The following is a 138211-nucleotide window of genomic DNA, read 5'->3' on the forward strand; positions in this document are numbered from 1 at the left end:
CAGACCAGCACCATCTCCTGTGTGAGAATACCAACCCGCAGAACACTGTTGTCTCCCAGGCAACAGCAACAACAGCTGATCTGATCCAGGAATACGGAACTCTGACCAAAGCTCCAGATCTCTCCAGACCTATTGGTGAGGGAGATACCATTGTGGAGGCCCAGAGGGGTGTGTCTCCCTCAGACCAGGCTGAAACCACCATGGAGCTCCAAAGTGGAGGCCTCTCTGCCTCAGAGCTAGCCCAGGAGGTGGAGCATCTGGGTGGGGAGAGCGCCAAGGAGGCTGGGCGAGCCAGACAGACCCAGGCCAAGCTGGTGGCCAGACAGAGCCAGGTAACCAGGCAGGTGATGAGGGTAGTCAGCTGCCCACTCCACAGAAAAACTGTGTCACAGAATTTTATTATGTAATACACAGCACTACCACTCTGAGCAACCATCCTGTTGAATATGAGGCAGCGAAGATGGTGGATTCTAAGGCTTCTGCTCAGCCAAGCAGGAGTGAAGAGACAGTTGAAAACACAGAGAAATTCAAATCGGACCATTTAACTGTCACACGTTCTGAGGAGCAGATGAAACATCCTGAGGTTTCTGGGCTCCAACAGCAACACGTCCGTAGTGACGGACACACCATGTACAGCCCTGTCTTCAGGAGACCTACTGAAGAGTCCCAGAGAGACCTGAGTCTAACCAGGACTGAGAATACACGTCTTACTGTAGAGCTGGAGAAAGCTTCTGCTCCTACCAACAACAGTACACCAGTGGACAGGGTCGAGAAGACAGTCTGGCTGAAGAGCTGCGGTCTCTAAAACAGAATAACGAACAACTGAAACTCAAACTTCAAGATGTGGCAACCACAGACATAGAAATGTGTTTTGTCAGTAACACAACACTACCAGCCACCTGTGAAGACCAGGCTGAAAGACAAGCAAAGAGAAGGACAAGAAAGAACCAGGGGGGAGGACAGAATGTTATCTCCACCTCTGGAGAGCTAGAGCAAATCAGTGACATCATCACCTCAGGACTGGAGGCCACACTGCAGGATGGAGGGAAACCCAAAGACGAGGAGAGAGGGGAAGTGGAGTCGGAAGGAGAGAGAGGAGCTAGGGGAGAGGGGAAGGAGAGGGGGAGAGAGGAGCTAGGGGTGAGAGGAGAGGGGAAGGAGAGGAGGAGAGAGGAGCTAGGGGTGATGGGAGCGGGGGAGTAGAGAGGGAGAGAGGAGCTGGATATGAGACTCTACTAGACACTACTCCACTGGCTCCACACCAGATCACCTGCCTAGAGAAGCGGGTAGGTTTCTATACTCTAAATCTTACTGTGAATGTAGTTATCAAAGTTACCATAAATACTTGAACAATTTCCCCTGTATCTTAAGCATGTGGTTGTCCACAAACTCTACTACTGAAGGCTTTATTCAAGCTAGCTATTTTGAATAAATGTATTTTGAATAAATCCTGAATGTTATTTTGTCTCTCTCGCTCTCTCTCCTCCTGTCCAGGTGGTGGCGCTGCAGGCTGAACTGCAGTCTCTCTCTGAGGAGAACCAGAGACAGGCTGAGGAGCTGGCAGTGTGGAGGCTGACAGCCCAGACCCCCTGTCTGGACCCAGAGGACCCCATCGCTGCTACCCTCAGCCCTGCTCCCCTCAGCCCTGTACACAACACTGCTCCCCTCAGCCCTGGACACAACACTGCTCCCCTCAGCCCTGGACACAACACTGCTCCCCTCAGCCCTGGACACAACACTGCTCCCCTCAGCCCTGGACACAACACTGCTCCCCTCAGCCCTGGACACAACACTGCTCCCCTCAGCCCTGGACACAACACTGCTCCCCTCAGCCCTGGACACAACACTGCTCCCCTCAGCCCTGGACACAACACTGCTCCCCTCAGCCCTGGACACAACACTGCTCCCCTCAGCCCTGGACACAACACTGCTCCCCTCAGCCCTGGACACAACACTGTGACTGTGATCAGGGAGGATGAGCTGCTTCTCTCCTGCACCTCCAATAGACTCTATGGGAGGACCCTGGCCTCAAGGTAATGGTACATTTAGCACTTGTAGGAAACGTGGTGACAATAATGCTTTTCATATACTGCTTATATATAAACAGTGCATTCGGAAAGTATTCAGACCCCTTCAATTTTTCCACATTTTGTTACGTTACAGCCTTATTCTAAAATTGATTAAATAAAAAAGTCCTCATTAATCTACACACAATACCCCATAATAACAAAGTCAACAGGTTTTTAGAAATTTTTGCAACTGTATTAAAAATGATTTACTTAAGTATTCAGACCCTTTATGAGACTCGAAATTGAGTTCAAGTGCATCTTGTTTCCATTGATCATCCTTTTTTTTTTATATAATATGTTTATTATTTCCCAATAAAAATAAAGTAAAAAAGACAGCAATACAAACAATGACATTCATTGTACTGTTGAATGGGATGGCCAATTTAGAGGACAAAACAAAACTTAACTTACACAAAATAAAACTAAATCCTATTAGGTGGTACATGTATAAGAAGACAGCATATAGTCATTACAAGCAGTGTAGTTAAGCCAAAAATAAATATTGAGTGTAGTACAGCACAGAGTAGCAGCAGATCGTCAGCCCAGTTATGAAGCGGGACTAGACCATTTATCCAGTATCGGCTGCCATATTTTGTAAAACAATGGACTTCTATTGGAGGTGTTGTATCGAATCTTTTCCATATGTATTACATTCCCTAAATCCCGTAACCACATTTCAAAGGTAGGTACAGTCTCCAATTTCCAAAATTGTAATATGAGCCTTTTGGCTAATAGAGTACAAAGAGAGACAGCTTTCCCTTCCTGGTTATTCCCATCAAATGTACCCCATTGATCATCCTTAATGTTTCTACAACTTGATTGGAGTACACCTGTGGTAAACTCAATTGATTGGACATGATTTGGAAAGGCACACACCTGTCTGTATAAGGTCCCACAGATGACAGTGCATGTCAGAGCAGAAACCAAGCCATAAGGTCGAAGGAATTGTCCGTAGAGACAGGATTGTGTCGAGGCACAGATCTGGGGAAGGGTACCAAACATTTTCTGCAGCATTGAAGGTCCTCAAGAACACAGTGGCCTCCATCATTCTTAAATGGAAGAAGTTTGGAACCACCAAGACTCTTCCTGTAGCGTCATACCCAAGAAGACTTGGCTGTAATTGCTGCCAAAGGTGCGGCGGCAGGTAGCCTAGTGGTTAGAGCGTTGGGCCAGTAACCGCAAGGTTGCTGGATTGAATCCCTGAGCTGACAAGGTAAAAATCTGTCTTTCTGCCCCTGAGCAAGGCAGTTAACCCACTGTTCACCGGGCCTCGAAGACTGTCAACTGTGGGACCTTATATAGATAGACAGGTGTGTGTGCCTTTCCAAGTCATGTCCAATCAATTTAATTTACCGCAGGCTGACTCCAATCAAGTTGTAGAAACATCTCAAGGATGATCAATGGAGACAGGATGCACCTGAGATCAATTTCGAGTCTCATAGCAAAGAGTCTGAATACTTGTGAAAAGAAAGTATTTCTGTTTTTTATTTTTAATACATTTGCAAAAATGTCTAAACCTGTTTTCGCTTTGTTATTATGGGCTATTGTGTGTAGATAGATAGTTCAGGACTTTTTTTATTGTATCCATTTTAGAATAAGGCTGTAATGTAACAAAATGTGGAAATAGTCATGGAGTCTTCAACAAAGTACTGAGAAAAGGGTCTGAATACTCACAGTACCAGTCAAAAGTTTGGACACACCTACTCATTATTTTTCTATTTTCTACATTGTAGAATAATAGTAAAGACATCAAAACTATGAAATATCACATTTGGAATCATGTAGTAACCAAAAAACTGTTAAACAAATCTAAATATTTTAAAATTTGAGATTCTTAAAAGTAGCCACCCTTTGCCTTGATGACAAATTTGCACGCTCTTCATGAGGTAGTCACTTGGAATGCATTTCAATTAACAGGTGTCCCTTGTTAAAAGTACATTTGTGGATTTTGTTTTCTTAATGTGTTTGAGCCAATCAGTTGTGTTGTGACAAGATAGGGGTGGTATACAGAAGATAGCCTTATTTGGTAAAAGACCAAGTCCATATTATGGCAAGAACAGCTCAAATAAGCAAAGAGAAACGACAGTCCATCATTACTTTAAGATATGAAGGTCAGTCAGTCCGGAAAATTTCAGCAAATTTGAACGTTTCTTCAAGTGCAGTCGCAAAAACCATCAAGCACTATGATGAAACTGGCTCTCATGAGAACCGCCACAGGAATTGAAGACCGAGTTCCCTCTGCTGCAGACGATAAGTTCATTAGAGTTAACTACACCTCATATTGCAGCCCAAATAAATGCTTCACAGAGTTCAAGTAACAGACACATCTCAACATCAACTGTTCAGAGGAGACTGCATGAATCAGGCCTTCATGGTCGAATTCCTGCAAAGAAACCACTACTAAAGGACACCAATAAGAAGAAGAGACTTGCTTGGGCCAAGAAACACGAGCAATGGACAATAGACCGGTAGAAATCTGTCCTTTGTTCTGATGAGTCCAAATTTGCGTTTTTTGTGTCTTTGTGAAACGCAGAGTAGAGGAATGGATGATCTCTGCATGTGTGGTTCCCACCGTGAAGCATGGAGGAGGTGTAATGGCGTGGGGGTGCTTTGCTGGTGACACTGTCAGTGATTTTATTTTGAATTCAAGGCACACTTAACCAGCATGGGCACCACAGCATTATGCAGCAATACACCATCCCATCTGGTTTGCGCTTAGTGGGACTATCATTTGTTTTTCAACAGGACAATGACCCAACACATCTCCAGGCTGTGTAATGCCTATTTGACCAAGAAGGAGAGTGATGGAGTGCTGCATCAGATGACCTGGCCTCCACAATCACCCGACCTCAATCCAATTGAGATGGTTTGGGATGAGTTGGACCACAGAGTGAAGGAAAAGCAGCCAACAAGTGGTCAGTATATATGGGAGCTCCTTCAAGACTGTTGGAAAAGCATTCCAGGTGAAACTGGTTGTAAGAATGCCAAGAGTGTGCAAAGCTGTCAAGGCAAAGGATGGCTACTTTGAAGAATATAAAATATAAAGAAAAACCCTTGAATGAGTAGGTGTGTCCAAACTTTTCACTGGTACTGTATTTCAAATGTTATCAATTTACCAAAATGTCAAACTGTTTTTGCTTTGTCATTATGGGGTATTGTGTGTAGATTCATTTAATCCATTTTAGAATAAGGCTGTAACGTATCAAAATGTGGAAAAAGTCAAGGGGGCTGAATGCACTGTATATGATGGTGTGTATGGACAGTATATGATGAGCCTTGACTAGTATGGGTATTCGGACACTGCCAAGTGTGTATGTCAATACTATTCTCAGAGGCAGCCCGGAACATTTCAGAGTCTGCGTGATTGATCAAAACAATCTTGAAGCATAGATTCCGATTGGTCAGACCAACGTTGAACAGTCCTTACCACGGGTGTGTCCTGATTTACATTTCTGCTTACGGGGGAGGAACAAAATAGAGGCCTGATCTGATTTGCCGAAGGGAGGGCAGGGGAGGGCCTTGTAGCTGTCCCAGAAGGGGGAGTAGCAATGGTCAGGAGTGCTCGATGAGCGAGTACCACAGGAGATGTGTTGATAAAACTTCAGTAGAGTTTTCCTAAGATTTTCTTTAGTAAAGTCCCGAGCTACAATAAATGTGTCCTCAGGATATGCGGTTTCCAGTTTGTACGAAGTCCAGTGTAGTTCCTTGAAAGCCATTGCGATGTTGGCTTGGGGTGAACATTGCCATAACAATGACCGAAGAAAATTATCTCGGGAGGTAATGCGGTCAGCATTTGATGAGGTATTCCAAATCGGGAGAACAAAAGGACTTGAGTTGCTGTACATTACCACAGTCACACCATGAGTAGTTAATCATGAAACATACACCTTCACCTTTTCCCGGAGAGTTCCTTCTACCTGTCCAAGCCATGAACGGAGAACCCTGCTGGCTGAATGGACGGCGACAGTATATCCGGAGAACCATGATCCCGTAAAACAGAGTATGTTACACAGCCCCTATGTCTTTCTGGAAGGAGATCCTGCCCTGAGCTCGTCTACTTTATTGTCCAGGGACTCAAAGTTCGCAAGTAGTATTCTTGGAAGCGGTGGTTGGCATGCACGCCTCCGGAGTCTAAGAGCCCACTCTTTGTTCCTCTTCCACGGGGACGGTGACATAGAGCAGCCCCCGGGATGAATGGAATTGCCCCGTGGAGTTCAAACAAAGTATCCAATTCAGGGAATTCTAATTTCTGGTCGAAATGCTGGTGAGTGACCACCGATCTAATACCCCATTTGAATAACTCCAAAACTTGCTATGATAGACGCTCAAAGCATCAACCTCTCTAACCAAACCAAATCTCCATCAGACCCTTCAGACACCAAAACAGACATAACAGATCTGAGCTTAACCTGCGGGATGGGAACAACCTACAGTGGGGCAAAAAAGTATTTAGTCAGCCACCAATTGTGCAAGTTTTCCCACTTGAAAATTACAGGCCTCTCTCATCTTTTTATCATAGGTACACTTCAACTATGACAAACAAAATGAGAAAAAAAATCCAGAAAATCACATTGTGGGATTTTTTATGTTTAATTTTTTTAAATGAGCCGTGTTTTTTAAAATTCACATTTTGTTCTTGCAGCCTGAATTCAAACAGTATTTCAAAAATATATTATCACACCCATCTACACACGATACCCCATAATAACAGTGGAAACATGATTTTAGAAATGTTTGCAAATTTATTGTTCTGTATTTACTCACAATTTTCATTCCAGAAAATGTCATGGCTTTAGAAGCTTCTGATAGGCTAATTGACATAATTTGAGTCAATTGGAGGTGTACCTTTGGCTGTATTTCAAGGCCTACCTTCAAACTCAGTGCCTCCATGTCTTGACACCATGGGAAAATCAAAAGAAATCAGCCAAGACCTCAGGAAAAAAAACTGTAGACCTCCACAAGTCTAGTTCATCCTTGGGAGAAATTATCAAACGCCTCAACGTACCACATTCATCTGTACAAACAATAGTACGCAAGTATATACACCATGGGACCACGCAGCTGTCATACCGCTCTGTCTCCTAGAGATGAATGTACTTTGGTGCGAAAAGTGCAAAACAAACCCAGAACAACAGCAAAGGACCATGTGAAGATGCTGGAGGAAACAGGTACAAAGTATCTATATCCACAGTAAAACGAGTCCTATAAATCGACATAACCGGAAAGGCCACTCAGCAAGGAAGAAGCTACTGCTCCAAAACTGCCATAAAAAAGCCAGACTATGGTTTGCAACTGCACATGGGGACAAAGATCGTACTTTTTGGAGAAATGTCCTCTGGTCTGATGGGGGAAAAAATTGAACTATTTGGCCATAATGACCATCGTTATGTTTGGAGGAAAAAGGGGGAGGCTTGCAAGCCGAAGAACACCATTCCAACCGTGAAGCACAGGGGTGGCAGCATCATGTTGTGGGGATGCTTTGCTGCAGGAGAGACTGGTACACTTCACAGAATAGATGGAATCATGAGGAAGTAAAATGATGTGGATATATTGAAGCAACATCTCAAGACATCAGTCAGGAAGTTAAAGCTTGGTCGCAAATGGGTCTTCCAAATGGACAAAGACCCCAAGCACACTTCCAAAGTTGTGGCAAAATGGCTTAAGGACAACAAAGTCAAGGTATTGGAGTGGCCATCACAAAGCCCTGACCTCAATTCTATAGAAAATTTGTTGGCAGAACTGAAAAAGCGTGTGCGAGCAAGGAGGCCTACAAACCTGACTCAGTTACCACAGCTCTGTCAGGAGGAATGGGCCAAAATTCCCCCAACTTATTGTTGGAAGCTTGTGGAAGGCTACCTGAAACGTTTGACTCAAGTTAAACAATTTAAAGGCAATGCTACCAAATACTAATTGAGTGTATGTAAACTTCTGACCCACTGGGAATGTGATGAAAGAAATAAAAGCTGAAATAAATAATTCTCTCTATTATTCTGACATTTCACATTCTTAAAATTAAAGTGGTAATCCTAACTGACCTAAGACAGGGAAATTTTACAAGGATTAAATGTCAGGAATTGTGAAAAACTGAGTTTTTAAATGTATTTGGCTAAGGTGTATGTAAACTTCCAACTTCAACTGTAGGTTAGTATTGTGGAGTAACTACAATGTTGTTGATACATCTTCAGTTTTCTCCTATCACAGCCATTAAACTCTAACTTTTTTAAAGTCACCATTGGCCTCATGGTGAAATCTCTGAGCGGTTTCCTTCCTCTCGGGCAACTGAGTTAGGAAGGACACCTGTCCCTTTGTAGTGACTGGGTGATACACCATCAAAAGTGTATTGATACGCCATCAAAAGTGTAATTAATAACTTCACCATGCTCAAAGGGATATTCAGTGTCTGCTTTTTATTTTTACCCATCTACCAATAGGTGCCTTTCTTTGCGAGGCATTGAATAATCTCCCTGGTCTTTGTAGTTGAATCTGTGTTTGAAATTCACTGCTCGCCTGAGGGACCTTACAGATAATTGTATATGTGGGTACAGAGATGAGGTAGTCCTTAAAAAAATTATGTTAAACACTATTATTGTCCATACAACTTATTATGGGATTTGTTAAGCAAATGTTTACTCTTAAACTTATTTAGGCTTGCCATAGCAAAGGGGTTGAATTGTTATTGATTCAAGACATTTCAGCTTTTCATTTTTCATTCATTAGTAAAAATGTCTAAACATAATTCCACTTTGACATTATGGGGTATTTTGTGTAGGCCAGTGACACAACATCTCAATTTAATCTATTTTAAATTCAGGCTGTAACTCAACAAAATGTGGATAAAGTCAAGGGGTGTGAATACTTTCTGTAGGCACTGTATGGACAGTACTAAATGTTTACAAAGCTTCTTCCCCCCCACCCATCTCCAGGTTTTGCTGACATCCCCAGTGGTCCAGCCTGTCCGTACATAGTTAGGGGGCTCCAGGGTACTGATCCTGGCCAGAGGGAGGGGGGGCAGGAGGACCCTAATTAACCCCCAACAGGTGAAGCATTTATCCCCTTAGAACATGACATTACACTAGTGATGCACGGGTTGACTCATAACTCGCAGTCCCTGCGGTTATATCCGTGGGGCGAACGGGTTTGGGGTCGTTAAATATTGTGTGGCTGAAGGACGGGTGGGTGTCGGGCGGGTTGAATAAAGGGAAGCAATACCTTTAAAAAATATAGCAATTTATAAAGTCTACATTGAGGTTTTTCTTTCATTATGTTTAGGCTATCTGGTATTACACATAAGCTTAAGCTTAGGGCTTAACTGAACGAGCGCCAAATGGCCTACACAGCCAATCGCCAAATAATGCTTTTGGGAACGGGCAGAAAAAGTTGATGTCAATCCACGGAGGCAAAACAGACATTGTCGAAGTTTAATTCAATATGACAAAAGCTGCGAAAGTAGAGTTGAAGATAAAGAAAAGTAATTTTTGGAAAATATTTGGTGAAGTGGTAAAAGAAAATGATGGTGGCGGTTATTTTAGGTGTGATGATTGTGAGGCGCTATACAAATTTGACAGTCACAAGACGGGACTTCAAATAGGCCTACTGCTTAGATGGGTTAAATGGATACTGAAATTTTAACATATCCAGTGCAAGTTAGGACTAGCTGTTATCTGAAGACTGGGGGGCATTTAGGACGTCTTCTAATGCATCATCACACACATGACCGCTGCATCATCACACAAATGACCGCTGCATCATCACACACATGACCGCTGCATCATCACACAAATGACCGCTGCATCATCACACACCTGACCGCTGCATCATCACACACCTGACCGCTGCATCATCACACACCTGACCGCTGCATCATCACACACCTGACCGCTGCATCATCACACACCTGACCGCTGCATCATCACACACATGACCGCTGCATCATCACACACCTGACCGCTGCATCATCACACAAATGACCGCTGCATCATCACACAAATGACCGCTGCATCATCACACAAATGACCGCTGCATCATCACACAAATGACCGCTGCATCATCACACACCTGACCGCTGCATCATCACACACCTGACCGCTGCATCATCACACACCTGACCGCTGCATCATCACACACCTGACCGCTGCATCATCACACACCTGACCGCTGCATCATCACACACATGACCGCTGCATCATCACACACCTGACCGCTGCATCATCACACAAATGACCGCTGCATCATCACACAAATGACCGCTGCATCATCACACACCTGACCGCTGCATCATCACACACCTGACCGCTGCATCATCACACACCTGACCGCTGCATCATCACACAAATGACCGCTGCATCATCACACACCTGACCGCTGCATCATCACACACCTGACCGCTGCATCATCACACACCTGACCGCTGCATCATCACACAAATGACCGCTGCATCATCACACACCTGACCGCTGCATCATCACACAAATGACCGCTGCATCATCACACACATGACCGCTGCATCATCACACACCTGACCGCTGCATCATCACACACCTGACCGCTGCATCATCACACACCTGACCGCTGCATCATCACACACCTGACCGCTGCATCATCACACACCTGACCGCTGCATCATCACACAAATGACCGCTGCATCATCACACACCTGACCGCTGCATCATCACACACCTGACCGCTGCATCATCACACACCTGACCGCTGCATCATCACACACCTGACCGCTGCATCATCACACACCTGACCGCTGCATCATCACACACATGACCGCTGCATCATCACACATCTGACCGCTGCATCATCACACAAATGACCGCTGCATCATCACACACCTGACCGCTGCATCATCACACACATGACCGCTGCATCATCACTCTGTTTACGTTCGGCACATATTTCACATCGATCACAGTCTGTATAGTCATAATGTAAACTCATGTAGCTACTGAACGTGATAGTGGATACAAATTCTGTGTAGTCTTTAGAAAGGACTTCATGTGGAGATGACATTAACCAGTTCCACATAGGACTTGATTTAATCCTCTTGGCCTCCTTGCGAGCGTAGGGGGTCCACAATGGCTCTCCACCTTACGCTCTTCTTAATATTCGTTGTGTGTGTTTGTACAGATCCACTGGGAGACCGTCAGAGAGAGTCCATTTCACTGGACCTACTGCATACCACCTCCTGACCTGATGTACTGACCCGTGGTACTGGAACATAGAGATCAAACAAAACTCATTTCATCTCTGTCTACTGAAACACCTAGACCTGAAGAGGGACAACAACTTTCACCTACTGACGTTTCAGAAGAGGCCTTTCATTGAGTTTAACCACGGCTCATTGGTTTCTCAGCACCCACTACAGTACTGTTCATAACAAATCTGTTTAACCACGACTCATTGGTTTCTCAGCACCCACTACAGTACTGTTCTTAACAAATCTGTTTAACCACGGCTCATTGGTTTCTCAGCACCCACTACAGTACTGTTCTTAACAAATCTGTTTAACCACGGCTCATTGGTTTCTCAGCACCCACTACAGTACTGTTCTTAACAAATCTGTTTAACCACGACTCATTGGTTTCTCAGCACCCACTACATTACTGTTCTTAACAAATCTGTTTAACCACGACTCATTGGTTTCTCAGCACCCACTACATTACTGTTCTTAACAAATCTACTGATAAAGATTTCATTGATGTGCTGTTAATTAGAAATTGTGCTTGACGCCAAGGTTATGATTTATCGTATGGGTTAGGCCATGGTCAGTGGTAAGTTGTAAAAACTAAAAACATTAATTTTTGTTTGAGTTGCCTTATTTATAGACTTTTGAATGTGTCAGTGTGTGTGTTCATATCGGCTTTTATAAGCAGTTGGTGTACATTTTTAGGGAGTATGTGTGTTGGTTTGTACAAAACTGTGTGTACAAGGCTGAGTAAGTACTGCATGTGTAGGATGATGTGTGGGTCGTTATGTTTCCTCAATGTTAGCGTGTGCCTGTGTATGACTCAACCTAACCTGAGCTTGTTTCCTCTCCTTGTATGGCGATCCACTGGGAGCGCTCCCTCTCTTCCCCTCCCTCTCTTCCCCTCCCTCTCTTCCCCTCCCTTTCTTCCTCCCCTTTTCTTTCCTTCCACTTAGAAACGTTTTAAAACTCGCACCCTCGCACCGTGTTAAGTTTACGCAAGTGCCAGACACTTATGAGGGATATTTTCTTTTGTTGATACGCTTTATTTAAATTGTGCAGTTTTAGTCTTTAAAAAAAATATGTTTTTGTTTTTTGTAGATTTAATATATTTGAACTTTTATTTTTATACTTTGTTTTTATTGTAGGAACACAAAGAAAGTACAAATAAAGTAAAATAAAAGAACAAAAATGATCTGGCAGTTACAGTGCACTTCATACCTTCATCATCATATCAGTTACATTAGCATCTTTGAATTAGACCTTTTCCAAGTATGAAACCCATTTTTCCCAGTATTCCTGACCTCTCTCCTGTTGAGTTCTTAAAGCAAAGGTCATATGCTCCATGTGGTGTATTTCTTCTACAATGTCTATCCATTGTGTCACTGTGGGAGGGTCTTTTTGTAGCCATTTCCTAGTGATAGCCATTTTACTGGCTGCCAGTAGGACCTTCAAGAGGTACTTTTCTCTAGTGTGTAAGTTATCAGGTATTTCACCCAAGTACAAAGAAATGAATGTTTGTTGTATGTCAAATCCCATTATTTTTCCAATGTTAGATCTTATTTCTCCCCAGTAAGTTTCGATTGCGGGGCAGGACCAAAAGATATGAGAGTGGTCTGCCCTCAATAGACCGCATTCTCTCCAACAAGGGTGTGGTGAGCCGGTCTGTTTTGATTTCAGTTTCGGTGTTATGAAGAAACGTATAACATTCTCTCCAACAAGGGTGTGGTGAGCCAGTCTGTTTTGATTTCAGTTTAGGTGTTATGAAGAAACGTATAACATTCTTCCAACAGAATTCTCTCCATGATCTTGAGTTGGTGGAGCTTTGTTGAGTCTCTAATATGTTCAACCATGTTTCATCAGTTATTTCAATGTTAAGTTCCTCCTCCCATTTCTTTTTAATATAGTTTGTAGAATGTTTCTTTGAGGTTTGAATACCCAAGTAGAGATTTGAAATCGTTTTTTTGTTACTCCCCAAGTTGTATGCGTTAGTGAATACTTTGATTAATTTTGGAGGTGCTCGAGGGTCAGTCACTTTTATCTCCCTTAAGAAATAGTGTCGGACTTGTAGGTTTCTGTAAAAATCTTGTTTATCCAAGCCATGTTTTTTACTTAGGTCCTGGAAGTTATCTAGGTTCCCATTCCTTATAATTGTCCTGAATGATGTGATGCCTTTCTGCGTCCATTGTTTAAATCTGCTGTCCTGAGTTGCAGGGATGAAGCTGGGGTCGTATGCGGGCCAACTCAGCAGTTTGATCTCTCTGTCTAAATTATTTTGCTTAACTACCCTAAACCATGTCTTCAGAGAGAAATTAATCCACAGATTTTGTCTATTGTATATTTCTTTTACCATGTCCTTATTTCCCAAAACTGACTGTATGGGTATCTCTGTCAAAGTAGTCTCGATGTCTTTCCATTTGGATTCGTATTCTGAATTGCACCAACAAACCAGGGGTCTCAATTGGGCTGACACATAATAATCTTTTAGGTTTGGTAAGGCCATACCCCCACAGTTTTTTGGTAATTGTAATGTTGTATATCTGGTCTCTTACTGTTCCAGATAAACCTTGATATCCGTTTATCCCATTCCCTAAACTGTTTAGGTGGGATTTCTATGGGCAGTGATTGGAACAAATACAATAACCTCGGCAGGATGTTCATTTTGATTGTTTCAATTCTACTACTAAGATCTAAGGGAAGTGAGTTCCACCTGTCTATCACCTGTTGATGTGATCGTAATTCATGCAATAAAGTTTGGGTGTATCTTTTGGTAGGTATACTCCAAGATATTTAATGGATGAAGAGGTCCAGGTGAAGTTATACCTATTCTTCAGCTCTTCCTGTGGGGTATAATTATATACTAGGGCTTGGGTCTTGTGTACGTCAAGCACATACCCTGAATATGTTCCAAATGTTTGTAGAACATCCATCAATCTAGGTACGCTTGAGCCTGAGTCTTTAAGGAATAACAGAACGTCATCAGCATACATGCATATCTTATGTTCACTGTCTCTTATTGTTATTCCCTCTAAGGTTGAGTCCTGTCTTATTGCCTGTGCTAATGGTTCGAGGTACAAGGAGAAGAGCGTGGGTGAAAGATTACAGCCTTGTCTTGCCCCTCGCTCTAATTTTATCGTTCGTGTCAAATGTCCATTTATCTTTATTCTAGCGGTCGAACATGAATACAGTGTTTTGATGCACTGTATCACTTCTTTGTTGAAACCAAATCTTTCCGTAACTTGGAATAGGTAATCCCATCCCACTGAATCAAATGCTTTTTCTGCATCTAGACTGATTACTATTGCACTTGTCTTATTCTGAGGAATGTGGTCCATGACATGTAGTGTTCTCCTTAATATTTGAACTTTTTGATAGATATTTTTGCGCACGTTAATTATTGTGCCTAAGATTTGTGCCTTAGGCTTCTAGATTTTTTTTTTTTAGGCTTCTGGTTTGAAACAATATTCAGTTAAGAGATTGTATATCAGAACAATTTATAGCGTCTTAATAGTAGTTCTGGTACTGCCACCCTCGATGTGCTTTGAGGAAGTGTGCACTTGTATATTTGAGTGTTTAGTGTGAATGAAACCAACCTCCATTACAAATCCACTATACTCCAACCACCTTTCAGAGCTGAGGTTTATTACAGTGTTACTTAGATCAATCTGAGTTGTCATTTGTTTTTGTTGTGGTCTAAAAATCTCTCAAAACCACTCCTATTTGTTTTTAACACAGCTAAATAAATTAACAGGCATTGGAGCTGATAGAAGTAGATTCATGCGTTGTGGAATGATTTTAATTTCTCTCACATTTTGAACTTGATGTACACTGCATTTGGAAAGTATTCAGACCCCTTTTAATTTTTCCACATTTTGTTCTGGAAGGTTCTCCCATCTCCACAGAGGAACTCTGGAGCTCTGTCGGGTTCTTGGTCACCTCCCTGACAAAGGCCCTTCTTCCCCGATTTCTCGGTTTGACCTACCGGCTAGCTCCAGGAAGAGTCTTGGTGGTTCCAAACTTCTTCCATTTTAAGAATGCTGCAGACATTTTTTGGTACCCTTCCCCAGATCTGTGCCTCGACACAATCCTGTCTCGGAGCTCTACAGACTATTCCTTCGACCTCGTGGCTTGATTTTTGCTCTGACAATCACTGCCAACTTTGGGACCTTATATAGACTGGTGTGTACCTTTCCAAATCATGTCCAATCAATTGAATTTACCACAGCTGGACTCCAATCAAGTTGTAGAAACATCTCAAGGATGATCAATGGAAACAGGATGCACCTGAGCTCAATTTTGAGTCTCATAGCAAAGTGTCTGAATACTTAAGTAAAAATGTAACCTGTTTTTGCTTTGTCATTATGGGGTATTGTGTGTAGTGTAAGGAATTGTATTAGATATTGGTAACTTGTTTTAACAACTTCTCAACATTAGCTATGGTTGACACAATATACACACTCCCTTTTATATTGGACATATGCGGGACTCATTGGACACATGCACGACTCCCACAACTCCCCTCCCCCATGACAATCACTCAGACACACACAACTCAGGGTTGGAGCTCCAGACAAAGAACTACCTCAGGAACCAATGGAACGTGGACACCAGGCCTGTACAGGACTACCCAAGACCCAGACCGACCAATCGGAAGGCCAGACTCGCAGATCAACCTACTTTGCTTGTTGTCTATATATAAAACTGTACGACTGTGGAAACTCTCGCTTTTCCTGACGACCCCATACGGATCAGATAGAAAGAGCCGTGCTGCACGCTTTGCATAATATTTTTACACTTGAATAAACCTGCCTTATTATAAAATTATCCACCTCGTCCTATGTCTCCACTTGGTCTCCTGTCTCAATAGAAAACGAATTATTAACAGTAGATTGATGAGGAAAACATGTATTTAATCTATTTTAGAATAAGGATGTAATGTAACAAAATGTGGAAAAAGTCAAGAGGGGTCTGAATACGTTCCGAATGCACTGTACATAGTTAGCTACACGTGCTTTCTGTCACTACAGACATAATACATGTAGCCTCTTTCAACAGCCATGTCTTTAGATTCTAGAAGCCTGGAGTGTGTTCTAGAACACACATATTTCTATGGGCTGTTACAGTACCATCAGTGCTTAACTCGGAATGTAATAGGTGCTGGTATTAATTTTGGGTGCTGGTACTGTTTATATTTTGGAGCTCCACAATACTTTTGAGCTAATATTTTCTAAGAGGAACACGGGCTCAAGCAGTAGAAAATTTGAGGTGCCAGTACTCCGCTCCGATGAGCTCCTGCCCAAGTCAAGCAGTAAGTACCATTCATTAGCCTTCTGAACACACCCCTAGCTGAGTTATCTGTGGGATCTCTGGGTGTCTGGGCAGTGGGACTTGTCCAAGGACTCCAAACAGAACACACTGAATGTGAATTTATCACTGATGTTTTGTGTCACTGTCGAAGATAGATTTATATCAACCTATCTTGTGACTTCTTTCTCTTTCCAACTGTGTCTCAGTTGTTCTTTCCATCGTGTCTATGATAGCTCTATTTTTTTTAGCTGTATTTCTTTCCATCTCTCTATTCTCTCTAGGTTGGAGTTGCATTCCAAATAGTACCCTCTAGTCTAGCGGTCACTAATGGGGTACCCAGTAAGGTAACTGGCAAGACATCAGTCCTGACATCAGAGTCCAGCTGAAATCATTTTTTCCATTCACCGTTTACTTGAAAGTAGCCTGGTCCCAGATCTCTTTGGGCTCTTGCCAATTTGCTTGCTCATTGTCAAGCCAGACATGCTTGGCATGACAATGAATGGCATGATGGCATATACAGACTGGTATACAGGGTAACATGAAAGGACTGGAAAAGTGAATTCAATGTCTCAGGTACTCATCCTAGCGTAGTAGTTAGATCTCCTGTTTCTGCTAAACCAGTCTACCTTCCAGCCACCTCGAGAGACTTGAGTTTGATGACTGGATAAATATGAGTGGATTACATTGTGACAACTTAACGTTGCTCAAGACACCTCTGTCTGTATTCTCATTCAAACTCACTGTAGTTAGGAATGTATGGGTTTAAAAATCTAAGCCCCTCTAAATGGACATCAGGAAACAAACAGGGGCTATGCTCTTACTCCAGCCCATAGCTTTCTCATGCTCACAGTAATGACTATGGTATAGGGCCAGGAGTTCTGGGGTACTGTGCTTCTACTGGTATTTCCAGCATTGTCCACTAGTGTTGCTGCAGGTAGGAAATGTTATATTATTGACGCAAGCTGTGTCCAATCAATCATTTGGTTTTGCAGGGGGATTGCCGAAGCCAAATATCAAATCAACGTTTATTGGTCGCGTACACAGATCTGCAGATGTCGCAGTGACATGCTTGTTTCTGGCGCCAACAGTGTAGTAATACCTAACAATACAAAAAGTTAAATCAGTACGAGCAATGTCAGAGTCCGGAATATATATACACAAACACACCTACTCAAGGGTTGTTATTTTTACTATTTTCTACATTGTAGAATAATAGTAAAGACATCAAAACTATGAAATAACACATGGAATCATGTAACCAAAAAAGTATTAAACAAATCAAAATAAATGTTAGATTCTTCAAAGTAGCCACCCTTCGCTTTGCACACTCTTGGCATTCTCTCAACCAGCTTCATGAGGTAGTCACCTGGAATGCATTGCAATTAACAGGGATTCTACAAGTCAAGATGATCCTCAGACTAGGAAGTTGTAATTAAAAATAGGTTAATTAGGTGCAGTGTCAATGAAACCATCCATTGAAGTATATTGTAAAGAATTTGGGGGTAGCCCCGCCTGGGACTCGAACCCAGGCCCAGCCAATACCTTAACCATTACTCCAAGAGGTCCAGGCCTACAGCGGGAAGAAAAAGTATGTGAAACCTTTAGAATTACCTGGATTTCTGTATAAGTTGATCATACAATTTTCTCTGATCTTCATCTAAGTCACCACAATGGACAGTCTGCTTAAACTAATAACAAACAATTGTTTCATGTCTTTATTGAACACACAGTGTAAACATTCACAGTACAGGTTGGAATAAATATGTGAACCCTTGGATTTAATAACAGGTTTATCCTCCTTTGGCAGCAATAACCTCAAATGTTTTCTGTAGTTGTGGATCAGACCTGCACAATGGTCAGGAGGAATTTTGGACCATTCCTCTTTACAAAACTTTCAGTTCCACAATATTCTTGGTGTCTGGTGTGAATCGCGCTCTTGAGGTCATGCCACAGCATCTCAATCAGGTGGTGATCAGGACTGACTGGGCCACTCCAGAAGGCGTATTTTCTTCTGTTCAAGCCATTCTGTTGATTTACTTCTGTCTAATGGGTTGGTGTCCTGTTGTTTCACCTAACTTCTGTTGAGCTTCAATTGGCGGACAGCCTTACATTCTCCTGCAAAATGTCTTGATAAACTTGGGAATTCATTTTTCCGTCGATGATATCAAGCTGTCCAGGCCCTGAGGCGCAAAGCAGCCGCAAACCATGATGGTCCCTCCACCATACTTTACAGTTGGGATGAGGTTTTGAGGTTGGTGTGATGTGTCTTTCCTCCACACAGTGTTGTGTTTTCCTTCCAAACAACACACCTTTAGTTTCATCTGTCCACAGAATATTTTGCCAGTAGCGCGAACATCCAGGTGCTCTTTTGTGAACTTCAGACGTGCAGCAATGTTTTTTTTTTTGGACAGCAGTGGCTTCTTCCATGGTGTTCTCCCATGAACACCATTCTTGTTTCGTGTTTTACATTTTGTTGGCTCATCAGCAGAGATGTTAGCATCTTCCAGAAATTTCTGTAAGTCTTCAGCTGACACTCTAGGATTCTTCTTAACCTCATTGAGCATTCTGCGCTGTGCTCTTGCAGTCATCTTTGCAGTACGGCCACTCCTAGGGAGAGTAGGAACAGTGCTTAACTTTCTCCATTTATAGACAATTTGTCTTACCGTCGACCGATGAACATCAAGGCCTTTAGAGATACTTTTGTAACCCTTTCCAGCTTTATGCAAGTCAACAAATCTTAGATCTTCTAAGATCTCTTTATGTTTGAGGCAATGCTTCTTGTGAATAGCGAACTCAAAATGTGTGAGTGTTTCTTATAGGGAAAGGCAGCTCTAACCAACATCTCCAGTCTCATCTCATTGATTGGACTCCAGGTTAGCTGACTCCTGACTCCAATTAGCTTTTGGAGAAGTCATTAGCCTAGGGGTTCACATACTTTCCCAACCTAAACTGTGAATGTTTAAATGATGTATTCAATATAGAGAAGAAAAATACAACAGTTTGTGTGTTATTAGTTTAAGCGCACTGTGTTTGTCTATTGTTGTGACTTCGATGAAGATCAGATCAAATGTCAAATCTATGCAGAAATCCAGGTAATTCCAAAGGGTTCACATACTTTTTCTTGCCACTGTATGACCTATTTTTAGCTACAACTTCCGAGTCTGTTGGAGAGGATCAGATTGAGGTGTAGAATCACTGATCTACAAGTATTCCTTGCCAAATAATAGGTTTTGTGCGATTAAGATTCGCAGAGCTACGCCTCCCCTGGATTAGGCAATTCCCTCTGCCAAACACACACACAACCAGACATTGATTGATTGATTGATTGATTGATTGGAGACAGCTTGTGTCAATTACAGAATAGAATAGAATTTCCTACCTGCAGCAACTAATGGACAATGCTGGAAATACTGGTAAAAGCACAGTGCTGCTTGCCGGGCTGACTCCACAGCGAGCTTTGGAGAGGCTGGTGTTAGACTACAGTGCTTAAAAAAGTGCCCCAAAACTCCCGGCCCTAAGATACACATGCACACACACACTCCTCCTAGAATCCCCCCTCTCCTCCATCACAGTGCTGTAGAGTCCTGAGCATGGGGAAACACCTTCCCACCACTGGACACACACTCTTACTCAGTGGACACACACACTCTTCTACTCTTTGAGCGTGTGGACATACACACTCCTACTCACAGAGCGTTTGATGGTGAGAAGAGCCTTGACACCGTGAAGCGCATACCGGTACTTCAGTTTCTCCTGAAATCAGGTAGGACTTAAAGTTAATTGCTTTGTAAATACTTTGTTCAGATGTTTGTTTACCATTTAGTAATATACAGTATTGTCTGAAGATATTTATGTATTTTTTTATTTTGATTGCAAGGGACAACTAACCAGCATCGTTGTATGTATAAAATGTTTTTCTGTGTTCAAGTGTTGGTTCTGGTGGGATCATCCGTATCTGTTTTTGTGAATTATTGTTTCATTGAATTATTTACTTACTTGCTTGACTGCGTGGTCGATTGTGTTTTTCTCCTCAAATGCTGTTTCATCGCTTTCAGTCAGTGATTTGGATAACAAAATCTAAATTTATCCTTCTAAAGAACATTGGGCAATATCAAATGCTGAGGGAAATGTTGGAAACATTCTTTGATTTAACTTTAATCCCTCAATATAAATTACTCATAACATTAAATATTAATGAATGACAAATGTACCTTAAAATTAACTGTTAGACAAATATAAACTTGGCCATATCTGCAGTCATCTTATGAGCTAGGTGGAGACTGGTTCCAAAGCCAAATCTCTCCTTGGCAGTTCGGTACTCCTTTTTGTTTTTAATTGCAATATTTTGGAAACATGATGATTTATTACAACATATGTCAGACTGTTTGAGCTGGGATATTTCACAACACATCAAACACACGTTTGCTTTTTTGGGGTTAGCTCTGTCATATCTTACAAAAATATCAAAATATGTCAAGATCGGTTTAGACAACGATAACAAATAATACATTTTCAGCCAAGGCAGAGGGCGAGAACGTCCATACAAACCAATGCAGTCCATTAGATCAGAATGCTAACAGAGAACTCTGGGAAATATCAGAACGTTGACACAAGTTCTTTGAAACACCATGGCCATCTTCTGGTTCTCTTCCCCAATTGGCTGCCTTTGAACCGGCACTCTCATGACACAATACCTGTGTAGATGGGAGGTGAATATCATTTAATTAAAGAAAACCGTTTACACTAAATAAAGATAAGCACCCTAAACATAATTAGATTAACAGCGAGACGTATGTTTAGCAGGTTGGCAGAGGTTAATCGTTTAAACTTTAGCCAGCTGATATCCAGGGTAGTCTGGTGTGTGTCTCCATGTGTTATTATGACGGGCCGAACGTGGACGCTGGTCTGAACCCTCCTACTATTCCCCCTTTTAGCCCTGGGCCTGGGAGAGAGAGATCGAGGAGCGAGATCTCTCCATCACCAGATCTTCAGGATGAATAAAACGTGGACAAGTGAGGTGGTTTAGAGCGCAATGTCTTAACGGTAGTAAAGTCATACGTTCCTCTATGGGTATATCTATTTGAATTCACTTTTTGACAGCACCGCTTTTGATTTGAATAAAACCTTCCATAAAACCTTCCATAAAACCTTACATATTTGCCTACTGTAGAAGTGCTCCGAAAGTAACTTTTTGGACCTGAATGCGGAAACATTCAAGAGACGGTACTCCTAGTCTGACCATTTCATATTATCCTGTACATAAATCTGAGACACTCCATTTAGTATGATATGTTACGTTTCGTATGGTATGTATTTCTGGATGTCCATCCGTTTAGTATGATATGTTATGAATTTGTGAAATGTACAATGTGTTGTGAATTTGCAAAATGTATGTTACGAATTCCAATTTGTTATGTTAGCTAGGCTAAGGGTTAAGGTTCGGAGTTAGGTTGAAGTTAGGGTTAGCAAAAAGGGTTAGGTAATGTGCTAAGTAGCAAAAATGCAGATGAAAAGTTGCTAACTAGCTAAAATGCTACAGTTGTCCATGATGAGATTCAAACACACAAAATTTGGGTTGCTAGACATCCTCATTATATGCCCACCCATTCACCGACCAAGCACCCTCTTGCTAATTTGACTCTCGGATTGATTTACTATGTTATGTCTATGAGACCGGGCTGTGTGTTACCAGGCTGTGTGACCAGGCTTTGTTACCATTTTCTTTTTTAACTCTGCATTGTTGGGAAAGGGCTCATAAGTATTTCACGGTTAAGTCTACACCTGTTGTATTAGACTCATGTGACAAATAAAATTAGATTTGATTTAAAATGGAACCTTTTTTGCATACCTTCCCATACTATGAGATATACAATTGAGAATGATATCATTCAAAAAGCTTACGAACAAGTTTGTCAAAATATTTTATAATTGTTTCTATATAAGAGTACTACAACTTTTCTTTTTTTTTTTACCTTAAACGTCAGATCTTAAAACGCTAAACTCAGATTTTTTTCACATTCGCATATGTTGTTGCTTAGACCCTATTTTACGTAATCTGACGTTGTGTTGTGACCGCCATCGTTTGAGCAAAGCTGCTCTTGAATAAAGAATCATTGTCATGTTTTCGCTGTTAATTGGAATTAAATGTATATTTAACTTTCAAATGGTACCACAAAGATGGTTGGAGGTCCACACAGAATGTTGACTTGAATATCTGTTTTAAATTATACTGTCAATCCTCCATAGGAAACCTATTGAAATATAGATACATTACCATTTAATTTTACATTCGACGCAAGGTGGATCGGCGACCATCGTTGTGGTAATAATTAGAAAGCCAGGAGAAGTATGTAGAGTTCGAAAGGTATTCGCACTCATAACCATGAAAAAGAATACGCCAAGGAGACAGAGATAAAAAATAATGCACTTAATTTAATACAAGCTCAAAATAATACAAAAAGTGAAAGGTGCTATAAAACGGAGCATATGTTTCGGCCTCGTCTTCATCAGTGCAGTACAAACAAATTAGGAAGATACGTATTTAAGGAGACGTCTGCTGTCCATAACAGGCGCAATAGTTGATTGGATAGCCTACTGGCGAATAGGCAGTCCATGCTTATTAGCAAGGAATATGTAGAAGTATATTCTTAAAAAAAGGACAATTAAAACGTCACAATTGAAAAAATACAACTTCTAGGCTACATAACTATCAGAAGCAATATATATATGAAATACTCGAGTATGCTAAAAAGCTCAGAGTGCGGTGGGAGAGAGACACACGGTCGATGGCACACAATTTAAGATCAGTCATAGCATGATTAGCCTCATGAAAATGTCTAGCCACTGGTGATTTCGGGTCATTTTTTTGGATGGCACTGCGGTGCGTAACCGTAGTTCTCTTCGCGTAATGCCAGTGTATTGCAAGCCGCATGGACAAGAGCATAGATACACTACATTGCTAGATCCACAGGTAATGAATATATTGGTGATTTCTTTATTTGTGACGAAAGATCTGAAACTGTTGCACTTTAGAATACCTGTACAGGCAGCACAATTGCGGCAGGGGAAGAAATCACGCGCTTCATCCGGACGTTCAATGCGTCATAAGTGTCTGCGCGAACTAGCATGTCCCGGGCAGCGGGACATGGAGTGATTGAACAGGAGAACATCATGAAACGCATCTGAGCCCACAGTTTGCAATACATGCCAGTGTTGTCTAATATTTTTAATGTCAGGTCCTTAATGAGTGTGTGGTACAGCACACCACAGAAAAGTATTTATTTTTTGTTGCGTTTGCCTTGTAATGTGTCACGTCTGTCCATAGCCTTTATTGAGAGCAGAGTCCAAACTTTCTGTGAAGTAACCTGACGGAAATTCGAGTACAATTTGATTAAATTATCAAATCCTAATTTCGAGTGCAGATTCGTCTGTTGAATCAGAATTGGCTGTACGGCAAGCCACTACTCGGAGTCAGATGGTAATTTGATGCGTGAAGAAGGCTTTCGGTTTGACAGACGGTAGAACGAATTGTCAAATCATTTGTCTATATAATGTATACTAATGGAACGAGTCCAGTTCCGTTTTGGTGCCTGTTCGTGTGATTAAAAACATAAATATATCGTTTGTTGAACAGTGTTATCAGAAAAAGGATGATTAGAAATGGAATTTATCCTGAGGCCCATACGTGTTGGCATAATCAGGGGCCCATCGAAGTGCCTCGGGATTACAGATAATCCGCTCCAAACAAAACACAGTTCTTTGTACCAACTCAGCCATTTGGGTTGGAGGAGTAGAGCCCGCTCTGGAGTCTAAAGAGCAACGTAAAGCCTCCAGTCCAATGTTGTGGGGAATGTTGGTGTACAAACTAGTTGTCCATAGTTACAAGAAAAGTAGGCCTATCACAGTTCAGATAATTGAAGTCGCCCGTGTCTCTTCGTTAGGATGGTAGTTTAGTAAAGAGGTCTGATGTGGAAATCAATGAAATTAGACAAAGACTCGGGAGGTCATTACTTGCCCAAGTCGGACGTACAGGGGAAACTTCTGGTAATCATTGTGAGTTTTTGGTGAAAATGTACATAACGGCTGTGGTGGGCCGCTTGTTGAGGAGGTAGCCTCGCTCCTTGTCAGTCAGGTAAACTGCCTCAGCTAAGAAAAGTACAATTCCGTTTTATATACAGGTAGGGTTACCTTTGAGTTTGCAGTAGGAGTCTGTCAGATAATTGTCTATGGATTTCTATCATAGACAGATATATTCATGCATGCCAAGCCACCTCCCTTATCACAGGTTTGAAGATAAGGTTTTGATTTTTTTTAGATGGAATAAAACATGTCTTGCAACAGTTGAAAGCATATTTTCTTGTCATTACCAACAAACTAATTATCAACATCTCTCGCCACAAGCTCGCAAAGCGTGTCAATCGTGGCGTTATTTACAGGGGGACAGAATGTCTCTTAGATCTGAATACTCGACGATTATCCTCATTGGCATTACACACCTCGAGGTAGATTGAATGAATGAAAAAAACGTTCTACCTTGGTTTGGAAGGGGTTGGGTCTCGGTGTAGGGAAAAAGGAAAGTCCCTTGTTAAGCACAGCTGCTTCTTCCTCATTGAGAATATCAGCAAATATGTATTTCATATCTGTTGCTTCTGATATTGCTATATATTTTTATTTATTATTTAACCTTTATTTAACTAGGCAAGTCAGTTAAGAACAAATTCTTATTTACAATGACGGCCTAGAAACAGGGGGTTATTACCTTGTCAGTTCGGGGATTCGATCTTGCTACCTTTCGGTTACTGGCCCAACGCTCTAACCATAAGGCTACCTGTCGCAGCCTAGATCGTTGACGTTTTTCAATTATATGCGACATTTGAATTGTACATTTCTTTAAAATATTTTTCTACATATTCCTTGCTCATATGCATTGACTCCCTATTCGCCAGAGTCTAATCAACTAGCTGCCTGCGCCTGTTAAGCACAGCAAGTGTCTCCCTAAAGGCGCTTCATGGTCAATCTGATGTCTGCATTGGCCGTGCAGCATTTACGGTGATATAGCCTCTGCATATGTCGGGCCATTCATGCTTGGCCGAGCTGCGCTGAGCTGTTGTGAAGGAAGTTTTCAAGGAAGTGAGTTTGTGTTTATACAGGACCTCCCGTTCTTACCTACCGTCAACCAATTATGTCAGTGCGGGGCTATACGGAGCCCTCCACATTGTTACAAAATCTGAGGCGCACGGCGATGTAGTACAGAGCTCAATTTGGCTGTTTGCCTCCAGAGGCTTCGCAATTGCGTCACACCATGCATTGCGTCTCCGACCACAATTTCAGATCAAGCATAAATTGTCTCTTAAAGTACGTGTCTTCCTAATTTGTTTGTACAGTACTGATAAAGACAAGGCCGAAACGTATGGTCTGTCTTTGCACTTTCACTTTTTGTATTCTTTTGAGCATGAATTACATTAAGTACATCATTTTTTTGCATATTGGCCTCTTATTCCTTTTCATGGGTTTGTGTGCAGTATCTTTTGAAATCTACAATAATCAGAAGTTAAAATGTCAATACAATTAAAACATGTCAATGGTGTACCAGCTAAATTGCAGTGGTCTGAAGGGAAAGGTCCATTCCATCAATTCCTATTTCTATGACACTCACCATGTTATGTCTCAACCGCTGGCTGGCTGCTGCTCAACCGCTGGCTGGCTGCTGCTCAACCGCTGGCTGGCTGCTGCTCAACCGCTGGATAACTGCTGCTCAACCGCTGGATAACTGCTGCTCAACCGCTGGATGGCTGCTGCTCAACCGCTGGATGCTCAACCGCTGACTGGCTGCTGCTCAACCGCTGGCTGGCTGCTGCTCAACTGCTGACTGGCTGCTGCTCAACTGCTGACTGGCTGCTGCTCAACTGCTGGATGGCTGCTGCTCAACCGCTGGCTGGCTGCTGCTCAACCGCTGGCTGGCTGCTGCTCAACCGCTGACTGGCTGCTGCTCAACCGCTGGCTGGCTGCTGCTCAACTGCTGGATGGCTGCTGCTCAACTGCTGGATGGCTGCTGCTCAACTGCTGGATGGCTGCTGCTCAACTGCTGGATGGCTGCTGCTCAACTGCTGGATGGCTGCTGCTCAACTGCTGGCTGGCTGCTGCTCAACTGCTGGCTGGCTGCTGCTCAACCGCTGGCTGGCTGCTGCTCAACCGCTGGCTGGCTGCTGCTCAACCGCTGGCTGGCTGCTGCTCAACCGCTGGATAACTGCTGCTCAACCGCTGGCTGGCTGCTGCTCAACCGCTGGCTGGCTGCTGCTCAACCGCTGGATAACTGCTGCTCAACCGCTGGATAACTGCTGCTCAACCGCTGGCTGCTCAACCGCTGGCTGGCTGCTGCTCAACCGCTGGCTGGCTGCTGCTCAACCGCTGGATAACTGCTGCTCAACCGCTGGCTGGCTGCTGCTCAACCGCTGGCTGGCTGCTGCTCAACCGCTGGCTGGCTGCTGCTCAACCGCTGGCTGGCTGCTGCTCAACCGCTGGCTGGCTGCTGCTCAACCGCTGGATAACTGCTGCTCAACCGCTGGCTGCTCAACCGCTGACTGGCTGCTGCTCAACCGCTGACTGGCTGCTGCTCAACCGCTGACTGGCTGCTGCTCAACCGCTGGCTGGCTGCTGCTCAACCGCTGGATAACTGCTGCTCAACCGCTGGCTGGCTGCTGCTCAACCGCTGGATGGCTGCTGCTCAACCGCTGGATGCTCAACCGCTGACTGGCTGCTGCTCAACCGCTGGCTGGCTGCTGCTCAACCGCTGGCTGGCTGCTGCTCAACCGCTGGCTGGCTGCTGCTCAACCGCTGGCTGGCTGCTGCTCAACCGCTGGCTGGCTGCTGCTCAACCGCTGGCTGGCTGCTGCTCAACCGCTGGCTGGCTGCTGCTCAACCGCTGGCTGGCTGCTGCTCAACCGCTGGCTGGCTGCTGCTCAACCGATGGCAGACACAAAAATCTCAAATATGAAGTAGGGTCTGAGCCACACCATATGCAAATATGAAGAAAAAAACTGTGTTTTTAGATGAGGTTGAAGGTTAAGACATACATTTTTTTCATGCAACTTTTTTTCACCAAGAAATTATCAAGTAGTTTGACAATCCTGTTTGTAAGCGTTTAAATGATATCAAACTCAACTGCTTATCTTTCCCAGTAATGAAGAGGTGTTGCAGGATATGCAAAATGGGTCAACTTTGAGCACCTTTATATCTTGAATGTTTGTGAATTCCGGTCCAAAAAGTCACTTTCCGCCCTCTTCTTTTCTTCCATGGGCAAACGTATGGAAAGTATTGTTTAAATCAAAAGGGATGCTGTCAAAAAGTGATTGAATACCTATAGGAGATGAGCTTCATATCTTGTCTCACTTACTTTCATGTTCTGGAAATGACCAGAGAACGACCCAGCTCTGACTTGTTTCCTATATGAAGCTCCTCAAATTATCTCCATTATCAAAGTTGTTGCTGCGATCTCATTTCCATAAAGAGATCATCATCATTGAATATACACACACGTTAGTGCTGAGCAATTAGTACTTTTTTAGGTCTGTTCGGTATCGGTTCAATTATTTAAAAAATAATCATGGTTTTGGTAAAAAAAATGTTTTTACATTAAATGCACTATACATTAATGTGGGTTGAATGCTGTAATAACACTGAATAAACAAGAAATACAAGTCCAATGATGGTAGTGACTGGAGCGTGGATCAAAAAAACAGTCACTATCTGGTGTGACCACCATTTGACTCATGCAGTGCGACACATCTCCTTCGCATAGAGTTGATTAGGCTGTTGATTGTTGTTCCACTCTTCAATTTCTGTGCGAAGTTGTTGACTATTGGCTGGAAGTGGAACACGCTGTGGTACACATTGATCCAGAGCATCCCCAACATGTTCCAATGGGTGACATGTCTGGTGAGTATGCAGGCCATGGAAGAACTGGGACATTTTCAGCTTCCAGGAATTGTGTACAGATCCTTGCGACATGGGGCTGTGCATTATCGTGCTGAAACATGAGGTGATGACTGCGGATTAATGGTACGACAACAGGCCTTACGATGTCATCATAGTATCTCTGTACATTCAAATTGCCATCGATAAAATGCAATTGTTCATTGTCCGTAGCTTATGACTGCCCATACCATAACCCCATTGCCACCATGGGGCACAACGGTGACATCAGCACACCACTCGCCAACACAACACCATACACGCTATCTGTCCAGTATAGTTGAAACTGGGATTCATCCGTGAAGAGAACACTTCTCCAGCATGCCAGTGGCCATCGAAGGTGAGCTTTTTCCCACTGAAATCGGTTCCGACGCCGAACTGCAGTCAGGTCAAGACCCTGGTGAGGACGACGAGCACACAGATGACCTTCCTTGAGACTGTTTCTGACAGTTTATGAAGAAATTCTTCGTTGTGCAAACCCACAGTTTCATCAGCTGTCCAGTTGGCTGGTCTCGGACGATCCCGCAGGTGAAGAAGTCGGATGTTCTGGTCCTGGGCTGGCATGGTTACCACGTGGTCTGTGGTTGTGAGACCGGTTGGATGTACTGTCAAATTCTCTAAAACGACATTGGAGGCGGGTTATGGTAATTTAATGTTAATTTCTCTATCTGGCAACGGCTCTGGTGGACATTCCTGCAGTCAGTATGCCAATTGCACACTCCCTAAACTTGAGACTTCTGTGGCATTGTGTTGTGAAAAAAACCTGCACATTTGAGTGGCCTTTTTATTGTCCCCAGTACAAGGTCATGCTGTTTAATCAGCTTCTTGATATGCCTGTCGGGTGAATGGATTATTTTGGCAAAGGAGAAATGCTCACTAACAGGAATGTGAACATAATCTGAGAGAAAGAAGCTTTTTGTGGCTATGGAACATTTCTGGTATCTTTTATTTCAGTTCATGAAACATGTGACCAACACTTTACATGTTGCGTTTATATTTTTGTTCAGTATATTTCACATAGTTCAGGCTTGATCTGATTTATCTCTTCAGAAACTGCATATCGAGTGAGCTCGCAGGGGGGAAAAAAATTATGAAATGGAATTCAAATAATTGAACGGATGTTGGTCATTTCGGTTAATCGCTCAGCACTAACACACATTCAGAATCCTATTTACCTCAATTTAACCCTAATTCTAACCATAATCCTAACCCCTAAAAATAGCCTATTTCCTTGTGGGGACTGGCGAAATGTCCCCACTTGTCTGAATATTCCTTGTTTTACTATCCTTGTGGGGACTTCTGGTCCCCACAAAGATAGCAAAACCCCATACACGCGCACAGTTCTAAGAATGGTGCCTGTGTGTCTAGCTGTGCCACCGTGTGTGTCGTGGAAGAGGCCGTAGAGCAGATTCTGGCGAACCCTGACCCCTGTGGTGTGGGGGGGTGAGTTCGGGGCAATGCGCTGCCCCACCCTGCTGGCCCTGCTGGCGGGGGTCATGCTGTACCTGGTGATGGGGGCGTTGGTGTTCCGGAACTTGGAAAGCCCGAAGGAGAGCAAGGAGCATGAGAAGCTGCTCTGCACCACACGTGACTTCCTCGGGAACCACTCATGTGTCACTGCACAGAACCTCAGCGACCTCATAAAGGTATACCCACACCATAGCACACACACATTTCACAGACCGTGAAAGCATACACTTGAATAGAAAGATGAGTTAAAACACATCTGAGAAGAATCTAAACAGACTAAGATCGGTGTAGAGCCCCACCTGAGAAAGTGTAGCCAGGGGTAGGCAACTAGATTCAGCAGCAGGACAACTTTTGTCGACGCGGATGGTAATTTGTAAATTAACCACAACTAAGCACCAAAAGGGTTTTGAAAATTACATTGACACGATCACGTCAAGACACGATCACGTCAGTTATTTTGTTTGTTTGTTGAATACTTAGCAGACTTCCTGGTGATTTTAGTCTTTTTTGACCAAAAACTAAAATCCTAAAAAGAACACAGACCCAGCCTAAGACGGGTAATAAGCAGGTGTAGGTAGACCCAGCCTAAGACGGGTAATGAGCAGGTGTAGGTAGACCCAGCCTAAGATGGGTAATGAGCAGGTGTAGGTAGACCCAGCCTAAGACGGGTAATGAGCAGGTGTAGATAGACCCAGCCTAAGATGGGTAATGAGCAGGTGTAGGTAGACCCAGCCTAAGACGGGTAATGAGCAGGTGTAGATAGACCCAGCCTAAGATGGGTAATGAGCAGGTGTAGGTAGACCCAGCCTAAGACGGGTAATGAGCAGGTGTAGATAGACCCAGCCTAAGATGGGTAATGAGCAGGTGTAGATAAAGCCAACCTCTGTTCTTTCTCTGTACTGTCAGAGTGTGGTGAAGGCGGTGGAGGCAGGACTGGACGTAAAACACAGCTCCACCAACTTCACTAGTAGGTGGGACCTGGCCAGCGCCTTCTTCTTTTGTGGTACCATCATCACCACCATTGGTGAGCCTTTGTTCATTTTTCCCCTCCTGCAAACCCTTTGGTAACAACTTAATCAGCCAGATGTGCATTTGGAATTTGACAGAAAATGAATAATCCCATTTCGGAAAATACAGTAAACCTCAAGAGCACACGCTGGTTGAATCAACGTTGTTTCAATTAATTTACATTGAACCAACATAGAATAGACGTTGAATTGACGTCTGTGCCCAGTGGGTTACTGGTGAAATTGACTCATTTTAAAATGATATAGATGAACATATAGGTGAATGTATATGGTCTCCCTCTGTCCTCAGGGTTTGGTAACCTGTCTCCCAGGACCAAATGGGGCCAGCTGTTCTGCGTGTGTTATGCCCTGGTAGGGATTCCCATGTTTGGTTTCCTGCTGGCTGGTGTCGGGGACCACATGGGGACGGGTCTGAGGAAGGCTGTGTGGAAGATGGAGACACTCTTCCTGGTGAGACTGTTGTCTCGGGGCTGCTTCATTTTCAGGATGTCATCTCATTGTATTTGTCTGTCTCAGGGGCTGCTTAAGTGATGCCACTGTGCTGTAAACAGAAGAGGCTGTCTTGGACTCTAGCACTTGAAACATGTTACACACAAGTAGAACAGAATCTGACTTAAACATTCAGTCAGTCGTTGGCTACAGTGGGGCAAAAAAGTATGTAGTCAGCCACCAATTGTGCAAGTTCTCCCACTTAAAAAGATGAGAGAGGCCTGTCATTTTCATCATAGGTACACTTCAACTATGACAGACAAAATGAGAAAAAAAAATCCAGAAAATCACATTGTTGGATTTTTAATGAATTTATTTGCAAATTATGGTGGAAAATAAGTATTTGGTCAATAACAAAAGTTTCTCAATACTAAACTGTTATATACCCTTTGTTGGCAATGACAGAGGTCAAACGTTTTCTGTAAGTCTTCACAAGGTTTTCACACACTGTTGCTGGTATTTTGGCCCATTCCTCCATGCAGATCTCCTCTAGAGCAGTGATGTTTTGGGGCTGGGCAACACAGACTTTTAACTCCCTCCAAAGATTTTCTATGGGGTTGAGATCTGGAGACTGGCTAGGCCACTCCAGGACCTTGAAATGCTTCTTACGAAGCCACTCCTTTGTTGCCCGGGCGGTGTGTTTGGGATCATTGTCATGCTGAAAGACCCAGCCACGTTTCATCTTCAATGCCCTTGCTGATGGAAGGAGGTTTTCACTCAAAATCTCACGATACATGGCCCCATTCATTCTTTCCTTTACACGGATCAGTCGTTCTGGTCCCTTTGCAGAAAAACAGCCCCAAAGCATGGTGTTTCCACCCCCATGCTTCACAGTAGGTATGGTGCTCTTTGGATGCAACTCAGCATTCTTTGTCCTCCAAACACGACGAGTTGAGTTTTTACCAAAAAGTTATATTTTGGTTTCATCTGACCATATGACATTCTCCCAATCTTCTTCTGGATCATCCAAATGCTCTCTAGCAAACTTCAGATGGGCCTGGACATGTACTGGCTTAAGCAGGGGGACACGTCTGGCACTGCAGGATTTGAGTCCCTGGCGGCGTAGTGTGTTACTGATGGTAGGCTTTGTTACTTTGGTCCCAGCTCTCTGCAGGTCATTCACTAGGTCCCCCCGTGTGGTTCTGGGATTTTTGCTCACCATTATTGTGATCATTTTGACCCCACGGGGTGAGATCTTGCGTGGAGCCTCAGATCGAGGGAGATTATCAGTGGTCTTGTATGTCTTCCATTTCCTAATAATTGCTCCCACAGTTGATTTCTTCAAACCAAGCTGCTTACCTATTGCAGATTCAGTCTTCCCAGCCTGGTGCAGGTCTACAATTTTGTTTCTGGTGTCCTTTGACAGCTCTTTGGTCTTGGCCATAGTGGAGTTTGGAGTGTGACTGTTTGAGGTTGTGGACAGGTGTCTTTTATACTGATAACAAGTTCAAACAGGTGCCATTAATACAGGTAACGAGTGGAGGACAGAGGAGACTCTTAAAGAAGAAGTTACAGGTCTGTGAGAGCCAGAAATCTTGCTTGTTTGTAGGTGACCAAATACTTATTTTCCACCATAATTTGCAAATAAATTCATAAAAAATCCTACAATGTGATTTTCTGGATTTTTTTTCTCATTTTGTCTGTCATAGTTGAAGTGTACCTATGATGACAATTACAGGCCTCTCTCATCTTTTTAAGTGGGAGAACTTGCACAATTGGTGGCTGACTAAATACTTTTTTGCCCCACTGTACTTCCCAATGAAACTTTGCAAGAATATTTTTTTGTATTGTTACTGTTTATCAAAGAAAAGGCACATTATTAGAGTCTTGAGGAAGATCTTACCCTCTCCATCCACCTCTCACTCTTTCCCTTCTTTTGTGTTCCTCTCTCTCTCTGCCCCTCTCTCAGAAGCGGCGGATCAGTCCCACCTATGTACGGATCATGTCTGCTGTTCTGTCCATCCTGATTGGCTGTCTGATCTTCCTCGCCGTGCCAACGCTGGTGTTTAAGGAAGTGGAGGACTGGTCCTTTCTGGAGGCGCTCTACTTTGTGGTCATCACCCTCACCACGGTCGGCTTTGGAGACTACGTAGCAGGTATGAAGTGAAGTGAACTGTACACACTTTGGACCGTATAGAATCTGGAGAGTACATACTCTACACATCCCTTTCAGGATATACGCTATGAAAGATACAAATCATATTTCATGGGTACCTATCGAAGGTCCTTTGTTTGTGTGCACGTGCATGCATCAATGCATAAATGTCCTTGTGCTTAGGTGCTAACCGGAGGGACGGAGATCTGTTTAAGCCCCTGGTGTGGCTCTGGATAGTGTTTGGCCTGGCTTACTTTGCCTCTATACTCACTATGATCGGGAACTGGCTGAGGGTGCTGTCCAAGAAAACACGTGCTGAGGTGAGTGGTAGTGAGTGTGACACAAACCAAGTGAAGGGCTGGACAAGGATTTACTGGGGGCACTTTGGATTTTAACTGTCAATATTTACTTATCCTTTATCCCTCTGTCTTTCTCTGTCTCTGGGTTTCTTTCACTCTGTCTTTCTCTCTCACACCTCTTTTCTTCTCTCTCACCTTTCTCTCTCTCTAAATTCAATTTAAGGGGCTTTATTGGCATGTTTACATTGCCAAAGCAAGTGAAATGGATAAACAAAAGTGAAATAAACGAAATGTGAACAGTAAATATTACTCGAACAAGTTCCAAAATAATAGAGACATTTCAAATGTAATATCATGTCTACATACAGTGTTGCAATGATGTGCAAATTAGTTAAAGTACAAAAGGGAAAATAAATAAACAAATATGGGTTGTATTTACAATGGTGTTTGTTCTTCTGTGGCAACAGGTCACAAATCTTGCTGCTGTGATTGCACACTAGTATTTTACCCAATAGATATGGGAGTTTATTAAAATTGGATTTGTTTTCGAATTCTTTGTGGGTCTGTGTAATCTGAGGGAAATATGTGTCTCTAATATGGTCATACATTTGGCAGGAGGGTAGGAAGTGCAGCTCAGTTTCCACCTCATTTTGTGGGCAGTGTGCACATAGCCTGTCTACTCTCTTTTATTTTATTTTTGTAATATATTTATTTAACTAGGCAAGTCAGTTAAGAACAAATTCTTATTTACAATGACGACCTACCCCGGCCAAACCCGCTGAACCTGTGTGCCGCTCTATGAGACTCCCAATCACAGCCGGATGTGATACAGCCTGGATTCGAACCAGGGACTGTAGTGACACCTCTTGCACTGAGATGCAGTGCTTTAGACTGCTGCGCCACTCTTGAGAGCCAAGTCTGCCCATGGCGACCATTCTCAATAGTCTGTACATAGTCAAAGCTTTCCTTAATTTTGGGTCAGTCACAGTGGTCAGGTATTCTTCCACTGTTTCCTCTCTGTTTAGGGCCAAATAGCATTCTAGTTTGCGCAGTTTTTTTGTTAATGTTTTCCAATGTGTCTTTTTGTTTTCTCATGGTTTGGTTGGGTCTAATTGTGTTGCTGTCCTGGGGCTGTGTGGGGTCTGTGATATAGCCTGGATTTGAACCGGGGACTGTAGTGATGCCTCTTGCACTGAGATGCAGTGCTTTAGACCGCTGCACCACTCTTGAGCCCCAGGACCAGTTTGCTTAGGGGACTCTTCTCCAGGTTCATCTCTCTGTAGGTGATGGCTTTGTTATGGAAGGTTTGGGAATCGCTTCCTTTTAGGTGGTTGTAGAATTTAACGTCTCTTTTCTGGATTTCGATAATTAGCGGGTATCGGTATAATTCTGTTCTCCATGCATTATTTGGTGTTTTACATTGTAAACAAAGGATATTTTTGCAGAATTCTGCATGCAGTCTCAATTTCGTGCTTGTCCCATTTGGTGAATTCTTGGTTGGTGAGCAGACTGTAGACCTCACAACCATAAAGGGCAATGGGTTCTATAACTGGTTCAAGTATTTTTTTGCCAGATCCTAATTGGTATGTTGAATTTTATGTTCCTTTTGATGGCATAGAAGGCCCTTCTTGCCTTGTCTCTCAGATCGTTCACAGCTTTGTGGAAGTTTTCTGTGGCGCTGATGTTTAGGCCGAGGTATGTCTCGTTTTTTGTGTGCTCTAGGGCAAGCTGGAATTTGTATTGTGGTCCTGGCAACTGGACCTTTTTTGGAACACCATTCATTTTGGCTTACTGAGATTTACTGTCAGGGCCCAGGTCTGACAGAATCTTTGCAGAAGATCTAGGTGCTGCTGTAAGGCCCTCCTTGGTTGGGGACAGAAGCACCAGTTCATCAGCAAACAGTAGTCCATTTGATTTCAGATTCTAGTAGGGTGAGGATGGGTGCTGCAGCCTGTTATAGTGCCTTTTCCAATTTGTTGAAGTGGGTGTTTTTTTGCCAATTTTAACAGCACAGTTGTTGTTTGTGGACATGGATTATGTCATGTATGTTTTTCCCCCAACATGTCCTCCAATTACATTCATTCAATTGAATTGGATAATCCAGTGGGTTCTGGTAGTCTTTAATCGATTATTCTAAAACGTGTAATTGATCATGTATATGTTTTTGCTGTTTGTTCTTTGTTATAGTTTACAATTGGCTCATTCATCCCCCTCCTCTCCCCTGTAACTATTCCCCAGGTCGTTGCTGCAAATGAGAACGTGTTCTCAGTCAACTTACCTGGTAAAATAACGGTAAAAAAATAAAAAAATAAAAATAGAGCCAAAAAGATTGGAGAAGGGGTTTATCCATACATCTCCATTCTGGATAGATAACTCTTCATGTTGTTTGTTTAGTGTGTTCCAATTTTCCCAGAAGTGGTTAGATTATTTTGGCTTTGATGCCTCATGATTGAGTATTGCTCTGTTCAAGTAGACTGTGATTTTGCTGTGATCTGATAGGGTTGTCAGTGGGCTGAGACTCTGTGTTGAGGTCAGTGATAAAGTAGTCTACAGTACTACTGCCAAGAGATGAGCTGTAGGTGTACCTACCACAGGAGTCCCCTCGAAGCCTACCATTGACTATGTACATACCCAGCGTGTGACTGAGCTACAGGAGTTGTGACCCATTTTTGGTGGTTATGTTGTCGTAGTTGTGTCTAGGGGGACATATGGGGGAGGGAATGCTGTCACCTCCAGGTATGTGTCTGTCCCCCTGTGTGCTGAGGGTGTCAGGTTCTTGTCCAGTTCTGGCATTTACAATGGGTTGCCAAAGACTAGTACATGTTCCCGGGCCTGGAAATGATTGATTTCCCCTTCCAGGATAGAGAAGATGTCTTCATTAAATTATGGGTCTTTCTGGTGGGGGGATATAGGTAGTACATGGGGTGTCTATTGATCTGTTGCTCCTGTGTGAAGGGTTGGGGCTCAGAGTGGGTGGGGATCCCCTGGGCTTGGGGTTCTTTGGTTCTTCATTTGTCTGTCCTGCTGTGATGTCGACGCTGTGGTCATTGTCTGGGGTTGACTGTTCTCCTGTGGTGTCAAGACTTTTTTCTGGGGTTGAGATGGGCTGTTCTGCTGTCTTCTCTGCTGGGGTGGCCACCTCCTTTTAATGGGGTGTTCTCTGTCACACTCCATCACCCTCACCCTCTCCTCCAGGACTCTGGTCCTCTCCTAGTGCTATGTTCTTCTCCTGCTTTTTCTCCTGTTCATGTTGTCTCACCACAGTCCAGAGTGCAGATGTCTCTCTCCACCTCCGTGTCTGGTTGAGGTGTTGAGCTGGACAATTTTGTTGTTGTTTTGCTGACTGGAGTGTGTTCACCTCCTGTTCCAGCTCCACCTGCCTTACCTCCAGCTGGGTGAATTTATCCTTCATTTCAACGAGGGAGTAGTACTCTGTGCTGGGAGGATGACTTTCCGGTCAACCTTTCTGGGTTGCTCATCTGTGGGGTTGTATAATGAAGTGGTCTGGTCTGACACGCTCGGGGTATCTTTCTCAAGAGAGAGCTCAGCAGGATAAGATATCTCTTTGATGTGAAAGTCCAGCTGAAATTGTTTGCCCTGTACCCTTACTGTACAAATCTGGAACAGGAAAAGTTCAGATTGGTTGACTCAGTCTTCATTGTCTATTATCCTGAGTTTCCACCCATCGCTAACCCCCCCTTCTTAACAGAGGGGCAGTGTGTTAATATAGCACTGGATGGTCTGTGTGGAAGATTAAGTTGCTTATACTCCCATTTTTATAATCATCAGCAAAAAGTGTCTCTTGATTTTCCATAAGGAGCTTCACTTTGTACTCTTTTCGTGCCTTGTCATTTTTTATGTACTCAGGGTACTGTATTGTAATGACCTCTGAACAGTGGGAGGGGGCTTCAAAGGCCTCTGTATTTGGGTGGAGTAGGCTGTATGACTCTCCTGCCATTGTTGGGCTCAAGGGCTTTGGCACCTCTCACTTCACACTTCAGTGCTAATTGAAGTTGTATATGTTCTGTGCTAGCAAGCTTGGTAGCATTAATTTAGCATTCAGTCCTTATAAAGTAAAATATATCATTGTTAGGTATTTTTCTTCTTGGCTTTTGAAAATAAAAAGTAGCTTTAGACTAAACATGACTCTCAGTTCCAGGTTGGATGGTGTTTTCAGGTTTCTGTTTGCCAGAGCATTTGCTGTATTGCTTGGAAATAATCATCTTTGGTAGTAGGAATCCTTCCAGGTAATTCCGTCCAAAACCAGGTTGTAGGTTAGGAGTTTGGATTTGGAGTGATGTTGTGGAGGGTAGTATCCTGTATATGTCCCTGACAAAAAATTCCAAGTTTATCTAACTCTAAATCTACCTTTTAGTACAAACATGCTGAAAAACGTGGGAGCTCACATGCAGCTGTCTCTCTCTCACACCTCCCTCTGTCTCTCTCTCACACCTCCCTCTGTCTCTCTCTCACACCTTCCTCTGCCTCTCTCACACACCTCTCTTTGCCGCTCACACACCTCTTTGCCTCTCACACATCTCTCTTTGCCTCTCACACACCTCCCTCTGCCTCTCTCACACATCTCTCTTTGCCTCTCTCACACATCTCTCTTTGCCTCTCTCACACCTCTCTTTGCCTCTCACACACCTCTCTTTGCCTCTCACACACCTCTCTTTGCCTCTCACACACCTCTCTTTGCCGCTCACACACCTCTCTTTGCCGCTCACACACCTCTCTTTGCCGCTCACACACCTCTCTTTGCCGCTCACACACCTCTCTTTGCCGCTCACACACCTCTCTTTGCCGCTCACACACCTCTCTTTGCCGCTCACACACCTCTCTTTGCCTCTCACACATCTCTCTTTGCCTCTCACACACCTCTCTTTGCCTCTCACACACCTCTCTTTGCCTCTCACACACCTCTCTTTGCCTCTCACACACCTCTCTTTGCCTCTCACACACCTCTCTTTGCCTCTCACACACCTCTCTTTGCCTCTCACACATCTCTCTTTGCCGCTCACACATCTCTCTTTGCCGCTCACACACCTCTCTTTGCCTCTCACACATCTCTCTTTGCCGCTCACACACCTCTCTTTGCCGCTCACACACCTCTCTTTGCCTCTCACACACCTCTCTTTGCCTCTCACACACCTCTCTTTGCCGCTCACACACCTCTCTTTGCCGCTCACACACCTCTCTTTGCCGCTCACACACCTCTCTTTGCCTCTCACACACCTCTCTTTGCCTCTCACACATCTCTCTTTGCCTCTCACACATCTCTCTTTGCCGCTCACACACCTCTCTTTGCCGCTCACACACCTCTCTTTGCCGCTCACACACCTCTCTTTGCCGCTCACACACCTCTCTTTGCCGCTCACACACCTCTCTTTGCCTCTCACACACCTCTCTTTGCCTCTCACACACCTCTCTTTGCCTCTCACACACCTCTCTTTGCCTCTCACACATCTCTCTTTGCCTCTCACACATCTCTCTTTGCCTCTCTCACTTTTCCTGTCTCCCCTTCTTTCTCAGATGGAGGAGTTGAGGGCCCATGCTACAGACTGGACCCAGAACATCCAGAACATGTCCATGGACTTCCGGATCCCCAACCCTCTGGACCTCAACGACCCCTTCCTGCTGCAGCGGCGCCGCTGGAAACGCAGCACCCGGCGGCGGGTCCGCAGGGGGGCGCTGGGGCACCACGGCAGGCAGGGCGTCATAGGGGAGAATGGACATCTGCCCAATAGGTGGGTCTCCCACACCCGCTCCATGACCCGTCTGGAGGTTGTGAGGTTAGGGGGGGGCGAAGTTAGGAATGAGGGGACGAGGTTAGGACCAGGGGCGGTGCTAGGGGCGGATTCCAGAGTCAGTGCGAGGTCAGAGGGCAGGTCGTTGGGCCGGACGGTGGCGAGGTCGCTGTCGATGCCTGCGGCACGCTCTGTGATGGAGTTAGATTATGACCTTGATCCTGTTGCTATGATGATGCTGCAAGGGGAGTCTGTGTCACTGTCCGAGTCTCCAGAGTCTGACTCCAGATCAGAAGTCTCCTCCTCTGACTTTCATACCTATGACATGTGTACACCAGGGCAGGGGATAACTTTTGCCAGTTTTGACGCCAGTGGGTCTCTCTGTACTGTGAGGGGAAGCCAGGGAGGATCCAGGCAGGTATTTTTCCAGGAGGATGTCCGGTTCCCTGTGCCTCTCCAGCAGCTCCCCAAGTCCCACAGCCCCACCAAGCCCATCCCTATGTCGCCCATATTCTCTGTGAAACCCATGCCGCTCCCCATGCCCACCCCGCCAGGCTGCAAAATGCTAGATTTCTTCGGGGAGAACTTGGCCTACATTGACGAGTCGTCGGACACGTTGAGTGACAGGAACCAGCCGGTTGAGGAGGCTGTCAGTCCTCGCCCCCGTAAGCCCCGCAGGAGGAGCATAAGGAGGCAGCTGCCCCACCGGAGCCCCCTGAAGGAGAGGAGGGACAGTGACATGCAGCCCCCCTCCAACCCCCCGACACCTCCCCCTCTCAGAGACTGAGAGTAACATGCAGTCCCCCTCTAACCCCCCTCCCCACCCAACCCCCTCTCTCCCATCTCAGAGACTGACACAGTAACATGCAGTCCCCCTCTAAAACCCCCCACCAACCCCCTCTCTCCCATCTCAGAGACTGATGAACAAACTGACAGGCACAGGTCATGAAGGGGGATAGTAAGGCTGGTCTTTATTACTAGTGTTCACAGGAGAAGCAGACCCCAAAGCTCAGATGTACTTATATTATGTACTTGGGATAAAGGCCAACAATATACTAGATCTCACTGACTGAGGACCATAGTCGCCATTGAGATATATTTGTATGAAAACCAATGCATGTATTCAACAGCACAGATATATAAACTGTCTAAGCTCAGTCAAGTCAGACTCACTGGGTTGAGAAATAGCACCATCTCCTGGCTGGTAAGTGTAGTACATCTCCTCTGAGTAGGTGTAGCCTGCTGTGCTGTCCGCTACTGGAGCTCAGCCCAAACCTCAGCCCTGGTTTTTAAATCACTGACTAAAGGACTGAATAACCATGTTAGATCTGGCTTCAGAGATCCATTTCTCTGTATATCCCAGTGTCCTTCAGCATGTGGGATATATAGTCCTCTGGTTGAATAAGGGCCGTTCCACAACAGGAGTCCCTTTTGGGAAATGTCATTTGGTGCAAAACATTTTATTTGACATCATTTTAATTCTGTCATAAAAAGCACAGAGTTCAACTTAATAAAAACACTTGTCTTTCAAGAGGTTAAATAAAAGAAATGACTTTAGTAAGTGCCTATTAATTGCCAAATCAAGTAACAGGGTTGACCATTTAATCTTAAATAACCGTAAACCCTCACTGACTGGAGGAGGTATGTAAGTTTTTATGTGCAGCAGGCAGGGGCAATTGAATACAAACTTCCCCAAAAAGTTTTATAGATATTTCCACACTAGCATGATAAAGCCCTTTTAGCGTAAGAGCTGTTTGATAATAAATTTGACATTTTTGCCTGTTTTGGTGGGATGGAGTTTTGGCCTGTTTGGTGACATCACCAGTCAGTAAATTAGTTAATAGACCAATAAGAAAGAGTTCCAAACCTCTCTACCAATAACGGCTAGTTTTCAGTTTTCCCCTCCCCACTCAGAACACTCTGACAGTCCTAGCAAAATTGCTCTTTGCTAAAAAGCTGTTTGTTTCTTTTTGACCATTTTGATTGACAACAATCACAATAAGGTACGTAATTGTTACACAGAAATGATTTGATATTGAGATAAAAACAGCTGCATTGGGCCTTTTTAAAATATTAAAGCGATTCAAAAGGGACTTATTTCGTGGAATGACCCATAACCTTTGTTTTGATGGCATTCTGTTTCTCGGAATATAAAGGGAAGTCCCATCAAACCTACCTGAGATGACATAATACATGGAGGCCTTGGGGAGACGTGGGGTGGAAGGGATGTCAGATCGTACGTGTACAGCACACACACACACAGCAAACAAACTACAAACGCACACACACACACCCTCTCAAGGTCACTGAGTCAGACACACACACACCCAGAGGAGTGTTAATGTGGTATAAGTGCAGGTTGAATATAGTAAGGGGTGGTTAGGTGGAAAGGACAAACAGATGCTGGGGGGGGGGGAGGGGGACCTCACTGCAGCACCCCTAACGTCCTCCTCCCCCTACAGAGGCCACACGTCCTTTCCCCAGAAAGGCTGAGGGACTGGGGGAGGAGGATGAGAGGATTCATGGAGGCCCAGTTTGGTTACGGTTCAAACTCAATGTCCAACTCTCTAGGCATTATCTTATTTTCATCACCTTTCTGTGTTTGGCACATAAAACGGACCGACTTGGTGGCCGACTGCCAACCCACTCTGTTTCTCACTAGGTTCAGTGTCAACCGCTCAAATATAAGTTGAGCCTCAGTGTGGACTTATTTTGAGTTGAGCCCTCTTATCAAAAGTGGCCAAACTTCGATGACTGGATCAATGTTAACAACACGACCTAACATATTGTACATACAACAGCAATCAAGTAAGACGCAAATGTACATGACAGATAAGTGTGGTTATAGCTGTGAAAAGCCCAATAATGACAGACCTGATTGTTACAAATTTGCTAAGGCTGCAAAACAGCTACCCCCACCCAAAGCTGATGTGTTCCAAATTGGGCCTATGAGCCCACGTCTCTCCCTTCAAAGCCTCTTTCTGTTTTATCCACTCTCTCCTCGGCTCCCACCACAAATGGGTTTGAATTTGGCGTGAATGGTCGCTGTCTGGAAATCTTTCACATCCTGTTTACGGCGGCAGATTTCAGCCCTCGACCGCAGTAGGGACTGCCTGGACACACAACCTCAAAACCTCTACCCTACTTTCTTTCGCTTTCCCTCTTCTCTTCCTCTCTGCCTCCTATCTTCTACTCCCTCCCTCCCTTCTCTTTCTTTCAGACCAAAGGAAAGCTAGTTCAAATCAAAATCATCTCCCTTCAGTCAATATGCACAGATCTTAAGTAACTGAGTTACTGGGCCCTTCAGTCAATTTGGTAGAGATCAGTCTTATGCAACAAGAACACATTGTATTTCCAATCGAAATACTTTAATATCAGCTTTTTAAGGAATTAAATATTTACAATATTCTCAACCTTATGAAAGTGGGGAAAAGACCCATTGCTGACGACGATTTTCAGAGTTTCATACGTGTGAGATAAAAATAAAATGTGTCATAGTGAAATGAAGGGTTGAGTATCTAGAGATAGTCAGTCTGTCCTTTTTGTTTGAGGACCAAAAGTGGTAGTTTGTTGTAGTTTTAGTCAAAGTCCCGCCTCCTGGCCCGCCGCTGGGCTCCTGCATCAGCGGCACTTGCAGGACTTGACCACCATGTTGGAGAGATGCTCTACCTTGGGCGTTCGGCCCATGAAGTAAACAATGGTCAGAGGCTCCAGGTCCTGAGGTACGCAGCACGGAGATGCCGACGCCTCAGGGTTCAGCTTGTTATACAGCGGCAGGATCTGTGTGTGAGGGAAAGAGAAAGTACCACATGAAATATCACATAAACAATGACAAGTACTGAAAACACTACTTAAAGGAATAGCTTAAACAAATTAGTGGTTTCCTTTCCATTGTATGCTGTAGCGTTAAGATTTCCCTTCACTGGAACTAAGGTGCCTAGCCCGAACCATGAAAAACTCCTGTCATCCGCCAAAGCCAGATTCATCAATCGAACTGCCAGATGGTGAAGCGTGATTCAACACTCCAGAGAACGCGTTTCCACTGCTCCAGAATCCAATGGCGGCGAGCTTTACACCACTCCAGCCGACACTTGGCATTGTGCATGGTGATCTTAGGCTTGTGTGTGGCTGCTCGGCCATAGAAACCCATTTCATGAAGCTCCCGATGAACAGTTCTTGTGCTGACGTTGCTTGCAGAGGCAGTTTGGAACTCGGTAGTGAGGTTTGCAACCGAGGACAGACGATTTTTATGCACTTCAGTACTTGGCAGTCCCGTTCTGTGAGCTTGTGTGGCCTACCACTTCGCAGGTGAGTCGTTGTTACTCCTAGACGTTTCAACTTCACAATAACAGCACTTACAGTTGACCGGGGCAGCTCTAGTAGGGCAAAAATTTGACAAACTGACTTGTTGGAAAGCTGGCATCCTATGACGGTGCCACGTTGAGCTCTTCAGTGAGGCCATTCTACTGCCAATGTTTGTCTATGGAGATTGCATGGCTGTGTGCTCGATTTTATACATCTGTCAGCAACAGGTGTGGCTCATTTAGCCGAATCCACTCATTTGAAGGGGTGTCCACATACTTGTGTGTGTGTGTGTGTATATATATAATGTATGTAACTTGAAAAATACAGCCAGTATGATGCTGTGTTTTGCATCATACCAGCTGTATTTCTGTGTTCTGAAAGTTATAAATCTTAAACTTGATTGCCGACATGCAAAACATTTTGGGACTATATAAACAATGGACTAACGAAACAAATACCAAAATGTTTTTTAGAGTGGAGTTTTCCTTTAACCATGCTGTGAGTGTGTGGTAATAAAGCCATAAGACCTGACTGTGACAGAGGTGATACAACATTTATGCCACGTTGTAGTGGTTGGGGGTTAACTAACCACGTTGTAGTGGTTGGGGGTTAACTAACCACGTTGTAGTGGTTGGGGGTTAACTAACCACGTTGTAGTGGTTGGGGGTTAACTAACCATGTTGTAGTGGTTGGGGGTTAACTAACCATGTTGTAGTGGTTGGGGGTTAACTAACCATGTTGTAGTGGTTGGGGGTTAACTAACCATGTTGTAGTGGTTGTCAGCGCTCCAGAGGTATGGGCAGCTGCCAGAGCAGAAATTGGCCTTGTAGCCCTTCGGCTCGTGGATCCACTTCCAGTTCAGGTCCCGGCGGAAGTCGATGTAGAGAGATCGCAGACAGCAGTCCACGGCGGAGTTCCTAAAACAGGTAGGAGACATGGAGAGAAAACCCTCTCGCATTCTGATCCACACAGGCACATTATCAGTTTCACGACTATAAGCCTCAAATTGATTGCAACATTATTGATGATTGTAATATTGTTATGAAGAAATGTAGTAATTCTGTATATCAAAGACCAAAATAAAGAGAAACCTCTAAGTATCTTGTATGGTCGTAGATAACATTACGTTTTTGACATCTGGATCTGAGGTGCTTACCCTACCTGGAGCAGGTGGTGGTGTCTGCGGTGGCCCTCTTCTTGCGGGTCTTCTTGCCTGGGTTGTCGACCCTGTCGCTGGGCCGCAAGGTGAGGATGAGGTGGGGGGTCTTGGTACTAAAATCTACCTGGCCCTTAGCCAGCCCTGATCCTGGCTTCCACAACTGCTGCTGAAGCAGCTCATCATCCAGACCTGAGCAGGAAGAGAGGGAGTAGGACATGGAGGAGGGACAGGGAGAGGAAGTGGGGGGAGAGGAGGAGGGAGGGAGAGAGAAAGGGCCGGTGTTTTTTGCAGTGCGTGGGAAAATTGATCTCATGGAGACACATAATGGGAACATTTGTCAGCCAGAATGCTGTGTCATGACGTTGCACTGTTGGGTGAGGTTTATGATCCCCCATAAATACCTTTCCCCCTTTTCTCTCCACTCTACAGAATGGACTCTTGGAAAGCCCTTTGTTAACATAGAGAGAGTATGGTAACATCAAAAGGTTGGGGAATGGAACAATATTTCCCTTTCTCAACCAGCTGAAAGTGTACTTTAAGAATATGATGTCGGATCAGTTGTTGTCTGGGACATATCTGATAATAGGACGACATAAATTGTATCTTGGAAAGTCTACTGATTCTAGTTATCAGATTCACATGGAATTGTTGTGCAATTTAAATGTTTAAATATGAAACTATTTGTGAAAAGTTAATGTAATTTTAGCATCTAAATGAAAGAATTGTTTTCATAAGTAAACTATACTCACTCAGTGGTCACGCTTTAGTGAACAGACATTGGTTGAGAACTATGAAACACACCCTTCTCTCCCCCAGTACAAAAGCCCGTTGACAGAAGTCAACTCAGGTCCCGATGACGTGAGGACTGGTGTCCACACGTTTAAAAGGGCTAATTTCAACTACAACCTAATGAAATTAACATTTAGTTCCAGAAATGTTAGGACTGCTGTCCAAATGTTTAAAAGGGTGAATTTCAACGTGGAGGTGATGATCACCATGCTGGAATGGTGAATTTCGATTAGACCAGCCAGAATACAGCGCGAGCTGATTATGGCAATTTGGTATGAACTTTGAACGATTATTCACTAAAGAAGAAGTGAAAACTCCTAGACGTCGAGTTATCAACAGCAGCTGTAAACGCACGTGGCCTAGGAAAGGACAGCTAATCTCAGAAGAAGGACAGGGTACTTTAATGTATTCGCTCTACAACACTACAATCAGAAAGATTCTTCAAAGGACACAAGCAATCACTGCTAGTTAAACCAGTCTTCCATCTTTGACCCATGTATTGAAGTGCAGCTCAGAGTAGATATACAGTTGAAGTCAGAAGTTTACATACACCTTAGCCAAATACATTTAAACTCAGTTTATCACAATTCCTGACATTTAATCCTAGTAAAAATTCCCTGTCTTAGGTCAGTTAGGATCACCACTTTATTTTAAGAATGTGAAATCTCAGAATAATAGTAGTTATTTATTTCAGCTTTTATTTCTTTCATCACATTCCCAGTGGGTCAGAAGTTTACATGCTACCAAATACTAATTGAGTGTATTGCCTTTAAATTGTTTAACTTGGGTCAAACATTTCAAGTAGCCTTCCACATGCTACCCACAATAAGTTGGGTGAATTTTGGCCCATTCCTACTGACAGAGCTGGTGTAACTGATTGTGCAAAGTAATTGGTAACTTGGTAAACAATTTTCAGTCCAGCTTTCCAAACACTGAGAAGGGAGAATTATTATTTATATAAATATCAGGTTTGTAGGCCTCCTTGCTCGCACACGCTTTTTTAGTTCTGCCAACAACTTTTCTATGCGATTGAGGTCAGGGCTTTGTGATGGCCACTCCAATACCTTGACTTTGTTGTCCTTAAGCCATTTTGCCACAACTTTGGAAGTGTGCTTGGGGTCATTGTCCATTTAGAAGACCCATTTGCGACCAAGCTTTAACTTCCTGACTGATGTCTTGAGATGTTGCTTCAATATATCCACATCATTTTCCTCCCTCGTGATGCCATCTATTTTGTGAAGTGCACCAGTCCCTCCTGCAGCAAAGCACCCCCACAACATGATGCTGCCACCCCTGTGCTTCACGGTTGGGATGGTGTTCTTCGGCTTGCAAGCGTCCCTCTTTCTCCTCCAAACATAACGATGGTCATTATGGCCAGTTATATTTTTGTTTCATCAGACCAGAGGACATTTCTCCAAAAAGTACAATCTTTGTCCTCATGTGCAGTTGCAAACCGTAGTCTGGCTTTTTTTATGCCGGTTTTGGAGCAGTGGCTTCTTCCTTGCTGAGTGGCCTTTGCGGTTATGTCGATTTTATAGGACTCATTTTACTGTGGATATAGATACCTTTGTACCTGTTTCCTCCAGCATCTTCACAAGGTCCTTTGCTGTTCTGGGATTGATTTGCACTTTTCGTACCAAAGTACACTCATCTCTAGGAGACAGAACGCGTCTCCTTCCTGAGCAGTATGATGGCTGCGTGGTCCCATGGTGTTTATACTTGCGTACTATTGTTTTTACAGATGAACGTGGTACCTTCAGGTGTTTGGAAATTGCTCCCAAGGATGAACCAGACTTGTGGAGGTCTACAATTTTTTGAGGTCTTGGCTGATTTCTTTTGATTTTCCCATGATGTCAAGCAAAGAGGAACTGAGTTTGAAGGTAGGCCTTGAAATATATCAACAGGTACACCTCCAATTGACTCCAATTATGTTAATAAGCCTATCAGAAGCTTCTAAAGCACAGGTGTCAAACTCATTCCACGGGGGGCGAGTGTCTGCGGGTTTTCGCTCCTCCCTTATACTTGATTGATGAATTAACATCACTAATTAGTTAGGAACTCCCCACACCTGGTTGTCTAGGGCTTTGTTGAAAGGAAAAACCAAAAACCTGCAGACACTAGGCCCTCCGTGGAATGAGTTTGACACCCCTGTTCTAAAGCCATGACATTTTCTGGAATTTTCCAAGCTGTTTAAAGGCACAGTCAACTTAGTGTATGTAAACTTCTGACCAACTGGAATTGTGATACAGTGAAATAATCTGTCTATAAACCATTGTTGGAAAAATGACGTGTTATGCACAAAGTAGATGTCCTAACCGACTTGCCAAAACTATAGTTTGCTAACAAAAAATTTGTGGAGTGGTTAAAAAACAAGTTTTAATGACTCCAACCTAAGTGTATGTAAACTTCCGACTTCAACTGTATATATATATCTTGCATTGTTCTTTTCCGAATGGGCGGTTATTAGAATGCATAAGACTCTGTATTTACTGTAGCATAGCTTCTCAAGGTCCGATAGATTCAATCCCTTTGTCCCTCAGTCTTCCCGCTCTTTCATTCATACCCAACCCCCTTCCTTTATGTAACCAGCCGTCATATCTGGTTAGCCCACTAGGGGCTTTTCATGACATGATTAGTAACCGATGTGTGATCTATCCTGTGTGTGTGTATATATATATATATATATATATATATATATATATATATATATATATATATATATATATATATATATATATATATATGTGTGTATGTGTGTATGTGTGTGTGTGTGTGAGTATTTAGTAAACAAATAAAGCCAAATTGTGTATTGCTGATACAACTTATTAGCTAGTGTTCGTGCAGATAACCAAGTACCTACGACAATCAGAATGAGAACGATCGAGGTGACGTTTAATAATTGACTGCTATTGATATTAAAGATCTTCAGATCTTTAAGAGAGTGGATTCGGGAGATAACTACTCTATTTAAATGAATGCTTCCGTGGTGCCCCAGGTTATTAATGGTTTAATTGTTGCATGGTTTAATTCAATCACGTAATCAATTAAGTAATCTAATTTAATAATCAATAAAATAATTTGATAAAATAGCATGTCATAATTTAATAATAGTCAGAGACACGACAGCTGTGTGTGAGTTGAGAAGTTCAATCATTAATTAAGAGGTATGTTTCTCTTTACATAACATAAACAGGTTCTACAACAAGCAGACCAGCGAAGCGTGCCTCCAGCTCCTCGCTCTTATTGAACACGATGCTGTTGGTGGAGGGAACGAAGGTGCAGCACGGACAGTGAACACCCAGCTTCAAACCCAGGTTCCTCTCAAAGAGTGATATGGAGCATGAGATGACGGAGTAGGGGTACAGAGATGGTGAGAGGAGAAGACAGATACAGTATTAACCTCTAAATCATGTGTAGAGCAAAATCTGAAACATTCATCCAATTTACACCTCAAATGTTAAGTTTGAAGTTAAGTTTGACACCTTGAATGCTGTTAAGTAGATAAAGGGTTATAGAGCCGTGTGATTGGCTTGTCAACTTACCTCTATGAGCCAGCCAGTCTGTCACAGTGTCTGTGACATCCACCGAGAGCCACGCCCCCTTGGTCTGTGGGCGAACAGTTCTGGAGTTGATGTATCTCTGCGAGGGACCTGTTGCCTCTTCTGGTTTTATCACCTGTCAGAGGGAGAACCGGAGAGAAGCATCAGTTCACAGCTCCAGCAAACTGTGATACCAGTGAAGTTCTAAGATATTGTAACAACAAATTGATTGATTCTGACATGGGTTCATGAAGTATATGATGTTGTAACCCTTTGTACAGGAAAGTAATATTGTAATACCTGGTACAGGTAATAGTGTAATATGATATACCATACAGTATCGGTGAGTGGGTTAAATCACTGGGGAAGCCAATCCAGAAAAAAATGCCATAACTATGTGTTCTGACAATTGCATTGTTTGCTCTATTTGCTTCATATGCTTTGAAACCGTGATATATACAGTGCATTCGGAAAGTATTCAGACCCCTTGACTTTTTCCACATTTTGTTAGGTTACAACCTTATTCTAAAATGGATTAAATCATTTCCCCCCCTCATATACACACAATAACCCATAATGAGAAAGTAAAAACGTTGCACATTTATTACAAAGAAAAAAACTAAATAACATTTACATAAGTATTCAAGGACATTCAGAAACTTGTCCCGAAGCCACTCCTGCATTGTCTTGGCTGTGTGCTTAGGGTCGTTGTCCTATTGGAAGGTGAACCTTCGCACCAGTCAGACGTCCAGAGTGCTCTGGATCAGGTTTTCATCAAGGATCTCTCTATACTTTGCTCCGTTCATCTTTCCCTCGATCCCGACTGGTCTCCCAGTCCCTGCTGCTGAAAAACATCCCCACAGCATGATTCTACCACAACCGCTTGGCATTCAGGCCAAAGATTTCAATCTTGGTTTCATCAGACCAAAGAATCTTGTTTCTCATGGTCTGAGATTCTTTAGGGGCCTTTTGGCAAACTCCAAGTGGGCTGTCATGTGCCTTTTACTGAGGAGTGGCTTCTGCCTGGCCGCTCTACCATAAAGGCCTGATTGATGGAGTGCTGCAGAGATGGTTGTCCTTCTGGAAGGTTAATCTTCACAGAGAAGCTCTGTCAGAGTGACCATTAGGTTCTTGGTCACCTACCTGACCAAGGCCTTTCTCCCCCGATTGCTCGGTTTGGCTAGTTCTAGGAAGAGTCATGGTGATTCCAAACTTCGTCCATTTAAGAATGATGGAGGCCACTGTGTTCTTGGGGACCTTCAATGCTGCAGACATTTTTTGGTACCCTTCCCCAGATCTGTGCCTTGACACAATCCTGTCTCGGAGCTCTACAGAAGATTCCTTCAACCTCATGGCTTGGTTTTTGCTCTAACATGCACTGTGAACTGTGGGACCTTATATAGACAGGTGTGTACCTTTCCAAATCATGTCCAATCAATTGAATTTACCACAGGTGGACTCCAAATCAAGTTGTAGAAACATCTCAAGGATGATCAATGGAAACAGGATGCACCTGAGCTGAATTTGGAGTCTCATAGCAAAGGGTCTGAATACTTACATAAATAAGTTATTAAATAAATTCGCAAACATTTCTAAAAAGCTGTTATTTGCATTGTCATTATGAGGTATTGTTTGTAGATTGAGGATTTTATTTTATGTAATACATTTTAGAACAAGGCTGTAATATAACAATGTGAAAAAAGTCCGGGGGTCTGAATACTTTCCGAATGCACTGTAGGCCTAAGGCCGAGACAATAAAACAGTTACATAGCCTACAGCATGGTCAAGCGAGGCAATGCTTGACATTTTCGGACTACTAAACAACTAATGATTTAGATCCACGGAGAGTTACCTCAAGTCACAAAGAAAACAGGAGCTGCCTCCACTATTCCGGCACCATTTCAACGTCATTTAATCTTAGTCTAATACAGTGACAACTAAAAAGATGTAAAAAAAAAAAAAAAGGTAATACAATAACGAGGCAATAGACAGGGTGTACCGGTAACAAGTCTAATAAAATTGTATTTGTCACGTGCCGGGGGGGGTGTCAATATAGATTGTTTGGGTGGCCATTTGATTGCTGAACAACTAGTCTTATGGCTTGGGGGTAGAAGCTGTTAAGGAGCATTTTGGTCCTAGACTTGGTGCTCCGGTGCCACTTGCTATGCAGTAGCAGAAAGAACAGTCTATGACCTGGGTGACTAGAGTCTTTGACAACTTTTTGGCTTTCCTCTGACACTGCCTGATGTAGAGGTCCTGGATGGCAGGAATCTTGGCTCCGGTGATGTACTGGTCCGTATGCACTACCCTCTGCAGCACCTTATGGTCAGATGCTGAGCAGTTGCCATGCCATGCAGTGATGCAACCGGTCAGGATGCTCTCGATGGTGCAGATGTAGAACTTTTTGAGGATCTGGGGACCCATGCCAAAAATGTTCTGTCTCCTGAGGGGGAAAAGGTGTTGTCGTGCCCTCTTCACAACTGTCTTGGTGTGTTTGGACCATGATAGTTTGTTTGTGATGAGGACACCAAGGAACTTGAAACCCTCGACCCACTCCACTACAGCCCTGTCGATTGTGAATAGGGGCGTGGTAGGCCCTCTTTTTCCTATAGGTCACGATCAGCTCCTTTTGTCTTGCTCACACAGAGAGGTTGTTGTCCTGGTACCACACTGCCAGGTCTCTGACCTCGTCCCTGTAGGCTGTCTCATCGTTGTTGGTGATCAGGCCTACCACTTGTTGTTACGGAGTCTAGTTGATAGGTATTCGACTAGCCGGACTGTTCCCCAGACTCCACGTGAAGGGATTTGTACAATGCTTAACAAGGCTATTGAACTTGACATTGGTGTCAGTCTTTATTCCTTTATCCAACATATCATACTGAAACACTTGTGTTGTCGGCAAACTTAATGATGGTGTTGGAGTCATGCGTGGCCACACAGTCGTGAGTGAACAGGGAGTACAGGAGGGGACTGAGCACGCACCCCTGAGGGGCCCCCGTGTTGAGGATCAGTGTGGCAGATGTGTTTATTATCTACCCTTACCACCTGGTGGCAGCCCATCAGGAAGTCCATGATCCAGATGCAGAGTGAGGTGTTTAGACCCAGGGTCCTTAGCTTAGTGATGCGCTTTGGGGGCACTATGGTGTTGAATGCTGAGCTGTAGTCAATGAACAGCATTCTGACATAGGTGTTCTGTATATCTAGGTGGGAAAGGGCAGTGTGGAGTGCAATAGAGATTGCGTCATCTGTGGATCTGCTGGGGTAGTATAAAAATCGGAGCGGGTCTAGGGTTTCTGGGATGATGGTGTTGATGTGAGCCGTGACCAGCCTTTCAAAGCACTTCATGGCTACAGACATGAGTGCTACAAAGTGGTAGTTGTTTAGGCAGGTTACCTTGGCGTTCTTGGGCACAGGGAGTATGGTGGTCTGCTTGAAACATGCAAGTATGACAGATTCGGTGAGGTTGAAAATGTCAGTGAAGACACATGTCAGTTGGTCAGCGCATGCTCTGAGTACACGTCTGGCCCTGCGGCCTTGTGAATGTTGATCTGTTTAAAGGTCTTACATCGGATACAGAGAGCTTGATCACACAGTCATCCGGAACAGGTGGTTCTCTAATGCATGTTTTTTTATTTTTTGGGGGGGTGGATCAGCTTAATATTGCGGAAAGAATGTTGCTTCCAATGTGATTGTCTGCATCATTTCCAATCCCCCATATTTTTTGGGGTAAATTATATATCCATTCTCGTATGCATACATATACACATATATACATACACATACCTACATACTTTTTTTAAAGAGTATACCTTTATTATTATTCCCCGCAAACCCTACCACCGATCCCCCAATTGGAGTAAACTGATAAACATTTCTGTTTTTACCTTCAATTTATACATCTTCTACACATTTTACAGACACAGTCTACTTTATAATAGTTCTCTCTTGTTTGTTCTTAGTCCTTCCTCTATTTCTGTTGTCCATCCAGTTTGATTTCCACTTGTAACTGTGCTATTTCACAATAGCTCCGCACCTATACACATTTCACAGATCCCGTATGCCCTACATTGTTTATCTTGTTATTAGTCCCACCCTTCAGCTCCACTCAACCTTTCCCATCTATCTTCCAACATCATCCATTTCGGATTTTTATTTGCCATATATTTTTCAACTGTGCTGTGATGCTTCACAAAAGATTTGAATCTTCCTATTCTCATAGCTTCCACGGATTGTAAATTAAAAATAAACATTTTTGCTAAAATAATTATTATATTATTGATTGATTGACTATGGCTTTTCAAATCCCCCAGTATTGCTATCTGTAGCGTTAGTTCTAAGCAAATGTTGCAATTCTTCAACCATTCCTGGACCTGTGACCAAAAACGAGCTACATGCGGACAATACCAAAATAAATGGTCTAATGACTCTGCCTCCTCACAGCAGAATCTACAGAGCTGGGAAGATTGTATCCCCCATATATATAACATTCTATTAGTTGCAAGAATTTTGTACAATAATTTAAATTGAAAAATTCGAAGTTTTGAATCCGGCATGTTTTGCGTATCAATTCATAAACCATGTGCCATGGAATGGGTACATCGAAAATCTCTTCCCAACTATTTTGCAATTTATATGGCACAGCTGTAAGTTTTGGTCCTTAAATGAAATTGGTATATGTTTTTATTTATCACACTTTTCTTTAACCATTTATGTTCTTTAATATAAGGCCGACATACAAGTTCCTTACTTTTATCCCCTTCCACCTGCGTCTTCCATTTTTGTGGTAATGCCGCAATTAATTGGTTGTAATTTTGGGTAGAGCAGACATTTCCATATGTCTGTGTTAGCTGCATGTGTGACATTACTCCACCAGTCCTATTTATGATATCATTCACAAAAATTATACCTTTTTTAAACATTTCTTCGATAAATACAGTTTTTTTTATCAATTACTATATTTGAATTTAACCACAAGATTTGTTGTACTATTTGTTCCGTCCTTTCAGGTGGATTAAACTGAAATTGCAACCAACTTTCTAAGGCTTGTTTAAAAAATAAAGATATTTTGGAAATTATTTCCTTTTCAAGCAACCGAAAGTGAGCAGGTGTAATCTGAATAAAGGGAAAAAGGCCCTTCTTGAACATAGGATGAGACATTCGTACCAATCTACTAGAGAACCAGTTTGGATTTAAGTATAACTTTTGTATGACTGATGCCTTTAGTGAGAGGTCTAATGCTTTAATATTTAATCATTTCTGCCCTCCGAATTCAAATTCGTTATATAAATAGGCCCTTTTAATTTTATCTGGCTTGCCGTTCCAAATAAAATTGAATATTTTTTGTTCATATAATTTAAAAAGCAGGTCACTAGGTGTAGGCAAAACCATAAGCAAATAGGTAAACTGTGATATGATTAAAGAGTTAATCAGGGTGATTTTCCCACAAATAGACAGGTATTTTCCTTTCCATGGTAGCAAGATCTTATCTATTTTTGCTAACTTTCTATAAAAATTTATTGGAGTGAGATCATTTCTTTCTTTTGGGATTTGTATACCGAGTATGTCCACATCACCGTCAGACCATTTAATTGGTAAACTACATGGCAATGTAAAATGTGTATTTGTTAGTGATCCAATACGTAATATGGTACATTTATCATAATTTGGTTTTAATCCAGAGAGGATAGAAAATGTATCTAGATCCTCTAAGAGGCCGTGGAGAGATTCTAGTTGTGGTTTTAAAAGAAAACATGAATCATCAGCGTACAATGACACCTTAGTTTTTAGGCCCTGGATTTCTAATCCCTTAATATTAATGTTTGATCTAATGTTAACAGCTAACATTTCGATGGCAATAATAAATAGATATGCCGATAGTGGACAACCTTGTTTTACTCCTCTAGATAGTTTAAAACTTTCTGAGATGTAGCCATTATTTACCATTTTACACCTAGGGTTACTATACATAATTTTTACCCATTTTATAAGAGATTCCCCAAAATTGAAATATTCTAGGCATTTATATATAAACTCCAGTTGTACTTTATCAAAAGCCTTTTCAAAATCAGCTATGAAAACCAGGCCTGGTGTCCCCGATATTTCATAGTGTTCCATTGTTTCCAGTACTTGCCTTATATTATCTCCAATGTATCGTCCATGTAAAAAACCTGTCTGATTAGGATGAATAATATCTGACAACTTTTTTTATTCTATGCGCCAAGCATTTTGCTAGGATTTTTGCATCACAACACTGAAGTGTAAGAGGTCTCCAATTTTTTAAATGGACTGGATCTTTATATATACCACTTGGGTCCTGTTTCAGTAATAATGATATCACACCTTCTTGTTGCGTGTCTGATAATCTATCATTTATATAGGAGTGGTTAAAACAAGCTAATAATGGTCCTTTGAGTATATCAAAAAAATGTTTGTATACTTCCACTGGTATGCCATCCAGTCCTGGAGTTTTCCCATCCTTAAAGGCCCCAATTGCATCAAGTAGTTCCTCCTCTGTAATTAGGCCTTCACATGAGTCTTTCTGTACAGATGTTAATTTTACATTATTATTAGGGAAAAAATCCATACAATTAGTTTCAGTTAGTGGAGATGGAGGAGCCTGAAACGAAAATATATTCTTAAAGTATTTTACTTCCTCTTTCAAAATATCATTTGGTGAATCATGCGTGACTCCATCATTTGTAACAAGTTTTAATACGTTTTTTTTGGTAGCATTTCTATATTGACGATTGAAAAAGAATTTGGTGCATTTTTCCCCATATTCCATCCAGTTCGCTTTATTGTAATATATTACACTGGATCTTTCTTGAATAAGTTCCTCCATTTCTTTTTGTTTTTCCTCTAACTTATTCTGTGCCTCTATGGTACCGTTTTTATTGTTATCTAACTGTAATGTTAGTCCTTCAATTTCATTTGTTAATATGGACTCTTTTGATCGAAATTGCTTTTGTTTTATAGATGAGTACTGAATTGCATGGCCTCTAAAGGCACACTTAAAAGTGTCCCATACAATATGGGGATCTGCTGTAACTATGTTATGTCTAAAAAAGTCAGTTATAAATTCTTCTGTCCTAGTTCTAAACAATTTATCATCTAGTAGGCTTTGATTAAATTTCCAATATCCTCTCCCACGTGGAAATTCTGTAAGAGTAATATATATGCCAATTATGTGATGGTCCGACCGCATTCTGTCCCCTATCAAACACTTTTTAACTTTTGGTGCCAGAGAGAATGATATAAGAAAGTAGTCAAGGCGACTAGCTTGATTAAGCCTCCGCCATGTATATCTCACTAGGTCAGGGTATTTAAGTCTCCATATATCCACTAATTCCAATACATCCATGACATTCCTGATTTCCTTAAGTGCCTGAGGGTGATAGTTTGTAGTGTGATTTCCTTTCCGGTCCATAGAGGTATTTAAGACCGTATTAAAATCTCCCACTATAATAATAGAGTCTAGTGTTGCTTGTAGAGTTGATACATTCTTATATATATTGTCAAAGAAGCTTGGATCATCATTATTCGGACCGTATAGGTTAATAAGCCATATGTTTATTGTCCAATAACATATTTAAAATAATCCATCTACCTTGAGGATCTGTTTGGACAAGTTGCACATTTGGATCAAAGTTATTATTAATTAAAACCATCACCCCTTTTGAATTTCTTTGCCCATGGGAGAAATATATTTTGCCCCCCCCAGTTCTTTTTCCACAAAACTTCATCTAAAACTGTCGAATGGGTTTCCTGTAAACAGTAGATATTATAATCCTTCTCTTTTAGCCAGGTAACTACTGATTGTCTTTTCTTATTATCTGCTAAGCCATTACAATTGTAACTGGCTATACTTATTTCACCACTTACCATAATGAGACACAAATTTCAATTATTTTTATCAAAATATATGTTTGTAAACGTCCTATTAAAAAGTAACATAATGATTGAGTGTCTATATAGTTGTACCATGACATTTGCATCTCCACTAAGCAAACCTCCAATTGGTCCCCACTATTCCACCCGCCAAAAGCCCCCATCTCGAGTTGGGTTGTCATCCCAATGCCCGGCAGACCACCCCCGACCCCCCGCATCGCACAGCCCCGGACCGACTGGGATCCATCCTTCGAAAAGTGCACACAGCACCATCCACCGAACCGAAGCAGATCCATTGCCAAATGCATTTCCATCGCCCTCACCTCGATTTTTATTACATATTGCTGTAAATCATCCTCTATAGTCCCTAACATCTTTTGCTTCTTCCTTCGCAACAGTTGTGGGATACACACATACACCCACACACATTCAGCCCTTACCCCCACACAACCATAAGCTCACCCTCTCAACAATTGCACCATCCCAGAGCCCAACTCAAGATGGGTCATGATTTACAAATGTACTTGCAGTTGCAGCTGCATGAGAAGGCCTGCAAGACCGCACAAAAAATGAGCATAAATGTAGAGATTTATTTACCATTGTCACATCCTAGATGATGGAGGTCAAATGTACACCTTCTTCCTGAAACACCCACAATACGGTCATCCATTTTGACCATGTTCCCAAGCATCTCCATGCAGTCCGATTGGTTTCGTGCCACCAGGGCCACAATAATATACCCCCTCTCTGAATGTCCGAGTGTGACCCCCTCCCCATGGGTTACTGCAGCTAGTGTTGCCAGCACTGCCACTGCCTGGGTGGGGGCACCCCACCGGAATCCCCACCGGCTAGGTACAAGGTCGTCAAGGTTCTCATTAGCAGCTTTGAGAATTTCCTTGTTTATTATGCTCTCCCTTTAGGGGGCTTTGGCTTTGCAGGACCAACCCTGCCAAGCAGGCTCAGAATCTTGAGGGGGCAGTGCTGCTCATGGTCCCTGTCCTCATTTTGGCTGCATACAGACCGTTTACAGCATGCACATAAAACAGTTAGGGACTTCTCCTTAGTATCTGGGCCATTCATGTGGGTGTCTAGGGTATAGGGCCATGGACCCGTACCATTAAAATAGGATAATAAATAATTAGATATAATTTATTTTAAAAATGTAGTTCCCCATGATAGGACAATAAATAAATAAGACGTATAATTCATTATAAAAGTATATCCATCATTTGAACAACATTGAAAGCCCTCTCATACCCGGCCCACAGCAATACACTGGCTCTGGGATATGCAACTATTTCATTACTCACTCACTCAACTTTCCAAACATAACAAATAAAAATAAACACACACCACACATACTGTGCCTTCTGTTTACTTAGTTTTTATCTTCACTATGTAGAAATAGTGCTTGTGTTCAATTAGTTATATGTGAAGATTTATAGAAAAGCTATATTTTGTATTGTATTGTTACAATCAGTAACCGGGCTTGAATTGTGTTTATTTTCCTCATCTATGAGAACTTTGTAATTTTTAAAATAACCATGGAGTAATCTTTGTGTCTCTGAACAACTGGTTATCAATATATAGTTTATCCACGACGAGAGCTACTCGTTTCGCTTTTAATCTATTTTCTTTGAAAATTGGATACAGAACTTTGCAATTTCTTTCGGCAACTGATCATTCATGCCAATTTTGGTCCCAGCAAGTCTTTTACCCAGGCTTTTAACCATTATTTTATCTTTAAATGAAGCAAATTTGGCAACGATTGGGCGTTAGTACCTCTGCCCTCTCTGTCCGAGGCGGTGTACACGTTCAAGTTGGATCTTATCGATAACTTCGCATGGAATCTGAAGCGCTGCAAAAAGGAACTCTCTAACTACAGATTCAGGAACCTCTCCTTCTTTCTCTTGGATACCTGTAAGTACCAAATTCTCTCTCATGGATCTAGTTTGTATGTCCAGTAAGCATTCTTTCAGAACATTGTTCTCCTTTTTAAATTCATTCATTTCGGTTTCAATCTTATTGACCGTCACTTTTAGCGCGTGTGTTTCCTTCTCCAATGTCGCAGCTTTTTCATCACTCATCTCTAGGCTTGCCTTCAAGTCTTTTATATCTTTACTAACTAATTCAAGTATACCCAGTTTGTCATTTATTGATTTTAACAGATCGGTTTCGACCTTTACCATTGCTGGTGTTGAGAATATTAGATCATCCGTGTCGGTTGAGGAGTCACGTTTTTGATTCGGTTCCCCTGTCTTATTCTCCGTCATGTTTGGGTGTTGCTTGTTTTCGTAATATTTGTCGATAAATGTCTCTAGTTTTAGGATTTGTTTTGTGTTATTATCCAGATTGAAGGTTATCACCCACCAGATTATTTAGTGCTAATATTTTAGTCTAATTTAGCAGATATTTCGAATATTATGTTTTATCTTGAGGTGCTCTACATAACTTCGTTCAGTCCGCCATTACCTTTACCTAATGCATGGTTTAGTGTTGCTTGCCTCAAACCGAGCATAGAAGGCATTTAGCTCATCTGGTAGGCTCGCGTCACTGGGCAGCTCCAGGCTGAGTTTCCCTTTGTAATCCGTAATAGTTTGCAAGCCCTGCAACATCTGATGAGCGTCAGAGCCAGTGTAGTAGGCCAGTACGGATAATTAAATATAAACCACAAGTCCAAATCTATATGTCAATAGGTGGCTAATTTAGGAAAGGGCCGGACAACACAAAGAGATGCAACAATTCAAGTTTTTTTCTTTCAATAATGATGTTTGGCTTCTAATTTTATTGGTTAAGCCAAATCCAAACTGGCTTCCCGTGACACTTTTTTGTGTGCCATGACCATTCACAGCTGAGCTCAGTTTTAGCTGGCTTCCCTTGCATTCAATGCTACTAGCGGAAACAATGTCATACTCCTTTGGACCAGACAGCATCAGATGTTTTCTCCGATGAGAAACATTCAGCCTCTTGCAAATTGAAGGACATTTATGAAACAGAGAGACAAAATATACATTTAATGCTTTTTTTCTTTGTCAAATATTTTGGGGAAGCCTGGCTTCCCTTGGCTTCCATGAATACACCCCACTGATCCTGTACCTGATAGATCTCTACTCTCTGCTCTGAGGTGCGGGCCTGGGGGTTTGGTGTCCTGTAGATTCTGAACTCAGCTTTGACCAGGGTGCCGGAGTTCCTGTCCACACCACTCACATCGAACCCCGCCAATCTGTAATACGGGCTGGGGACTGGAGGGTTCACTGCATCTACAAAAGTGGAGAGTATCAATAAAGTTGCAACATATACTAAATAAATGTGACACACACACACAGTTACGACAGTAATAGAGGTATCTGATAATTTGGCAAGGTAGTTGGAGACCTTAACGCATGCATAACAGTAATGTATAAAAATTCAATTATGTTGATATTGATTAAGACTCCACTCACTTGTGTCCGTTCGCTGCTTAAACATGTCTATGCGCTGAACCTCTTTTGCACAATAATCCTCCTCGCTGCTCTCTCGGTCGCACACGGAATCGGACTGACGCGCACGCTCCTCCAACAGCTCTCTGGTGCTGTTGTAGAGTAGCATCACCTCGGCGGGTACGGCCTCGGGCTGTGGGCTTGGTGCGGGGTCTCGGGTGGGCTCCGGTAGCGGAGCTTGCTGAGGATCTGGCCGCGGACGGCCTCGATGCGCTTGGATTTCTGATCATCCATGCGTAAAGAATGGCAGGTGGAGAGCCCCTCGGCGGACACCGCCAGCCGGAGCAGCAGCAGGGCGAGGTGGGTAAGCCACATAGTCCGGTGGTCAGATGGATGAAGGGGCTCACTCGGCTCCATATGAAATCTTTAGGAATCTTTCAGTCTGTGTAGTGTCCGGTGCAGTCCAATACGCAATGAGGACCTGTTACTCTGCTATCCTGGCGACTGTCTATCAACCCCCGGAAATACATTTCTAAAGAAAATGTTCAACGTTTGTAAAAATAATAGGCAAATAATAGTATAAAACAAATACAGCTAGAATAGAGAAGCTCAGCCTATGGCGTATTAGCATAAAGTTGGTTACAATTATTTCAAAAGTGTTTATTTGATCATTTTCTCCGAGAGCCATTTCTGAGCATATAGAAAATAATGACTGTCCATACGTGTTCCTTCAAAAGTCTAAGAACTGAATGCTATAGAGATTCCTGATACAAGTTTGAGAAAATGTTGAGATGTAAACCAAGCAGCATGGTTGGCTACTCAAATTTTCACACTACATAAAAGTTATAATATAATACAAATCCTCTATGAAAGAGGTATTTGCACTCCCGATAGACAACTTCTCCAGAAAAGTGTAAATATATTATAGAGTTTAAAGGTAAGCTTTGGTACAATCCCATCCTTAGAAAATGAATCCTCCTCTTGATTCTTTTTATATGGATAGAGGGAAAAACGTCCACTATAGCAAAAAGGTCCGATGCCATTCTTTCATTCCTTGGCAAGAAAAATATTATCCAGAGCTGTGGGACAGTAACTTCAGTGTGCAATGCAATGTGTGTGAGAGAGGGAGAGAGAGGTCGCATGCGAGAGCTAGTGGGTGGGGTGCCACCAAAGTGATGGGTGTGTGTTATTGGACATCTCCCTCATCAATTCAGTACACACGCGTACACACACACACACACAAAGACATTTTTCTGGAGATTCTCCCCACCACAAAAATGTTTGCACAGGCCTCCCTTCTATCCTCAGGTAAGTATCCTGTTCAAACATATCAAACCACCGTTTCATACCCAGTCGCTATTGAAAAGCAAAAAAGTGATAGATGGAGTTGACTAATTCCTTGGCTTGTCATATTTGACTGACATGGTCTCATTTGTCTTCCCTTTAGTTATTTCCATAACTGTGACATGTCTCCTAAGTGTGTGTCCTACATAAATGTAACCCATTTGTCCCACTCCTAGTACTTACTGAAATCTTTTCATTCAGTTATAAGAAATGAGTAGCCCAGTTATCCAGTCCCACCATGTCTCGGTCTTTCTCTCTCCCTCTTCTTGCCAGTTTCATTGTTAATTACAGTTCAGAAGCCCGGGATTGTTAATCTGTCAGCAGAGGCTTTTACTGCAGCTTCCTCGTCCCATTATGCTGTTATTATAGTTTCGGCTCCAAAGCTGTAATTGCAGTAAGTAGAAGGGATAGGTATGAGCGAGAGAGAGGGGGAGAAGAAAAACAGAGCGATAGAGAGACAGAGACCGAGAGAGAGAGATGGAGGGAGAGGGAGAATGAGATGCAGTCAGCCCAAAAGCTTGTGGCGGGCAGGCAGGCTTTTTTCTCTCCTGGCAAGGTTTCTAAAAATGATAATACTGCATGGGAAGATTGGGAACACTTTGTTGTTTCAACATGACTGTTAATGCTGTGCCCCAAAGCTTCAGACATTGTGCCCCCCACAGCAAATTTTGCCTATGTGGATCTAGGGTTGTTTGGCAACAGCCAGTGCTTCTGACTGTCTGACCTGGGGGTGAATGGATCAAAGGGGCCTAGTGGTTAATTGTGGTATTGCAATGTGTGGGTAGAAAAATACTTCCTCAAAAACAACTTATCCCTGGCTGGAGCTTTTTCTCTTTCCCTCAGTCCAAAATATAGTCATGGATTGCCACGTCATCTAGCTCTCAGCAGTTCTCCTGACCTGCGAAAACAAACTCAAGGACATGGTTTGGTGATTTATCACAGTTTGACATTACCTTTCATTCATGAGTGGATATACTACCGGTGTGCATGTTTAACTGTATTGGAGGTCTGAACCTGGATTTATTTATCTGGGTAACTTAATTACAAGGGAAAGTATTTTAGGGTTGCAAGGAAACCAAGCAACTATACTTTTTATTAAATTAAAACAAAATCATCTCCCAGATATTGGACAACATAGAAGTGTAACAGTATAACTTTAAACCGTCCCCTCGCCCCGACCCGGGCGCGAACCAGGGACCCTCTGCACACATCGACAACAGTCACCCACGAAGCAGCGTTACCCATCGCTCCACAAAAGCCACGGCCCTTGCAAAGCAAGGGGCAACACTACTTAAGTCTCAGAGCAAGTGACGTAACTGATTGAAATGCTACTAGCGCGCACCCGCTAACTAGCTAGCCATTTCACATCCGTTACACTCACCCCCCTTTCAACCTCCTCCTTTTTTCCGCAGCAACCAGTGATCCGGGTCAACAGCATCAATGTAACAGTATAACTTTAAACCGTCCCCTCGCCCCGACACGGGCGCGAACCAGGGACCCTCTGCACACATCAACAACGGTTGCCCACGAAGCACGGTCGTTACCCATCGCTCCACAAAGGCCGAGGCCCTTGCAAAGCAAGGGGCAACACTACTTAAGTCTCAGAGCAAGTGACGTAACTGATTGAAATGCTACTAGCGCGCACCCGCTAACTAGCTAGCCATTTCACATCCGTTACAGAAGCATTCAGATCCGTTCTGTGGTTTTCTGGGGGCGGCGGTGTATTCACATCCCATTGCCCCATGTACTGTACTATATAACCACTTCAACATACATTTCTTCCTATACAGTCTTAAACAGGAATCCATTTTTTTCCCTCACTTCTAATGCCAGCAGTCCCATACAATGAATGGTTGGTGTGAGATGGTGGAGAAGGGCGAATGGGGGGTTACCGTATGGATAAGTGGTGTATTTCTCTCTGTACATCTAAGAGCCCATGTTGGGGGTAACCAACCCCCCCCCCAACCACTCTCCTCTATGCCTCATTCAGCAGCATGTTGGGACCCCCCGGGAGATGGGGAACTCACGGCCAGACTCTGGGCACTGCAGACAGCCCTCCAGCACCTTCACCTGGACAGAAGAGAGACAGATACACTTCACATCGCCTGTGGTTACTCTCTGTGTGTGTGTGCCAATTAGGGCCAGGACGATACTCGTTAGTATCATGGCAAGGAAACAAAACACAAAGCAGATTTAACTTGTTTAGGAAAACAGCTCTAATGTTGGAAACAAACATCATTATGTCGTCATCTAGAGTCACATGGATTTCCAAGCTATAGCACACACTAGTTTACATACAACAGGTTTTTAAAGGACCAAAGAGTTTGGTCTGCTTCATGTTTTTATTTTTGCCATGGAAAACATATTGCGATACTGGTATTGTCACAGCCCTAGTGCCAATAGGGTTATAGGTTACACAATGCAGTGTGTTTACATAGGAAAAGAATGGAAACCTACAATCACACAACCTACAATTTATCAAGCAGAATGAAACAGCCAGAGAGAATGTGACTGGGACTCTACCTAACCTGACCACTAGATGTCCTCATATTCCCCTAGTAATAAAAGCAGTATGCATCCTATTCACCAAAATAGGAGTTGATAGAACTATGACTCAAGTAATGAAGACCAATATCAGGTTATTTATGGTGAACCTCACCTCCAGCAAAACCCTGTGTATTTTACGCAGGAAGTCTTCATTCTTCTCATAGTCTGTGACCAGTTCTGCAGGTGAGCCATGGAGAAGACCCAGCTGGAGAAAGACCACAGTTAGGAATTAGTATTAGACAGTAATATTGCCATACAACCAAAATCACTAGAACAAGAATCAAGACTTAGAATTTTGGTAAAATCTATCTGTATTAGTTAGACCAAAGAATAGCTGTAAGACTAGTTAACTATTCTACCTAAGTTGGATACAGTAGCTTTAAATGACTCAGTTTAAGAACCAAACGGTAGTAAACAGAGCAAACGGAACCAAACAGGAAGGGACCATAGAGAATGATAGAGGCCTCTAGTGGACAAAAGGCCGTATTAGCACAGACAAAACAATTGAGGGCATCCACCATTTTAATGAAGTCAACTGGGTGGGACTTCCAATTTCATTGGCTAATCCCTCCTGTTGTAGTCATGTCCAACTGGGTCATCAGGAGGAATCAGCCAATAGTGAAGAACAAAATTGACTACTTTACAAAGGAGACAGCCTCAATGGTGCTGCCCATGCTGTCACCACTGAGGTATAATAATAACTGGAGACTGCGTCAAAGATGTCTGACCATTGTTTAAAAGGTGATCTACTCATGTTTGCATACGGCCAATTCATTAAACATCTATATCCGGGTTGCACCCGGTTTATTCGGACCAACATTACACACGCAATAGCACTCAGTGTGCACAGGGAGCATCGCGAGCACTGATGACATCACGTCATCCAAAAACATGGCAGACATTCGATGGATATAAAATGTTAATATCTTCGGCTGTAAGTGATGGAGAAAACATATCAGCCTAAGCGACAATTATTTGAATTATTCAATGGATGTTTTGCGCACAATGTCTTATTTGGAATGTTCAAATCTGACTTCTCTATGTGGCAGTGTATGAAAATCTGGGTCTTTCTAGGCCGTGTCAGTTAAACTGCAGTACTGAAGCAAAACTGTAGGAGCAGTGGAAACCATGCTTCTAGACCAGAACACTGCCCCCTTGTGGACTACAGGAAAAGGAGGACCGAGCAAGCCCACATTCTCATCGAAGGGGCTTTAGTGGAGCAGTTTGAGAGCGTCAAGTACCTTGGCGTCCACATCACCAACAAACTAACATGGTCCAAGCACATCAAGACAGTCATGAAGAGGGCACGACAAAACCTATTCCCCCTCAGGAGACTGAAAAGATTTGGCATGGATCCTCAGATCCTCAAAAGGTTCTACAGCTGCAGCATCGAGACCATCCTGACGGGTTGCATCACTGCCTGGTATGGCAACAGCTCGGCCTCCGATCGCAAGGAACTACAGAGGGTAGTGCGTACGGCCCAGTACATCACCGGTCAGAGGAAGGCCCTAAAAATTGTCAAAGACTCCAGCCACCCTAGTCATAGACTGTTCTCTCTGCTACCACACGGCAAGCGGTACCGGAGCACCACGTCTAGGTCCAAGAGGCTTCTAAACAGCTTCTACCCCCAAGCCTGAACAGCTAATCAAATGGCTACTCAGACTATTTGCATTGACCCCCCCTCTACACTGCTGCTACTCTGATATTATCTATGCATAGTCACTTTAATAACTCTACCTACATGTACAGTTGAAGTCGGAAGTTTACATACACCGTAGCCAAATACATTTAAACTCAGTTTCACAATTCCTGACATTTAATCCTAGTAAAAATTCCGTGTCTTAGGTCAGTTAAGATCACCACCTTATTTTAAGAACGTGAAATGTCAGAATAATAGTAGCGGAAATTATTTATTTCAGCTTTTATTTATTTCATCACATTCCCAGTGGGTCAGAAGTTTACATACACTAAATTTGTATTTGGTAGCATTGACTATAAATTGTTTAACTTGGATCAAATGTTTCAGGTAGCCTTCCACAATAAGTTGGGTGAATTTTGGCCCATTCCTCCTGACAGAGCTTGTGTAACTGAGTCAGGTTTGTAGGCCACCTTGCCACACACTTTTTCTGCCCCCAAATTTTCAATGGGATTGAGGTCAGAGCTTTGTGATGGCCACTCCAATACCTTGACTTTGTTGTCCTTAAGCCATTTTGCCACAACTTTGGAAGTATGCTTGGGGTCTTTGTCCATTTGGAAGACCCATTTGCGACCAAGCTTTAACTTCCTGACGGATGTCTTGAGATGTTGCTTCAATATATCCACATAAATTTCCTTCCTCATGATGCCATTTATTTTGTGAAGTACACCAGTCCCTCCTGCAGCAAAGCACCCCCAAAACATGATGCTGCCACCCCCGTGCTTCACGGTTGGGATGGTGTTCTTCGGCTTGCAAGCATCCCCTTTCTCCTCCAAACATAATGATGGTCATTATGGCCAAACAGTTATATTTTTGTTTCAACAGACCAGAGCATATTTCTCAAAAAAGTACGATCTTTCTCCCCATGTGCAGTTGCAAACTGTAGTCTGTTTCTTTTATGGCGGTTTTGGAGCAAAGGCTTCTTCCTTGCTGAGTGGCCTTTCAGGTTATGTCGATTATAGGACTCGTTTTACTGTGAATATAGATACATTTGTACCCGTTTCCTCCAGCATCTCCACAAGGTCATTTGCTGTTGTTCTGGGATTGATTTGCATTTCTCCCACCAAAGTACGTTCATCTCTAGCAGACAGAACGCGTGTCCTTCCTGAGCGGTATGACGGCTGCGTGGTCCCATGGTGTTTATACTTGCGTACTATTGTTTGTACAGATGAATGTGGTACCTTCAGGCGTTTGGAAATTGCTTCCAATGATGAACCAGAGCTGTGGATGTCTACAATTCTTTTGGCTGATTTCTTTTGATTTTCCCATGATGTCAAGCAAAGAGGCACTGAGATTGAAGGTAGGCCTTGAAATACATCCACAGGTACACCTCCAATTGACTCAAATGATGTCAATTAGCCTATCAGAAGCTTCTAAAGCCATGACATAATTTTCTGGAATTTCCCAAGCTGTTTAAAGGCACAGTCAACTTACTGTATGTCAACTTCTGACCCACTGGAATTGTGATATAGTGAATTATAAGGGAAATAATCTGTCTGTAAAGAATTGTTGGGAAAATGTGTGTCATGCACAAAGTAGATGTCCTAACCGACTTGCCAAAACTATAGTTTGTTAACAAGAAATTTGTGGAGTGGTTGAAAAACGAGTTTTAATGACTTCAACCTAAGTGTATGTAAACTTCTGACTTCAACTGTACATGTTACCTCGACACCGGTACCCCCTGTATATAGCCACGCTATTGTTATTTACTGCTGCTCTTTAATTATTTGTTATTTGTATGTTTTTTAAGGTAATTTCTTAACTGCATTGTTGGTTACGGGCTTGTAAGGTCTACTACGCCTGTTGTATTTGGCGCGTGTGACAAATAACATTTGATTTGATACATGAACTATAAAATAGCACTGACACAAAGATGCGTCCCCTGTCTCTCTATGGAGCAACCTGAATTTGTCCAATCGAAACTCTCTGGCATTCCAGACAGTTGTAGTCATACGGAGACACTCACCCCATCAGCCGCCTGAACCAGTACACTCCAATCCAATTTGGGGATCATGACTCACGAAAATGGGATTGAACTCCACCTCACTCTCACCTCCGTCGCCTGGGATCCGCACAAACCGGATAAAAAAAATGCATAAAAGAGCACTTGCTCTTTCCATGACAAACTGACCAGGTGAAAGCTATGATCCCTTATTGATGACACCTGTTAAATCCACTTCAATCGGTGTAGATGAAGGGGAGGAGACAGGTTAAAGAATGATTTTAAAGTCTTGAGACAATTAAAACATCCAACCAATTTGACACAACTGTGGGAATCATTGGGAGTCAACATGGGCCAGCATCCCTGTGAAACGCTTTCGACGAATCTGCTTTCTGAGGGGGAAAGTGAGAGAACCGGTAACTTTGTCAATATATACTGTATTGATCAACAATATCTATGACTCTCTACTGTGCAAACTAAAAACAATGCGTTTACATGTGGATCGGAAATGTCGATTGTGCAACAGTGAATAGTTTCCCCCAAACATCAATAATCCTAAAACAGCTTCCTAATCGTACAAACTATTTTAGGAAAGCAGAGGACTCCTTTATACATTTTGTAAACTGTCCCCTCCAAAAATCACAAAAACCGTGAAGTTACGTTTTTTATATTGTTTTATTTTTTAGTATATATTTTTCTGTACTCATTGTCTTGGTATTATACAGGTCATTCTTACAGGTAAATGGTAATTACAGACCTGTGACCAATACAACCCACGGGTCACCCTCACAAGAAACCACTAACCCACAAACATGCATTACACTCACACACACAATTTAAAAGTATTGAACAAAAGATCATGTTAAATGTTTTACCACAATCCCCCTTTTCTCTCCCCATCTTAACCCTCTAGACACATCCCACCAACACTTATTTTCAAAAAGAATATGATACTAGTTTAACATAATACAAAAATGGAGGAAGGCAACTAATGAGACGAATCAAGAAATTGTTCTGTTGAGAGGAAGGAACCAGACTGGTGATAAGGTCCAAGGCCCTGAGGGCGACCTCCTTGATCTGACAAAATAAACAGTTAACATACTGTAAGTACAAATCAGATGACCAAGCGCTGGCAAGCATTCAACTCAAGCGAAGCCATTTGACATAGAGGAAAGGACGTTTCTCTAGTTCATTCAGTTCATCGTCCAAATTCTCCCATGACTGCATTTAGTTAACACAACCAGGCCCAGGTCATTGTTTCCACAGGTCAAATATGAATAAGTAAGCATACAGAGAGATGAGTATAGGTTTCAGGAAGGCGATAAAACTAAACACAACCAAAGGAGGAGAGGCCAGGGAACCCGTCATTGAACAAATTTATGGCACAAACAACGCTGGGGTGGGCATGTGTGCAGGCTAGGATGGAACAATCCCACAATTGTGTTTTTAGGTTTTGATTAACAGCTATCTGGAAGTATCTCAGCTAAGGCCACTATATCAGTCTTTCAGTCGCCATGACTCCAGGAGAGACGGATATTACCATCCAATCCCTGTGGACACCGATTTGGGCTCAATAGAATGATTTCCCAGACTCGGATTAAGCCTACTCCTTAAATGCATGCTCAATTAAGGATCGCCATTCAAAGTGCTTTTTAGTCCAGGAATAGGTGTAATCTCAAACTGGGAAACCGGCCCATAGTCTGATCAACAGAAGACTGTGAGAGCTACTGATTAACATGTTTAATCCCACCTACCACTACTACAGACTTTATACTAGACTAGAGCCCTGTTTGCCCTTTGACATCTAAAGATGAAGACAGCCCAGAATGACAGTGATATGTTGACATACTAATAAAGGTAGAGTATCCTCATCATGGACGTACTGCTGCAAGGATAGTGAACTGAACTGAGCTCTATTTGATTGCATTGAAGAAAGAGATACAATTGTTTTGTCTTGATCCATATGGAACCACATAAAATACTGGGTGTCAATCACTCTGCAGTAGTTTAAAAATAATAATTTAAACTCACGTTTTCACACATTCACTCCCTTCATCTGTTCACACACATAACAATTTCCCCCCCATTTCTTTAACCTTCAATCCCCCAGAATCATCACTCTTGGCCTTCTTCAGAGCGCCATTTTAAGAAGTCCTCCTTCCGTGCATCTGGCTTGATCTGGTTCCGGATACCCCCCAGTAGGTTGGACGTTGCCTCAGAGGCCACTATTAGGGGACGGACCACGGTGGGTGGGATCTGCCGCAGGACTCCACCCACAGCACCAGGCAGGCCTTTCTGCTCATGCCCGCGAGACGCCACGTCACATAGCGTCTGAGCTGTGTCCAGCATGCCCTTGGAAACAGACAGAGGAAGAGAAGTTTGTGTGTTTAAATGAAAGTGCTAAGCCTTTTGTTGTTGCTATTATTCTAAAGTGGTTGACTTAAATGAACAATTATTGATTGAATTGTTGATCAGTAGAACACGTACTTCTCTGACGGTGTCATAGGCCTTAGCTACGCCCTCTCTGAGGTCGGCAGGCTGGTGGGCGCGGCGGGACCGGTTGGAGGGCCGTCGGCCCTCTGTGATGTAACGGTTCAGGGGGGGCGTTGGGGACAGGATGTCATACACCGTCTCTGCTGTGGCCTAGAGGAGAAACCGTAGGAATATTACAACACTTCAGGAGAGTAAGGCACATCGTAGCAATGGAGGAACCTGTATTACTGGTCCCAGTGGCTTCTACCCATACGGTTGCTACTAGTCATTCAGTTCTTTCCTACATGGTTTAGGTATGCTAACCCTTTGGCCGCAATCTATGACATGTGACTAAGGTTAGTGTATAGGGTGTGGTACATAGAATGCATTGTTTCAACCTATATGTCTATGCTTGTTTGATTGGTATTCTACCGCTGTATGGCTTACAGACAGTCTGTAGCCAGCTGATCTGTCTGTGGTTAGAGGTCAGTAGTACCTGTATGGCCTGCACCAGTCTGTTGCTGAGCTCCAGAGCAGCAGAGGCAGTGGAGGTGCCGAAGGACGCAGCCCCCCGCTGGAGACCCCGGATAATGCGGCCGTCCCGCCTGTACTGCTCTATGGGCATCCAGAACAAGTCCCTCACTCCATGGACTAGAGAGAGAAAGTTACACAAAAAACAAATGAGATCAACACTAAATGAGGTTGTGAGAGTATGCTAGCTATAACCACACTGCAAGAGAACAAATCTATTACTATGGTGATAACTCAGGAACTACTAAAGGGACAATAGCAAAGAAGCCAAGAAACAAAGATCACCAAACAAGTGACGTCCTGTCCTGTACTTACACAGCTGAACTACAGAGTGCATGGGGCCTAGACCTCCCAGAATGCCTGGCAGCTGGTTCTTCCTGATGTCTGTCAGCCACTCAGTGACAGCGTACTGAATCACCTTATCTACGCCTAGAAGTCTATAAGGAAGAGATATTAGAGAAAAGCGTTATGAAAAAGACACTTGCTTCAGACTACAGAGAAACCCCAGAGTTCGTGTTGTTGTACCCATGTCGGCAGCAGAGTCTCTTCAGCTTCAGCTCAGAGCAGTTCAGCTGGGCCAGACCAATAAGAATCCCAGCAAACGTCCCCTAGGAAAGAATCACATAGCAAATGTCACGTGTGTGTCATAACAAAATATAACCACAGAGATGAGTTCACTGTGTTCGTAGTTAAAATGTTCTTTGTCCTTTCACCTGCTCAATGACCACATGCTTGCCCTGGTAGTCCAGCCAGATGGGCACTTCAGAGGTGAAACGGAACTCCCTTCGAAAGAGAAGGAAAGACAACGTATAAATAATGTCCACATATTCTAAATAGACTGTAGATTGACTCTTTGGGAGGATGAAGTTAATTACCGGAAGTAGATTGGCTGATCAGCGGAAGAGGTGGAGCCAGCGGACGAGGAGCTCTGCTCGCTATAGGTGGTTTCTACAGAAGTGGTGAGGTCAGGACCCAGACCAGCAGTGGTCTCCGTGCCACTGACCCCATCCTCAGCAGGCTTCTGGGAAGGGTCTGTCTTCACTGTGACAGGAAAGAGAGAAAAGAGAAAATTCAGAAAACAGGAGAAAGTATCAAGTGGGTGAGGAGGAGATACATGATACAGAGCACCATGTATGCTATGCATGATGTTCTTCCTTTTCCATGTGACCCTACTTATTATGTAGAGTACAGAGGACACAGTGAAGATGCTCACTCTCAGCTGCAGGGTCCACAGGCAGGTAGGGGTTAACTCCAGCAGCCAGACTACTGAAGAAATCCTTCAGGAAGAACAAGGCATCCTGGTCGATGTTGAGTCGGAGGGGGAGGAGGCTCACTCTTAAACAACACTCTGGACCACCTACACCAGCGTCTGGACACACCTGCAGGGCCTTCACTGTTAACTGGAACACAGACATAGACAACACATTAGGTAGGATTACAACAAACCAAATCTCAGAGAAAACTTTAGAATTCCCTTGGAAATGAGAATCATTAATAAGAACAGATTTTCACAACGGAAAGGAAATAATGATAAACGGCTTTAAAAAGCCTCTTCTCTCACCATGTTGGAGTGTGTCCTGCGGGGCATGCTCTCGCTGGTGTACAAGTAGAGGAACTTGTTAAGCTGGGACGAGGCCAGGCGGTCGCGTACCTCCAGCTCCTGAACAATGAACACCTGGCGGGACAGAGGCTGCTCCCCCACAGCCCCGACCCCAGGCCCCTCTCCCTCCAGAGCCGGCCCAGCTGCAGACACCACCACTGGGTAGGACTCGTGTTGGAAGCTCACCTTGAACAGGAATGACACATTTAACTAAATGGATGCAAACAATTAGTGCAGCTTTTTGCTTTTGTTATGTAGCTTTTTACTGTCTCCACTTTAACAAAAGGACTGGTTGACACTTATGCTACACTTGAACTGAACATATCCTTATGATGGGGAAAATTAATTAGCGTTCTAGTTTGTACGGAGAAAATAATCAAAGGCAAGTACTGTAAGGACACACCTTGCACACACATAGTTTTGTATATATAGGACATCCTTTCAAATGAGTGGATTTGGCTATTTGAGCCACACCCGTTGCTGACAGGTGTATAAAATCGAGCACACAGCAATGCAATCTCCATGAACAAACATTGGCAGTAGAATGTCCTTACTGAAGAGCTCAGTGACTTTCAAGTTGGCACCGTCATAGGATGCCACCTTTCCAACAAGTCAGTTTGCTAGATCTGCCCCAACCACTACAACGTGGTTAGTTAACCCCCAACCACTACAACGTGGTTAGTTAACCCCCAACCACTACAACGTGGTTAGTTAACCCCCAACCACTACAACGTGGTTAGTTAACCCCCAACCACTACAACGTGGTTAGTTAACCCCCAACCACTACAACGTGGTTAGTTAACCCCCAACCACTACAACGTGGTTAGTTAACCCCCAACCACTACAACGTGGTTAGTTAACCCCCAACCACTACAACGTGGTTAGTTAACCCCCAACCACTACAACGTGGTTAGTTAACCCCCAACCACTACAACGTGGTTAGTTAACCCCCAACCACTACAACGTGGTTAGTTAACCCCCAACCACTACAACGTGGTTAGTTAACCCCCAACCACTACAACGTGGTTAGTTAACCCCCAACCACTACAACGTGGTTAGTTAACCCCCAACCACTACAACGTGGTTAGTTAACCCCCAACCACTACAACGTGGTTAGTTAACCCCCAACCACTACAACGTGGTTAGTTAACCCCCAACCACTACAACGTGGTTAGTTAACCCCCAACCACTACAACGTGGTTAGTTAACCCCCAACCACTACAACGTGGTTAGTTAACCCCCAACCACTACAACGTGGTTAGTTAACCCCCAACCACTACAACGTGGTTAGTTAACCCCCAACCACTACAACGTGGTTAGTTAACCCCCAACCACTACAACGTGGTTAGTTAACCCCCAACCACTACAACGTGGTTAGTTAACCCCCAACCACTACAACGTGGTTAGTTAACCCCCAACCACTACAACGTGGTTAGTTAACCCCCAACCACTACAACGTGGTTAGTTAACCCCCAACCACTACAACATGGTTAGTTAACCCCCAACCACTACAACATGGTTAGTTAACCCCCAACCACTACAACATGGTTAGTTAACCCCCAACCACTACAACATGGTTAGTTAACCCCCAACCACTACAACATGGTTAGTTAACCCCCAACCACTACAACATGGTTAGTTAACCCCCAACCACTACAACGTGGTTAGTTAACCCCCAACCACTACAGTGGCATAAATGTTGTATCACCTCTGTCACAGTCAGGTCTTATGGCTTTATTACCACACACTCACAGTATGGTTAAAGGAAAACTCCACTCTAAAAAACATTTTGGTATTTGTTTCGTTAGTCCATTGTTTATATAGTCCCAAAATGTTTTGCATGTCGGCAATCAAGTTTAAGATTTATAACTTTCAGAACACAGAAATACAGCTGGTATGATGCAAAACACAGCATCATACTGGCTGTATTTTTCAAGTTACATACATTATATATACACACACACAAGTATGTGGACACCCTTCAAATGAGTGGATTCGGCTATTTGAGCCACACCTGTTGCTGACAGATGTATAAAATCGAGCACAAAGCCATGCAATCTCCATAGACAAACATTGGCAGTAGAATGGCCTCACTGAAGAGCTCAGTGACTTCAACGTGGCACCGTCATAGGATGCCAGCTTTCCAACAAGTCAGTTCGTCAAATTTTTGCCGTGCTAGAACTGCCCCAGTCAACTGTAAGTGCTGTTATTGTGAAGTGGACATGTCTAGGAGCAACAACGGCTCAGCCGCGAAGTGGTAGGCCACACAAGCTCACAGAGCACCATGCACAATGCTAAAGCTCACCGCCATTGGATTCTGGAGCAGTGGAAACGCGTTCTCTGGAGTGATGAATCACATTTGGACGAATCTTGGTTTGGCGAATGCCAGGGAAACACTACCTGCCCAAATGAATAGTGCCAATTGCAAGGTTTGGTGGAGGAGGAATAATGGTTTGGGGCTGCTTTTCATTGTTCAGCCTAGAACCCTTAGTTCCAGTGAAGGGAAATCTTAATGCTACAGCATACAATGACATTCAAGACGATTTTGTGCTTCCAACTTTGTGGCAACAGTTTGAGGCAGGCCCTTTCCTGTTTCAACGTGACAATGCCCCCGTGAACAAAGTGAGGTCCATACAGAAATGGTTTGTTGAGATCGGTGTGGAAGAACTTGAATGGCCTGCACAGGGCCCTGACCTCAACCCCAACAAACACCTTTGTGATTAATTGTAACGCTGACTGCGAGCCAGGCCTAATCGCCCAACATCAGTGCCCGACTTCACTAATGCTCGTCGCTCAATGGAAGAAAGTCCCCGCAGCAATGTTCCAACATCTAGTGGAAAGCCTTCCCAGAAGAGTGGAGGCTGTTATAGACCAACTCCATATTAATGCCCATGATTTTAGAATGAGATGTTCGATGAGCAGGTGTCCACATACTTTCGGTTATGTAGTGTACATACTCTCCCTACCTTGGTGAGCTGGATCTCCATGAGCAAGTTGTGTTGACGTCCACCGCCTCCAGCCCAGCGCCACGAGTTCTGAGGCCGGGACGGAGCAGTGGAGCGGGACGGGGATCCACGCATCCCAGACGGGGCAGTGCGACCCCTAGAGAGCAAGAGGGTAGGGAGAGAGAGAGAGGAGCTTGATGATCAGTAAGAGAAATCTTCCAAATTCAAGTGCCTGTTGCTGGGTTGTGTGTACATGTGTGCATAGGGACCTGTTTCCATGCTGCGTGTGTGTAGACATGGCCTTGCCCCCGAAGTCTCTCCCTCCGTACAGATGCCAGACGACAGACACCTCTCGTAGCACCACCCTGCTCTCGGGGACAGGGAAGCGGTTGGGGGCCCGCAGCAAGTCAGAGCTGCCCCGCGGCCGGGAGAAGTGGCCCTCCCTAACCCTGATAGGACCCTCAGCTAGCACCGTCACAAGAGGCTCCCCGTCTCTTGGCTGGGGAGGGGGTGAATTAATGAACAGGTTTAGTACTTAATGTCACATAATTAAATTCCATGTGAACTACGACTAATAGGAACACTGGGACAGGAAGTTAAAAGTGAGATACAGAGGAAGGAAAGAGTATAAAGAGAGTGTAGAGAGAGTATAAAGAAAGGGAGTGAGTAGAGAGAGAATGTAGAGAGGTAGAGGGAGAGAGTGTATTAAGAGAGTGTAGAGAGAGTGTAGAGAGAGTATAGAGGTAGAGGTAGAGGTAGAGTATAGAGAAAGGGACTGAGTAGAGAGGTAGAGGGAGAGAGTATAGAGAAAGGGAGTGAGTAGAGAGAGAGAGTATAGAGAAAAGGAGTGAGTAGAGAGAGAATGTAGAGAGGTAGAGGGAGAGAGTGTATTAAGAGTATAGAGAAAGTGTAGAGAGATAGTAGAGAGTACAAAGAAAGAGAGAGTATAGAGGGAGAGTGAGTGTATTAAGAGAGTGTAGAGAGAGAGTATAGAGGGAGAGTGAGTGTAATAAGAGAGTGTAGAGAGAGAGTATAGAGGGAGAGTGAGTGTATTAAGAGTGTGTAGGAGAGAGTATAGAGGGAGAGTGAGTGTAATAAGAGAGTGTAGAGAGAGAGTATAGAGGGAGAGTGAGTGTATTAAGAGAGTGTATAGAGGGAGAGTGAGTGTATTAAGAGAGTGTAGGAGAGAGTATAGAGGGAGAGTGAGTGTATTAAGAGAGTGTGCAGAGAGAGTATAGAGGGAGAGTGAGTGTATTAAGAGAGTGTGTAGGAGAGAGTGTAGAGAGAGTATAGAGGGAGAGTGAGTGTATTAAGAGAGTGTGTAGAGAGAGAGAGTATAGAGGGAGAGGGAGTGTATTAATAGAGTGTGTAGAGAGAGAGTATAGAGGGAGAGTGAGTGTATTAAGAGTGAGTGTATTAAGAGAGTGTGGAGAGAGTATAGAGGGAGAGTGAGTGTATTAAGAGAGTGTAGAGAGAGAGTATAGAGGGAGAGTGAGTGTATTAAGAGTGTGTAGGAGAGAGTGTAGAGAGAGTATAGAGGGAGAGTGAGTGTATTAAGAGAGTGTGTAGAGAGAGAGTATAGAGGGAGAGTGAGTGTAATAAGAGTGTGTAGGAGAGAGTATAGAGGGAGAGTGAGTCAGTGTATTAATAGAGTGTGTAGGAGAGAGTGTAGAGAGAGTATAGAGGGAGAGTGAGTGTAGAGAGAGTGTGTAGGAGAGTTTAGAGAGAGTATAGAGGGAGAGTGAGAGTGTGTAGGAGAGAGTGTAGAGAGAGAGTATAGGGGGAGAGTGAGTGTGTAGGAGAGAATGTAGAGAGAGAGTGAGTGTGTAGGAGAGTGTAGAGAGAGAGTGCATATAAAAAAAGAGCATATAGAGTAGAGGGAGAGAGAAAGAATAGAGAGTTTGAGAGGCAGAGAGTATATCTATATATAGAGAGAGTATATACAGTATCAGTCAAAGGTTTGGAGACACCTAGTTATTCAAGGGTTTATTTTTTACTATTTTCTACATTGTAAACTCAGCAAAAAAATAAATGTTCAGCACCCTGTCTTTCAAAGATAATTCGTAAAAATCCAAATAACTTCACAGATCTTCATTGTAAAGGGTTTAAACACCGTTTCCCATGCTTGTTCAATGAACCATAAACAATTAATGAACATGCATCTGTGGAACGATCGTTAACTTCTTTTGGCTGGGAGGCAGTATTGAGTAGCTTGGATGAATAAGGTGCCCAGAGTAAACTGCCTGCTACTCAGGCCCAGAAGCTAAGATATGCAATATTATTAGTAGATTTGGATAGAAAACACTCTGAAGTTTCTAAAACTGTTTGAATGATGTCTGAGTATAACAGAACTCATACGGCAGGCAAAAACCTGAGAAGAAAATCCAACCAGGAAGTGGGAAATCTGAGGTTTGTAGTTTTTCAACTCTTTGCCTATCCAAGATAGGAAGTGCAATCGGACCAAATTTACACTAAGGCTTCCACTAGATGTCAACAGTCTTTAGAACCTTGTTTGAGGCTACTACTGTGAAGGGGAGAGAATGAGAGCTGTTTCAACCAGAGCTCTGGCAGAGTGCCATGAGCTCAGTCTCCCGTGAGAGTTAGCGGCGTTCCATTGCATTTCTAAAGACAAAGGAATTCTCCGGTTGAAACATTATTGAAGATTTATGTTAAAAACATCCTAAAGATTGATTCTATACATTGTTTGTTTCTACAAACTGTAACTGAACTTTTTGACTATGTCTGGACCTACTGCTCGCACCTCATGAATTTGGATTTGTGAACAAAACGCGCAAACAAAAAGGAGGCATTTGGACAGAAATTATGAACTTTATCGAACAAAACAAAAAAAAAAGTTTTTTGTCGAACTGGGATTCCTGGGAGTGCATTCTGATGAAGATCATCAAAGGTAAGTGAATATTTATAATGCTATTTCTGACTTCTGTTGACTCCACAACATGGCGGGTATCTGTATGGCTTGTTTTTGTGTCTGAGCGCCGTACTCAGATTATTTTATGGTGTGCTTTTTCCATAAAGCTTTTTTGAAATCTGACACAGTGGTTGCTTTAAGGAGAAGTGGATCTATAAATCCATGCATAACACTTGTATCTTCTATCAATGTTTATTATGAGTATTTCTGTAAATTGCTGTGGCTCTGCAAAATCACCAGATGTTTTGGAAGCATAACAGTACTGAACACAACGCACCAATGTAAACTGAGATTTCTGGATATAAATATGAACTTTATCGAACAAAACATACATGTATTGTGTAACATGATGTCCTATGAGTCATCTGATGAAGATCATCAAAGGTTAGTGATTAATTTTATCTCTATTTCTGCTTTTTGTGACTCATCTCTTTGGCTGGAAAAATGGCTGTTTTTCTGTGACTAGGTGCTGACCTAACATAATCGTTTGGTGTGCTTTCGTCGTAAAGCCTTTTTGAAATCGGACACTGTGGTGTGATTAACAAGTTTCTTTAAAATGGTGTCAAATATGTTTGAGGAATTTTAATAATGAGATTTCTGTTTGAATTTGGCGCCCTGCACTTTCACTGGCTGTTGTCATATCAATCCCGTTAGTGTCTTAACTTCTTACAGCTGAAATCCCGCTAACAGCTCACAGACGGTAGGCAATTAAGGTCACAGTTGAAAAACTTAGGACACTAATGAGGCCTTTCTACTGACTCTGAAAAACATCAAAATAAAGATGCCCAAGGTCCCTGCTCATCTGCGTGAACGTGCCTTAGGAATGCTGCAAGGAGGCATGAGGACTGCAGATGTGGCCAGGGCAATAAATTGCAATGTCCGTACTGTGAGACGCCTAAGACAGCGCTACAGGGAGACAGGACAGACAGCTGATTGTCCTCGCAGTAGCAGACCACGTGTAACAGCACCTGCACAGGATTGGTACATCCGAACATCACACCTGTGGGACAGGTACAAGATAGCAACAACAATTGCCCGAGTTAAACCAGGAACGCACAATCCCTCTATTAGTGCTCAGACTGTCCGCAATAGGCTGAGAGAGGCTGGACTGAGGGCTTGTAGGCCTGTTGTAAGGCAGGTCCTCATCAGGCATCACCGGTAACAACGTCGCCTATGGGCACAAACCCACCATCGCTGGACCAGACAGGACTGGCAAAAGGTGCTCTTCACTGACGAGTCGCTGTTTTGTCTCACAAGGGGTCATGGTCAGCTTCACGTTTATCGTCAAAGGAATGAGGCCTGTACTCTGGAGCGGGATCGATTTGGAGGTGGAGGGTCCGTCATGGTCTGGGGCGGTGTGTCACAGCGTCATCGGACTGAGCTTGTTATCATTGCAGGCAATCTCAAAGCTGTGCGTTACAGGAAAGACATCCTCCTCCCTCGTGTGGTACCCTTCCTGCATCCTGACATGACCCTCCAGCATGATAATGTCACCAGCCATACTGCTCTTTCTGTGTGTGATTCCCTGCAAGACAGGAATGTCAGTGTTCTGCCATGGCCAGCGAAGAGCCCAGATCGAAATCCCATTGAGCAAGTCTGGGACCTGTTGGATCGGAGGGTGAGGGCTAGGGCCATTCCCCCCAGAAATGTCCAGGAACATGCAGGTGCCTTGGTGGAAGAGCGGGGTAACATCTCATAGCAAGAACTGGCAAATCTGGTGCAGTCCATGAGGAGGAGATGCACTGCAGTACTTAATACAGTTGGTGGCCACACCAGATACCGACTGTTACTTTTGATTTTGACCCCCCCCCAAACCCTTTGTTCAGGGACACATTATTCCATATCTGTTAGTCACATGTCTGTGGAAATTGTTCAGTCTATGTCCCAGTTGTTGAATAGTGTTAGGTTCATACAAATATTTACAAATGTTAAGTTTGCTGAAAATTAATGCAGTTGACAGCGACAGGACGTTTCTATTTTTGCTTAGTTTAGAATAATAGTGAAGACATCAAAACTATGAAATAACACATATGGAATCATGAAGTAACCAAAAAAGTGTTTGGGACTCTTCAAAGTAGCCACCCTTTGACTTGATGACAGCTTTGCACACTCTTGGAACTGCTATTTTCATGTCTCTCCAGAAATGTTCGATCGGGTTCAAGTCCAGGCTCATTCAGAGACTTGTCCCGAAGCCACTCCAGCGTTGTCTTGGCTGTGTGCTTAGGGTCGTTGTCCTGTTGGAAGGTGAACCTTCGCCCCAGTCTGAGGTCCTGAGTGGTCTGGAGCAGGTTTTCATCAAGGATCTCTCTGTACTTTGCTCCGTTCATCTTTCCCTCGATCCTGACTAGTCTCCCAGTCTCTGCCACTGAAAAACATCCCCACAGCATGATACCGCAACCCCCATGCTTCACAGTAGGGATGGTGCCAGGTTTCCTCCAGACGTTACGCTTGTCATTCAGGCCAAAGAGTTCAATCTTGGTTTCATCAGACCAGAGAATCTTGTTTCTCATGGTCTGAGAGTCTTTTGGTGCCTTTTGGAAAACTCCAAGCGGGCTGTCATGTGCCTTTTACTGAGGAGTGGCCACTCTACCATAAAGGCCTGATTGGTGGAGTGCTGCAGAGATGGTTGTCCTTCTGGAAGGTTCTCCCTTCTCCACAGAGGAACTCTAGAGCTCTGTCGGAGTGACCATCGGGTTCTTGGTCACCTCCCTGACCAAGGCCTTTCTCCTGATTGCTCCGTTTGGCCGGGTGGCCAGTTCTAGGAAGAGTTTTGGTGATTCCAGACTTCTTCCATTTAAGAATGATGGAGGCCACTGTGTTCTTGGGGACCTTCAATGCTGCAGACATTTTTTTGTACCCTTCCCCAGATCTGTGCCTCGACACAATCCTGTATTGGAGCTCTACGGACAATTCCTTCGACTTCATGGCTTGGTTTTAGTTCTGACACACACTGTCAACTGTGGGACCTTATAAAGACCAGTGTATGCCTTTCCAAATCATGTCCAATCAATTGAATTTACCATAGGGGGACTCCAATCAAGTTGTAGAAACATCTCAATTTCAAGTCTCATAGCAAAGGGTCTGAATAGGTGCATTTTATACATTTCTAAAAACCAGTTTTTGCTTTGTCACGAGGATTTATGTATTTTTTAAAACATGTTAGAATAAGGCTGCAACGTAACAAAATGTGGAAAAAGTCAAGGGGTCTGAATAGAATACTTTTCGAAGGCAATGTATATATAGAGACAGTGTATGTATGTGTGTGTGTGTAACATACACACACACACACACACACACACACACACACACACACACACACACACACACACACACACACACACACACACACACACACACACACACACACACACACACACACACACACACACACACACACACACACACACACACACACACACACACACACACACACACACACACACACACATACATACAGCGGGCTCCAAAATTACTGGCACCCCTGACTGGCAATGCACAAACAATACTTTAAAAAATATAAAAAATTATAATTATAGAGAAACTCAAAATACCAACATGTGAGAAATACTGTACTTATACTGTATTTTGTAACCAAAATCATACAATTATTTAATACAAAATAAATTGAACCAAAATCAAGGTTTCATAATTATTGGCACTCCTCATTTAGTACTTAGTGCAACCTCTGGCAAGGAAAAGGAAAACAGCATGGAGTCTTTTCCTGTAATGTTTGACAAGGTTAAGGAACACATTTGGAGGGGTTTTGGACCATTCCTCTATTCAGATCCTTTCAAGATCCTTCACATTCTTGGGTTTGTGCTTATCAACTGCCCTCTTCCACTCAGCCCACAGGTTTTCGATTGGATTGAGGTCCGGCAACTGAGATGGCCATGGCAGAACATTGATTTTGTTGTCACAGAACCATTTCTGTGTGGATCTTGTATGTTTTGGGTCATTGTCTTGTTGGAAAGTCCACCTACGGCCAAGTCCCAGCCTTCTGGCAGAGGCAACCAGATTGTCAGCCAAAATTGCCTGATACTTGGTGGAATTCATTATGCCATCAATCTTAACCAGTGCCCCTGGACCTCTGGAATTAAAACAGCCCCAAAACATCACTGATCCCCCTCTATATTTCACCGTGGGAATGAGGTGCCTCTCCTTGTATACATCTCTGTTTCGACGCCAAACATGCTGATGCTGTATCTGACCAAAACGTTTAATTTTGGTCTCATCTGACCAGAGCACCTTCTTCCAGTCATAATTGAAAGGACGTTTGGCAAACTCCAAGTGCTTGCGTCTGTGTCTTGTGGTCAGAAAGGGCTTTCTTCTGGCAACCCTTCCAAAGAGCCTGTGGTTGTGGCGTCTAATGGTGCTTTCTGAAACCTGGTGACCCCAAGACGCCACCAAGGCCTGCAATTCTTTTATAGTGATTCTTGGGGATTTTGTTGCTTCTCTCACCATCCTCCTCCCTATCCTGGGGGGAAAAATGCATTTGCGTCCTCTACCCATGAGGTTTTCAACTGTTCCATATCTTTTGCATTTAACAATTGCCCTGACAGTGCTCAATACCTTGACTGTTGTCCTTAAGCCATTTTGCCACAACTTTGGAAGTATGCTTGGGGTCATTGTCCATTTGGAAGACTCATTTGCGACCAAGCTTTAACTTCCTGACTGATGTCTTGAGATGTTGCTTCAATATATCAACATCATTTAACTCCCTCATGATGCCATCTATTTTGTGAAGTGCACCAGTCCCTCCTGCAGCAAAGCACCTCCACAACATGATGCTGCCACCCCTGTCTTTCACGGTTGGGATGGAGTTCTTCGGCTTGCAAGCTTCCCCCTTTTTCCTCCAAACATAACGATGGTCATTATGGCCAAACAGTTATATTTTTGTTTCAACAGACCAGAGGACATTTCTCCAAAAAGTACGATCTTTGTCCCCATGTGCAGTTGCAAACCGTAGTCTGGCTTTTTTGGGATGTTTTGGAGCAGTGGCTTCTTCCTTGCTGAGCGGCCTTTCATGTTATGTCTATGCTGTACTGTGGACATAAATACTTTTGTACCGGTTTCCTCCAGCATTTTCAGAAGGTCCTTTGCTGTTGTTCCGGGATTGATTTGCACTTTTCGCACCAAAGTGCATTCATTTCTAGGAGACATAACGCGTCTCCTTCCTGAGCGGTATGACGGCTGCGTGGTCCCATGATGTTTATACTTGCGTACTATTGTTTGTACAGATGAACGTGGTACGCTCAGGCATTTGGAAATTGCTTCCAAGGATGAACCAGACTTGTGGTGGTCTACATTTTTTGTTGTTGTGATGTCTTGGCTGATTTCTTTTGATTTTCCCATGATGTCAAGAGAAGAGGCACTGAGTTTGAAGGTAGGCCTCGAAATACATTCACAGGTACACCTCCAATTGACTCAAATTATGTCAATTAGCCTATCAGAAGCTTCTAAAGCCATGACATAATTTTCTGGAATTTTCCAAGCTCTTTAAAGGCACTGTCAACTTAGTGTATGTAAACTTCTGACCCACTGGAATTGTGATACAGTGAATTTTAAGTGAAATAATCTGTCTAAACAATTGTTGGAAACATTACTTGTGTCATGCACAAAGTAGATATCCTAACCGACTTGCCAAAACTATAGTTTGTTAACAAGAAATGTGTGGAGTGGTTGAAACACTAGTTTTAATGACTCCAACCTAAATGTATGTAAACTTCCAACTTCAACTGTATGTATGTATATATATACACACACACACACACACACACGTATACATATACACACATATTTATATATACACATATATAGAGTGAGAGTATAGAGGGAGAATAGAGAGAGTATTGATGAGAGAGTATAAAGAAAGAGTACAGAGTGAGAATAGAGAGTAGAGAGAGAGTATAGAGAGAGAGTAGAGAGAGAGTATAGAGAGAGAGTAGAGAGAGTATAGAGAGAGAGTAGAGAGAGTATAGAGAGAGAGTAGAGAGAGTATAGAGAGAGAGTTGAGAGAGTATAGAGAGAGAGTTGAGAGAGTATAGAGAGAGAGTTGAGAGAGTATAGAGAGAGAGTTGAGAGAGTATAGAGAGAGAGTTGAGAGAGTATAGAGAGAGAGTTGAGAGAGTATAGAGAGAGAGTTGAGAGAGTATAGAGAGAGAGTTGAGAGAGTATAGAGAGAGAGTTGAGAGAGTATAGAGAGAGAGTTGAGAGAGTATAGAGAGAGTTGAGAGAGTATAGAGAGAGTTGAGAGAGTAGAGAGAGAGAGTTGAGAGAGTAGAGAGAGAGAGTTGAGAGAGTAGAGAGAGAGTATAGAGAGAGTAGAGAGAGAGTATAGAGAGAGTAGAGAGAGAGTATAGAGAGAGTAGAGAGAGAGTAGAGAGAGAGTAGAGAGAGAGTATAGAGAGAGAGTATAGAGAGAGTAGAGAGAGAGCATATAGAGACTTAATGAAATAAAGAAACAGACTCACAGGTATACCCATCCCAGGAGCCTCTAGGATACAGAAGTCCTCGTTGTCCTCTGAACCATCAGAGCCCTCCTCTGACATCATATCCACTTGCACCTCAGTGGCTGTCGCCACCAGTCTGTCAAGCTTGGACTCCTCCCCCTCAATGACAACTGGTGGGCGGAGCTTAGGGGCCTCCCCAGGAAACAGGTAGACTGAGACAGGTGAGCCCCGCGGGACAGTGGGAGATCCTAGACATAGAAATGTTAATTTAGAAGACTCCATTTTTACAGTGAAAAGTAATATGCATTAGAAATGGGAAATACACACAGGAATAGCTAATGGCATCCATTTCATCTATCAAATGTACAGAAGGGATTTATAATTGGAGATATTTTACTACACTATCATTTAATACCCCCGTTTTACCTGAGTCCATATCCTCATCTGGATTGCTCCTCTCTGTGTCAATCAAAGCATCAAGGAGATCATACTGATTGATCTCAGCAGTCTCAGCTGGAGGGCAGGGTGGCAAGGAGGCGGGACTTTCTGACAACTAAAACAAGTCACATATAGACAGACAACAGATAGTTGAGGTTCAGATAGGCTCCTTTCCAGTCGCTCCAGTTTCATTTTCTTCAGTTGTTCTCACACAACGTTTATCTGAACAAACATACAACATCTGTTCCAGACCTTAAAGAAGGTAATATTATACTAGTTTACTAGTCTATTGGTCTACTGGCCTGTCTGTCTTACCGGTAGCTTCTGTCCAGCGATCTCAGTCGGTGATGTGTGTCGGGGGGGCGGGTGCAGGTCTCCCTGGGACACCAGGTACTGCAGCATGTTGACCAGGGCAGCACAGGAGTCAGCACAGGTGTGGAGGTGGACCACGTTGTTGGAGCAACGCAGCTCAAACAGAGGTTGGGACTAGGGGAAGAGACCGAGAGGAGGTGAGGGGATTGGAATAGAAATCAAATAACATTGTCACATGCGCCAAAAACAACTGGTGTACACTTTACCGTGAAATACTTTCTTACATGCAGTGGTAGAAAAAGTACCCAATTGTCATAATTGAGTAAAAGTAAAGATACCTTAAAAGAAAATGACTCAAGTAAAAGTGAAAGTCCCCCAGTAAAATAATACTTGAGTAAAAGTAAAATAATTTTGTTTTAAATATACTTAAGTATCAAAAGTAAAAGTATTAATAATTTCAAATTGCTTATATTAAGCAAACCAAACGGCACACTACAGCACGCAGACATCATTTACAAACAAAGCATTTGTGTTTAGTGAGTCCTCCAGAAGCAGTAATAAGTATGTGTATTGCACCATTTCCCTGTCCTGCTAAGCATTCAAAATGTAGCGAGTACTTTGGGTGTCAGGGAAAATGTATGGAGTAAAAAGTACATTACTTTATTTAGCAATGTAGTGAAGTAAAAGTAGTCAAAAATATAAATAGTAAATGAAAGTACAGATACCCCAAAAAACGACTTAAGTAGTACTTTAAAGTATTACTTAAGTACTTTACACCACTGCTTAAGGGCCCTTTCCAATGATGCAGTTCGTTAATAATGATACAAACAAAATAGTAACATGGAACAGGAATAAAATGCACATATATGGAGCTATATACCAGAAGTACAAGATCAATGTGGAGCTATATACAGGGAGTGCCAGATCAATGTGGAGCTATATACCAGAAGTACCAGATCAATGTGGAGCTATATACCAGAAGTACCAGATCAATGTGGAGCTATATACCAGAAGTACCAGATCAATGTGGAGCTATATACCAGAAGTACCAGATCAATGTGGAGCTATTGTGGAGCTATATACAGGGAGTGCCAGATCAATGTGGAACTATATACCATAAGTACCAGATCAATGTGGAGCTATATACAGGGAGTGCCAGATCAATGTGGAGCTATATACCAGAAGTACCAGATCAATGTGGAGCTATATACAGGGAGTGCCAGATCAATGTGGAGCTATATACCAGAAGTACCAGATCAATGTGGAGCTATATACAGGGAGTGCCAGATCAATGTGGAGCTATATACCAGAAGTACCAGATCAATGTGGAGCTATATACCAGAAGTACCAGATCAATGTGGAGCTATATACCAGAAGTACCAGATCAATGTGGAGCTATTGTGGAGCTATATACAGGGAGTACCAGATCAATGTGGAGCTATATACAAGGAGTACCAGTACCAGATCAATGTGCAAGTATATACAGGGAGTACCAGTACCAGATCAATGTGGAGCTATATACAGGGAGTACCAGTACCAGACCAATGTGCAGCTATATACAGGGAGTACCAGACCAATGTGCAGCTATATACAGGAAGTACCAGATCAATGTGGAGCTATATACAGGAAGTACAGAAGAAGATCAATGTGCAGCTATACAAGTATATGCTGAGCTATAAACAGGGAGTACCAGTACCAGATCAATGTGGAGCTATATACAGGGAGTACCAGTAACAGATCAATGAGGAGCTACACTTCCATTCAAAAGTTTGGGGTTACTTCTAAATGTCCTTGTTTTTGAAAGAGAAGCCCATTTCTAGTCCATTAAAATAACATAAAATTGATCAGAAATACAGTGTAGACATTGTTAATGTTGTAAATGACTATTGTAGCTGGAAACGACTCTGGGATGCTGGCCTTCTAGGCAGAGTTCCTCTGTTCAGTGTCTGTTCTTTGGCCATCTTAATATTTTAATTGGCCAGTCGGAGATATGGCTTTTTCTTTGCAACTCTGCCTAAAAGGCCAGCATCCCGGAGTCGCCTCTTCACTGTTGACATTGAGACGGGTGTTTTGCGGGTACTATTTCATGAAGCTGCCAGTTGAGGACTTGTGAGGCGTCTTTCTCAAACTAGACACTAATGTACTTGTCCTCTGGCTCAGTTGTGCACCGGGGCCTCCCACTCATCTTTTTATTCTGGTTAGAGCCAGTTTGCGCTGTTCTGTGAAGGGAGTAGTACACAGCGTTGTACGAGATCTTCAGTTTCTTGGCAATTTCTCACATGGAATAGACTTCATTTCTCAGAACAAGAATAGACTGACGAGTTTCAGAAGAAAGTTCTTTATTTCTGGCCATTTTGAGCCTGAAATTGAACACACAAATGCTGATTCTCCAGATACTCAACTAGTCTAAAGGCGGCCCGTTTTATTGCTTCTTTAAATCAGGACAACAGTTTTCAGCTGTGCTAACATAATTGCAAAAAGGTTTTGTAATGATCAATTAACCTTTTAAAAATGATAAACTTGGATTAGCTAACACAACGTGCCATTGGAACACAGAAGTGATCCTTGCTGATAATGGGCCTCTGTACGCCTATGTAGATATTCCATTAAAAATGAACCGTTTCCAGCTACAATAGTCATTTACAACATTAACAATGTCTACACTTTATTTTCAGATCAATTTTATGTTATTTTAAATGGACAAAAAAATAAGCCTTTCTTTCAAAAACAAGGACATTTCTTAGCGACCCCTAACTTTTGAACGGTAGTGTATATACAGGGAGTACCAGTACCAGATCAATGTGGAGCTATATACAGGGAGTACCAGTACCAGATCAATGTGCAGAGGTACTAGGTATTTAAGGTGGATATGTACATGAAGGCAGGGTAAAGTGACTAGGCATCAGGATAGATAATAATAAGAGTAAGTTAAGAACAGAGCAGCACCAGCAAATGATGAGTGTAAAAGTGTGTGTAATATGTATAGTAGAAGTCGGAAGTTTACATACACCTTAGCCAAATACATTTAAACTCAGTTTTTCACAATTCCTCACATTTAATCCTAGTAGAAATTCCCTGTCTTAGGTCAGTTAGGATCACCACTTTATTTTAAGAATGTGGAATGTCAGAATAATAGTAGAGAGAATGATTTATTTCAGTCTTTATTTCTTTCATCACGTTCCCAGTGGGTCAGAAGTTTACATACACTCAATTAGTATTTGGTAGCATTGCCTTTAAATTGTTTAACTTGGGTCAAACGTTTCGGGTAGCCTTCCACAAGCTTCCCACAATAAGTTGGGTGAATTTTGGCCCATTCCTCCTCACAGTGCTGGTGTAACGGAGTCAGGTTTGTAGGTCTCCTTGCTCGCACACGCATTTTCAGTTCTGCCAACAAATTTTCTATACGATTGAGGTCAGGGCTTTGTTTTGGCCACGCCATTACCTTGACTTTGTTGTCCTTAAGCAATTTTGCCACAACTTTGGAAGTATGCTTGGGGTCATTGTCCATTTGGAAGACTCATTTGCGACCAAGCTTTAACTTCCCTCATGATGCCATCTATTTTGTGAAGTGCACCAGTCCCTCCTGCAGCAAAGCACCCCCACAACATGATGCTGCCACACCCATCCTTCACGGTTGGGATGGTGTTCTTCGGCTACCCGTTTCCTCCAGCATCTTCACAAGGTCCTTTGCTGTTTTTCTGGGATTGATTTGCACTTTTCGCACCAAAATACGTTCATCTCGAGGAGACAGAACGCGTCTCCTTCCTGAGCGGTATGACGGCTGCGTGGACCTATGGTGTTTATACTTGCATACTATTGTTTGTACAGATGAACGTGGTACCTTCAGGATTTTGTAAATTGCTCCAAAGGATGAACCAATTTTTTTATCTGAGGTCTTGGCTGATTTCTTTTGATTTTCCCATGATGTCAAGCAAAGAGGCACTGAGTTTGAAGGTAGGCCTTGAAATACATCCACAGGTACACCTCCAATTGACTCCAATTGAAATTATGTCAATAAGCCTATCAGAAGCTTCTAAAGCCATGACAATTTTCTGGAATTTTCCAAGCTGTTTTTAAGCACAGTCAACTTAGTGTATGTCAACTTCTGACCCACTGGAATTGTGATACAGTGAGTTATAAGTGAAATAATCTGTCTGTAAACAATTGTTGGAAAAATTACTTGTGTCATCTACTTTGTGCATGTCCTAACCAACTTGCCAAAACTATAGTTTGTTAACGAGACATTTGTGGAGTGGTTGAAAAACTAGTTTTAATGACGCCAACCTAAGTCTATGTAAACTTCTAACTTCAACTGTATGTGTATTTGTGTTGTGTCGGATGGCAGGGAGCTTGGCCCAAGTGATGTACTGGGCTGTCCGCACCACCCTCTGTAGCTCTTTGCAGTCAAGGGTGGTGCATTTACCATACCAAGCGGTGATGGAGCCAGTCAAGATGCTCGATGGTGCAGCTGTAGAACATTTTGAGAATCCGAGGGCCCATGCCAAATCTTTTCAGCCTCCAGAGGGGGATGAGGCACTGACGTGCCCGGTGAGTGTGGACCATGTCAAGTTCTTAGTGATGTGGAAGCCAAGGAACTTAAGCTCTCGACCTGCTCCACAACAGCCCTGTCGATGTGGATGGGGTTCTCCCCTCTTTTTCCTGTAGTCCACAATCAGCTCCTTGGTCTTGCTGACGTCGAGGGAGATTTTTTTGTCCCAGCACCAAACTGCAAAGTCTCTGACCTCCTCCCTGTTGGCTGTCTCATCGCCATCGCTGATCAGGCCTAACACCTTTGTGTTGTCAGCAAACTTGATGGTGTTGGAGTTCTACGTAGCCACACAGTCATGGGTGAACAGGGAGTACAGAAGGGGACTAAGTACACACCCCTGAGGGGCCTCCGTGTTGAGGGTCAGTGTGGCAGAGGTGTTGTTTCCTACCCTCACCACCTGGGGTTGGCCCATCAGGAAGTCCAGGATCCAGTTGCAGAGGGAGAGGTTTAGTTCCAGGATTCCAGGGTCCCTAGCTTGGTGATGACCTTGGAGGGGACTATAGTGTTGAATGCTGAGCCATAGTCTATGAACAGGATTCTCACAGTTATTTCCCCTCTTGTCAAGGTGGGCCGTGTGAAGTGCAATTGAGATTGCATCATCTGGGGATCTGTTGGGGCAGTATGCGAATTGGAGTGGGTCTAGGGCAGGCCTGGGAAATTATTTTCCATGGAGGGCCACATTAGAATATATTTCTGCCATCGTGGGCCAGAATCATATTACAGGATTATACATCATGTGTATGACTATGTTGACAGATATATCTACTGTAAATCATGTCCAGATATGCTACTTATTTTACTTTTTTAACATGCACAGAAATAAACCACATCCATGTTCTCCTTTTGGTAGGTATTTTCATTATTAAACATGCAATGAACTACACGGAGGGAAAAGTACACTGTGCATTCAGCACCACGGACAGAACTCTTGTTAACAGGTATGCACAAAAACACAAGAGAGAGAGCTCAACATTACATTTAAAATCACTCAATCAGTATGAGGAGTGAAGTCTGATGGGCATTGACTAGAGCAGTGAAGGTATAGTTTCTGATGTCGCTATGCGCAGGATTGCTGAGAGGTGAGAGTCAGTAAGAGATGATCTGTGCCTTGACTTATATTTCATCACTGAAAATGTCTGTTCACATACATAGGTTGAACCAAACATCTTCTGAACATAACTCCTAATCTTTGGAAAGTTTTGTTCATCAAGAGATGCATAGAACCTCGTCAGTGACATTGTTTTGAATAGTTCTCCAAGCATCAGACTGAAGATCGAGAAGCTCAAGTTGCAGGTCAGTGGGAGCGTTATCCACATTGAAGGTGAAAGGAGAGGAAACCAACAGCATGTCATTTTCCAACACTTTGAAATCCTCAAAACGACGAGAAAACTCACCGTTCAAAGCAAGCAGCAGCGATGTATACTTCTCCCGCTGGTCATCTGATAGGGAACAGACTAGTAGTGTCGGAAGATGGGTGAGATTGTCGGCTTCTACTTGGCAGGTCAGGAGGAGTAATTTTCCCCTGAAGGCTTTGACAAGGCTGTACATTTGATGTGCAATAAAGGCCCTTCCCTTGTAGTTTAGAATTCAGTTCATTCATGAGGGCCATGATGTCCACGGTGAAGGCAAAATCAGCCAACCATTCTTTATCTTGCAGTTGAGGGATATCCACATTTTTTCCCCTTTCATTTGCAAAAACTCAGCAATCTCCGACTTCAGGTCCCACACCCTTTTAAGCACCTTCGCCATCTCACGTTTGTGTGGTAGGGGAGATCTGATTGACCCGACTCGGTCTCACTGTTAGAAGAGAGAAACTGCCTGTGGTTTAAAAAAAATTATCTTATGAAGTTTACCACTTCAGTGACTGTATCCACAACATGGCTCATTTTCAGAACACATTTACAGAGCACCTGCTCATGAATATTGCAATGCAGGAAAATAATTGTCTGATCCTGGTTCAGCTCATCTACTTGATCTTGTATCCTTTTCAAAAGGACAATTTTTTCCCCTGTCAAGTTTGGGCACCCATCAGTGGTCACACTGGATAACTTTTCAAAACTCAGTCCCAGCTTTGCCACACACTTATTAACCTCCTCCAATGAATCTTTCCCTATGGTTGTGCTCTTCATTGACTGCACTGAAGCAAGCTCCTCTGTAATTTCAAAGTCTGGGATTATGCCTCGTAAGAATATCATCAACTGCGCCGTGTCACGTGCATCACTGCTCTCATCCAGGGCCAAGGAGAGATAGGTGAAATCCTTTACCTTGTCTTTCAACTGTTCCATATTCTCTGCGATGTCCTCAACACGCCGTGTCACTGTTGGCCTTGACAGGGAAACACTTTCAAACAGCTCTTTCTTGTCGGGGCAAAGTATTGCTGCAGAGTCAATTAAACATTCTTGAATGAATTCACCCTCAGCGAATAGCATGCTATGTTTAGCAATTTTGTGGGACAGTACATAGAAAGGTCTCGCAATTCCGTCGTTTGCTGAATGCAGTTTTGTGAAAAGTCCTTGCTGCTTTTGCAACTGAGAAAGCAACTCTTTCGATGCACTTGCCCTCTGCTCAGAAGACATATTCCTCTGCATGCTTCGTCTGGAAGTGTCAGGACAAGTTGTCTTTCAAGACAGCGATGCTCTCTTTGCACACAGCTTTCCCTGATAGCTCAAAGAAATATTTCAATGTCCACTCTTGCTGGAACACCCTACATTCATGGACTACTTTCCTTTTCTTTGAAAAACTCATTTTTGCACAATTTCTAGCTAGCTACTGTTTGTAACTGTCACGTGTGTGTCAGCCTGTCAGTCACAGTCTATCCTCGTGCAGTTGTTATTTATACGTGCCTTCAAAATAAATGTCCCACAAGCGGTGGGAGTTAAATCATTGCACAAAGGCGACTACTTATTGGCCTTTTAATTTGAATAACAAATACGTTTTTCAAAACTTTACTAATCGCAAATTCTTTGTGATTTGAGCATGATTCCTTGGGCCGTATTGAAATTAGGTCGCGGGCCACATACAGCTACTCGGGCCGGCCTTTGCCCAGGACTGGTCTAGTGTAGATGTGTGTCATGAACAGCCTTTCAAAGCACTTCATAATTACAGATGTGAGTGCTACAGGGCGATAGTCATTTAGGTAGGTTACCTTGGAGCTCTTGGGAACAGGGACAATGGTGGTCAGGTTGAAACATGTTGGTATTAAAGACTGGGACAAGGAGAGATTCAAAATGCCCGTGAAGGCCCTCCCAAGTGGTGCAGCAGTCTAAGGCACTGCATTGCTTGAGGCGTCACTACAGACCCAGCTTCAATTCTAGGCTGTGTCACAACCGGCCGTGACCGGGAGTTCCATAGTGCGCACAATTGGCCCAGCGTCGTCTGGGTTAGGCGGGGGGCTTAACTTGGCTCCTCGCGCTCTAGAGACTCCTTAAGGCGGGCCGGGCGCCTGCAGGCTGACTCCTTGGTGCAGCGGGCGGGTGTTAAGAAGCGCGGTTTGGCTGGTTATGTTTCTGAGGGTGCATGACTTGACCTTCGCCTCTCCTGAGACCGTTGGGGACTTGCAGTGATGAGACAAGATCGGAATTGGATATCACGAGAAAAAAGTGGTAAAAAAATAGAAAGACAACAAAAAATTAAATAAAAATCGATCTAAATAAATGTCCATGAATCACTTGCCAGCTGGTCTGCGCATGCTTTGACAACGCAACCTCGTATTCCATCTTGCCCGGCGGCGATACTCAGTGTTGTATTCCTCGAAGCTAGCAAGTAGCCTAGTGGTTAGAGCGTTGGGCCAGTAACCGAAAGGTTGCTGGATTGAATTCCCGAGCTGACAAGGTAAAAATCTGTCATTCTGAACAAGGCAGTTCACACACTGTTCCCCGGTAGGTTCCCCATGGACCTCTCGGTCGCGGCCGGCTGCGACAGAGCCTGGACTCGAACCCAGAATCTCTGGGGCACAGCTAGCACTGCAGTGCCTTAGACCACTGCGCCACCCGGGAGGCCCTGTAATCCATCGTTTTTGGTTTGGATACGTTCTTAGTCACTGCGGGGACAACATCGTCTTTGCACTTATTGATGTAGCCTGTGACTTGTTGTAAACTCCTCAATGCTATCCAATCACTTCTGTATTGAGCGCATCACTGAAATGGAGTCATGGTCAGATTTGCCAAAGGGATGACGAGGGAGGGCCAAGTATGCGTTTCTCTGGGTAGAATAAAAGTGGTCTGGAGTTTTAGCGCCCCTAGTGGCACAGGAGACGTTGGTAGAAGCGAGGTAGGATGGTTTTAATTCTCCCCACATTAAAGTCTCTGTCCACCAGAAACGCTGACTCTGGGTGAGCGGTTTCTTGTTTGTTTATGGCCCCATACAGTTTGTTGAGTGCCAGAGTGGTGTTTGCTAGGGGCATGATGTGGACAGCCGTGATAATTACATTTACATTTAAGTCATTTAGCAGACGCTCTTATCCAGAGCGACTTACAAATTGGAAAGTTCATACATATTCATCCTGGTCCCCCCGTGGGAATTGAACCCTGGTCCCCCCGTGGGAATTGAACCCACAACCCTGGCGTTGCAAGCGCCATGCTCTACCAACTGAGCCACACGGGACCTACGAATGATTACGAATGAGAACTCTTGGTAGATAAAAGGTTCTGCAGCTTACCATGAGGTATTCTATATCAAGTGAACAAAAGTTTGAGTTTCCTTCCCACTGGAAGCAGTACACAAGTTGTTATTTATGAGCAAAAACACTCCTTTCGACTTCCCCGAAGGCGCCGTCCGATCCTACCGCTGCATGGAGAATCCACAGAGTACTACGTGCATTGCGTCATCATCCAGCCACGTTTCAGTAAGACATAATATTGCAGCTTTTCAAGTCTCCCTGATAGGAGACTCCCTGATAGGAGACTCCCTGATATAGGAGACTCCCTGATATAGGAGACTCCCTGATATAGGAGACTCCCTGATATAGGAGACTCCCTGATATAGGAGACTCCCTGATATAGGAGACTCCCTGATATAGGAGACTCCCTGATATAGGAGACTCCCTGATATAGGAGACTCTCAAAAAAAAGCTCATACGTCTTATTCACGAGAGACTGGACATTTGCCAATAGAATGGAGGGGAGCGCCATTCGGTTCTCTCTTCACCTCAATTTCACCAGGACTCCTGCATTGTTTTGGTGGCTTATGGAACAAAGGAATAGGGTCTGGTATGAACAGTGGAACAGCTGTGGTAGTTGAAGTTGTATTTGAAGTCGAAATCGAGGTTACTAACTGTCGAAATCGAGGTTACTAACTGTCGATCTGATGTCCACAAGCATTTCGCTACACCCGCAAGAACGTCTGCTAAATATGTGTATGTGAATATTAACATTTGATATGTGATAGTATGAACTTTTTGTACAAAGATAAACAAAATAAAAGTAACTAATTAGCAACGTTCGGTTAGAACTCGTAAGATGTCACCCTTCTCCGTTGAGCGTCATCTCGCTGGCGAGGAGAAGAGGTAAGAAGAACTAAAGAGACTGTAGATTTGAGACTGACAGTCTCTCAAGTTCAAACACACCGACAGATGTGTAATGACATAAAATTGTCAGGCTAAGAACTTACCAGTTTCCCTATATCACTGCCTTTCCATGTGGTGATGGCCAGCTCCAGCAGATCAATGTCCAGAACACACACATAGTCTGAGGAGAGAAAGAGCGAGAGAGAGAAAGCGTTAGAACTGCAAACACACTCAGATGTAGATGTACACACACACAGTACAGTTAATTATGTGTCATACCTCGTCTCAGGTCCACTACGTCACTTTCACACTTATCAGAGAGAAACAAGGCAGAATCATCCAGGATAAACCTGAGGAGGAAATACCATCACAAACTTCAATAGCCAACTATTAGGTTATTCCTAACCCCCCCGTCCCCATATCCCTCCTGCAATTCTACACATTTCTAATTAAAACATTTTTTGTCACATGCGCTAAGTACCGTGAAATGCTTACTTACGAGCCCTCAACCTAACAATGCAGTTAAAGAAATAGAGTTAAGAAAATATTTACTAAATAAAAAGTAACACAATAAAATGAGGCTATATACAGGGGTACTGGTACCGAGTCAATGTGCGGGGGTACAGGTCAGTCGAGGTCATTTGTACATGTAGGTAGGAGTAAAGTGACTTTGCATAGATAATAAAAACAGTGATTAGCAGCAGTGTAATGTAAATAGTCCGGGTAGCCATTTGATTAGCTGTTCAGGAGACTTATGGTTTGGGAGTAGCTGTTGTTAAGGAGCCTTTTGGACCTAGACTTGACGCTCTGGTAACGCTTGCCGTGCGGTAGCAAAGAGAACAGTCTATGACTTGGGTAACTGGAGTCTTTGACAATTTTTTGGCCTTCCTCTGACACCGCCTTGTATATAGGTCCTGTGCTTGGTCCCAGTGATGTACTGGGCCGTACGCACTACCCTCTGTAACGCCTTACAGTCAGATCCCGAGCAGTTGCCATACCAGGCGATGCAACCTGTCAGATGCTCTCGATGGTGCAGCTGTGGAACTTTATCTGGGGACCCATGACAAATGTTTTTTTTCTCCTGAGGGGGCACGTGTTGTCATGCCGTCTTCATGGCTGTCTTGGTGTGTTTGGACCACAAACTTGAAACTCTTGACCAGCCCCACTACAGCCCTGTTGATGTGAATGGGGGCATGTTCGGCCCTCCTTTTCCTGTAGTCCACGATCAGCTCCTTTGTCTTGCTCAAATTGAGGGAGAGGTTGTTGTCCTGGCACCACACTGCCAGGTCTCTGACCTCCTCCCTATAGGCTGTCTCATCATTGTCGGTGATCAGGATTACCACTGTTGTGTCGTCAGCAAACATAAAGATGGTGTTGGAATCGTGCTTGGCCACGCAGTTGTGGGTAAACAGGGTGTACAGGAGAGGACTAAGCACAAACTCCTGAGAGGACTCCGTGTTGAGGATCAGCGCTCGCAGATGTGTTGTTGCCTATCCTTACCACCTGGGGGCGGCCCGTCAGGAGGTCCAGGATCCAGTTGCAGAGGTGTTTAACTTAGTTTTCTTGGACACAGGGACTATGGTGGTCTGCTTGAAACATGTAGGTATTACAGACTCGGTCAGGGAGAGGTTGAAAATATCAGTGAAGACACCAATTGGTCCACGCACGTCTGAGTACACGTCCCGGTATTCCGTCTGGCCCCGCAGCCTTGTGAATATTGACCTGTTTAAAAAGTCTTGCTCACATCGGCTACGGAGAGCGTGATCACACAGTCATCCGGAACAGCTGATGCTCTCATGAATGCTTCAGTGTTGCTTGCCTCGAAGCGAGCATAAAAAGTAATTTAGCTTGTCTGGTAGGCTTGCGTCACTGCCACATCCTGCGAGCATCAGAGCCGGTGTAGTAGGATTCAATCTTAGTCCTGTATTAACGCTATGCCTGTTTGATGGTTCGTCTGAGGGCAGGATTTCTTATAAGCGTCCGGATTAGTGTCTCAGTCATTGAAAGCGGCAGCTCTAGCCTTTAATTCTTTGCAGATGCTGCCTGTAACCCATTCATTCTGGTTGGGATACGTATGTACGGTCACTGTCGATGCACTTATTGATGAAGCCAGTGACTGAGGTGGTATACTCCTCAATGCCATTGGATGAATCACGGAACATATTAAAACAGTCCTGTAGCGTAGCATCTATGTCATCTGACAACGTCCGTATTTGAGCGAGTCACTGGTACTTCCTGCTTTAGTTTTTGCTTGTAAGCAGGAATCAGGAGGATAGAATTATGGTCAGATTTTCCAAATGGAGGGCGAGGGAGAGCTTTGTTTGCGTCTGTGTGTGGAGTAAAGATGGTCGAGAGTTTTTTCCCCCTCTGGCTGCACATGTGACAAGCTGGTAGAAATTAGGTAAAACAAATTTAAGTTTGCCTGCATTAAAGTCCCCAGCCACTAGGAGCGGCGCCTCTGGATGAGCATTTCCTTGTGTACTTATGGCCTTATACAGCTCGTTGAGTGCGGTCTTAGTGCCAGCATCGGTTTGCGGTGGTAAATAGACAGATAGGAAAACTTTGGATGAAAACTCTCTTGGTAGATAGTGTGGTCTACAGCTTTCATCAAGTACTCTACCTCAGGCAAGCAATACCATTTTTGCAGCTAACTGATGATCAATGGGTCCCAACCCAGTCAGTAATTCAAGCATGCTTACTCCAAGTTTAGATAGGCCATCAGTTAGTCTAGCAGCCAGCTAATTAAGTGACTGCTGATACACAACCAAATTTCAAAATTGTGCCTTGTGTATTCTATTATTTTAACTCTCAATAGTAAGTTGAGACCCCGACTGAGTTCCAAAAAATATAGATTATTTATTTTAATTGGGCTTACAAAAAGGGGGGCCATGTTGCCCATTTATGAACTAAAGGAAGAACATATTTTGAGGTTCACTGTTACTGTACCTGAGGTGAAAGGTGGCCGTGTCTACTATGATGTTACTGGAGAGAGAGAAGGATTCTGCTGTGAACAACACCCTCAATGGAAGATACAGGGGCCTGAAAGACAGAAAGAGACCAAGAAGGGGAGAGAAGGGAGAAGTGAAAAATAATTATGTTAATAATGTATTATCTTCCTTTGTCCACAAATCTAAATCTGGTGTGTGTGTGTGTACCTGTAGTCCACGACGCAGGTAGCCAGGTGTGTGTGTAGGACGGTAATAACTACAGGAGATGTGTAGCCCAGGATCGGGTCATCAATGACATCCAAAAAATCAACCAGCTGTCATGAAGAAAAACAGACTAATCAACAAGACTCACTAACCAAACACACACCCACACAGTCAAATCATGTTAGGTGCCTGAAGCATCTCAGATTTAGTATTTATTAGGATCCCCCCATACCTGTTCGTGCCAGCTGTGATTGGTCTGTGCCATGCGATGTCGCATAGTGGCACCATGGAGACGAAGGGCAACCAGAAACTCCTATAAAACACACAGAGAATTAAGTTAATGATATTTCTTACGCTTTCTTCATCATAAGCACAGCTAACCTACAAGCACAATCAAAAGGTGATATTTCATTCAAAAAATAAATTAGAAGATTTGCGTGTTACCTTGACATTCTTCTGAGGGTCCAGGGTGACTTTGATGGCTGTGGATAACATCTGGACCTCAGTCTCCCTGCCACTCACACTGCTCAGCCCCACCTCTGTGGGGTAAATGGTAAGGTCTAGATGCCCTGGGGGAGTGAAGCTGGGCATTTCCAACCGCCCGGGGACAGGGGAGTCCTTCACTACAGCTGTGAGAGGTAGGACAAGGGTTAGTGGCCAGAAAGGAAAAGCGCTATCAGTCATTTAGAAGAGATTAGCTCATGACTAAAATCTACATGATAACACAGGGATTATCACACATGATTAGGTAGGTACTACCAGACCTAAACCCTGGTATCACACAGTCATTCCATTCACCTTTGTGGTGGAGCTCCACCCTCCTGCTCTCCAGGCACAGGAAGCTGAGATGGGGGTTATTCTGATGCTGCGCCACACTGAACATCTTCCCCCCTTCCAGGTCCAATAGGAGCTCACCGTGACACCGGTCCTCCGGACTTCCCGTCTCTCCCTGCAGGAGACGAGAAACAGAAAACCATGTATTTAAGCAAGTGTCTTCTTTAGAAGCATCATAGTACATATACATTCAATCATTCCATTTTTGTAATACAAATTCCAAGCTATTGAATTCAAATTACATTTATATTTGCTCTAATATCGCTCATTCAAGCAGTAAGGTCCAGTCAGGAATTGAACCAGGATCCAAAATCTCTCCAGTCTATATCCCTAGTTAACCATTGTAAGATGTAGCTGGTTCATCAATGGCTCACCTTGCTGTCTGTCATTGCTTGGAGGCGGCCCTTTCCTATGACAATGGTGAGAGAGAGCAGGCTGAGGGTGTGGTTAGGGCGGGGCTCTGACTGCCTGCGTCTGGTTGATTCACTGGCTGTGTAGAACTGAGCATCTTCCTCCTCGGATTCCGAGTCTGAGAGACCAGAAACGTCACAGTTATAGAACTGCTGAGCAACAACACATTTCAGATGGTCTGCAGGTGTGCCGACTAAAGAGTTGTTCAACTCATACTACTTGGCAAGCCATCTTAAATCAGAGATTTATATAAACTAAAGATGTCAACAAAGTTGCTACCCAGGGATTACCCAATTCTGAATGAGTGTCTGACCAGTCTGAAGTGGTTTACAAGTCTCAGTATGGGTGTCTCACCTAGTCTGAAGGCAGACTTGCAAAGCTGGAAGTTGTCATCGTCTTGGAGACGGTGTAGGGGGCTGTGGTCGCTCTTAGAACCTGAGGGGGGAGGGGCTTCCCACATTAACAGGTCATTATTGATCCTACAGGGATGGAGAGGGGAGGACAGAGGGAAAGGACAAAAAAAGAGAATGAGTGATTGTAAAATGTTCACATTGACTCGTTAGTCACTTAGCAGACCACTCTTCTCCAGAGAGACTTACAGTAGTGAGTGCATACAGTTGAAGTCGGAAGTTTACATACACCTTAGCCAAATACATTTAAACTCACTTTATTTTAAGAATGTGAAATGTCAGAATAATAGTAGAGAGAATTATTTCTTTCATCACATTCCCAGTGGGTCAGAAGTTTACATACACTCAATTAGTATTTGGACGCATTGCCTTTAAATTGTTTAACTTGGGTCAAACGTTTCAGGTAGCCTTCCACAAGCTTCCCACAATAAGTTGGGTGAATTTTGGCCCATTCCTCCTGACAGAGCTGGTGTAACAGACAGGCTTGTAGGCCTCCTTGCTCGCACACACTTTTTCAGTTCTGCCAACAAATTTTGTGGTAAGGGATTCGTGATGGCCACGCCAATACCTTGACTTTGTTGTCCTTAAGCCATTTTGCCACAACTTTGGAAGTATGCTTGGGGTCATTATCCATTTGGAAGACCCATTTGCGACCAAGCTTTAACTTCCTAACTGATGTCTTGAGATGTTGCTTCAATATATCAACATCATTTAACTCCCTCATGATGCCATCTATTTTGTGAAGTGCACCAGTCCCTCCTGCAGCAAAGCACCCCCACAACGTGATGCTGCCACCCCTGTGCTTCACGGTTGGGATGTTGTTCTTCGGCTTGCAAGCCTCTCCCTTTTTCATCCAAACATAACGATGGCCATTTTGGCCAAACAGTTCTATTTTTGCTTCATCAGATCAGAGGACATATCTCCATAAAGTCCGATCTTTGTCCCCATGTGCAGTTGCAAACCGTAGTCTGGCGGTTTTATGGCGGTTTTGGCTTCTTCCTTGCCGAGCGGCCTTTCAGGTTATGTCGATATAGGACTCGTTTTACTGTGGATATAGATACTTTTGTACCGGTTTCCTCCAGCATCTTCACAAGGTCTTTTGCTGTTGTTTTGGGATTGATTTGCACTTTTTGCACCAAAGTATGTTCACTTCTAGGAGACAGAACGAGTTTCCTTCCTGAGCGGTATGACGGCTGCGTGGTCCCATGGTGTTTATACTTGTTCATTTGTACAAACAATAGTACACGTGGTACCTTAAGGCGTTTGGAAATTGCTCCCAAGGATGAACCATACTTTTTTCTGAGGTCTTGGCTGATTTTCCCATGATGTCAAGCAAAGAGGCACTGAGTTTGAAATACATCCACAGGTACAACTCCAATTGACTCAAATTATGTCAAAATTAGCCTATCAGAAGCTTCTAAAGTCATGACATAATTTTCTGGAATTTTCCAAGCTGTTTAAAGGCACAGTCAACTTAGTGTATGTAAACTTCTGACCCACTGGAATTGTGATACAGTGAGTTATAAGTGAAATAATCTGTCTGTAAACAATTGTTAGAAAAATTATTTGCGTCATGCACAAAATAGATGTCCTAACAGACTTGTCAAAACTATTGTTTGTTAACAAGATATGTGGAGTGGTTGAAAAACGAGTTTTAATGACTTCAATCTAAGTGTATGTAAACTTCCGACTTTAGCTGTACATTGTAATACTTTTTTGTACAAATAAGAAAACTAGCAGAAAAAGAGACCCACAGACCTGTTGTAGATGCTCTGGAAGGCCTGTTTGCTGGGCAGGAAGATGTAGGCCAGGGGCAGAAAGACGTCTACTACACACTGACACTGAGACACACACTGAGACTGGAAGTGTTGCATCCCCTCTGGGTCTGCTGGGATCACCATCTGAGAGGGGAGGGGGCAATGCAAGTAGATAGAGAAGACAGAAGGATGAGGAGGAAAGGGAGAATGAGAAAAGATTAGACTGCGACTTTTGTAAAATGGGTCAAATAAAACCCCAATATCTTCAGGAAGTGTGAGATTATATGTGAGAGCGGGATGGTCAGGTGATTGAGTGAGAGAGGAATTGTCAGGTGATTGAGTGTAGGTGAGAAACTGACAATTGTTTCAGTAAAGGAGGGACGGACAGTAAAGGAGGGACGGTCAGGAGTAAAAAGAGGTATGGTCAGGTGTGAGAGAGGTATGGTCAGTTGTGAGAGAGGGTATTATGGATCCCCATTAGTTCTGCCAAGGCCGCAGCTACTCTTCCTGGGGTTTATTAAGGATCCCCGTTAGCTCTGCCAAGGGTGTTTATTTTCTACTCTTTTATACATTGTAGAATAATAGTGAAGACATCAAAACAATGAAATAACACATATTGAATCATGTAGTAACCAAAAAAAAGTGTTAAACAAATCTATATATATTTGAGATTCTTCAAAGTAGCCACCCTTTGCCTTGATGACAGCTTTGCACCCTCTTGGCATTCTCTCAACCAACTTCATGAGGTAGTCACCTGGAATGCATTTCAACAGGAGTGCCTTGTTAAAAGTTAATTTGTGGAATTTCTTTCCTTCTTAATGCGTTTGAGCCAATCAGTTGTTGTGACAAGGTAGGGTTGCAAAGGGTCAGAAACTTTCCGGTAAATTTTCAGAATTCTTCCGGAATTTTCCCATGGGAAGTTCAATTAAATTAAATTCATCAAAAAAGTGATCTTATAACAGTGAACCTTTTTTGTGGGATACAGAGAAGGCAATTCTAGGTTTTGTGGCATATTTTGGTTAAACTATCCCCAATTCAATGGAATTGCAACCCCCTACAAGCACAGTGCCTTCTTCCATCACATGTACAGCTGATTCTCAAGATCTTGCACACTAATGAGTTGCTATTGAGCCCACACTACTACACTGTCTGAGCCAAGGACTACTTGCTTTCTGGTAAGTTTTGATTACAATACTGGGTGGGGTGAAGATATTTTATGTGACATACATGATTTTTTTGTTAACTAGTAAATAGTAGCCTACAGCAAAGTGTGTTTAAATCATTTAACTTGTTAACAATTTCTGCTAGTTAGTTTTTGCTACCATGTGGGTTTTAGCTTGCTTGAGCCTGCTAACGCACCTGTTTCGAAACATGTTTAATTTAAAAAAATGTATCTTACAAAAGGAGTTGTTTAAGCTAGCTGTTTAACTACTTATCGGTAGATGGAATTGTATTTGGGATTTTCTTCCAAATTTTTCCCCTAATCTTTGCAGGAAAATGCCACGGCACTATCTGATGTGTGGAGACATTTCACTGCAGCTAATGTAGAAGGAAAAGCTGTAGAATGCAGAATCATCTGGCCAAGTGCATAAAGTTCCCTCTGCGCTCACAACAAGCAACCTCTGGCAAAAGTCTCTCTACTTCTATTCGAGGTGGTAATGATGAATCAGACACCTTATCGATAGCAACAGCTCATGGTCCTCCTGGAATCAGAAGTGTTTTTTGACTCAATGGAGGAACGTCGTCAGAGAAATGCTGATGAATGTCTTGCTCGAGGGTGTATGCAACTGGTTCACCTCTAATGCTCACAGGCAATGTGTATTGGAAGAGATTTTTGAATGTTCTTCACCCAGCATACACTCCTCCAACCAGACATGCTTTATCTACTCATTTGCTGGATGCAGAGTTCAACAGAATTCAAGTGAAGGTCAAGCAATCATAGAGAAAGCAGACTGTATTGCAATCATCTTTGACGGGTGGTCAAATGTTGGTGGGCAAGGAATAATTAACTACATCATCTCCACCCCTCAACCAGTATTCTACAAGAGCACAAACACAAGGGACAACAGACACACTGGTCCCTACATTGCAGATGAGCTGGAGGCGGTCATCAATGACAATGGACCACAGAAGGTATTTGCACTGGTGACAGACAATGCTGCGAACATGAAGGCTGCTTGGTCTAAAGTGGAGGAGTCCTACCCTCACATCACACCCCAAAAAAATAATTATTGGTGGCCATCCGGGCAAACTTGAGGCTTTTTGAGCCTGACAACAAGCCATCCTCAACAGGGTTGGAAAGTGACTTTGAGAGATGTCATGGATCACTGGGGATTGTTCAATATTCCCTTTAGTTGTTCAGTGAAATCCTCCCATTTGAAGAGCCAACTCATTTAATTAAAAGTTCAATTTGTAACTTAAATATTTTTTGGAAAATCTATTGGAAGGATAATCATTTGCAATTATGTCTACTTATGATAAGCTAAAAGGCTTGTTTCTGTCTCCATATATGGTAAATATATCCAATGCAAAAAACATCTACATTTAAATGGTATTCAAATTAATTCCCATATATTCGCGTTAATTCCCACAGAAAATTTCCACCTCTGAATATTCCCCAAAATGTGCAACCCTAGAGGTGGTATACAGAAGATATCCCTACTTGGTAAAAGACCAAGTCCATATTATGGCAACAACAGCTCAAATAAGCAAAGAGAAATGACAGTCCATCATTACTTTAAGACATGAAGGTCAGTCAATTCGGAAAATCTCAAGAACTTTGAAAGTTTCTTCAAGTGCAGTTGCAAAAAACATCAAGCACCACAGAAAAGGAAGACCCAGAGTTACCTCTTCTGCAGAGGATAAGTTCATTAGAGTTAACCGCACCTCAGATTACAGCCCAAATAAATGTAGTAACAAACACATCAACATCAACTGTTCAGAGGAGACTGCGTGAATCAGGCCTTCATGGTCCAGTTACTGCAAAGAAACCACTACTAAAGGACACCAATAAGAAGAAGAGACTTGCTTGGGACAAGAAACATGAACATTGGATATTAGACCGATGGAAATCTGTCCTTTGGTCTGAGTCCAAATGTGCGATTTTTGGTTCCAACCGCAGTGTCTTTGTGAGATGCAGAGTAGGTGAACGGATGATCTCCGCATGTGTGGTTCCCACCGTGAAGCATTGAGGTGGTGGTATGTTGTGTGGGGGCTTTGCTTGTGACACTGTCAGTGATTCATTTAGAATTCAAGACACATTTAACCAGCATGGCTACCACAGCATTTTGCAGCGATACGCCATCCCATCTGGTTTGCACTTAGTGGGACTATCATTTGTTTTTTTAACAGGACAATGACCCAACACACCTCCAGGCTGTGTAAGGGCTATTTGACCAAGAAGGAGAGTGATGAAGTGCTGCATCAGATGACCAGGCCTCCACAATCCCCGACCTCAACCCGATTGAGATGGTTTGGGATCAGTTGGACCGCAGAGGGAAGGAAAAGTAGCCAACATGTCTTCAGCACATGTGGGCACTCCTTCTAGACTGTTGGAAAAGTGTTCCAGGTGAAGCTGGTTGAGCGAATGCCAAGTGTGTGCAAAGCTGTCATAGAGTGCGTGTGCATATGCATGTGTCTGTACCTGTGTGTATCTCTTCACAGACACTGCTGTTCCATAAGGTGTATTTTTATCAGTTTTTTAAAATATGATTCTACTGCTTATATCAGTTACCTGATGTGGAATAGAGTTCAATGTAGCCATGGCTCTATGTAGTACTGTGAAGAGACCTTTGGTGGCATTTCTTGTGGGGTATGCATGGGTGTCCGAGCTGTGTGCTAGTAGTTTAAACATACAGCTCAGTGCATTCAGCTTGTCAACACTTCTTACAAAAACAAGTATGGATGTTCCACTTTGAGCCATGCGAGATTTACATGCAAAGGGATGGCCAGGGGTGAGAGAGGGATGGCCAGGGGTGAGAGAGGGATGGCCAGGGGTGAGAGAGGGATGGCCAGGGGTGAGAGAGGGATGGCCAGGGGTGAGAGAGGGATGGCCAGGGGTGAGAGAGGGATGGCCAGGGGTGAGAGAGGGATGGCCAGGGGTGAGAGAGGGATGGCCAGGGGTGAGAGAGGGATGGCCAGGGGTGAGAGAGGGATGGCCAGGGGTGAGAGAGGGATGGCCAGGGGTGAGAGAGGGATGGCCAGGGGTGAGAGAGGGATGGCCAGGGGTGAGAGAGGAGTCTAGGTGTTTGTGATGGGATGGTGCGGTACCTCTTCAGTCTCGAACATGGTGCGGTTGGAGGAGAAGGGAGAGCTGGTCTTCTCTCGGAGTTCACAGGGGTTCTCAAATGACATGGACCCCAGGTCCCTCATCAGACCCACCCCTACCCCCCCTAATGCTGACCCCAGACCCTCTCCTCCACTCACACGCACTGACAGTCTGGAGAGAGGGAGATAGACAAAGAAAGACAGGGAGATGTATACTATCCAGCTGTGGAATTGGTGTACAGTATGTTTTTGATGAAAGATATTCAATTAAAGTGACACAGCAAGTGAAACAAACTCTCCTAAAACACATGTCCCAGAAACACACTCACTTGGCCATGGAGTCTTGACTCTTCTTGACTCTGATACAGGGGAAAGAGCCTCCCTCCCAGCCCTCATACGTTCCTGAGAGAGACAATGAACAAACAATTGCTCAAAATGTGAGTGTTACTGTGTGTGTATGTATATTTTACGGTGTGTGTGTTCCTCACCGTGCATGTCACTGAAGCTGGCCTCCAATAGCTGTGTGAGGGAGCCGTGGGAGGGGCCAGGGGGTGCATGGTGATCTGGCTGGAGGTCAAGGCCCTCCTGGGAGCAGATATCCAGGTCACACAGCTCCAATACCAGGGTCTCCTGCCGCATGGCTCTCTGGGAAGGCGGGCGTCGGAAGGGGAGCGGCCGGAGGTCCGGGATGGGGAAGCGGAGCTTGAGGATGGCGTGGGGCGAGAGGAGGGAGAGAGAGGAGTGCAGCTCACTGCTCTGGGTCTGAGAGAGGGATGGGAGAGGAATTGGAGAGGAAAAAGGGAGAATATTCAAATAAAAAATCTAAACAAAGCAAACCTGCAATTTAACTTCAATTGTGAGGCAGGCATATCAAAATTCTTATCAATCATTATTAAAATGGCTCATCTTAGTGGCTGATGGCTTGCTAAGTGTTTACCTGTGTGTGGACGGGTCCTTATTGGCTGATGGCTTTGTAAGTGTTTACCTCTGTGTGGATGGATCCTCCTCCTGTCTGTGTGGGACAGTGGCTCCAGGCTCTGCTCAGAGGCTCCAGTCGACTCAGTATGTCCAGGTCCAACTCAGCACTCAGCTCTCCCAACTCTACCCTCACTACACTGTCTCTACGCAGCACACGCTGCCTCCCCTGCAATACAGAGACATTGACATTTCAGGAGGAGGGGGTAGCAGACTAACAGATGCGACCAAAACAGACTGAATTAATGACATATTAGCTTTTGAACATGACGCCAACACACAACATGGACACTGTCTTGGTTTACCTTGCGCAGGTGTTTCTCTGTGAGACTGTAGTGTAGCTGTGCACAGGGTCTGGCTGTAGCTCCCACTGTGAACATCCCAGCACGCTGGAACTGGAGCAACTAGAGAGGGAGGAAAGAGGAGTGAAGAGTTATATCCTGGGCAATGCTAACCCCTGCTGCAGCACACTGTTATGTTGAATGGTGTGTAAAAGTCCTCAGATCATCTCAAATAACAGCCCCTGTCCTACCTCAGTGTATTGGGGCTTTCCTGGCTCCCAGAGACACTCAAGCAGCTCTAGCCTACTGAAGGATAGGTCAGAGGTCACAGCACGGGAGTGGCGACCTGCACTGCGCATCTCACACGCCACCTGTACCGCTGCTCCAGTCATCCTGAGAGATAGAGCAAATGATTATTTACGGGTATGTAGGGCAGGCAGGTTTGTTGGTATATCTGAGGAGTGGTGGCCAATGTTGAAGAGGCTTTGTGTGTTTGTACCTGAGGTGTGAGTGGGGGCAGGCTTTAGCGAAGCTATCTCTGAGGTGGTGGAAGTCTCTCTCGCTGAACATGCTGTCTTTGAAGAAGGCCAGCTCCCGGAAGAACACCCGAGACACCTGGGTCAATGAGGACACTCCGTCCGGCCCGGGGTGTGGTTCCTGCTCCAGTAGGGTTAGGGTGAGCCCGCCAAGCGAGAAGCGGAGCAATGCCTCTGGTTTCAGGGGCTCAGATTGGCTACTTCGCCCTGGACGAGGAGGGGTTAATAGGATGAATCAGGAAGATAGGTTGTATAATATAGATTTTGATATCTGTGAAATGTGTACAAAACAGTGTAGTAAGATGCTGTGAGTGTTACCTGGTATCCGGTTACACTGGGGCAGGCTGGATAGTGATCCTGGTACAGGATAACGCCTGGGACCCTGTGGAAGGCCCTGGGCGTAGCTAGCCTGGCTGTGTGTAGACGATGCCATGCTGTCAGAGAGAGAGCTGCCAGAGAGCGCTGACGTCGCACTGCTAGTCATACCAGGACCCATGGAGAAGAACATATCTGAGTGTAAACAGAGAAAAGGTGCATTATGCTTCACATGTCTAGTTCAACTAATCTCTCACAGAAATGCCAAGAACGTAAATTATGCAGCAGCAAACAAAAGCTAATGTGACCACAAATTCACTAGCCTCCATATTGCATTCCAACTATAGCTGCCCTCGACTAACCAACATACCCCCGTTCTCCAGACCGGTGAGGTAGGGCTCCATGTCGGGCTCTTCATCCCAGTCCGGATCTCTATCTCCGGGGCTGGAGCTCAACTGTTTGCTCAAGTCCTCCTCTATCAGACGCAGGTCCTCAGAGTCCAGGGGACGGCTGTGAACCCCAGCACCACTGGCTTCAGGCTCTGGTAGGATAGACAGGGAGGAATCATACAGGCTCTGGTAGGATAGACAGGGAGGAATCATACAGGCTCTGGTAGGATAGACAGGGAGGAATCATACAGGCTCTGGTAGGATAGACAGGGAGGAATCATACAGGCTCTGGTAGGATAGACAGGGAGGAATCATACAGGCTCTGGTAGGATAGACAGGGAAGAATCATACAGGCTCTGGTAGGATAGACAGGGAGGAATCATACAGGCTCTGGTAGGATAGACAGGGAGGAATCATACAGGCTATGCAGTACACAGTGTGGATGAAGATGTGCATGGTTAAAAGACACTGAGTTTTGTTCCACTGTCAATGACATTAGGATGTGGAACTAAGACACATTCACTAACTGTATAAAACATTTAGAACACCTTCCTAATATTACATTTCACCCCCCCCCCCCCCCCCCCCCCCAGAACAGCCTCTATTCATCAGAGCATGGACTCTACAAGGTGTCAAAAGCATTCTACAGGGAATCCACAGTTGTGTCAAGTTGGCTGGATGTCATTTGGGTGGTGGACCATTCTTTGATACACACGGAAACTGTTGAGCATGAAAAACCCAGCAGCGTTGCAGTTCTTGACACAAACCGCTGCGTCTGGCACCTACTACCATACCCTGTTCAAAGGCACTTAAATACTTTATCTTGCCCATTCACCCTCTGAATGGCACAAATACACAATCCATGTCTCAATTGTATCAAGGCTTAAAAATCCTTCTTTAACATGCCTCCTCCCCTTCATCTACACTGATTTAAGTGGATTTAACAAGGGACATCAATAAGGGCTCATCGCTTTCACCTGGACTTACATGGTCAGTCTATGTCATGAAAAGAGCAGTTCCTAATGTTTTGTATACTCAGTGTAGGTGGAATGCAGGTGGGGAGGTACAGGTAAACCACTTTCTTTACTCACCTGTGTCGATGCAGAGGGCAGACAGAAGGTCGGTCAGGTGAGTGATCTGGTCTGGAGAGAGCAGCAGGTGGAGGCAGCCCACCTTCCCATCCAGCTCCAACTGAAAGATAAGCAGAGACAATTGGCTGTAATTACAGAGACAGAACAAGACAAAAGCCAAACTGTGTTCTTAAAAACTAGGTTCAGCACACAGGAAGGAAGTGAACCAAACCACATACAAACACACTGACAGACAGACACACACACCTTAGGTCCAGGCAGCATGTCGTTCTGTTTGATCTTGACTGTGGTCTCCATGAAGCCAGAGCAGCTGCCGATGAGGAGGGGCCGCTGGGTGGCCGGAGGGAGGGAGGTAGGGGCGGCTGGTGGGTCATTCTCCTCCTCCTCAACTTCCTCTTCGCTGGCTGAGGCTGAGCCAGTGGTGTCAGCTCTTAAAGGACCCTGAGGAGAGAAAGATTACCAGGGTTAACCCTTAGCACCACTGGTTGGTAGAGTCTGTCAGCCCCAAGTCTCATATTGCCTCTCACACTAGAGGGAGAGCGAGAGGAAATACTGTATGAGTGTATGTGAGTAGTTTAAGTTAATATTTAGTCTCTATAAGAGCTGTGTGTTATATTGGGACCCAATGTGAGCATATGCATGTGAGAGTGACAGTGTACATGAGGGGGTTGATAAGTGCCATGGTCAATGTGAAACTGTATGCTACCTGGGGCCCTCCGGTGGTCTCGTACAGCAGTTGAACAGAGCTGAGCTGGAGGATCTTGTGCAGGAAGGCAGGGGGCTGGTGGATGTCCACAGGCACCGTCTGGCTGGGGTCCCGTACCGCCTCGTCACAGTACTCCAGCCTACAGCGCACCACACAGCCACCGGGGGCAAAGATGAGCACTCAGCACAATATAACCTTCAACCTCAGCCAAAACACCCACCACACACATTCACCATACAAGCTTTACCAAAGATAGTGAAGCTTCTCCGAGGTTCAAAGGTTTTCTTTGGATCTACAGACAAATCCAGTGACTGTTTGGCATTGCAAGTTTGAATCAAGTGTCTCCTTATCTCCTTTCCATCCTGACTTCTAAACTGGTCAAAGGTGAACAGCCCACCACAGGAAGTGTGAGTGTCAGTGTGGTGAGAACCAACATACCGTTTGATGTGCACCTCTAAGGCAATGCCCATCTCCATGTCCAGGGGCTGGTGCTCGATTCGGATGATGGTGTCCAGGAGGGTGACCTTTATCCGACGCAGGACTGCAACACAACACAAACAGGGACATCCATTATCACTAAGCATATTGGTCACAAAGACACTAACAAGGGACACCAGTGATGTGATATGAGTCCTTACTTCACAAGCTTGGACTTGATGGTACACAACCGACTCAGCAGTTTGAAAACAACTGAACAAATATGTTATCTTCAAAAAGGCACTATAACCAACTACAGGAAAACAGGTGAATGCTTTTCACTGCCATGCACACGTGCAAACAAGGCCTACACATTGACTCACCAGTCTCAATAGTTTGTGCAAACATCTCCAAGCCCTCCAGTGGAGCGGGCGGCTCTTCGGACGCCTCAGGGGGGTCCTTTAGGCACTCCTGGGCCAGCTGCATGCTGGAGGTCATGCATGTGGACCAGCCCTGGGGGTCCAAACCCCCACCTACACGTAAATGAAAAAAAACCAAGGCATAATTCATTGACTGTAATCAATGCTAAGTGATGACTCATGGACATACTGTATGACTGAGCAACAGTCATTTGTTAATTGGTTTGTAGCTGGCTCTGAAAAATGTGGGCCTAGGATAGTGCAACATCTTCTCTTGAGCTCTGACATTGGTTTACAACAAAGAGTTAGCTAGTACTAGACAACTGTATTTGTCTTGGTTGACAATGGCATTCTAAAAGGTAGCTAGCTAAACAATGGTTACCACAACTTCCTTCCTGAACCTGATAGACCTGAGGCAGTGACAGGAACAGGAGCTCTATCAATAACAAGATAAGACTGGCTGTCAGGCTGAGACTTACTGCTCCTGTACTTGGGTCTGCATGTTATCTGAAGGCCTGAGATGACGAGGGTGCAGTGGTCAGTGACAAGAGCTGACCAGGGAATTGTCACCTCTATGCTGCTCACAAACCCATCCACAATCTCAAGTGGAGCCCCAAGAGACTCCAAGAGCTCGTTGACCGCCTGGGGGGAGGGAAGGAAGGAAATGGGCGATGAGAAATGAATAGAGATGAGTGGAAGATGAAGTTGGAAAAAGAAACACCCGTGTCCTACAATAAACAGCTGGTGGAAATGGCGTCAGGCAATGGTTTTGTCTGATGCGCAGATTGAAAGTGAGTGAGTTTGCGAGTCATATACAGTATATTTCAACTGAACTGCAGGGACACTGGATGAGGCGAGTTATTTTCCAATCAGATGCTGACAAAAATATTTATCGGAACTGCTGTTCCTTGAACTCACGAGAAGCGTTGATATTGTTGTTATACTCAAGTCCTGAAATTGCAAAAAAGTTGAGGGTCTGGGTGCATAGGAACACACAAAAGGGACCAGTTGTTTCTTGACAGTTAAACGGCCTTACTACTTTGACTAACTCACCCAAACATCGATGTTGATTTCTTTGATGACACCACTACCATTGTACAGATCCAAACTCAGCTGTTCCAAACTCAGTCGTTCTTGAAAGAAGTGACCGAGGTAATGCTGTAAGAGGTACCGACAGGCCCGCTTCTTGATTGAGCCTGACCAGGGGAAAAGCCAGCGAGACATAGGGCCAGCGAGTTCAGAGTGAGGGAGCGATGAGGCGATGGAGGAAAACGAATGCGAAAATAGTCCTCCGGCAACTGCATAACAAATAAAACAAAGTGTACTAACGAAGAAAGAGCTACAGGACTGGCTAGCTAGCTAACGTTAGAGCCTAGTAGGGTGCTAAGGAAGGGGGTAACCCGTCTCTCGGAAATCCTTTGTGTCAGGACCGATGAGTCCAACGTCGTTTTACAAGACGTTATACTTGTTGTTTCAGTTCCTCTTTTAACGGTATTTCTGTCTAAACTTGGCCACAGGTTATCTTGCATATCTCGCGTTTCACCGTTTCTCAGGGTTGTTTATTGTTTTCATACGCGAATTGATTGTACGGTGGGGGACGTCATTGCGTCAGTTGCAAAAGCCGAAAGTTAGAATTATAAATACGCCATCTTTGGAAGGTCAAAACCAAACTATGCGGTCCTCTGCCAAGGCGTTGCTATTACACGCCATATCTTAGTTACAACGCATGGATAGTAATTTTACGTATCAGCTAACCACATTAGTCTTCAAAACAATTGGGAACTCGGAAATCTCCGATTATCAATTAAATCAATATAAGGGGCTTTAGTGTCATGGGAAAAATGTTTACATTGGCAAAGCAAGTGAAATAGATAATAAACAAAAGTGAAATAATCAATAAAAATGTAACAGTGTTACACTCACAAAAGTTCCAAAATAATAAAGATGTCATATTATGTCTATATACAGTGTTGTAACGATGTGCAAATAGTTTGAGTACAAAAGGAAAAATAAAAAAACATAAATATGGGTTGTATTTACAAGCTGTTTGTTCTTCACTTGTTGCCCTTTTCTTGTGGCAACAGGTCTGCTGTGATTGCACACGGGTATTTCCCCAATAGATATGGGAGTTTGTCAAAACTGGATTTGTGGGGTCTGTATAATCAGAAGGAAATATGTCTTTAATATGGTCATACATTTGGCAGGAGGTTATGAAGTGCACCTCAGTTTTCACCTCCTGTTGTGGGCAGTGTGCACAAAGCCTGAGTTACTTGAGAGCCAGGTCTGCCTATGGCAGCCTTTCTCAATAGCAAGACGATGTTCAGAGTCTGTACAAAGCTTTCCTTAATTTTGTGTCAGTCACAGTGGTCAGATATTCTGCCACTGTGCACTCAGTGTTTAGGGCCAAATAGCATTCTAGTTTGCTCAGCTTTTTTGTTAATTCTTTCCAATGTCTCAAGTAATTATCTATTTGTTTACTTATGATTTGGTTGGGTCTAATTGTGTTGCTGTCCTGGGGCTCTGTAGGGTCTGTTTGTGTTTGTGAACAGAGCACCAGGACCAGCTTGCTTAGAGGACTTTTCTCCAGATTAATCTCTCTGTAGGTGATGGCTTTGTTATGGAAGGTTTGGGAATCGCTTCCTTTTAGGTGGTTGTAGAATTTAACGACTCTTTTCTGGTTTTTGATAATTAGCTGGTATCAGCCTAATTCTGCATTATTTGGTGTTTTGCGTTGTACACGGAGTCTCAATTTGGTGTTTGTCCCATTTTGTGAATTATTGTTTGGTAAGCGGACCCCAGACCTCACAACCATAAAGGGAAATTTGTTCTATAACTGGTTCAAGTATTTTTAGCCAGATCCCAATTGGTATGTTGAATTTTAAGTTCCTTTTTATGGCATAGAAGGCCCTTCTTGCCTTGTCTCTTAGATCGTTCACAGCTTTGTGGAAGTTTCCTATGGCACTGATGTTTAGACCGAGGTATGTATAGCTTTTTGTGTGCTTAAGGGCAACAGTGTCTAGCTGGGATTTGTATTGTGGCCCTGGCAACTGGACCTTTTTTGCAACACCATTATTTTTGTCTTACTGAGATTTACTGTCAAGGCCTAGGTGGGACAGAATCTGTGCAGAAGATCAAGGTGCTGCTGTAGGCTCTCCTTGGTTTTGGACAGAAGCACCAGATCATCAGAAAACAGTAGACATTTTACTTCAGACTCTAGTAGGGTGAGGCCGGGTGCTGCAGGCTGTTCTAGTGCTCTCACCAATTTGTAGTTTATGATGAAGAGCGTGGGGCTTAAGCTGTATCCCTGTCTCACCCCACGTCCCTGTGGTAAGAAATGTGTTATTTGCCCATGTTTGTGTACATGGATTTTATAATGTCATATGTTTTTCCCCCAACACCACTTTCCATAAATTTGTATAGCAGACCCTCATGCCAAATTGAGTCAAAAGCTTTTTTGAAATCAACAAAGCATGAGAAGACTTTGCCGTTGTTTTGGATTGTTTGTGTACTTAGTCCCCTCCTGGACTCCCTGTTCACCCACGACTGCGTAGCTAAACATGTCTCCAACACCATCATTAAGTTTGCTGACAACAAAACAGTGGTAGGCCTGATCACTGACAACGATGAGACAGCCTATAGGGAGGAGGTCAGAGAACTGGCACTGTGGTGCCAGGACAACAACCTCTCCCTCAATGTGAGCAAGACAAAGGAGCTGATCGTGGACTACAGGAAAAGGCGGGACGAACATGCCCCCATTAACATTGACGGGCCTGTAGTGGAGTGGGTCGAGAGTTTCAAGTTCCTTGGTGTCCACATCACCAACGAACTATCATGGTCCAAACACACCAAGACAGTCGTGAAGAGGGCACGACAAAACCTTTTCCCCCTCAGGAGACTGAAAAGATTTGGCATGGGTCCCCAAATCCTCAAAAAGTTCTACAGCTGCACCATCGAGAGCATCCTGACCAGTTGCATCACCACCTTCGATGGCAACTGCTCGGCATCTGACCGTAATGCGCTACAGAGGGTAGTGAGTATGGCCCAGTACATCACTGGGGCCAAGCTTCATGCCATCCAGGACCTATATAAAGGCGTTGTCAGAGGAAAGACCATAAAATTCACTCACCTAAGTCATAGACTATTTTCTCTGCTACCACACAGCAAGCGCTACCGGAGAGCCAAGTCTAGAACCAAAAGGCTCCCTAACAGGCTCCCTAACAGCTCCCCCCAAGCCATAAAACTGCTGAACAATTAATCAAATGGACACCGGACTATTTACATTGCCCCCTCTCCATTTGTTTTGTACACTGCTCCTACTCACTGTTTATTATCTCTGCATAGTCACTTCACCCCTTTTTACATGTACAAATTACCTCAACTAACCTGTACCCCCGCACATTGACTCGGTACCGGTACCCCCTGTACATAGCCTCGTTATTGTTATTTTATTGTGTTACTTTTTTCTTTTTTTTTACTTTAGTTTATTTGATAAATATTTTCTTAACTCTTCTTGAACTGCACTGTTTGTTAAGGGCTTGTAAGTAATCATTTCATGGTAAGGTCTACACTTGTCGTATTCGGTGCATGTGACAAATAATGTTTGATTTGTTTATCACTTAGGGTGTGCAGGGTGAATACTGTCGTATGGTAATTTGTTAAAAAGCTAATTTGACATTTGCTCAGTACATTGTTTTCACTGAGGAAATCAAATTTTATTGGTCACATACATGTGTTTAGCAGTTGTTATTGCGCATGTAGCGAAATGCTTGTTCTTCTAACTCCGACAGTGCAGTAATATCTAACAAGTACTATCTAACAATTACACAACATATACCCAATACACACAGATCTAAGGAATGGAATTAAGAATATAAAAATATTTGGACGAGCAATGTCAGAGCGGTATAGATTAAGATACAGTAGAATAGTATATACATATGAAATGGGTAATGCAAGGTATGTAGACATTATTAAAGTGACTAGTGTTCCATTTATTAAAGTGGCCAGTGATTTCAAGTCTATCTATATAGGCAGCAGCCTATGTGCTAGTGATGGCTATTTAACAATCTGATGGCTTTGAGATAGAAGCTGTTTTTCAGTCTCTCGGTCCCAGCTTCGATGCACCTGTACTGAGCTCGCCTTCTGGATGATAGTGGGTTGAACAGGCAGTGGCTCGGGTGGTTGTTGTCCTTGATGATCTTTTTGGCCTTCCTGTGACATTGGTTGCTGTGCTCCCTCTGCTGTTTCCTGAAGTCCACGATCATCTCCTTTATTTTGTTGACATTGAGTGAGAGGTTATTTTCCTGGCACCACACTCCCAGGGCCCTCACCTCCTCCCTGTAGGCTGTCTCGTCATTGTTGGTAATCAGGCTTACTACTGTTGAGTCATCTGCAAACTTGATGATTGAGTTGGAGGTGTGCTTGGCCACGCAGTCATTGATGAACAGGAAGTACAGGAGGGGACTGAGTACGCACCCTTGTGGGAACCCAGTGTTGAGGATCAGTGAAGTTGAGGTGTTGTTTCCTACTTTCACCACCTGGGGGCGGCCCGTCAGGAAGTCCAGGACCCAGTTGCACAGGGCGGTGTTCAGTCCCAGGGCCTCGAGCTTAATCATGAGCTTGGAGGGTACTATGGTGTTGAATTAATCTTAACACGGCTGCTAGAATCTTGACTAGAACCAAAAAAAAGTATCATATTACTCCAGTTCTTGCCTCTCCACACTGCCTTCCTGCTAAGGCAAGAGCTGATTTCAAGGTTTTACTGCTAACTTACAAAGCATTACATGGGCTTGCTCCTACCTATCTTTCCGATTTGGTCCTGCCGTACATACCTACACGTACGCTACGGTCACAAGACGCAGGCCTCCTTACTGTCCCTAGAATTTCTCAGCAAACAGCTGGAGGCTTGGCTTTCTCCTATAGAGCTCCATTTTTATGGAATGGTCTGCCTATCCATGTGAGAGACGCAGACTCGGACTCAACCTTTAATTCTTTATTGAAGACTCATCTCTTCAGTAGGTCATATGATTGAGTGTAGTCTGACCCAGGAGTGTGAAGGTGAACGGAAAGGCACTGGAGCAACGAATCGCCCTTGCTGTCTCTGCCTGGCTGGTTCCGCTCTCTCCACTGGGATTCTCTGCCTCAAACCCGATTACAGGGCTTGAGTCACTGGCTTACTGGTGCTCTTCCATGCCATCCCTAGGAGGGGTGGATCACTTGAGTGGGTTGAGTCACTGACGTGATCTTCCTGTCCGGGTTGACGCCCCCCCCTTGGGTTTGTGCCGTGGGGGAGATCTTTGTGGGCTATACTCTGCCTTGTCTCAGGATGGTAAGTTGGTGGTTGAAGATAGGACTACCTGGCCTGATGACTCCTTGCTGTCCCCAGTCCACCTGGTCGTGCTGCTGCTCCAGTTTCAACTGTTCTGCCTGCGGCTATGGAATCCTGACCTGTTCACCGGACGTGCTACCTGTCCCAGACCTGCTGTTTTCAACTCTCTAGAGACAGCAGGAGTGGTAGAGATACTCTGAATGATCGGCTATGAAAAGCCAACGGACATTTACTCCTGAGATGCTGACCTGTTGCACCCTCTACAACCACTGTGATTATTATTATTTGACCCTGCTGGTCATCTATGAACATTTGAACATCTTGGCCATGTTCTGTTATAATCTCCACCCGGCACAGCCAGAAGAGGACTGGCCACCCCTCATAGCATGGTTCCTCTCTAGGTTTCTTCCTAGGTTTTGACCTTTCTAGGGAGTTTTTCCTAGCCACCGTGCTTCTACACCTGCATTGCTTGCTGTTTGGGGTTTTAGGCTGGGTTTCTGTACAGCACTTTGTGACATCAGCTGATGTAAAAAGGCTTTTTAAATAAATGTGATTGAATGCTGAGCTATAGTCAATGAACAGCGTTCTTGCATATGTATTCCTCTTGTCTAGGTGGGATAGGGCAGTGTGCAGTGTGATGGCGATTGCATCGTCTGTGGATCTATTGGGGCGGTAAGCAAATTGAAGTGGGTCTAGGGTGACAGGTAAGGGTAGAGGTGATATAATCCTTGACTAGTCTCTCAAAGCACTTCATGATGACAGAAGTGAGTGCTACGGGGCGATAGTCATTTAGTTCAGTTACCTTTGCTTTCTTGGGTACAGAAACAGTGGTGGCCATCTTGAAGCATGAGGGGACAGCAGACTGGGATGGGGAGAGATTGAATATGTCCATAAACGCACCAGCCAGCTGGTCTGCACATGCACTGAGGATGCGGCTAGGGATACCATTTAGCACGGCAGCCTTGCGAGGGTTAACACGCTTAAATGTCCTCGGTAGCAGGCCATCGGTGGCACTATGTTATCATCAAAGCGGGCAAAGAAGGTGTTTAGCTTGTTTGGAAGCAAGACGTTGGTGTCCGCAATGTGGCTGGTTTTCCTTTTGTAGTCTGGGTTTAGAAACCAGTGGTGGAAAAAGTACCCAATTTTCATACTTGAGTAAAAATAAAGATAATTTAATAGAAATTTACTCAAGCAAAAGTGAAAGTCACCCAGTAAAATACTACTTGAGTAAAAGTCTACAAATATTTGCTTAAAAAAATTCTTATGTATCAAAAGTTAAAGTATAAATCATTTCACATTCCTTATTTTATTAATACAAATATAAATGTATGAGTAACCAACAATTAGACATATTATACAAACAAAAAATTTGTACTTAGTGAGTCTGCCAGATCAAAGGCATTAGGGATGACCAGGGATGCATCTGAGTGTGTGAATTGGACAGATTTGGACAAATTTGACAAATTTCTTGTCCTACTAAGCATTGTAAATTCAACAACTACTTTTGGATGTCAGGGAAAATGTATGGAGTAATAAGTACATACTTTTCTTAAGGAATGTAGTGGAGTAAAAGTAAAAGTTGTCAAAAATATAAATAATAAAGTACAGACACCACCAAAAAATGACTTAAATACTACTTTTAAGTATTTTTTACTTAAGTACTTTTCACCACTGAACAACGCAAGACTTTCGGGAACCAGGCCAAGGTGTGAGAAGTCAATGAGAGAAGGGAAGAATTCTTCCTTAGTTGTTAATTTTCTCTGAATCTTAAGGCAAACCCTAGATTTGAGCCAATGTCTTATGTAGTTGAACATGTTATTACTCCAACCTTGCGAATGTGACAAACTGACACATTTCCGTTTTCGTCAAAAACAACTTTATATTGAAGGAGTGCCTTTGATTTGACGGCCTGCACATGTGCAGCTTGGCGCTACACTACCGTTAGACACAATGACGTATTTCTACACTTGAGCTTATGGTGTGTTCGAGACCACTGGGAACTCTGAAAAATACGTGGTCAGTCATGATGTCAGTGATCATCAGGTCGGAAAGTACGAGCTCTAAAAAGAGGCCAGAGTTCCCGAGTTTGATGACCTTTTAAAACTATTTTCCCCAGTCGGAGGGGCTACTTTTTTTTATCCGAGTTCCCAGTTATCTTGAAGGCACTGAAGTCTGAGATTTCCAAGTTCCCAGTTGTTTTGAGCATTAGCTAGCCAACATTGCCATGATATCACCCACGAGTGTGATCAGGGATTTCTATTGGAGAAGCAGTTTTAGCCCATCTTCATACTGTGCTCTCTTTACTAAAACTGTTATTGTAGAAGTGCTGTTGCCTGTTGGCTAGCGAAACTGCTCGTCTGAGGTTACTAAAGATTGGAAAGCGGCCGCGGTCATCCCCCTCTTCAAAGGGGGAGATCCTCTAGACCCAAACTGTTACAGACCTACATCCATCCTACCCTGCCTTTCTAAAGTCTTAGAAAGCCAAGTCAACAAACAGATCACCGACCATTTAGAATCCCACCGTACCTTCTCCGCTATGCAATCCGGTTTCTGCGCTGGTCACAGGTGCATATCAGCCACGCTCAAGGTCGTAAACGATATCATAATCGCCATCGACAAAAGACAGTACTGTGCAGCAGTCTTCATCGACCTGGCCAAGGCTTTCGACTCTGTCAATCACCGTATTCTTATCGGCAGACTCAACAGCCTTGGTTTCTCTAATGACTGCCTTGCCTGGTTCACTAACTACTTCTCAGGTAGAGTTCAGTGTGTCAAATCATAGGGCCTGTTGTCCGGACCTCTGGCAGTCTCTACGGGGGTGCCACAGGGTTCAATTCTCTGGCCGACTCTTTTCTCTGTATATATCAATGATGTCGCTCTTGCTGCTGGTGATTCTTTGATCCACCTCTACGCAGAAGACACCATTCTGTATACATCTGGCACTTCTTTGGACACTGTGTTAACAAACGAGCTTCAATGCCATACAACACTCTTTCCGTGGCCTCCGACTGCTCTTAAATGCTAGTAAAACTAAATGCATGCTCTTCAACCGATCGCTGCCCGCACCCGCCCGCCCGACTAGCATCACTACTCTGGACGGTTCTGACATAGAACGCCATTATAGGTTCTGACTCCCGCGCAATTATACACATTATCAACATTTAAAACATGACCATGCCTCAGTCTGACCAACGGTCACCAGTGTTTCCAATTGGGCGACTTTGGATCGAGTTCAGACCCCTCCAGCGACTTTATTTTGTAAAAGAGGCAAGCGACAAATGCATCTACTTTTCAGTGCCTTTGTGGAGCTTTGACACTGTAAGAAATTGTAATAGATACTGGAAACTAGTAATAACAACATTTCAACATAAGCCATCTTTTATACAAAATACACATACTCCTAATTTCTCTTGGACATATGCTGGACTTATTAAGACACCAACTACAGACACACACAATTCCCCTCCCCCATGATAACCACAGACACACACAACTCAAGGTTGGAGCTCAAAACAAAGAACTATCTCAGGAACCAATGGAACGTTGACACCAGGCCTGTTCAGGACTACCCAAGACCCAGATCGACCAATCGGAAGGCCAGACTTCCAGATCAACCTACTTTGCTTGTTGTCTATATAAAACTGTACAACTGCTTAAACTACCTCTTTCCGGACGATTCCATACGAATCAGACAGAAAGAGCCTTGCTGCAAGATTTTACTAAGATGTCTTTACATGTGATTAAACGGCCTTATTATAAAATTATCCACCTCGTCCTATTGTCTCCTCTTGTTCTCCTGTCTCCAGTAAACGTTTTATCAACAACACCGATTATTGCTATTGCTTTGTGCCATAAATGAGAGTGGGGAAGCTGTCTCTGCAACAGAAGTCACAGCAAAGGTGCACACAAAGGCAGAGAGGCACAAGGGGAGTGGGTGTGTGGCGGGAGAGGAGATAAAAAAGCAGTCTCCAGGTGGTTCATGAGAAAATGTTCTAAAAAGTGAAGATACAAAATATTTTGAAAAATATTACCGTAAACAATATATTCAATTTAATTCAATTTTAATAGTCAGGAAAACATTTACTGAGGTCACTCGTGTAAAATATGTAGTTATTTTATATTTATAGGCCTACTTTTTTACTTTAGTTTTGGTCTGTGCGCATTGCTCTGTCTACCTGGCGTCTGCGCGCCCGCCCGTTAGCTCAATGTTTGATCCTTTGCTTCTGCAAAGTGCACGTGATGCTTTGCTCCGGGCGCTTGAGTGCCCGCTGCTGTTATCCTTATAGAAACTATGAATGATAAGACAGCACCTGATGCACTGCAGACTGTACCATTGTCTAATAACACGGTGTGCCATAGGATCGACGTCATGGGTGTTGATATTGTTGATCAATAGGTGAAACAAATGAAATAATTCCTGTCCATTTTCTCTGCAGTTGGACGAATCAACTGATGTCAGTAGGGAAGCCCAGTTGATTGCGTTTGTGCGATACAGAGACATTTCGCAAATGAATGAGCACATTCTGTTCTGCAAGAAGCTAACGGGGAGAACTACAGGTGAAGATGTTTTTCACGTTATTGACTGCTCTTTCTCAGGGTTCAATCAGGATTGGAAATCCTGTGTTCATGTGTGCACCGATCGTGCATCATCAATGCACGGGAGAGTGAAATGATTAATTACCCACAAAAAGGTCAAACCCACGGTATCATTCACAGAGAGGAATTGGCCAGCAAGAGAATGAGTCCTAGGTTACGTTATGTTTTGAATGACGCAGTGAAAGTGATTAACTTTATCTCGTCCGGGGCCCTGAATCACTGACTGTTTGAAAGGCTCTGTGATGACAGTGGGACTGAGCACCAGCAGCTACTGCTTCACGCCGACGTCCATTGGCTATCAAGAGGGAAAACGCTAAAGAGGCTTTTTGAGCTGCGTGCCAAAGTAAGTGATTTTCTGTCTGAGCACTCACACCCCCGTGTTTGAGGACACAGATTGGGGAGCCCTCCTTGCTTATCTTGCTGATGTGTTCAGCAAACTCCAACATAATCCAGGTAGAATCAGGAATTCCCCAGAGCAACTGTCTAGGCCCCTTACTTTTTTCAATCTTTACTAACAACATACCACTGGCTTTCAGTAACGCCAGTATGTTTATGTATGCGGATGACTCAACACTATACACGTCAGCTACTACAGCGACTGAAATGACTGCAACACTTAACAAAGAGCTGCAATTAGTTTTTGAATGGGTGGCAAGGAATAAGTTGTTCCTAAATATCATCAAAAAAAAACTAAAGCATTGTATTTGGGACAAATCATTCACTAAACCCTAAACTTCAACTAAATCTTGTAATAAATAAAGTGGAAATTGAACAAGTTGAGGTGACCAAACTGCTTGGAGTAACCCTGGACTGTAAACTGTCATGGTCAAAACATATTGATACAACAGTATCTAAGATGGGGAGAAGTCTGTCCATAATAATGCGCTGCTCTACCTTCTTAACAGCACTATCAACAAGGCCTACTGTCACGTTCTGACCCTAGTTATTGTGTTAATCCTTTGTTTTGTTGGTCAGGACGTGAGCTGGGTGGGCATTTCTATGTGTTGTGTTTCTATGTTGGGTTAAAGGGTTGCCTGGTATGGCTCTCAATTAGAGGCAGGTGTTTGGCATTTCCTCTGATTGAGAGTCATATTAAGGTAGGTTGTTCTCACTGTTTGTTTGTGGGTGATTGTCTCCTGTATTTTTCGTGTCTGTGTATGTGCACCACACGGGACTGTTTTGGCTGTTCATTCGTTTGATGTAGCTGTTCCTGTCCGTGAGTTCTACGTGTAGTTATGTAAGTTCATGTTCAGGTTTCGTCTACGTCGTTTTCTTATTTTGTAATTTTCCAAGTGTTTTCGTATTCGTCTTTGTATTTCAAATAAATTAATTTATGTCTACTTACCTCGCTGCGTATTGGTCCACCGATCCTTCTCTCCTCTCCTCGTCCGAGGAAGAGGAAGACGACAGCCGTAACACCTACAAGTCCTACAGGCTCTAGTTTTGTCACACCTGGGCTACTGTTCAGTCATGTGGTCATGTGTCACAAAGAGGGACTTAGGAAAATTGCAATTGGCTCAGAACAGGGCAGCACTGCTGGCCCTTGGATGTACACAGAGAGCAAATATTAATAATATGGATGTCAATCTCTCCTGGCTCAAAAGTGAAGGCGGGGTAAAGTGACTAGGCATCAGGATAGATATCTACATCAAATACCTTATTGTTATGTACATGAAGGCAGGATAAAGTGACTAGGCATCAGGATAGATAATAATAAGGTATTTGGGGTAGATATGTACATGAAGACAGGGTAAAGTGACTAGGCATCAGGATAGATAATAATACGGTATTTGAGGTAGATATGTACATGAAGGCAGGATAAAGTGACTAGGCATCAGGATAGATAATAATAAGGTATTTGAGGTAGATATGTACATGAAGGCAGGGTAGAGTGACTAGGCATCAGGATAGATAAAAATAAGGTATTTGAGGTAGATATGTACATGAAGGCAGGATAAAGTGACTAGGCATCAGGATAGATAATAATAAGGTATTTGAGGTAGATATGTACATGAAGGCAGGGTAAAGTGACTAGGCATCAGGATAGATAATAATAAGGTATTTGAGGTAGATATGTACATGAAGGCAGGGTAAAGTGACTAGGCATCAGGATAGATAATAATAAGGTATTTGAGGTAGATATGTACATGAAGGCAGGGTAAAGTGACTTGGCATCAGGATAGATAATAATAAGGTATTTGAGGTAGATATGTACATGAAGGCAGGGTAAAGTGACTAGGCATCAGGATAGATAATAATAAGGTATTTGAGGTAGATATGTACATGAAGGCAGGGTAAAGTGACTTGGCATCAGGATAGATAATAATAAGGTATTTGAGGTAGATATGTACATGAAGGCAGGGTAAAGTGACTAGGCATCAGGATAGATAACAATAAGAGTAAGTTAAGAACATGTCAGGTTTTGGCCAAGACTGTTCGGGTTTTGGTCACTAGATGTCCCCATTGCACCTTTTTTGTACCTTTTGTTTTTCTTGCTCTAATTATTGTTTGCACCTGTAGGTCATTCCCTTGTTAGTATTTAAACCCTGTGTGTTCCTCAGTTCCTGGCTCAGTGTTTGTAAGTTAGCACCCAGCCCCAGCCCAAGCCTTGTTTTATACAGCTTTTTCTCTTGTTGGATTTTCCAGAGGTTCTCTGGTTTAGTTCTTGTGTATTATTTGAGTAGTCTTTTGAGGTTTGTTTTTCCCTGCTGTTTTTTACCACTTTGTGGAGTTTCTTTTGTATTTTGGAGGATTTCCATTTTGTGCCTCTTGGCTTTATTTTTGGACATTGTTGATTTAGTTTCTTTGCCTGAAGATTTTGTTATTTTATTAAACCACCATCTCTAGTACTGCTCTGTCTGCCTCATCTTCTGGGTTCTGACGATTATTAGTGACTGTTTCTCGCACCGGGTCCTGACAGAACAGAGCAGCACCAGCAAATGATGAGTGTAAAAGTGTGTGTGTGTGTAATATGTATGTATTTGTTTTATGTCAGATGGCAGGAGGTTTGGCCCCAGTGATGTACTGGGCTGTCCGCATCACCCTCTGTAGCTCTTTGCAGTCAAGGGCGGTGCATTTTCCATACCAAGCGGTGATGGAGCCAGTCAAGATGCTCTTGATGTAGAAATTTTAGAGAATCTGAGGGCCCATGCTAAATCTTTTCAGCCCTCTTTACAACTGTGCGGGTGTGTGTGGACCATGTTATGTCCTTAGTGATGTGGATGCCAAGGAACTTGAAGCTCTCGAACCGCTCCACTACAACCCTGTCAATGTGAATGGGGCTCTCCCCTCCCTGTATATAGCTCCACATTGATCGGTACTGGTACTCCCTGTATATAGCTCCACATTGATCTGGTACTGGTACTCCCTGTATATAGCTCCACATTGATATGGTACTGGTACTCCCTGTATATAGCTGCACATTGATCTGGTACTGGTACTCCCTGTATACAGCTCCACATTGATCTGGTACTGGTACTCCCTGTATATAGCTGCACATTGATCTGGTACTGGTACTCCCTGTATATAGCTCCACATTGATCTGGTACTGGTACTCCCTGTATATAGCTCCACATTGATCTGGTACTGGTACTCCCTGTATATAGCTCCACATTGATCTGGTACTGGTACTCCCTGTATATAGCTCCATTCTTGTGTATTTTATTTTATTCCTCGTGTTACTATTTTATATTTATTTTTAAACACTGCATCGTTGGGAATGGCTCGTAAGCAAGCATTTAAGGAAAAGTCTACACCAGTTGTATTTGGTGCATGGGACAAGTAACAATTGATTTGATTGGATTTTTTGGAGTTAGCGCCCAACTGACTCCCATTCACTCCTTGAAGGAGAGCTCTCCTTGTCCCGAATTGCCCAGAATGCACCGCGCGGCCCATTAACGACGCAGGGCAACATACACAATGGGCGTTAATACGATTCCATTGGAGTTTCCCATCTCCTCAAATGTACAGTATCTCTGATAGGGCTCAGGGACATCCATTGAGCAGCAAAGACAATTCCTGTCAACCTTGACCTCATGAACTTTGCCAACGTGTGCCACAGATGTAATGCTGAAAGAATGTGTGATGAAAGACCCTGTTTTTGTTGGCTGCGTCTGATGTTGGGTGTTAACCTCCCTCACCTGTACTGCAGTGATGGTTCAGGAGATAACCACCACCACAAAGCCTGGAGTATCTACTGTGGCTATTCAAATTTAATTTCCTTAATGGCACAAGCAAATGAGACAAACCAGACCATGGTCTATGGTGCAAATTTGAGTTAGAATATATTGATAACTGTCAATATGATGTCTATAGATGAGGCATTTGTACAGTTGGTTGTTTTTATTGTGAAAAATAGAAAAATATTGTCTTATGTCTAAACAGTTAAGAGAATTCTATCCATTAATAGTGTCTATTGCAATCATCCACAAACATCATCCATGTAAATTAGAGAACACATTCCTGTGAGTATTGTCCTGATGTGGCCTCTCTTCTTCAATCAGAAGTACCTTCATTCTGTGCTGCCTCGCCCTGACCACCCTGACTTTTAGTCTGTGTGTGTTCCTGTTCCTGCAGGGTGTGTGTGACACTGTCCGTCTCCTCTCCATGCTTCTCCTCCTGTCTGCAGGCTGCCTGGCTGATGGCCTGACCCACGAGGGAGGTGAGGGCGGCCAGCCCGATCAGGTACCCATCCTCCCGATTCCCCTCGGCCCACGGGACGTCGTGGCTCAGCTGCACAGTGCTGGGCGACGGGGTGGTCTTCCCAAAGTCTATCATCCAGATGCTGGCCTTACTGGTCCAGTCGTGGACGAAGAGGAGCGAGCTGCCAATCACCTGCCAGGTGAACCCAAAACATTACTGCATGACTAGTTCTGAGGCTAAATATGTTATTATGAAGTAGAGGGAGGGTTGACATGTTTAAGTAGCACATATCAACTGACCTCATGGGCTTTGAAAAATGGGGATTCCTTCAGGGCTTCATCCAGAGCCTGGAGTCTGGAATGGTAGGCCTTCTAAGGGTGAGAAACAGGAAGGCAGGGTGCAGGGTGAAAAGGAGATATATTCAGCTACATTATTAGAGCTGTTGATGGTGAATGACTGACCAGGATGTGTAGATGACTCTTGGTGAAAGAGAGGAGGGCCTCAGTGACCTTGGCTGGGGTGAGCATCTTAAAGTCCCGCTGTACGCTGCCGTTCTCCATCTAACATGGACACACAGGGACAGACGCAGACTAAGGCCTAGATTCAATCAGATCAAGTGTTAATTGGCGATAGCTGACGTACATAACCCCAGCATACATAACCCCAGCATACATAACCCCAGCATACATAACCCCAGCATACATAACCCCAGCATACATAACCCCAGCATACATAACCCCAGCATACATAACTCCAGCATACATAAACCCAGCATACGGAAGCTCAGCATACATAATCCCAACATACAGAAGCCCAGCATACAGAAGCCCAGCATATAGAAGCCCAGTATACATAACCCCAGTACACAGTGCATTTGGAAAGTATTCAGACCCCTTGACTTTTTCCTAATTTTATTATGTTACAGCCTTATTCTGAAATGGATTAAATCGTTTTTTCCCGTCATCAATCTACATACAATACTCCCTAATGACAAAGCAAAAACAAGTTTTTAGATTTTTTTGCAAACGTCACATTTACATAGGTATTCAGACCCTTTACTTAGTACTTTGTTGAATCACCTTTGGCAGCGATTACAGCCTTGAGTCTTCTTGGGGATGATACTGCAAGCTTGGCACACCCTTTATTTTCAGGAGTTTCTCCCATTCTTCTCTGCAGAACTTCTCAAGCTCTGTCAGGTTGGATGGGGAGCGTCGCTGCACAGCTATTTTCAGGTCTCTCCAGAGATGTTCGATCAGGTTCAAGTCTGTGCTCTGGCTGTGCCACTCAAGGACATTCAGAGACTTGTCCCGAAGCCACTCCTGCGTTGTCTTGGCTGTGTGCTTAGGGTCATTGTCCTGTTGGAAGGTGAACCTTCGCCCCAGTCTGAGGTCCTGAGCGCTCTGGAGCAGGTTTTCATCAAGGATCTCTCTGTACTTTGCACGGTTCATCTTTCTCTCGATCCTGATTAGTATCCCAGTCCCTGCCGATGAAAAATATCCCCACAGCATGATGCTGCCAGCACCATGCTTCACCGTTGGGATGGTGCCAGGTTTCCTCCAGATGTGACGCTTGGCATTCAGGCCAAAGGGTTCAATCAGACCAGACAATTTTGTTTCTCATGGTCTGTGAGTCTTTAGGTGCCTTTTGGCCAACTCCAAGCGGGCTGCCTTTTACTGAGGAGTGGCTTCCTTCTGGTCAATCTACCATAAAGGCCTGATTGGTGGAGTGCTGCAGAGATGGTTGTCCTTCTGGAAGGTTCTCCCATTTCCCCAGATGAACTCTGGAGCTCTGTCAGAGTGACCATCACTTTCTTGGTCACCTCCCTGACCAAGGCCCTTCTCCACCGATTGCTCAGTTTGTCCGTGCGGCCAGCTCTAGGAAGAGTCTTGGTGGTTCCAAACGTCTTCCATTTAAGAATGATGAAGCCAATTGTGTTTTTGGGGACCTTCAATGCTGAAGAAATGTTTAGGTACCCATCCCCAGATTTGTGCCTCGACACAATCCTTTCTCTGAGCTCTACGGACAATTCCTTCGACCTCATAGCTTGGTTTATGCTCAGACATGCACTGTCAACTGTGGGACCTTATATAGACAGGTGTGTGCCTTTCCAAATCATGTCCAGTCAATTGAATTTACCAAAGGTGGACTCCAATCAAGTTGTAGAAACATCTCAAGGATGATCAATGGAAACAGGATGCACCTGAGCTCAATTTCCAGTCTCATAGCAAAGGGTCTGAATACTTATGTAGTTGTGATATTTCATTTTTTAACATTTTTAATACATTTGCAAACATTTCTAAAAACCTGTTTTTGCTTTGTCATTATGGGGAATTGTGTTTAGATTGATGAGGGGAAAATACAATGAAATCAATTTTAGAATAAGGTTGTAACGCAACAAAGTGGATGCTTTCCGAATGAACTGTATATAACCCCAGTATATATAATCCAGAGAAGTTAGTAGCCTGAGAGACACAGGGGTCAAGAACAGTCAGGACTTTTAAAACATCAATGATGACATCAATAAATAAAGACTGGCACAAAATAAGATTTTTTAAAATCATTTAGCCAATCAGAGGACAGAAGAGGTTTGGGCGTTGAAGCCGTGTCTCTCACCATGATGCCCTCAATCCTGAAGCCTAGTGTGGAGGTGGAGCTGGTGTTATCCCTCCACTGCAGGTAGCGCCACTTCGTCACGCCTCGCTGCTCGTGTTCCTCCACAGTGAGAGCCGTCGGATCAACTTTTACCATCTTCTGGTACATATCAGTCCGCAGGGTGGGCTTGGTGTGTGATTTGGTTAATTCCTCCTCCTGATATGTCCTGAGAGAAACCATTATGGTCAACAGTAGTTTGTATTACACACACACACACACACACACACACACACACACACACACACACACACACACACACACACACACACACACACACACACACACACACTGCTGGTGGCACTTTAAATGGGGAGGACAGGCTCATAGTAATGTCTGGAACGGAATTAATGAAATGCCTGGTATCAGGCATAGCCTAAAACAGCCTTTGTCCACATGAGGAAGTGGGAAATGTCCCCATAAGGGATCATTTTCCTTGTTTTACTATCCTTGTGGAGACTTTTGTGGATTTTAGGTCCCAACAAGGATAGAAGAACCCCCCCCCCCCCCCCCCACACACACACACACAGTACCTCACTCCCATCTTGCAGTCCATGATGACAGGGTTCTTCAGGCCACTCAGTAAGTCCTCCAGGCGGATGTAACTGTTACCCCCCCTGTTGACCGAGCCATGGTACTGCGGTACAAACGGACGCAGGGGGTCAGCCATGAGGGCCTGCAGACACACAGCCTCCACCTCACTGAAACGCTTCAGCACCTCGCCCCCCTCACTCAGCTGGAAGTTACCTAGCAACACAGAGGCAGGGGAGAGATGTGATAGAGTGAGTTATACAGCACATATAAAGTGCGATAGCGATGTGTTTGTGTTGTTGAATGGACACATGCCTTGATGTCCTGCTAGCTGGACCCATGAACTCTGCCGACGCACTGACCACTGCATCATGGTCAGGAAGGTCCTCCAGGAGCGACACTGGAGTAAAGAGAATTTCCATTGTCTTATTCACATAAAATAGCCTGCTTTTTGTGATCTCTCTCTTTAGCTTCATAATGGGCATAACTTGAGTCAAAATACTGTAGGTCCACACTAAGGGGAGTGGGACAACACTGGTGGAACACCCATCACCCCCCTCTCCGGTCTCCCCTATCTCTATCAGTAGGACCCATGCAAATCCTATTCAAATGTGCCGGGCTCAAGGCTCGCTTTCAAACTCATGCAAATCGCAGACTGCAGTTAGACAGAGGGGTTGAGAATGGGATGGAAATTACACACATTCTTTAATGGAGAATAAAGGCATCAACGGAATTAATCGATACAGTTACATATATTTTTAACGATGTATTGTATCGATTTGACAATATTGCAATATTATTTTTGCGCTAGTTGGCTGTACCTGCACCAAAATGACAGTACTTATCCTAGCTTGTTCTCCATGTTATTTTTCAATGGAGAGCCAATTTGTTTTCAGCACTTTTATTTCCATGACTGATCAAAACTGGTTTTCTTATGCTCTCTCGTGTCTCTCTGCAGCAGACAATATGTCAGGACCATGGAATCGGAATAAAATCAGAGAATTGAATTGCAATACATATAGAATCGCAAAACATATCATATCGGCACTTAAATATGGTCATAATATTGTATTGTGAGGACCCTGGCAATTCCCATCCCTAATATTTACAGTGTAGGCCTACAGTGGATGAAACCAGTGAGATATTGTCTATTTAAAATATGATCTCCAAAAGTATGGTGTATCTAATAGGCCTACACTCTTTCTCTTTTCATGTTCAGTTCTCAATCTCACCCTCCTCATGGTGCTCCTCTTACTGGCAGTGTCCTCTCCTTCGCTGAAGACCTCATCGCTCTCCGCTGAGGAGCAGTTGAAGGAGGAAGCGGAGGAAGAGACGGAGGAATGCATGAGCATCTTGGAGAGGATGGGATGGGGTGAAGGAGACCAGTGGGTTTCACTACAGCTCCCCTCAGAGCTAAGGCTGCTGGCACCTTCCTTCTCTCCATCCTTCTCTCTATCCCTGACACTTCCCCCTTCCGTCTTTCTATCCCCTGATCTTTCTCCTTCCATCTCTCTATCCCCTGTGTCCTCTCTGTCTATCTCTCTATCCCCTGTGTCCTCTCTGTCTATCTCTCTATCCCCTGTGTCCTCTCTGTCTATCTCTCTATCCCCTGTGTCCTCTCTGTCTATCTCTCTATCCCCTGTGTCCTCTCTGTCTATCTCTCTATCCCCTGTGTCCTCTCTGTCTATCTCTCTATCCCCTGTGTCCTCTCTGTCTATCTCTCTATCCCCTGTGTCCTCTCTGTCTATCTCTCTATCCCCTGTGTCCTCTCTGTCTATCTCTCTATCCCCTGTGTCCTCTCTGTCTATCTCTCTATCCCCTGTGTCCCCTCTGTCTATCTCTCTATCCCCTGTGTCCTCTCTGTCTATCTCTCTATCCCCTGTGTCCTCTCTGCTTATGTCTCTATCCCCTATGTCCCCTCTGTCTGTCATTCTGTCCCCTATCCTCTCAAGCTCGGTCTCTTTATCACGTGTCTGCTCTGTACTCTTCCTCTCCTCGCTCCCCTCATTCAGCACACCTCCATCTTGCATCCCCTCTTCCTCTTCCATCTTTCTCATCCTCCCTGACCTGCTCCATCTCTCTCTTTTCTCCATCTTTTCCCATCCCTCTGTCTTTGCTGTTGGCATGCTCTCTCCCGACCTCTCCCTCTTACTCAGTCTCCATCTCTCCTTTGCGCTCCTTCTGTTCATCCTTGAATCCTTTACTCTCTCACTCTCAGACCCCTCCTCCTCTACATGTTCTTCTCCCCTCTCCCGCACACCACTGTCACATATTTGAATATCAAACAAAAGGCCTTGAGTCAAATGCAGTTCAGAGCCTGGTTCTGTGTCACCCATTTGCCGGGGTCTTTCTTCTGGTCCTCCATCGTGGTCTTGTAGTTCCAGACTGTTAGATGGTGAGTCCGGGCTAGAGAGAAGTTTGCTTTGGGGTTTCACCCCACTAAACACACTGGGTGTCCTGTCAGCAGTGGGCAGATGTTGGTCAACATCATTCAAGAGTCCAACAAATCCATCCTCATTGTCATTATCATGTTCTCCGTTCCCCAACTCTCCTTCTACCGTCTCCTTTTCTTTCTCTACATCCTTCATTTCCTCCAGTGCTGGGGGTGTTGTGTTGTCCATCATTCCCAGGTGAAAGGGTGATATTCCAGGGGATGTAGTTATCCTGATAAGTCCACTCCAATGTTAGTCGGCCTAGTCCACTTTGTGAGTGTTCGATAAGTCTCCTGAGTATAGATGATATGTTCCATATGTGAAAACATCTTTATAAAATCATATACAGCACAAAACACACAGGCAAATGAAAGAATTTGAATGGTTAAGAATATAATTGTTTCACTAACAACAGATACATGAATAAGCTATAGCTACAACAATTCGTTTTTTAAAACACATACAGGACTGACAATGCAATGGCAATGTCTATTTAGGTGTTGCAATAAAGATGCTGAAATACATATATTAAAAGTTGCTAGCAGTAGCCTACCTTGTGCATTCAACAGCATCCCCTTGATAAATCTGTGGAACCCTTTATGGACCCCAGGGGTTCATTTAGTCTGTAGAAATGACACCAGTCGGAGTACTGTAGTAGAATAGGCTCTAGCTCTGTCTCCCTTCGTTATCCCTGACGTTTTAGTATTTTGCATGCTGTGACGCAACAAAGTTTTCAAAACACTGTGGTGAGTGAGTGAGCGTGACTGGCAGCATGGCAGGTTGACAGGAGTCTCTCTTGTTTGTGTGTTACTTAGGAAATGCATCTGGGTCATCTGAATGGGGTGCTCTGTCTAGTATCCAAATACATAGGGGGTTTACTAACAGGCCTATGCTACTATAGGACATTTTAAAACATCTTAGGTGGCTTAATTAATTACATAAAATCAAAAGGTATACACAGCAATGTTTGGACAGATTGTGCTGTGAGCATGTTTTTGAGTGACATAATGACAGAATGTGAAAGGTAGGATGTAAATGCATAAATGCTATACAAACACCAATAAAAACATTTGTAATATTTATTAAATGAAACGATGAGGAGATCATGGGAGACATAGAAATATTTGTCTGTAACATGCAAATATAAAGGCCAACATTTATTGGCCCGCCTCTTGATGGTGTTTTAAAGTTAATTTCTTGCAATTCTATACATTTTTCCATGCGGCATAGAGACAACATTTACATTTTAAAGCACGTTTTCAGCAATTCTACACATTTCGCAATGGAGCGGAGAGAAAAAGTAGCAATTTTATAAAATAAAAGGTCATGTCATTAGCGGCCGGGGCCCTAAACAACCTCTTATGTCTCCTATGCCTGGAACCGGCCCTGCAAATATATGAAAATGAGGAAGGCACTTTGTTTGTGTTGTCATCCACCCTGGATGTTTCATAATACTGAGATAATCTGATTTAACCCTTACTCCATTTGTGCAATGCTGTAGGCTACAGTAAAATGGTCATCTTAGGTGGAGGCCTATGGTGAAATATTTCAACATTGTCTGGTTTTTGCAAGAATTATCAAACAACTTGAAATAAATGAAATAAAAGACACAAAAAGTAATACATTCACACATATTTAAACATATAAGCAGGTTTTTAAATGTAACAAATCTTCCTATTGTTTTACAGTAACAAAATACATGAGGGCCCCCCCTAAAGATAATACTTTGGCGCCACCTATCATTACTCCACTGGAGCTCTCCATCAGGATATCACTCAGGTTGAAGTTCCAGTCAGTGTGCTGGGGATACTATTTGGCTGCTTTGCTGTCTCAGATTACCCTTCCAACCAAATATTCCCCACCCCTTCCTCAGCAAATATTTATTCTTCGCCTATCTCACTCTGAAACCTTCTGATGTCCATCTCCCCCCTCATGCTATGAGAATGGACGCTTTCTCCTGGCTCAGATGTGTTGCTGTAATCTGATGTGGCTCCAGTAGTGCATCTGATGAAGAATTTCAGATGCACTACTCGATTTCTGAGTGAAAAGCACACCCAAACACAACATCATGATATAAGAAACACACAACACATGATACGTCTCACACAGGTGTGTGTACAAGTGCGTACTTACCTGTAGTCAGTGGTAGAAAAAGTACCCAATTGTCAAACTTGAGTAAAAGTCAAGATACATTAATAGAAAATGACTCAAGTAAAAGAAAAAGTCACCCAGTAAAATCCTATTTGAGTAAAATTATTTGGTTTTAAATATACTTAAGTATCAAAAGTAAAAGTATAAATAATTTCTAATTCCTTATATTAAGCAAACCAGACGGCACCATCTTCTAGTTTTTTAAATTTACGGATAGCCAGGGTTACGCTCCAACACTCAGACATAATTTACAAACAAAGCTTGCATTTAGTTAGTCCGCGAGATCAGAGGCAGTAGAGATGACCAGGGATGTTCTCTTGATAAGTGTGTGAATTAGACCATTTCCCTGTCCTGCTAAGCGTTCAAAATGCAACCAGTACTTTTGGGTGTCAGGGAAAATGTATGGAGTAAAAAGTCCATCATTTTCTTTAGCAATGTAGTAAAGTAAAAGTAAAAAAATATATAAATAGTAAAGTAAAGTACAGATACCCCGAAAAAACGACTTAACAAAAATACTTAAGTACTACTTAAGTACTTTACACCACTGCCTGTAGTGTTATCCTGGCCATCTTGCAGGTGTTCGGTGTCCTCGCTCTCGTCCATCCCAGCTAGCCTTTGATGAAGACGAATCTCTCACCTCATACACATGCGCCCAAACAAACACACACACAAACACACAGAATATACAGTACCAGTCAAAAGTTTGTACACGCCTACTCATTCAAGGGTTTTTCTTTATTTTTACTATTTTCTACATTGTAGAATAATAGTGAAGACATCAACACTATGAAATAACACATGGAATCATGTAAAAACCAAAAAAGTGTTAAACAAATCAAAAAATATTTGATATTCTTCAAAGTAGCCGTCCTTTGCCTTGATGACAGCTTTGCTCACTCTTGGCATTCAAATCAAATCAAAGTTTATTTGTCACGTGCGCCGAATACACCAGGTGTGCTTACTTACAGGCCTTAACCAACAGTGCGATTTTTAAGTAAAAAATAGGTATTAGGTGAACTATAGATAAGTAAAGAAATAAATACAACAGTAAAAAGACAGTGAAAAATAACAGTAGCGAGTGTCACGTTCGTTGTAATGAATAGACCAAGGCACAGCGTGAGTGATTGAGTAGAGTCCCACATATTTTTAATAAACCGAAACTCAGCAAAACAAAAACAAACAAGCACAAAAACGAAACGTGAAGCTACTGTTGTGCACTCAGGCAACTAAATGTAGACAAGATCCCACGAATAACCACAGGGAAATGGCTACCTAAATATTATCCCCAAACTGAGACAATGATAAACAGCTGCCTCTGATTGGGAACCATATCAGGCCACCATAGACATAGAAATTCACCTAGATGACCCACCCAAGTCACTATCACGCCCAAACCAACACAGAGAATAAACAGCTTACTATGGTCAGGGCGTGACAGCGAGGCTATATACAGTAGCGAGGCTATATAAAGGCACCGGTTAGTCGGGCTAATTGAGGTAGTATGTACATGTAGGTATGGTTAAAGTGACTATGCATTTATGATAAACAGAGAGTAGCAGTAGCGTAAAAGAGGGGATGGCGGGTGGAGGGACACAATGCAGATAGTCCGGGTAGCCAGTGTGCATGGTGGAAATGCCATTTCATATAAAACAACTGATGAAAAATACCATTAAACATTTTAATGGTGGCAATTGTACATGTTTAATTTGATTTAAGATCTAGAACATACCATTCAAAACCTAAAAAAAAATGATACATGCCTCAAGGACCTAAAGCATCTTTAAGAACAATTTTGGGATTCAAAGCATTAGGCAGAAAGGTTGGAAACACTGCTTGACATGAAACAAATGATTGTTCACTGGCTGTAGCCTATTGATTCAGACTCATGAGACAGGTGTGTGCTCACTCAAGATTAGGTTTTGCCCTTAATAATGCTCTATATTGCTTAACGAGAGAGCAAATTTCCTCCCAGACTGCGCCATCAAGCATCATATGCCGTTTTGTCATTGGATGAGGCTCAGGGACAAGCCCAAGCACTTTTTCTGGTTGGTACCATACAATGTCCTTTCTCATTGGCCAAAATAATCGATTGGCTCCCATACTACTCATCGTCTTGACTAGAGCACAGCTTTCTGCATCTTGTATAATACCAGGGTAAGGGTCTTCCTCATATTTCACAACACACCACTTTCCAATCAGTCCCTCATGTATGTCTGCAACGGGCTCTTTTGTGCTAGGAGATGGCTGTGGTGCTGTGCAGGTTGAAGTGTAAGGTTGTGCTTTGTCTGCCTCTGTCTGTTGAATTATCACGGTATGTGGGCCAAAACAATCACATATCATTCTGTAGCTGGAAGACACCAGGTGAGTGTGGTGGTCAGTTCCTTGACAGGTATCACTCCATAACCACTCTTTTCTGGACAGTTGATCTTCTGTTTCTTTGGTTTATTTTCCATTGCGTCCTTTTTATTCCTTTGGGAAAGTTTTGAGATGGGTTTCAGCTCACCACTTTCTTTTCTCTTAAGGTATTTGTTTCTTAAGATACTCCTTGTATTTTATAGCGTCTTGTTTGATTTTGTTTATATATGTCCTTGTCCTCTCCTTGGTTTATTTAGGGGTCATTTTATAGAAAATAAAAATAAATAATTAAAGTCAGCAACAACCATAGTAAGTCACACAAATAGACATCAAAATCACTCAGTCATCCTAACATTATACAACATGTAATGGTCTTATTCAGCAAATAAGTGTTCAGTTTCAACTTAACCATGATCATATAGTATGTAAGTTGTGTCTTTTCAGGTATTAAGGTAAGTAAAAATTGATTAACTAATAAATTGTGTCATTACCACCACATTCTGTCCTTACCATCACAGTTCATTATGTGGTGGGAATGACTTTTTACAGT

The 138211-nt window shown here is 43.6% G+C and overlaps 3 protein-coding genes, 1 long non-coding RNA gene and 2 pseudogenes across 4 annotated transcripts in view; 2 read left to right on the top strand and 4 right to left on the bottom strand.

Annotated features, from left to right (window-relative positions):
• The window catches only part of LOC129827522 (uncharacterized), a 3169-nt gene extending 2061 nt beyond the window's left edge, over window positions 1-1108 (top strand). Inside the window, exon 3 of the long non-coding RNA XR_008755189.1 lies at window positions 1-1108. This exon is cut by the window's left edge and continues 1168 nt beyond it. This is a non-coding gene — a long non-coding RNA (uncharacterized LOC129827522).
• Window positions 1109-19999: 18891 nt separating this feature from the next.
• LOC129827523 (potassium channel subfamily K member 4-like) lies at window positions 20000-40527 on the top strand. Its single transcript, XM_055888441.1, has 8 exons — window positions 20000-20329; window positions 21501-21578; window positions 29905-30182; window positions 30913-31030; window positions 31324-31484; window positions 33433-33619; window positions 33802-33938; window positions 39450-40527. Exons 3-8 carry the CDS (start codon window positions 29994-29996, stop codon window positions 40449-40451), a joined length of 1794 nt encoding a protein of 597 aa, XP_055744416.1. The 5' UTR covers window positions 20000-20329; window positions 21501-21578; window positions 29905-29993; the 3' UTR covers window positions 40452-40527.
• Window positions 40528-40612: 85 nt separating this feature from the next.
• On the bottom strand, window positions 40613-61853 carry LOC129827524 (transforming growth factor beta-2 proprotein-like; annotated as a pseudogene).
• Window positions 61854-63253: 1400 nt separating this feature from the next.
• On the bottom strand, window positions 63254-69191 carry LOC129827223 (multifunctional methyltransferase subunit TRM112-like protein; annotated as a pseudogene).
• LOC129827525 (autophagy-related protein 2 homolog A-like) lies at window positions 68948-113596 on the bottom strand. Its single transcript, XM_055888442.1, has 40 exons — window positions 113032-113596; window positions 112458-112620; window positions 111943-112092; window positions 111581-111683; window positions 111143-111281; window positions 110683-110877; window positions 110437-110536; window positions 109327-109497; window positions 108960-109151; window positions 108605-108848; window positions 108357-108498; window positions 108130-108228; window positions 107835-107993; window positions 107338-107611; window positions 107179-107251; window positions 106853-107021; window positions 102585-102727; window positions 100771-100895; window positions 100380-100534; window positions 99970-100120; window positions 99616-99800; window positions 99404-99484; window positions 99175-99281; window positions 98966-99058; window positions 96299-96369; window positions 96124-96200; window positions 85971-86141; window positions 85644-85770; window positions 85239-85465; window positions 76109-76338; window positions 75861-75996; window positions 72856-73080; window positions 72508-72694; window positions 72170-72335; window positions 72008-72077; window positions 71820-71902; window positions 71610-71731; window positions 71260-71414; window positions 70779-70934; window positions 68948-70643 (listed from the first exon to the last, which is right to left on the bottom strand). Exons 1-40 carry the CDS (start codon window positions 113200-113202, stop codon window positions 70407-70409), a joined length of 6024 nt encoding a protein of 2007 aa, XP_055744417.1. The 5' UTR covers window positions 113203-113596; the 3' UTR covers window positions 68948-70406.
• A 13655-nt stretch (window positions 113597-127251) lies between these two features.
• LOC129827224 (uncharacterized) lies at window positions 127252-133978 on the bottom strand. Its single transcript, XM_055887961.1, has 8 exons — window positions 133709-133978; window positions 131956-133448; window positions 131039-131123; window positions 130726-130939; window positions 130157-130361; window positions 128005-128103; window positions 127843-127914; window positions 127252-127735 (listed from the first exon to the last, which is right to left on the bottom strand). The coding sequence occupies exons 2-8, from the start codon at window positions 133345-133347 to the stop codon at window positions 127397-127399; spliced, it is 2406 nt and encodes an 801-aa protein (XP_055743936.1). The 5' UTR covers window positions 133348-133448; window positions 133709-133978; the 3' UTR covers window positions 127252-127396.
• Window positions 133979-138211: the final 4233 nt, after the last annotated feature.

Source organism: Salvelinus fontinalis, chromosome 29 (assembly GCF_029448725.1).
Source record: "Salvelinus fontinalis isolate EN_2023a chromosome 29, ASM2944872v1, whole genome shotgun sequence".
NCBI lineage: Eukaryota > Metazoa > Chordata > Actinopteri > Salmoniformes > Salmonidae > Salvelinus > Salvelinus fontinalis.

Excerpts from the sequence above, each read along its gene's own strand:
- LOC129827523 (XM_055888441.1), top strand. The coding sequence starts at position 29,994 with ATGCGCTGCCCCACCCTGCTGGCCCTGCTGGCGGGGGTCATGCTGTAC. Across the intron at positions 31,031-31,323 it reads TACCATCATCACCACCATTG|GGTTTGGTAACCTGTCTCCC; the intron begins GTGAGCCTTTGT and ends CTCTGTCCTCAG. Across the intron at positions 33,939-39,449 it reads CCAAGAAAACACGTGCTGAG|ATGGAGGAGTTGAGGGCCCA; the intron begins GTGAGTGGTAGT and ends CTTCTTTCTCAG.
- LOC129827525 (XM_055888442.1), bottom strand. The coding sequence starts at position 113,202 with ATGTCTCGCTGGCTTTTCCCCTGGTCAGGCTCAATCAAGAAGCGGGCC. Across the intron at positions 108,499-108,604 it reads TGCCCCCACTCACACCTCAG|GATGACTGGAGCAGCGGTAC; the intron begins GTACAAACACAC and ends TCTATCTCTCAG. Across the intron at positions 100,896-102,584 it reads TTCCAGAGCATCTACAACAG|GATCAATAATGACCTGTTAA; the intron begins GTCTGTGGGTCT and ends CCATCCCTGTAG.
- LOC129827224 (XM_055887961.1), bottom strand. The coding sequence starts at position 133,347 with ATGATGGACAACACAACACCCCCAGCACTGGAGGAAATGAAGGATGTA. Across the intron at positions 130,362-130,725 it reads GACTGCAAGATGGGAGTGAG|GACATATCAGGAGGAGGAAT; the intron begins GTACTGTGTGTG and ends GGTTTCTCTCAG. Across the intron at positions 127,736-127,842 it reads CATTTTTCAAAGCCCATGAG|GTGATTGGCAGCTCGCTCCT; the intron begins GTCAGTTGATAT and ends TTCACCTGGCAG.